Source organism: Anser brachyrhynchus (assembly GCF_964034855.1).
Source record: "Anser brachyrhynchus genome assembly, chromosome: 6".
In the NCBI taxonomy this organism is placed as follows: domain Eukaryota; kingdom Metazoa; phylum Chordata; class Aves; order Anseriformes; family Anatidae; genus Anser; species Anser brachyrhynchus.
In genome coordinates this window covers 26,495,918-26,639,377 of record NC_137700.1, presented here as the reverse complement: position 1 = coordinate 26,639,377, position 143,460 = coordinate 26,495,918, and the positions used below count along the sequence as shown (strand labels likewise).

At 41.2% G+C, this 143,460-nt stretch overlaps 4 protein-coding genes and 1 long non-coding RNA gene across 18 annotated transcripts in view; 3 read left to right on the top strand and 2 right to left on the bottom strand.

Moving 5' to 3' along the window:
* Nucleotides 1–31,375: 31,375 nt before the first annotated feature.
* Nucleotides 31,376–81,540, top strand: ERCC6 (ERCC excision repair 6, chromatin remodeling factor). 8 transcript variants are annotated; one of them, XM_080598640.1, is made up of 22 exons: nt 32,454–32,569; nt 33,112–33,207; nt 33,591–34,024; nt 36,419–36,539; nt 38,809–38,917; nt 40,829–41,555; nt 51,366–51,491; nt 55,888–56,046; nt 59,772–59,907; nt 66,658–66,828; nt 67,298–67,474; nt 68,808–68,924; nt 69,710–69,805; nt 71,582–71,800; nt 72,627–72,737; nt 73,243–73,362; nt 74,439–74,533; nt 76,393–76,538; nt 76,623–77,351; nt 77,956–78,157; nt 78,501–78,579; nt 78,953–81,540. In XM_080598640.1, exons 2-22 carry the CDS (start codon nt 33,184–33,186, stop codon nt 79,385–79,387), a joined length of 4,533 nt encoding a protein of 1,510 aa, XP_080454766.1. In that variant the 5' UTR covers nt 32,454–32,569; nt 33,112–33,183; the 3' UTR covers nt 79,388–81,540. The 8 variants fall into 8 exon arrangements, with proteins under 8 accessions (XP_080454761.1, XP_080454760.1, XP_080454766.1 ...); XM_080598637.1 differs by having other exon boundaries at nt 33,112–33,213; XM_080598638.1 differs by lacking the exon at nt 32,454–32,569 and adding an exon at nt 32,618–32,923 and having other exon boundaries at nt 33,112–33,213.
* Nucleotides 81,541–83,424: 1,884 nt separating this feature from the next.
* LOC308197697 lies at nt 83,425–86,725 on the bottom strand. Its single transcript, XR_013953227.1, has 3 exons — nt 86,592–86,725; nt 86,040–86,197; nt 83,425–83,831 (listed from the first exon to the last, which is right to left on the bottom strand). It is a non-coding gene; the product is annotated as an uncharacterized lncRNA (long non-coding RNA).
* A 119-nt stretch (nt 86,726–86,844) lies between these two features.
* On the top strand, nt 86,845–93,149 carry LOC308197696 (bone morphogenetic protein 2-like). The gene is made up of 4 exons (XM_080598642.1): nt 86,845–87,340; nt 88,117–88,233; nt 89,476–89,677; nt 91,353–93,149. The coding sequence occupies exons 1-4, from the start codon at nt 86,852–86,854 to the stop codon at nt 91,796–91,798; spliced, it is 1,254 nt and encodes a 417-aa protein (XP_080454768.1). The 5' UTR covers nt 86,845–86,851; the 3' UTR covers nt 91,799–93,149.
* Nucleotides 93,150–104,512: 11,363 nt separating this feature from the next.
* On the top strand, nt 104,513–125,382 carry DRGX (dorsal root ganglia homeobox). Of its 3 annotated transcripts, none has more exons than XM_080597577.1 (7): nt 104,513–104,553; nt 106,855–106,971; nt 108,631–108,728; nt 108,931–109,032; nt 111,601–111,773; nt 111,983–112,095; nt 122,130–125,382. In XM_080597577.1, exons 2-7 carry the CDS (start codon nt 106,938–106,940, stop codon nt 122,390–122,392), a joined length of 783 nt encoding a protein of 260 aa, XP_080453703.1. In that variant the 5' UTR covers nt 104,513–104,553; nt 106,855–106,937; the 3' UTR covers nt 122,393–125,382. The 3 variants fall into 3 exon arrangements, with proteins under 3 accessions (XP_080453703.1, XP_080453702.1, XP_080453704.1); XM_080597576.1 differs by lacking the exon at nt 104,513–104,553 and adding an exon at nt 105,544–106,256; XM_080597578.1 differs by lacking the exon at nt 104,513–104,553 and having other exon boundaries at nt 106,314–108,347.
* Nucleotides 125,383–135,911: 10,529 nt separating this feature from the next.
* LOC308197073 (cardiac-enriched FHL2-interacting protein) overlaps nt 135,912–143,460 on the bottom strand; it is a 114,743-nt gene continuing 107,194 nt past the window's right edge. For 4 of the 5 annotated variants that reach the window (XM_080596969.1, XM_080596966.1, XM_080596967.1 and 1 more), the window contains one exon: nt 135,912–142,612. In XM_080596969.1, coding sequence (XP_080453095.1) covers nt 137,793–142,436 — 4,644 coding nt within the window. In that variant the 5' untranslated portion in view covers nt 142,437–142,612 and the 3' untranslated portion in view covers nt 135,912–137,792. The remainder of the gene's footprint in view (nt 142,613–143,460) is intronic. The other variant, XM_080596970.1, reaches the window with a different exon arrangement.

Here is a 143,460-nt window from a genome sequence, read left to right as displayed (position 1 = left end):
AGAAATTGCTTACTTTACAACTCTAAGTCCCTTTCAAGCTGACCTTCTGCCCTGAAAGCCTAAAATCCCTCACCAACAACTATATTTAGGCAACTGAAGAGCTGGAACATCTGGTAATAATAACAGCAGTCTCACTTGGAAATGACATTTATATACCATTGTATAGAAAGCATCACAACACTGCAAAAACTTTGGAAAATCCCCTTTGTAGATTTCAGAATGGAAAATTACCTGCTAGACAATTTGTGTGTCACCAGAGGTGCAGAGTGACAATCATGTACAGGAATAATCCAAATATACAAAAAAAATTTAAACAAAGCTCAGCAATATGATCTGGCATAATAATAATAATAATAATAATTTTTAAAGTATTTTTTAAAAAGCATCTGAAACTTTATTTAACCAGAATGTCTTTCATGATCTTTCGAAGACGTATTTCAACACTTCTAGCACTGAAAATACAAAGCCATCAGCAATTAACCAATGCCTGAGAAAGGAAATAAAACTGACGGGTATTTTCACCTCCCAAGCTGAGCAGCATGTGAAAAAACAAACAAGCAGCCTTCAGGATCTCATGGTACTTTCTTTTGATTGCTTCCTTTTAAAGGGGGCTGCAAAGCTAAATGGAGCTCTGGGTCAATATTAGCAGCATTCATTGTTTGCCCTGCCTGCTCTTCATCACAGCTTGCCTAGGGCTATGCATGTTCAATACATAAATAAGCAAAATAACTAATCTCAGATAAAAGTTCTTTGTAGATATCCAGAATTCTGTTGGTCTACATTCTGATTCTTTGAGAATCCTAACAATGTTTTAGCAGTGTTGAAAAATAATAATTAAAAAGTCTATTTCATACAGCTGTGGCAGCAGAAGTTAAGGTGGGATCTAGTGTGACCAAACACTAGATGCTCAGGAATGCAAGCTGGGTGCAGACATTGTCTGCTGGACCTCTAACATCCTTGATAAAAATTTGTTAGGCTTTCTTTGCTATGCTGTCCTGTACCAGCAGTAGGTGATGATTGGCTGCTCCTCTAGGCAGGACATCATATCAGTTGGCTCTCAAATGCAAGAGCATCCTTCCTCAGGTGAAGGCTAATGGCTGTATCTGAGATACTCAAACAGATTTACATCTCTGGCCCTGCCTGCTTGCAGTCATAGCAACCCATATGGTAATTAAGTGCCCATTACACCAGTGCACTAGTACTATTTCCTACACTAGTGGGAACATCCTAAATTTAGCAGCACAGTATCAACACAGAGGGCAAACAGTGTTAAGACTGTGCGATTAGTTAGCATTTGCAAAAGTCAGCACACAGGCACTTTAACGTACCAATATGTACCACATCTGAAGGTAAAGGCTGTGCTCCTCAGTCCAACAGGATGTCCACACTGATAACTAGGATTAACTTCAAGGTCACTGTTAAACTATGATCCAGTGACCAGCTGAGCTGGAAACCCCTATCTATATCCTTTGTCCAAGGCAGTCATGGGAGTTTTGCTGAATTCCCACATGTGAAGTTAGTACCATCCCCAATCTTGGTGCTCTCTGCTGTATTTGGAATTTACTCAGGAATGCAGGACCTCAGGCCAAGAAGATCCCCTGCAACTTCACCATCCCGGGTTCTCACTCCCAACCCCGCTGTACCTCACTTCTTTCACCACCCCACAGGCAGCAGCAAGTCTGGGAGGCTAAGTGCAAGACATTCATAATTGCTTCCTAGAGGACAGCACAGACACCTTGGTGACTGTGCAGTGTCTGCGTGCTTGTTACATGCCTGGCAAGTGCTGAGGTCAAACGCAGTTCCTGCTGCCTCTCTGATTTCAGCTCTCGACTCACTTAAAAACCCAAAGCTGTATCATGTAGCACGCGTTCGTTAATTTGAAAATTAACTTCTGGGGGACAAAAGATGAAATAAAGTAGGGAAGGGAAGAAGGACGGGGAAAGGGAAAGGAAATTGCTTTACTGGACCACATTTTATTAATTTTTGTGCTGTCTCTTTTTCAGCTGGCCAAATAATTGTCAAGGCTGTTGCAAATCCCACAGAGGAGGTTGGGGAGCCTGGAGTGATGTGCACTTGTCACGACTCACCCAGCAACAAAGAGTTCCCAAGCACTGGACTCTGAGCCAGCCAGCAGGACACTTTATGACTCCACTAACAAAACCAATAATTAGACTTACAGAGAATGACAGCTATGAAAAATAAACAGCAACAAAGATTAAAGACTCCAAAGCTGCCCAACCAATGGGAGCCAAAGTTTATGTACTCAGACCTCTTAGAGCTCCCCTGTGGTCTTTTGGCAATTTGATTTAATTCAGTCTGTACTTCCAACAAATAATTTTAAAATTAAATGAAAAAAAAAAAAAGGAAAAAAGAAAAGGAAAAAAAAAAAAAAAAGAACAACCCAAACACCACAATACTTTTGTCCAGTATTCACGTTTAGTTGATTACAGCTCTACAGCTTCCAGGAAATCTTGGAAAGCTTTAATAGTCAGACAACTGTTACTGGATCCATTAATTCCTCTTTTTTTTTTTGCAGATGTTTTTTCCTTCACTTATAGCACAACAGGACTCACCACTTCCAGTCATAGTCAGCTAGGAAGATGGGAGTCCCCTGTCCCTGTGGGAAATGAACATACACACGGCCAACATACAGGACTTCACACATGTAAGGGAGGAAGAACTATTCCTGGTCCCACCTCCAGCACCACTAAAGAAGTAAGAGAAGGATTTAAACACACACTTTCTGGCACCAAGGGTGCTAGCCCACAGTTAGCAATAGCTTTGAATTTTCATGCAGCAAATTGCATATTGACTTTCATCCTCCCAGCCATATTTTATGGATAAACACCAGTCACTCAATGTTGGATTGAGAAGTTTCACCTACCTGCACTCCCCCAGATCCTCCTTCAATAAATTTTGAAATATCTATCAGTATACCATTCTCCACTAGATATCAAAAATTCTTGATCTGTTTTGAGAACAATGTCAAAAGGTACTTGTTTTTTTTTTTTTTGTTTTGTTTTGTTTTGTTTTTTGTACTAATAGTTTAAGAGAAGGGAACTCCAATGCAATGGATCTGATGAAGGAAATTTAAGAAATGAAAACCCTGAATGATTTTTTTGTTTAACTGGAATACATAGTATCTGTGTGACTCTATAGTAAATTGGTGGTATTTAAATGATTGCTCATTTTATGCTAGAATGTACTTTTTTATATACTTTTTCTTATCTCTTCCTGCAAAGGAGATTCTCCACCCTTCCTTGTACCTTTGGTGATTTCAGGAACTTACTTGTGAGGATCTTAATTCTAGAGAAATATATTATCACGAGACCTTTCTCTCTCTCTCTCTCTCTCTCTCTCTCTCTTTTTTTTTTTTTTTTTTTTTATTCTCGTAATTTCCTTTTACTTAACTCTGGGTTTTCACACAATGAAAGGACAACAAGAAGACAAAAAAAAAAATTATGTTGTCTTCCTGGTATTCTGTATACGGAAGATACCTTTCTACTTTCTAGATAACTTGGCAGTACTCAGAAGGCTTGCTGCTTAGATGCCAGCATACACACACACACAGCTACTCTTTACATAATGGACCCAGCCCCTGTGTGTGGCCAGCTCCAGGCCAGCACAGGCTCAATGGTGGCTCTTAGGATTCCCACCATCCCTTGATTCTTACAAATTTATGTGTCTGATCCATTTGGTTAATGTTTCTTATAAACACATTTCAGCTTCTGGTCAGTTTGTGAGCAAATTGAGCTGACCTGTTTTTTTAATCCTTCGGTATATCATCAGTCTCCTGAATCACAGAGCATTATACTAGCTACAGAGGGCAGAAATCAACAAGCAAACTCGTGAGAAATTTTATCAAAACTTATTTGGCATGGATATTCAAGCAAATAAGGCTATGCTTTAAAAAGTGTGGTTTTCTTTCACCAGAAAAACAGGACTTAGGTGTTTATAGGTCTACCAAAGCAACTTCAGTAGCACAGTGACTGCAGCAGTTTTCTGGGACATTGATTTAATACATAAAATATCTTAATAAACCAACACCATTTCCTGAAACACCTGCTCTTGGCTGCTTCCCATCCAAGTTTTGGCGGGATTGACTCTTGCTTAGCATTGAGATCAGATGAGATAATAGCCCAAAGCAGTATGCTGAGAATTCAAGGGAAAAATCAACCAACATCATCAAAAGCCCTAAATTCTCATTCAAGTCGACACTGGTGGCCTGCATGCCCTTTGGAAGTAATTAGTGTATAGTTGTTGGCAAGGCACTTAAGAAAACACCTTTTGTCCTTCAATTCATTTTTATCAGGAAAATAACCAGAAGAGGAATGAGTTTCAGTTGTTCCAAGTCACTTATCTTTTTCTAGATTAAAATGGAATAAAAAGTGAAACAGTCATTTTTTTGCAGCTCTTTGAAGGCTGCTCCATGCAGCAGGAAACAACGCCATCATTTTGAGGCAATGTTACAATAATCAAGTCCCTCACTATAGTAATGACTTGCATATAAGTATCACATTACATTCTCCTTCATATATTATATTCCTTACACCTAATCAATTCCACTGTGACCTCAATACAATTTGTAGAATCCCTTACTATTTGTTGGTGGGAGGGAAGGGCCACAGTCTCTGGGGATTGCTTTGTAGGCCATTAGAATACACATCAAGTGGTAACATTTAGGAACTATTGCAATCAGTCTTTATAAATTCCACACTAATTGCTGAGCTGCCATTGAACGTGCTGCATGCCAGCAGTTCCCCGTAATAGGCTTCTTCACATGAGGAGTGAGAGAGATCTGGCAGTAAGTGGTAGTAGTGTCAGTGGCTTTCCTGAGTAATTTCCTGAGTTCCTACAGAAAATGAACCTGTAAGACAGCTGTCTTAAAGTTCAAGAGACATAATCAGACACAGATGTGAAACAAGGCCAGCTCTTTGGGCTCAGTGAAAGGAATACATCATTTTGAAGACACTCTTCCATCGACAGCTAATTAGTTCCAATAAAATTGGGTGTGTGCTGTTCGTCAGGGCTCTGAAAAGTGGTTCACTCCCTAGCACATAGACAACAAAACATTCTGCCTGACCCACCTGTGCTGTTTTGGGGGAAAAACTGCTCAAGCTGTGATTAATTTTTAAAGGTGTCTATCAAAACAACTATTTATTGCTCATGAGAACTATCTCCACCACTCTTTCTAACTACATCGGTCCTCCTCTGGCCACTAGGTACAGCCCAGTCCTGCTGCTGCTTCCTGTGTGGATTTTCAAAGGCCAGACATAGCTGAGATAAGCAAGTCCAGTCCCAAGTTTTCTGAAAAGCCACCTTCACCTCTCCCAGAGATGGTGCACTGCTGAGTCAAATCAAAACCCCTTGGAAGACAGGGCACCAGGGTCAGAAACACCACTCTAACAAGGTCAAGCAGGCAGCTGCAGGGTCTTCCACAAGGGTCAGCTGAGAATTGCTTCTCCTTGTCTTAAGAAAATCTGCTATCCAGCATTTAATCAGGAAAATCAGAGGCTTGGAATGAGGGGAGAAAGGAGGACGGAAAGGACTGGTTAGAACTCTTTGGTATTTTATGGTGGAATTATTTTGTAGATAGGACCAACAATGTTCTATTTCCAGTTGCTCTCCAGCTGTCTATGTGGATTCCATTTGTCTTTTCAACCATCCTGACAATGATATTGTAAAACAAATGGAGAGCCAGAGACACAGGACAGGGAGCTGAGTCCCTCGTATCACACATTTGAACACGCTTTTCCGCTAATTCCACTAGCAGGCACCACTAACAGTGAAACATTAATAATCTTCATGCAAACTGGCTGTCCTCCAATGAAAGCCACCTGCAAGAGCAGTAGAGGAGAGGCTCAGACAAACAGAATACACAGCGTCATACTTGGGAGACCCCTGCTGTCAAAAAACAGTGCTTATGACCTCAGATAGAGGGTCTGCAAGCAATTCAAGTGTCTGAGACAAGTGTTGCCCACAGAATTTGATTTCTGACTCTCTATCCATGGAATGCTAATATAGCTGTAGCAGTAAGACTCATTATGATTGGGCTTTAAGCTCCTTTATATTAGTACTTCGGAAAAACATTGCTCTTCAAGAGCTGGATGGACGAAGCTTTTACAGAATGCCCAGAGGAACTTATTCTCTCAAGCAATTCTGATACTGAAGCAGTGTAGGAGGGAAACAGATTTTTTTTTCCCCTGGTTTAATTTGAGCAGAAATTCACTGGCCTAAAAGGAGTGATCACTGGAGATCACTGATCACTGATCATATGGGTAGTGAAAGATGATGTATGATAATAAGGATACAGAGCATCCTTCTGGATCCATGTAATAGAAGGTAAAGGTAAAAAGTTTCAATAAAAACAAAAAAAAAAGTAATAAGTTTCAATAAAAAAGGTAATAAGTTTCAATAAAAAATTGTTATATAAAAAACAGACTGCCACTTGTTTTGCATAACCACCATATGTAGAAGAGAAGAAATAAAAAAACTGCAACAGAAAGATTTCGAGGAAACATCTGAGAGGAGTAACTGTAATGGTAGAAAAGCTCTCAAAAAGATGGCAAGGGAAACTGTGAAATCCTTATTAGAAGAGGTTTGAACAGCAGTTTAGCCAAATACTTTGAAGGGAGATGAAGGCAAACTTGATCCAGTATACAACCTGAGAGAGAAAACACAGCATTTTCATGCAAGCACTCATTTGGTACACGGGAAGTTCAGATCCCGCTGCCATTGAACTAAGACCAAGCACAAATACCCAATGATCCAGATGTTTAGATTCTACACATACATGGGCACCACGTTTTCACTTGAAATGATACTCAGAAAGTTAAAACTTTCATCCAACAAAAATTTCCCTAAATTTGGTACACCTACAAGATAACTTGGTTGCTACAATATTTTTTCTGAAAAGTTTACGGACAGCTCTAGATTAAAGTTTGGCATAGAGTTCTGCACCAAAACTGATAGCTTGTTTTCATTGGGGTGTTTTTTATTTTGCCTTTTCTGTTGTTTTGTTCTGCTTGTTGCTCATCCTTAATTGAAATGAGCAAAGATTTTTTCTAAGACTTGTTAGATCAAGAGAGAGAATTCCACTGAATACGAAGATTAAGGCATTTGGCTTTGTGCTAGGACACATCATTGGTTTGATTCTAGTAGTATGAGCAGATTGAAGGTGCTTAGTTAATATTTACAGAACGGTCTACTCCTTTGAAAAATTCCTGAATGAATCCTGTAATGCTCCACCTTTCTATGAAACTTACTTTGACATAAGAAAATTACTTTGATATAACCCCATAAAAATGTCTCTTCCTTACTAGAATAACCATAGCCTTGAATAAATATAATGAGTTTGTACTTGGAGAAGAGATTAAACTTTGGTGTTTTGCTCTTGTTCAACCAGCACATTTTTCCGCAGCATTCCCCCTCCTCCCCTGCCTGTAGGTATAGGGTGGGATCTCTTTGCTGGGTTCTCTATTCACCAAGGAAAGGCACTGTTCAGGCACAGCACCCTGACATTCTGATCTTTTCACCGCAGAGATAAATAAGAGCAGAAGCTGCTGGCATTCCCTCCACTCAGTACTGCACTCCCTGAGGAGGCTAGAAGCAAGCCAGGTCAGAAGAGAGAAGCTGTGGTCATTGCAGGTCATGGGTGTACTTGGTTTCTGGCTTCCTCCCAGAGCAATACCTTTTCTTGGACAAGAGTTTATTTTGCGTTCTGAAAGTATTTTCAACAGCACCATTTCCTTTTTCAAGTTATTTTTTGCCCAGCCCTTTGGGAAACACTAGCATGCCGGCCAGCATGTGTGCGTGAGCGCGTGCATGCCTGGTCTGACACCACCGCCCAGGACAGCCTCAGAGCTTTCCCTGCAGCTTCCGATCTCTGCAGTCCCTGTTAGGTTTTGAGTGGCTGCTGAGTGCCTAGGCAGCTGTAGACATAACTAGCGGTAACACAAACAACTGCTGCTTTAGCAGGTCTAGGCCTCTCCCTCAAACCATAATTTTTTCAAACATCACATACAGTTTATTGCACTGTAAAGTTAAATCATGCAGAATACTTGTTGCAGTGATTGAAAGAAAAGCAGTGGTACTACCAACACAGGGTAGGCCCGTCTGGCATTCACAATATTGCTGTGTGTTCACACAGACCACATACACGAAGGGACACAGCACACCTTAGCCTTTCCCAGAGGTTAAACCACAGATACCACGCAGGGAGTGCGGAGAAGAGCTACATGCCCATCTGACATCTTTAATCTAGGATCTGCAGGTCCGCTGCCATGCTCAAGCACCAGAGGATCCAGTTTGCATCAGCTGTGATAATTGGATCCCATCCTTTCCAATTCTGGTTGAGACACTAGACTTAGTAAACAGTCTCAAATCTTCCAGATGACAATAGTATTGGGTCACAGCTGAACACTTCTCCATTTAGGAAACAGAAGATTAAACAGCACTCTGGTTCCCTCAGCAACAGAAACCCAGGACATTTCCTTCAGCCCCATGCTCCGTTTTCTCACGGGATGTTTACCCATGTGCTGCCACATCTAGTGCTGTACTGCAGGTACATGGGGGCTTGTCAGGATCCAATTGCAGAATGAACTCAAGGAGCAGACTGCAGCCACATGGTGTTTCTGGAGGTAAATCATGGCTCAGTGCGTAGGAGCAAATGGTTCTGATTAATCTTACTTTAAAATGACATGGCTTACCTGTCCCTTTTAAATATTTTCCATGCCAGAAAAATCACAGTTTTACATGAGACATCACATTCTGTATTTGAAAATGCCTCTCCTCATATTATTTTCTGTCGGCATAGGGCTAGATCAGTCAATGTTTTCCATGGCTGTTGGACTGAACTTAAAATGCCAGGGATAATGACTTAGCTACTGCCCTCTGAACAATGATCTGTTTCCCTTTTAGAAAATAAAGAGAAAAACTGAGCCTAAATCCAAAAGTTCATATTGATCCAACTTTGACAAGTATAAAGAGGCTTTTAGGTCAAGCAGCAGGATGAGCAGGGCCACTGTGGCATATATTCAGCATTCTACTGTTGGAAAATGTAAGTTTTTTGAACTCTAGATTTTCTGTTGAAAAAGTCGTTAGTAGAACTGACCGTGGAGAAAGGAGGGAAGCATGAAGGGAGTCGAGGAAAAACATTTCACTTCAAAAAATTCCCTGCACCCACTTGGTTCCTCATATCCCGTTTTCTCCAATGGACGCCGTTATCTACCCAACTATCTGTCAATTCACTTGTAGTCAGAGACACTGTGCACTGCAGCTTCCCTTATTCTTCCCCAGCCAAAAGGACCAGTTTAATGTAAAGCTGGAAGTATGATAGAACTCTTTCATATACTTTCCTGGTGGTTTATGTGTGTAGCACTAGTCTGAGTCACTGTACTGAAGAAGGATTGCATAGCCTGCATCAGTTCAGGACCCTGCATGGTCTCTATCTCTGGCTCTGTTGTGTCACAAATGTCATTATCAGAGACCTTTCCCTGGACACAGCCCTTTTTCCAACCGCCTCTCAACTGCAGCTCAGTTGTGCTTTTTTTCTGTTCTTGACTCTACCTTAAATGTGTACAAGTATTTCCAAACTGTGAAGAGCGACTACAGCAAAGGCTACACAGGTGACTGAGCTTGGTTCTTCAGATACTCAGAGTGCCCCAGCCCAGCCAGACCAATGGAGAAGAGTGCAACAACTTCATCAAACGAGCCATGTAGAAGTACTGCACCTCTTTGACTGAGCCCATCCCTAGAAAGGACAAGTCCCACAAATGGATTTAATTTCCTATGTCTGTGGGCAGCTTCTCAACAAAATTAAAATAAATAAATAAATAAATATATAGATAAATAAATAGATTTGGTTTTCTTCAGAAAGAGTGGGTGGGCAAAGTGACGAAAATATAATTTTAGGAAACCAGTCTTCAGGACCACTGCAGAATCTGCGATCCATTAAGCTTTCTAAAAGGAACCACTTCCACAACATTATACACCTTCTGGAGAAGGAGTTTTCCCCACCATGCAGACTGCCCACAGGTAAATATTGTACCTCCTTCACTTCCCAACCTCCCTGCCTCTGCATCCACACTGCTGCACAGGGAGCAAGGGGAAGGGCTGTTAAGTGACAGAAGAGGTCACACTTCTACTCACAGACCTTCCTGAAGTGGCTGGCACTTCTAAGTATCTGAGGAACAATGAATTCCTTCTGCTTGATAAAAATTTCTTTAGCAACTGCTTTACTCGTATACTCAAGTGTACAGTAGAGGGTGGCCTTACTTTGACAAATGCTTTCCCACAGCACTCCCAAAGCTTCTCTGCCCAGATTTATGTTTGTTCTGTAAAATAAATACAACAACGTGCACCTCTAATAGTTGTTCTGTGTTTCAGTAAAGGTATAGTTCTCCACAAATGGAGATGGTCAGATTATTATATATCTGGTGTGATCTGGGGAGTAATGCAATGTTAAATGGCTTAATTATCTGGAAGAAAGCAAGCTCTGCTTAACAAAGCTGTTTTTGCAGGCTTGCTATAATCTATAATTCACCCAAATAATTGGCAGATAAATGATCTATAGCAGCCAAGTAATTCTGTTCATTCCCATCTGAGTAGTAAAAAGAAATTAAAGATTAAACAAAAAATGTGAATCTGTAGGTGGCAGTAAATCTGTCTTGTGTGTTGTTACAGGATCTGAGCTAGCAGAGCCCATGGAGACCAGGGACACTCTATACTGGGTAGGACGTGCCAGGGCAAACTGTGGTTGGGCTGACACTTCACGTAGATACAACACTACCCTCAAGAATGAGGAGGTGGCAGAAAATAAAACACTAGTCTTAAATAGATGGCTTCACACTCTTGCTTGTGTATGGCTGCCTGGAAGGTAGAGCTGTGTAGCCTCCTCAGCCTGACCATGTAGGCTATCACGTGAAGTTCTGTAGAGACTGGGCTTTATGGAAAGAAGGATGTGCCCCCATGCCCCACAACTAGCTTCCAATAAGAGAAGCTTTTAGTCTTCCTTGAATAATGCATGAGGAAAAAGTATGTCAAAGGAAAATAAAACCATCTTCATTTTAGTGAAGCCTTTTTCTTAGGGCTACCACCCACTCGGCTTCAGGGAAATAAACACTACAAAGTGGACACGCAGCCTCCAGTACCCAGACACTGATGGGGTGCTCTGGGATGTATTAAACTCTCTGACAAAGAACAGCAGCACCAGTGAACTTACAAGGTAACAGCAAAAATAGACAGAGCTAAGCACTGGTTGTATGTGCTGTTCAGACAACCAGGGCTGGGGTTCCCTTTCTGGCACAAATCCAAGCCTTAGAAAAATGCTGCTGCTAGATGCAACCCCAAGACAGCTGTCAACACCACACCATCTAGCTTCTGTTGCTAACATCTGCCTCTGAACAGGCGACCTGAGCCTCTATAAACTCTGGCGAATCTAGATGCTGACCAACTTTGTGCCTAGGACCAACCTGCAGTTACAGTTTAAGAGAAGCACTAATGTGCTTGTCGGGCTAAGAGCAGAGTTTGCCATTACCAAGGCTCCATGATTTAAATTCACAAGCAAGACTTGACACTGCAGAGAATTTCCTCTCTTTGCATAAATTATCTTGTATTTGTGATCCTTGAATCATTTCAATTACCTCTAGCACATCACCAGGGAATCAGGTGTATGTGAACCTTTTGGGCATATAACCAAGTAGGAAAAAAAAAAAAAAAAAGGCAGGAAAACCAAATTGATTTCATTGCGATCTATTACTTTTGCAGCCAAATGGAAACTAAGGTATTCATCTACATGCCTCCTCTGAGGTTTTCAGTTGGCCTAGACGACCTCAGACCGCTCTCTAGAGAAGCCCATTCCAGGGTTACAATGGTGCAATCCAGCTATCTCCATTTGTTCCCACACACGCTGTTCAAAGCAATGCTTCTCCCTGTTCATAGCAGCTTTCACAATGGAAGAACAAAGCATCATGGATGTGATGTGCACTTTCAACATGTTAGTATTTGTTTTGAAGAAAAATCTGCACAAGAAACCTCAAACACTTCCTAAATAAGTTGCAACTCTGTTCTCTCCGCATCTGGTTTACACTTGCTTTCATTCCAACTGATTTCAAGTTAAGCCTCCTGGTTATTAACCAGAACAAATTGCTCTCGTGTTTCTTTCAGCTCGGTAATCAGAGGAAGATTTCATACCCATAAAAATGCATTAGATCGTTGTGATAACACTTTTGGGGGAAGGGGAGTTAACAAGAAACTCCTGCCAGCTTGAACACCGTGGATACTTTCTCTTGAGCTAACACAGGAGGATGTGTTCCACATCTCCACTAGAGTGACTCGAGCTAGTGCTGTCCACATAAACCACCACCAACACATGAGGAAACATCCTGTCATACTTCCTAGCTTTGCATTAAACAGGTCCTTCTGACAAGGAAAAGTAAAGGAAGGAAGTTGCAGCTCGCATGCCCTTGATCATAAGTAAATCAAGAGGCAGCTGGGAAGTTAATCTCAGCTGTAGCATTTGCAGAGTATTGTCTGATGCAACACATCCCTTCCCTGTGATATACTGCTTTCCTGTCAAGCAGCTGTGAGTCCTTTAAAATATTGCTTTTCTAAGGGTGATGTACACAGACAACAGGTAGCTATTTGAAGCACATATTGGTATGTTTAACACCGAGGAGGCCTGAAAGCTGTGCCTGTTCTATATAACCACGTGCAAGACTGGAGCCCAGAGGTAGCTCCTGCGGCACTCATGTCAGGTGGAATTTTGCTGGCAGCCTCAGGGTGAGCAAGATCAGGTACCTGGAGGCTCCAGGTACAGTTCCTTGAGCAACTAAACCAATCTCCAGGCTCACTGTTGCTGAAAGAGTGAAAGGGTCTCTCCACAGATCATTTTCACCTAGATTGGTGACATGAATCGGGTCATGGATGGACCCATGAAACAGCAGAATGGGTAGAAGAAAGCGGATGGGATGACACAGCTGGGCACAAGAGCAGGGGATGCACAATACCTCCCAGCAAATTGTGTTAGCTGAAACACCGTCAGAGAGGACTTCATGAAATTTGGTAAAACTGGGGAGCAGTTGCATAGCAGCCAGCGTAAGCCCAGGCTGCTGAAGAAAAAGAAAAAAAAAAAAAAAAACCAAACAAAACAAACAAACAAACAACAACAAAACAGGCCAATACAGTAGCAAAATACCATTTTCCTCTGCTAGGCCAGGCAATTGGGTGTCTGTGGGACAGACTGGGCCAGCTTGCTGATCTAGCAACTCTGCATCCAGCTGACCCACCCCGACCACTGGCTGCAGCACCAGCACTGCTCCCACAAGGAGGGTGCAGACACCCAGTCAGCAGCAGAGGCATGCACGACGGCGCCTTGTTCACCCAGAGCACAACTCTCAATCATCTCAAGTCAGCTGCGAACCTCTATCTCGAATGCAAGGGTCTAAAGGCCAAGGAAGGAACTATTTCTGCTTTGATTTACCTACCACCTGGTTGTATGCGTTTGTCACAATCTGATTATTTAAGGCCTCAGTAAGTTTAAGAGCATGCTTTGTTCTTATTTGGCAGTAGGTGCAGAAACGTGCTCCGTTCCTGTTTGGTACTGTAATGCCACGGGGTCGTCATTGTGTAATTTAAGAGTTACACGTTGTCAGGCTGCCAGCAGCACACTGTACATGGGGGACGGTGTTTTTTGTTGTTTAACCATTGTTTAAGTTTAAATAAAATCTTAATTGCAAATGGAAAAAGATCTGCCTAGTTAATCAGGCCAGGTCTGCTCTGAAGAGAGTTTCCGAAGCCTGTTCTGAGTTTTATAATTGGGTAGTTCAACTCAGTTCAGAAAAAAAAAGCACCAGAATTAACAATATGAAAGGGTTTGCCTCAAACTGTTCCCAAACTTCCAATTCAAGCCACAAAATCAGCTGGAGAGCACCATCTGTTGGTCAGAAAGTTGCTGTATTGCCATTTTATATGCCTCAAATTGAAACACAACTCCCTCCACTGCCCGAAGCCATGGTGTCCTCAAGCAGTTCCCCTAGCTAAGCAGAGCCAGGTCATGCCCATTTGTGCCACAGCCCTGCAGGGGGCAGGAAGGCAGAAGGACCAGCCACAGCTATAGACCCCATGCAGAAACAGCTCATTTACACCTAAGAAAGAGGTTTGGGCTTCAACGAAAGTGACCCAAGGGCCAGCAGCTGAGGGAAGGACAGCCCAGGCAGTCGCCATGGTTCATTTCTATGTTATTTTTCCGCCCTGGTGCCCACATATGGGTTTGGTGACTTCATGGCACAGTCACACTACTGGTGTTCTCCTGTTCTGGCTTTACACAGCTGCTGGCCCCTCACCCAATTTCCATCCCACAGAGGAGCAAACATCCCAGACCAGTGATACCGATGTCAGGCTGCCATCCGGCCACCTTCTGCACAGTACTGAGCAAATTCTGTGCCTTTCTGTGAGAAAAAGCTTCTGTGTTTTTCTACCCTATGCATACAACAGCATTTTCCTATCTGGCTCAACACAGACATGGGAAGAGCAGGCTGTTATTTATCAGCACCTGTATTTTTGTGACACTCCATGAATGACCACATAAGCTGGCTAGGTTTTTCTGAATGTCTATTTTTGACAACAGAATCATGTTTCTGAGGATTCCTACTCCAAACTGGTCTTATCTTTAGACTACCTCTATTTAGATGCCTAATTTTAGATTTCAGATGTTGGCCCATGAATCCTAGTTTTAACCATGAAAAACAACTCCCTCAGGAACACTTTTATGAGAGCTGGCCAAAACTTTTGGCCACAGAAACAGGAAAGAAATATTAAGTAGTTTTTCACTACTTTTGCCTAATTGCAATTTGTATTTATTAGAAATGCCATGAAGGCCCCAAAAGAAAATTAATGCTGTCCTTGTAACAAGGGAGGCTGGCCCAGGTTAAGTCCAGCAACACAGACCACCACCACACTCGGCAGCACTGTGCTCCCCCTAAAATAGCTCCTTAGAGCTCAATCAGGATGAAAGGCCTCCTTCAGCTTCCACTACCAGCAAGGTCAGGACCTGGCTACGGTACAAACATAACGGGGGAGCACAGCCCTGCAGCAAAGGTACTGCTGCAGGTAACCTGATTGCAGTTTTCCAAAGTGACAGCAAAGGTTCAGATCCCCAACAGCCTCCAGCAAGGCTCTTAAATTCCCAAGAAGTGAGTCACAGGGGGACGCTCTCTACCATATGCATGCCTCTTTGGAGCATTTCCAGCTCCAGTAGTTTTCCAGAGACTTTTTGCAGAAGTTGTACAGCGTAAAGTGGGATAAATAAAAGTTATTAGTGATAACTATGAACTAAAATATCAGTGACAGCAGTGATTCAAAAAGCCAGCTTTGTTTCTGTTTGAACTAAAATGAGTTTCCTGAGAAAGAGAAACACTCTTCTGGTCAAATCGGTATATTTCATACATATTTTTTCTAGAAGGAAATCTGTTAGGACATTTTTTTTATTATTATTTTTTTCTTTTTTGGCAGCGAAGGAAGGGGATTGATTCATAGCTAAATTCTGAATGGATACAAACATTTTACTTCAGAGCAACCAAAATCTGGATCACAAGCAGAACATTTCAGCTCAAATCAAACACTGGCTGAGAAAGTAAACTTAACAGTGGCAACAGCTGTAGCCCCAGAACCTCTGGAAATGTCTGTCCAGCAGAGCAAATTTCCTGATCTAAAATGTTTACATGAAACAATACAAAACTAACTGGATTCTGGGTGGGGGCTCCTCTTCTGTCACAACTCATCTTTGTGATCCCCATGCAAACTGGCCCAAGATCTCCTTTCAACCAGGACACAGTAAGAGACGTGGCAGTACAAAAATGGAACGGAGGCTGGTGGTAAACTTTAACAAGTGCTCAAATAAGTTCCTACCAATAAGCTAAGTCCTACTACAAATTTCTGTAGTAGGAGACAATTAAATCAGAAACAAAATTTATGGCTGACAAATAGCTCGCTGCAATTAGCAGAAAGATAAATCAGCCTGTCAGCTAATCCACAGGAGGTAGGCGAGGGAACCTCAGGCAGACAGCACCCTGTCTGAGCTGCTTAAGGGGAATTCTCCTGGGGGAGGGCGGGCAGGTCTGAGGTCTCAGAGCCCAGTGCGTAAATTGGAAAATAATGAAGCTGGTCTGCTGCGATTGCTAGAGAGGTGACAGCGCTGAAAAACAAAGGGATTCTGGAGCCTGAATTAGGGCAGTGGGACAGATCAGCTTGCACATACGGCGAGGGGTTGGGTTACTTGTAATTGCTCCTGTGAAGAGTGGGTGGTTTGCAAGTGTTATGACAGCTGCAGAGCAGAGGATGTCTCTGCTATGAGACAATACAAAGCTGGACCAGAAAGCAGGGAGGCACAAGTCACTGAACTTGGTAACACAGGGCAAGTACTTTGTCCCAAGACACTTGCAACTGTGCTGGGACTCCAGAAGCAGTTATGTTTGCCAGCACTTAAGCTCATCCCCTCAATCCCTGTTTGCATCTAAGCAGCACACACTGACTCTACACAGACAAAGAAATAAACCGTGGGGTAGCTAATAGGTCCATTCACTGCACAAATCTATGCATTAACCATATGAGTGGGACTTTTTCTTCTCACAACTTGCAGTGCTGGGCTGGGAGACAGTGATTTTTTAATCTTAATTTATTGTCTTTATTTGGTTTTCATCCTCATCACTTGAAGGCAGAAAGGCTTTAATTGCATGTTCTTAACATGACAGGTTGTCTTGCCAATATAATCAGTATTCAGAATTTCCGGGAACTGCACAGCTAATTACAACATGATTTTAACCTCTAAATGACTGACGCACTACCTCACCTTTAACTCCATCTTTACATCTTTTATCTAGCAATGCATTTGGCAACCAGTCCCTCTCCTTAACTTGTCTGCATTTTCCATTCAAGTTACTTAATATGAATGAGTCAACAGCAGGGCAGCTAGCGCATTCCTACCCTAAAAGCTCCCCCGCACACAAGAGCTAGCCTTAAATCTCTCTGCTTTAAAACAGCTCTATATCTGCACATTGGTTTGGGCACAGTCTTCAAAAAGCTTCCTCTCCCATCCCAATAAACTGGGCGCTGGTGCCTTGCAAATGCACACACAGGCAGCCTGGCACTCTGCCCTCGGCCGAAACACCAGCAGGCTCCTGGGCTGGGGCAGGCCAGCTGGCAGTGCTGTGCAGCCTGCGGCGGGCCTCTGCTTGTCCCCGCACCGCTGCTGCTACCACCCGCTGCTCGGCCAGCCCCAAACAGCCCCTCTGCTCGGCCAGCCCCGCTGCTCGGCCAGCATCTCAGCCCCACTCCCCCTAGCAGCATCCCAGCGTGCTGGTTTCATTCCCACTGGTGTCAACAGCCAAAACCCTTTGGAAATACTCACAGTGGGTGAGTACGTGGTGTGAGTAGGGCACATTTTTGCCCTCTGATTTTATTCTGCTCCATCCAATTTAGCCTGTGCAGTGGTTAATCTCCTAAACTCTGTTAGGGTACTACTCGGTTTGCCTGTTCTGAGGAGACTGGCAATTGAAAAATGGAATTGATCAAAAGGGGCAAAAGTTATCCTGAAGAGCAGGTTGGCTGATAGCTTTCCCTCAGCCAGAGGGGAGCAGGACAGCATATTTAACACAGAGAGAAAGATGAAACACCAGTTTTGACACTGCAGCAACAAATGCTCTTCCACAATGCTTTCCATCCCAAGGGCTGGTAAGATTCCTGCTACAGAAATGAAGTGGAGACCCTTACCCCCACCTTCTTGTCCCAGGGCCCAGGATTCCCAGCGCTTGATGCCTGGGTGACTGTTTCCTATAAGGCACCGTTTGGCCAGACTTTGTTCAACACCATCCTGATCCCTGTGGTCATTTCCCCTAGGATATAAGCCCATTACAAACCCTAATTACAGAGCCCACTTTAGCTCAGACTGGACAGACACAAGTTTTCCAGCAGAGGAGGCCTCTCCTTTCAGTCCTGGGGGAACTGGCCTAGACAACCACTGCCACAAAACTAGCAGAGACAGATTGTGCCTTTAAGGCCTGGGACCATATTCTCCACCAGGTCACTCATGCAAACACTGTGTGGAAGGGAAGGTGAGCAGGGAACCTGCAGCCTCAGGGCCAAGTCTGTACAGCGGTGTGGCCATTTCTCCCCCCTACCCACCCCATCCCACAATGATTCAATGGTGGCTCACCAGGTGTGTTAGAAAAAACTATTTGACCCTCACTGAGGAAAAATCCCCTTGCCTCTGATTTAACAGATCTAACATTTTCAGCACAGAGATTCAGGCTCTTTGTCCATTTTACATTTCCACTTAGTTCTTTGAGAGTTTACCTATGTAAAGGCTGAGAAATTAACTTCCACTGTAACCCAGTATGTACAAAACAGGCTCCACTAAGAGCCATGGGAGCACTGTTACTGATTTTGCTTGGGCCATCATTCCACACTTTTTCTATTGACAGAGGAGAGAGAAAGCCCCCACTTTTTCCCCTGCCCCCATTCTCACTAGTGCTTGCATGTTCTCCAAATCTACAGCACAATTTGCACGGGAAATTCTTTGTTATTTTTCCTTTCCTGTAGTAGCACAGATTTGACATGCAACAACCTTGGCCTTTTTGATGTCAGATATGACTCATGAGATAGACACTGGCTTTACTGATTAATCTTACTTATGCACATGTCTTATTTCTCCCTTATGACTTGCCAAGAGCATTTATTTCTGCTACACTAGGAACAAAATCTCAGCAATGTCTCCGGAGCATTACATATTGCAGACTCTGTCTCTTTGGCCCTCTGCATTAATTTTCTTCAAATGACACCAAGGGGCCAATATGTTAAGTTTGCACTATTGGTCTGACAAAATTTTGGCTTCTATTTATAATCGTTTGTGTAAAATGCATCAGTTTGGGTTAGCTTAGACCTATTGTGGAGGGAATTGGTCTAGCACAGATCATTCTAAAATTGCTTTCACTTTCTGTACTTGCTGAGGTTTGTGTTTTTGATACAGTGCAAATTGTATCAGGGATACTGACAACTCTCTGATGTGCAATTGGAGGTGTACACTAGAAGGCTCTATTAATACTAGCTTTGGTCTCCTTTCCTTCTTAAGAGGATTTCTTTATAGAATTAGGTATTGATCCTGCCCTGGTTATTGAGGTGGATTCACAGCTGCATGACTCCATGGCCTATTGGCATAAACAGCCTAAAATCAGATGAATACTATAAGCAACAATATAAGAGATGCAAGAAGGGCAATTTCAATTACAGATGTGGGGAAAAAATCACAGAAAGGATAGTCAAACATTGTGGCAGGGATCTAGAGGGGCCCAGGAATCTCCATCCCTGGGGATATTCAAGGCTCAACTGGACATGGCTCGGATCTAATAATCTGCTTTGAGCGTAGATAACCTTCAGAAATCCCTTCCAGCCTCAGCCATTCTGTATTATGAGAAGGGCCCCTTAGTTAAATACAAACTGGAGTGTATTAGGCAGTGTATAACACCTCTGTTCCACAACCGCGCTCAGTCTTTGTAGTTTTGTCATCTCCGAGGAAGGCCCATCAGATGTGCAATCTTTATAAACATGTGCCATCATACAGAACAGGGAAGACCCAACTCCCCAGATTTGCAAGTCATACACCAATGCACATACCAATTCCTACTCCTATGAACCACAGGTTACACACCTCAGAAGGCTCTGCACACCTCTGCATTAGAGCTGGACAGTGCTGGGCTGAGTGACCAACAAATACAAAAGCACCCTCTGCCTCAAGAGCCTCTGCTGGCCTCTAGGCAGATGAGGTCTTCAGGCACCAGCACAGCCCTGCAGCCAGTCACACAACATAAACCCCAGCACAGGAGTCAGGCCTGAACCACTTGTATGCTGCACAGAGGCTGGCGATTCCCCACTGCCTGAGTAAGACTGCTCTGGAGCAAAGCAGTGCCAGGCTTTATTCAGATTAGAAGAAAGACAGGGTAAAAGAAACAGATTTGGCAAATATGCTGTATTTAAAGATAATATTTGTTCTATTTTTCTTAAGCATCCAGGTACAAAAATCTAAGATCACTCCTTACACAGTCTTCTCCCAGGTTTGGGAATATCCTATTTGTATATGACCCATGCTGCAGGGCTTCTGACGTTTCTTTAGGCTAACTAAACTCTAATAAATTTAGCTGTCATGAAGTTCTTTGATATTTAGTCTAAGCTTTGTTTTTGTTTCACTTTGTCGTAACACTTCTGATTATAAATGAATGCTGTCCCCAGATATTCTACAGGGAGAAGGACTGTAAAGCAGTGTGTTTTTATCCAAAACATTAGGAGAACACCAAAGTTCCCTAACAGATAGAGGTACAGGTTGGATCCGATTCAATAACAGAAAAAAATCCTCTCCTGCTTACATGGTTGTTTCTGGATATGTCGAAACAAGTCTTGCAAGCTTCCTCTTGTTGCCAGAGCTGTGAGGAATTGCAGTCAAGTAGATCAGATTGCTCATCTTGTGGACACTTCCAGGACAATTTATTCAGACCATTCCTGGAAGAAACTTGGAAGCCTGCTGAATGCTGGCAAAGTCATACTGGTGTCAGCAGCCTACCCACGGACACTTTCTCTCCAATACTTCTGTACAGTGCATGTGAAGTGCTGCCATCTGCGCTAATCCAGCAGTGCTGGGAGCACTGTGTTTCCAGCACTGCCGGATTCCCTGATGGTAGGGAAAAAGTTGTGCCATGCTACCATTCCATTACACAGAAAGGATACAAATAAAACATCAGATAAAAACCTTGGGCTCGGTAAGCCAATCCCAGATCTACTTTCAATTATTCTTGCTACAAGATGTAGGAATGGTGAAGAGTTGTGCCAAAGTCCTGAATGGACTGAATAAAGACTTATATTTTAATACAGAACTTAACGGCTTACAGTTCCTACTATGTGGCCAGACAGAAAGCAGAGCAATATCTTTTGTATCCAACTAATCAAAGATGCTACTCTGCCTTGCTTTACTTAACCAAATAGCAAAATACAAACCAGAGCTCCTACCTCCTAGAGGTATAAGACTGTATACCCTACTGTTTATCGGGAATTAAACAAAGTAAATCTAAGTTAAAAACATGGGACTATTCACTAAGGAATCTTGATCTAAAGCTTTGTCTTTTGATCACTTCACAAGTAACTAAGAAAAGAAACTGAAGAAGTAAGTGATTGATCCATGTTCGGAAAAAATATTGTATTTATACATACAGCAAGAAAATATAGCCACACTAGAACTCTCCCTTGCAAAAATATACTGACATGGACAGGGTACCCAACACCTCACCCCTTCCTCTTTCTTGCTACATCATAAATAATATTTGGCAGCTTTTGGTATTTAGGAAATAAAAGCTTTTATACGTGTGCTTATGAAAAGCCCAACAAATTTTTGGAACTTTTAACTGGATCTTGCCATAAAGAAAAACCTCTTAGCAGAGACTCTATAGAGCCTGGATATACTCCAGTGAAGTCTATGGAAGGTTGCTTATAGAGTTTAACTATCCGGGATCAAATCTAAAAAGATTCATTCACACAAAGAGCCTCAGTGAAGCCAAATAACTAGGCTTAATCTAGGCTGCCCTGAGATATTTCATTATAGATGTGACCAATTCCCTTTGAAGATAAGGGGATACTTTAACTGATGGACTCTATTTTGCTTTTGGCTAGATCTGTGTAAATCTGGACTAATGACATTGACTTCATAACAATCTCAACCCAGATTTACAGTGATGTCACCAGGAGTGGCATATGAGCCCTGGTGGATTGAAAACGAACACTGAACCTTTGAAATGAAACAGAATCATAGAGTAACAAATGGGAAGATATTTTCTCAATTGCACTTGTGATTATTTTTAATTTGTAGTTAATTATTAATGTAGCCACTAAAGTCTAAGCATTCAAATAAATCAGCATAATTTATGTGAGGAGGTGACCATAGCTAATTAACTCCAATTGTTGGTGTGTTTTTCTTTCCTGGGTAACCAAGGCCCCTAATGCCTGGGTGAGCCAGAAAGTCTGGTCTGCTTTGATATTATTTAGATATTTGGAATTTGTAGCATATTGAAAGGCCCACATTTTCCTCATTATAGGTCTTTACAACTCAAAAACATCCAAAAATGAGGTGCATGGAAAATTCTGCTTTTTCTTAGGTAGACTCCTAATATTTTTTTCCAAATTGTTTGAATTTTTGAACAAAAAAAAGCACCAAAAACATATGGAAAGAGAAAACTTTAGATGTAAAATGTACATATCCTTGAAAAGTCTCTTCTTCAGAGAGAAAAGCATTTCTGAGATACCTTTTTTCCACCAGATTTGTAATGCCAAATTATTAAGCCAACAGCGAATATGTTAGGGTTATGCCATACTTCTGAATGTTATTTAATGTACCATTAAGAAATCACTTGAGTTCCTGGCAAACTCTACTCATTCCTTTACAAAAGTTTAAGGCTTAGGGGGACCATTATCATAATCTAATCTGATCTTCCACTAAACAGAGAGTCGAGCATTGAGAGGGAATATTTTGTGGATATCATTAGTAGTGAGGCTTTGTATATCAAGTCTGGACATTGAAGACTGCCTAGTGCCATTTGGAAGTTGTACTATTCTTCTACTCTTAACCTACCAAACTAAATTGGTGGTGATTCTTACAGTAAATTTATTTACTCAGTCATCTTAGGAAATTAGACGATAGGGAGCTAGAATTATACAACAGAATAGTCATTTACCTCATGGATGATCTTCACCTTTTCACCCCACTCTAACTTTAATCAGATACTGCCTGCCATTAGATCATTGCCTCTAGAGGCACTTGATGGAGGTATGGTACCTTTTAAACCTCCCAATACATGTAGTTAAACCTCTAGACTGAGTGAGATCCCTCACTGAGGCTCACCTTGGGTCATTATGGCACAGAAGGCAGTCTACAAGGGCATTACTATTTCATCAGAGGTGTCAGTAGCCAGGACATTTACCCAGATCCTATTTCAGCCTCCAACAGACTCTTTGCCTCAGAAGATGTCACTGTGTCAGGAGATCCAGGGAAAAATCCAGAGCTGAGGAGAAAGCCAGCCTTAGAACAGATCACACAGGGGCGATACCAAACACATTCTATCACAGACAAAAATATTAGCAAGCCATTGTAAAGCAGCAAGATAGAAGATGTTTACCAATTATTCCTACAACTGATATTCTGGGCCTAGCCTGTAATCATGAGCTTTACAACAGTTTAATCAGCCTCTTGGCCTCATCTTTCTAATTCCAACTTCATGCCCCCAGATTTATTTTAAACAGTCCAGCTGAAATGATTTTCTTGGCCTGTTATTTGACCACGTCATGTACATTAAACCTGAGCCAAAGTCAGATCCAGTTCCAGACTGGTTTTAGGCCCAAAGAATGCTTGTGCTTTCATTAGACAGAACATTAACAACTAATAACAATGCAATAGTTTGCAATAACTAGTGAGCTATTCAAAAACACAGTCACAGATGAGGCAAAAGAAGGAACTAATCCTCTTGCTGATATGGGCTTAGAATTGATATAGTATGAAAATAGTTTGATCATCAGAGACATGCAGACTGATCCAAAATGCAGCAGGGTTTGTTTGGCACCAAGCTTCCAACTTTGACTTCTTCCTAATGAAAATCAGCATTGTATATATTTCTGTATCTTTCCCCTAGCTTACATAAACTGATTTTAACCAATTTAAAAAACAAAACCCTCTCAAACTACCAAAGTTCAGGGGCCTCTGTTTTTGCAGCTCCAACATTTTTACTAAGACATCTCCTACTTTGTGACATTTTAATTATTCACAGCACCAGGGCTCTGCAAGAGGAACATGCGGTGTATTCTCCATTCACTCATTCATTAGTTTTAATTAAACCCTTTAATTTTATTTATGCTGTCATGGACTGATTAACAATTTGCAGCACAAACCAGGAAGTTTTAAACAGCACCTTGAGAAATCTTCCTTGCTCTAAACAGAGATCTGCTATAACTACAGATCTGCAGGATTGTGTTCTGAAAGGGAAAAGGAACCACATCAGCAGCTTTCCCAGCGCAATTTTCTTTTAGCTGTTTAACAAAACATATCTCAAGGCCTTGAGGTGCGAATCACAAATGATGAGGTGTCCAAGGAGTTCCACAGAATGAAACTGCAGACAGGTGCTGTGCAAGCTCCTTTATTAGAAGCAGTGGATGGCTGAGTTGGCGCAGCAGGATGCGTCAGGAACAGTGGATGAAGCCCCACTTCAGCAGAGACTCAGGACATTTTAAGCGTTGCCAAAAGGACAAAGAGCACTGCCTGGAACTTGTTAAAGGATAAATTCAGACAACAACATAAGACACTCTAAACAGGATCTTGATAGCTGTAACTTACACATTTTATTATTCTTTTAAATTCCTGCCATCCATTTGAAGAGTCTGTAACTTGCACCTTCTGACAACAGACCTGTCTCTTAAGACCTTCACTGTAGTGATCTTAGAGCACCTGGGCCCATCAGCATGTATGCTATACCTCACTACAATTCAAAGACTTAAATCTACTGAAAAGAGCCACCGATATACCTCCGCACTGCCCTGCTCAGCAATTAATTCTGGTCCCCAGATCCTGTAGCAGCCCTTCTTTCAGTCTTCACATCTGTTCTCTCCTCTCTGGCCACATTTCCTTCTCACAGCTGCTTCTGTTCCCATTTGTGCACCTCAGCTCTGCCTCTCTTGCTTCTTCAATGGTGTTTCATCTCTGCTACCTGCCTGGAAAATACTACCTCACGGCACTTCTTTCCCCCTTTCCCTGCCAGGAGTAGCTGTGTTCTCCAGCTGAGGGAAGGGGATATAAATGTAGGAGAACAAGAAAAAAGCATCTCCATTGAACAGAGCTTAGCAGATAGTTTAGCTCCTGGGATTTTCCAACAAAGCTACTTCCCTTCTCTATGAACCATCTTTACTCCTGTGAGAATAACGCGTGAGGGAAAGGAGACGCAATCATACTCCCTCCCCACCTTGGTGGAATTAACTTGTAGGATTTTTAGCTACCTTACTTTACTTTACTCCCTTACTTTAGAAATGCAACTCTCCACTCGGCAAAATACATGCCTTATACCCCACTACGTTACACCCACCACTGTGAAGCCCTCAGATGAGTATTTAAATTTTTGTACGGTCCTTTCAATCGGCCTAGCAGTATGTAGTGTACAGATGAGGAAGCAGTCCTACTATGGGTGAGGAAGCCATGCACTATCTACCTCTTACATGGTACAGAATCTGTGCTGTAACCGGAGGAGCTAATAGGATGAAAGGGGAGAGGGAAAGCCTCCTTAGGGACCACAACAATCCCCACCTACCCACCTCCATTAAGTCAATCACTATAATTTTGCGTAGAGTCTTGCAATTAGGGAGAAATAAATACAGAGCGAGGCACAGACATCTCATCTTCTTGGCCTCTGCTTTGAGTACAAACCGAGGCCAGACAGGGAGATCGGTTTGAGTGTGTCAGTGTAAAGTGAACTAAAACAACACAAGTCTTTATCCTCTGGCACAGCCTTCAAAATCTGCTCACACAAGAATTCAGCAACGAGCTATTTATAGAGGCTGAACTACCTCCAGGCCCTCTGCATACGGCTCTCCCGGGAGCGCCCAGCTAAGACAAAGCAGAGCAGGGCGAGCTGAATCTGCCTGCCTCATCATGAAGGTTGAATTTCACTCTGGCCGAGAGCATTCTGGGCAACAAATGAGGCCTCCCATAATGTATTCCAATAAAAACAGAGGCTTTAAAAAGAAATCAGTGTTTTGTTCCTTTCCAAGAGACATAAATCGTTGCAAATTGCGCTATTTTAGAAGCCTTTGTGATTTCTTTTAGGCGATGACTCCCTCTAGTGTCAAAGCAGGCAGATGGATGGCCTCTATTGGGTCTGTCTCCCAGCCTGGTTTTGGAGGTGACAGAGTTACCTGAATATCTATACCCTTCTCTTCCTGACACCATTTGAGAGTTCAAACATGGTCTCAGCATGTACTTAAAACTAATATATGTTTTCTTTTTATACAGGGCCTTAAAAAGTGCTGAGAGCTATAAAAGATAGAGAGCAAAGACAAAACATGAACCAGTGACCTGGCTGCAAGCTCAGGAATGTTCCTCTACAAGCTGATTTGGCTAGGAAGTCACTTGTTCTCTTCCCCTGCAGAAACATGCAGCCCAGATAAGCAAAAAGATGGAGTTTTCCTAAAAATCTGTTATTCTCAAGAACTTTATTTTTATGTCCCGCAATGGACATATATTCCAGCAATGCCTGGTGGTAACATATCCAGGAGGAAATACAGATGAGCAATTTAACTAGGGTAAAGTAGTAGGAGAAACCTTGACTTCTGGAATTTGTTAGGAGCAGATTTCTGCTATTTATTTCTTAAATACACCACAGTAGGAAGAGGAGGGAGAAAAAAAAAAGAAAAAAAAAGAAAAAAAAAACAATAAAAAGATTAAAAAGTTGTATTTCTCTGCAATATAAAAAGCAAAAACTACTGTTGCTTGCCAACTACACAATTATTTTCAAAGGGCTTAGCAGCTCTCTTAAGTTGATATATTAGCTTTATTACACTGGTGTGGCTCTGAGAGATACTTGCCACTCAACTTGCTGGTACAAAGAGATCCAGATGCTTTATTACTGTGGATGGAATTCCCATTTCTGCCAATGCTGCCAGCAATTCTGTGTCCTCCTGAGAAGTAATGCAGCCCCTAAATCATTTATTATCTATTTCCATCACAACTCCACAGTGTTAGCATTTTGTTTTAAAAGTGTCAGTGGGCCTCAGTGTACAGCATTTTCACCGCTAGAACAGAAACCTCCTAAGGTGTTGGCTCAGACCCACAGCTGATAGTTCATCGAGAAAGGACTGAAAACTAGAGAATCTAAATCAATATGCACTAAAATCTGCCACTGACATCTGTTTTTTAAAAGAACAGTGCTGCCTTTGTGCACTAGAATACTCCATACCTGCCTAACCGAACCCTTTAGCATAGTGTTGGGATTTTCAGCTTTTAAAAGTTGTCTCAGGAAGGACAAGTGTTCCCAGGTGATCATCTCAGCTGCAGTGGCAGCATTTCTAGGAACACGCACAGCACAGATAACTGCTCAGAGAAGTTCCAGCTGGAACCATGGGTGTCCATGCCACTGAAGACCTCTAAGCAAGTAAGGGAAAGTTTGTCCCCCTGAAATTCAGCGTCAATATTTTACAAGGTTGCATTTGAGATTTCTTTTAAAATTCCATTTGAGTTTTTCCCTCTACTATTATTTAAAAGGCCAACCTCTCATTTAAGCACACTTTTTTTTCTTTTTTTTTTTTTTCTTTTTTAAAATCTGCTGTGTTTCAGGCTACTTGAAGTGTGTTTTTCATAGCAAGGGGAATTAGTCCCTGGATTAACTTACCACGACTTGTAGCGGATTTTCTGCTGTTCAGTGTATTGAAATCAAAATGTCATGTCTTGCTAAGCCACGTGTGCTACCTCCACTCCAAGACACAGGCTTGATGTAGGAATTACTGAGTGAGAATTTTTACTGTGTGTCATAGAAGAGGTCAGAAAAAATGATCTAATGGTCCCATCTGGCCTTAGGCTCTATGAATCTATGAATAAATGAAAATCTTAGGCCTAAGCACTCTGGGACAAGGAAGGTCTTTAAATATTTAGCAAAGCACTGCCACCACTGGGACTGCTCCATAAATAGGAGTAGCAGTCGCATGCCTGAGGCTCAGCTATCTCAGATCACCTTAATGCATGTATACAGTTGTGTGATGACAGCTCAAAGAAGATGTTCAAATGCTGGGGTCACGTAATTCTGAAAATATAAAGGTTCAGATTAACTTTTTATTGGCTGGTCAGTCAAGCCTTTCTGTGTGGTGGCTCCTTTGCTATTAATTGTAGTTCATGTACAGGATTTCCTCAGAACAAAATAAATATCATGTCCTGTCCCAAAGTCCTTCCTTAGTCTTCAGTTTAGCAAAATATATACTGAAATCTGTGAAGGAAAGGCCTAATTAAAAAATCAAGAATGATGATTTGGCCAAGTGTCAGCAGGGCACACCCTTAACAGCATAACCAGGCCACTTAGGGACCTGAGAGGACCATCGCCTGCTAGGAACCAGGGTTTTATACACAGCAGGTTATTACTGGGTATGTTAGGTACATTGCTGGAACATGTATATAGGCTGGGTGGCGAGTGGGTGGAGAGCACCCCTGTGGAGAAGGGCTTGGGGGTACTAGTGAATCAGAAGCTCAGCATGAACCAGCAACAAACACTTGCAGCCCAGAAAGCCCGCCATATCCTGGGCTGCATGGCCAGCATGGCCAGCAGGGCGAGGGAGGGGATTCTCCCCCTCTGCTCTGCTCTCATGAGACCCCATCTGGAGCCCTGCGTTCAGCTCTGGGGTCCCCAGCACAAGAAGAACGTGGACCTGTTGGAGTGGCTCCAGAGGAGGGTCACAAAGATGACTGAAGGGCTGGAGCACCTCTCCTATGAAGAAAGGCTGAGAAAGTGGGGATTATTTTGCCTAGAGAAGAGAAGGCTCTGGTGAAACCTCATAGAGGCCTTCTAGTACTTAAAAGGGACCTACAGGAAAGCTGGGGAGGGACTTGGGGAGTGTAGTGATAGGACAAGGGATAATGGTTTTAAACTATAAAAGGCTAGGTTTAGATTAGATATAAGGAAGAAAATCCTTACTCAGAGAGTGGTGAGGCACTGGACCAGGTTGCCCAGAGAAGCTGTGGATGCCCCATCCCTGAAGGTGCTCAAGGCCAGGTTGGATGGGGCTTTGGGCAACCTGGTCTGGCAGGAGGTGTCTCTACCCAATGCAGGGGGATTGGAACTAGAAGGTCTTTAAGGTCCCTTTCAACCAAAACTATTTTATTATTCTATGATTCTATGTTTCTTATAGTATTCCCATGCCATGACTCTCAGGATAACATTTTAGAATAGGAAACTGAATAAAAATGATAGAATAAAAATTAAACCACTGCCCCTTTCCATCTCATCATTGACAATAGACTACAGAACCTGTTTTTTCATTACCCAGTTCAGAATCACAGAAAAAAATTGCTTCCTTTCCAAGTTGTTATTCTGTTTGAGCTTTCTTGGAAGCCTAGTTGCTGGTCCTCACAGACCACCAGAAGTGACAGCTGAGCACTGAGCTCTTGCTTTACAAACTCTGCCAGGATCCTTTCCAGCCAGTAATCCTGCAAAGCTGACAGAAAGGAAGGAGGTCCACACAGTCTAATTTGCCAGCCGTACCAGTTCAAGTAAAAAAGCCTAATTACTGTATATCAAAAGCTGCCAGAACCAGCTCCAGCAAGGATTAAGTGTCATCATTAATGCTTTCATGCTAGAGGGGTGAAGATTTGGACTACATTAACAATATTTTAAAAACTAACCAAACAAGCAGAACTTGTCCAGCCCAAAAAAACACACTGCCAGTGATTTAGCAGAGTAGCTGCACTGCAGCTAGCAGTTGTCTACATGTAAAAAAAAAAAAATGAAGGTAGATACAATGGAATGCTATAGTAAAATACTGAGAAACATGGATGCATGGGACTCCACCAGTGACTATGTGAAAGGATTAGAAACCACACATGTATGTAGCTGACAGCAGAACTGAACTTGCGGTTCATGAGAGGATAATTTTCTCTGTGAAAATGACTACATAGGAAATATAACTTCAAAGCCATTCTGTTATATAACACAGATTTTGTAGTTTTTTAAAAACCTTTTTAGAGGACAGCTCCAGGAAATAGTTGAGGTTGGGAACACATTAAAACTATAGATCTCACCTGTTTAGGCAGAACTATGTGTTAAGGTAAGAGAAAGAAAGGCATAGTGTTGTAAATGCACCAAGGATGAACCACCACAGAATGAACTTCAAAGGTCTATAGGAATCTATCCTTTCTATGACTTTAATGGAACCACATTGATTTTCAGCTGCTGGGAGACTTGGTTTCGGCAGACTTCAGTCAAACAGACTACATACACACCACCTGGGAGCATGACTCAGTTTGCAAAAGACTAGTTGCACAACAGGTTTATTAATATGCTTATTATTTATATGTCATTGCCAGCGTATATGGCATTTCACAGACAGATGACAGTGATCAGTCTCTGCCTGAAAGGCCTGCTACATTTTTATACCATGGTTTCAGAGCACTCTCACAAAGACCATATATCCCCTCACTTACAGAGCATAATAGTGCTCTCGATGAGCAAGCTCTACCAGGGATGTTTGGAGTCCTAGTCAGGACAACAGCATAACTGTTTTGTTCTGCAAGTACCTGCCTCAAAGCCATAGTATTTAATGTTGGATTATAGCCTCCCGCTTCTGGACTTAATACTAAGAACATCAGCAATCCGTTAATATATAACAAAATCTTTACTCATTTTCCTCTCAAGCTTGAGAAAGAAGCAGCTCTTCATTTGAAAACTCCTCTCCTGGCAAATAATACAACACTCTTATTTTATTATTCCACGACAACTTGTCTTTCCCCCCTCACTAATCAGTTTCTGGAGAACTGAGCCTACCCCTCCATGATGCAGTTTAGTTTTGACAACAGTTTGATGTTGCTCTGTCCTTAAATGTCCCCCGGTTGCTGCCTTTCTCACTCTGCTGGAAGACTTTGCACTCCACATTTTCAGTTGTTTCAGCAATTACAAAACATCATTCCTTGTATTTAGAACACGGCAACAAAGGTTAAAAATAAGCCTCCTCATTCAAGTCTTTAAATGCTAAGTAAACAATTTTTGCGGTAGTAGCATATTTCAGAGCAAAAGAAACAAAGGAGTATTTAAATTAAGCACTTTTTTTTTTTTTTTCCTGCTGACCTTTCAGGTCTTGGCCTTATAGACCTTAAATGACCGGTTCTGTCGAATTCCGGAGAATTCCGGAGATTGGGAACAGGATGGAATAAGGGAATAGAAGGATGGGAAAGGAACATCTTCAGTCAAGGTCTTGTAATCTTTTTTCAGGATAAAGCCAGGCCAACAGCAACTTTGAGAGTTATTCATTCAAGAGAGTTATTCATTCAAGCTTGACACCAGTGGCTACTAAAGGAAATGGTTTAATTTCACATAGAGCGGGCACGTGGAAACTCAGTAGGATGTAATATTTTTTTTATGCAGCTGTCAGTGCTGGTGATTTATGAGAAAAAGCAACAGAACTCCTACTCTTGGAACTTATGTGTAGGGACTCTGTGGGTGTGTTAGATATGCGACAAATTTGTCAAAAATGTTTCAAGGACATTTGAAATGCTTGAATCACTCGGCACTTCATTTATCAACAGAGTTTTACCACAGCAGTGGTAAAACGCAGCTCCATCAACACGCTGTAGAAACATGGTTGAGAAAATGTCAGACAACAATTGCCTATAGAGACTAGGACTTTCCCAGTACAAGAGACATCATGGAGCCACTAGAGAGTGTCCAGCGAAGGGCCGTGAAGGAGATGGCTGAAGGACTGGAGTATCTCCTGTGAGGAAAGGCTGAGAGCTGGGACTGCTTCGCCGCGAGAAGAGAAGGCTCAAGGGTGACCTTATCAATGTGTACACCCTAAAGAACGGGTGTAACGAAGACAAAAACCAAAGTCTAATGAATATCTTCTCTCCCTGTACATCCTATGTCCTTAAGCATTCATGATTAAACATTATGTCATCATGCACAAACATGACTTTTGCTACTCCTCTAAACTACTGTAACATTTCTACAACCCAATCTTGACAATCTTCTACACGCAGGGTGACCAATTGGTAAGAACCAGGATTTGTTTGGATCAAAGGTGCACTATAAATGCATTTCCAGTACCAGACAAGCTTTCTTTCCCTGCTGGTGTGTAGCATTTTGTTGAAGTTAAGTGTGGGAAGGATAAGGCATTGTGACTTACTTTTACCCACACCTGAAAAATTTACAAAATTTTTCTTTAAACATCTGCATCATTTCAAGTCACTGCAAAGAGACGACACTAAGTACACACAGAGCAGGGCAACTAACGGGCAGCCGAAGAAAGAAATTCTGTGGTCGATCTGAATGGCAAATTGTTCCCTGAAGCTGAGTTCAGCTCTTAACTGCTTCAGTATGTATTTACCAAAAAAATAAATATCCAAATCTACTACGTATTTGTCCTTTCTCAGTTGGCCCAAGGCTGAGAGGAAAATAAGTATATAAATAAATGAGTAAATCGGTCCTGCTGGCCAAAAGAGGAGGAGCTGGGTGCAGGTCCCTCATGGCACTGCGGTGGGGAGTCTGAAGGAAGGGGAAGAATGGACAGAAAGCCCAACGAGCCCCCCAAAAGGTTTTTATTTTCTGCTTTTGTCACTGCCAGAGGATCAGGGAGAAAACGGAAGGGCACGAGGAAGATAAAGGACACCTTCCCCCTACTACGGCTTTCTACCCCCACAGCTCCCTGCCGGGGCAGGCCCGGCAGCGCGGCGCAGGCGCGGCCGGCTGAGGAAGTGACGGCAGAACGGCGGCAGTGGGCGGCTGGCGGTGGCGGAGCGGCGGCGGCGGGGGAGGTGAGCGCTGCGCCGGGGGGTAAGGGGGGAGCCCGGCGGGGGCGGCGGGGCCGGGCCGTTGCGTGTCCCCGGGGCCGGTAGGAAGAAGCGGGGGGAGGCCGCGGAAGGCCGCCTGCATGGGTAAGGTCTGCGCGCAGTTGAGCGCGCCCTGCGCCCGCCCGGAGCTGAGCACAAACGCGTCCTGGCGCAGGCTGGAGGGCTGCGAGCGGCGGCAGCGCCGGGCGCCCCGGTCCCTGTGCCGAGGTGTGCCGTCGCCTGTGCGGGCTGCTGCTGCTCCGGGCCGGGTCCTCGGGCTGCAGCCTGCGGCGGCTGTCAGCGGTGCTGGGCTGGCAAGCGCCCTGGTCGGATGTTCAGGTACCTCTGTCTTCCCTTGGCTGCGTTTCCTTGCGTTGCAGCACTGGAGGTTTCTCTCTTCTCCAGTCGCTTTCTTTGGCTTCTCCCTCGTGGTTTCTTGTCTTGTCAAAAAGTAAGAGATGGACGTAGGTTTCTGGCTGTATTCTTACCATCAGCAAACAGAGAAACACAACCGCTTTTCCATTTAGGTTTGACGCGTCTCCACGTCTGCCTCCAAGAGTCAACTTGACTGTTTTGCCATTCCGTCCCGCTGAAAACTTATGTCAGGCTGTTTCACATACTCAGTAAATGTCAGTGGGGTTGTTGTTTGCTTCTTGGTTGGTTGGTGTTTTTTTAAACTAGAGTCTTATCCCGTTTTGAACACTTGTATTTTTGGTTTTGGGGTTTGTTACTGTGCACGTGTTTTGTTGTAGTCTTCTGGAGCGTGACCGTTCAGGCAAGACTCAGTTCACTCTCTGATAACGAAGTAGTAGTTGCAGGCAATCTTCTTAATACAAGCATTTTCCAGGACTATTCCATGTTGTACTCTTCTTTAAGAAGTTTAAGAATTTCTTATAAAGAAATATGCATATTGTTTTGCTTCTATTTGGTCGTAACCTTTGTGAGAAAGTGTGCAAATATTCTTATGACAATGTGGTTCTTATCATTCTTTGTTGCCTTTGAACAGAGGATGCCAACAGAAAACAGCCACCTAGCAGACAATATTCAAGAACAAGACAGTGGTACTACTGTAAGCAATAATCACCTCCATAATGCTGAAGAATCAGGAACTGAACAAGAAAATGGCGTGTGCAACAGTGACCTGGGTAATAGTTCTGGAATTCACAACTCTCCCAGCCAACCATCCACTTCTATGGCGGTTCCTTTGGAGGTGCCCAGAAGAGGACAACCCCTGTTACATATCAACAGGCAGCAGATTCAGTCTGTTTCTTATAGCGCACAGGCTGCTGAACTCAAAGGTTTAGGAGTTGATGTCTATGACCAGGATGTATTGGAGCAAGGAGTTCTTCAGCAAGTAGATAATGCAATTAACGAAGCTAACAAAGCAACAAAAATAGCTGATGCTGAGAAGGAGTATCAGTCGGTGCTGGATGACTTAAGGTAAGTTTTGTGTCCTTACTTAATGTTCTTTTCTGTTACTGGCAATCAAATGAGGCCCAATATCTCATGTTTTAAAAAATCAGAGCATAAAAAGGTGTTTTCAAAGCACTAGAGCACATGTACTTTTCTGAATCATCCACCTTTTGGAAGAAAAAAACGCACATCAGAACAGTGAAGCATAGCTCTTATTTGACTCGTTCAGTCATGCATCAAGGCAGTAGAGACATATGACATAGAGCGCATCTTGTTTTTCTGCTTTGTTGCCTACCTTGCCAAGATACATGTCTGTTTCCTGGCCAGTGGAGAGCTGCATTATACTCTGTTATTCAAAGTAATATTCAGAAAAGTACCACTTCTTCAGTCCTGCATGCTTCATGTGGTTACCCGCTTCTGGTTGCTTTCTGTAACTTGTTACAGTTATTTTCCATAGCTTGGATGAATTGGTAACATCAGTGTACTGCATCTAAGACAACCTTACAACAAATGTTTGCACAAAGTACTTAAGGACACCTTCAAATAATCAAATGCTTAACTAGGAGCCACAAGTCTAATAAGATTATCCAGTCACTGAAAGAGGGATGCCCAGCACTGTTACTTGGTATTGTCTTGATTTTCTTTAAAAAGTGTCATATAATTTTTTTCTTACCCCTCTATTTTCAAATTCCATGTACAGTCTTAAAATTAGATTTACATGAGGATGCAAATGGTTTGCACAGACCTGCAGAACCACTGCTGTAGAAGAGTGCAAGTCTAAAAGTTGATTTTGAGGAAAAAAAGCAGAGATATAGCTGACTTGTTGAATAGAGGGACCAACAGAAGTGAAAATGTGAGTAGAGCATGATAGAGTTGATCAGAGTCCTGTAACGCTGAGTGTTTTTTTTTTTGAGTAGTTGGTATAGAGTTCATAGTAGAAGCAAAATTCGTGTGAATGTTATCTCATAATGTAAGTAGATGAAGGAGAAGAAAAAAGTTAGAGTTAAATCCCGCAGTTCTGTTAAATAACTCTTTGTGGAAGAGGATAATAGCAGTAAGTGGTAAGAGACCTTTGGGCCAAGGAAGCAAAGGCCAATAGGTCGGACACCATCTGCAAAAGGATGCTGTACCTAAAAGCAAAAAAAAAAAAAAAAAAAAAGAGGACTGAGAAGGGGAGTGGGATGGTTCAGTAGTGTTGAAGGGGAATGGAAGGCTGAAGGTGTGCAGACAGCACTGATAGCTGGCAGAACGCATCTCCTAGGACATCAGTGGTAGAGTCCAGATTAAAGCTGAAGAGGTAAGTGATCTAACAATTAAGGAAGCTATATAGTGCATTTCTTTGCATACAAGGGGAATTACGGCTGCTTTACAGGTGTTGTTAAGTTTTCTATGATGTTTTTCATAATGCTTTGAGATGCTTATTTGTATATCTTTATTAAATATTCTGCTGTTTCAGTCAACAAGCACAGGCTTATTGCTTCTGACAGTGGGGCGGTACCTCATTCTTGCAAACAAATTCAGCAGCAGTAACAGATTATACTAGATTTTAGTATGTGGTTCAACCGGAATTTCCTATTGTATGGAGAGAGATGGAAAATGGTTGTGCATAAATAAAAAAAAAAAAAGGTTTAATGTACATGTGCTGTTAATTCTTTGAGCTAGTTTGTCTTCCTGAAACTGTATAGGTAAAACAAATGGGCTTCCTATATAACAGCGTGGAACTATTAAAACAGGTTTCCAAAATGAAAACACATTATTTCCCATTTAGATTATTTAATGGTATCATAGAATCATGTAGGTTGGAAAAGACCTTCATGGTCATCAAGTTCAATCATCCATCTGACCTACTGAGTCCCATTACTAAACCATGTCTTTCAGTGCTACATCCACAGTGTCAGGACAATGCACGGAGTGGAGGGAGCAAGCTCCAGATCCATCTACTGAGTTCAAAAATTCATTTAATATTAAGTCCTCTCATCGAGAACTTACCTAAGAGCAGATACTACATTTGATCTTAACTGATCCTGCGCCACTTCCATCCCTGGCACTTGTCCCTGCAACCTGTGTTTTATTGCATTGTATTTTGTTTATCTTTAATGATGAAATCAACCACTGTCACTTCCTTGCGAGCATTATCATATTTGTAACTTTTGAATACTAAATATTGCAGTGGTTTGTCCTTTCTTTTGAAATTTTAGTATAAGCAAAACTTTTTTTATGAATATTTAATGATGTGAAGTTTTTAAAGTGTTCAGTATTTCTAGTGATGTTTAACTATAAGATGCTTATTTAGAAACCTACCTTTAGTCTTTTTTAAATCTTCCCTTGAACATTCTGGAATTTCTGAACTGTCTGAATTGCAGATGTTCTATTTTTCCTTAGTAGAGCTGAACAGTACATTGCAATCTTTTTGTTTTTCAGATCATGCACATCATCTCTGAAACAAATAAATAAAATTATTGAGCAACTTTCACCTCAAGCTGCCAACAACAAAGATATAAACAGAAAACTAGATTCTGTGAAACGGCAAAAATATAACAAGGTGATTAGATTACATTAATTTCCTGCTGACAATACTTACATTTGACTTAAGTTTTGGCTTATGTGATATACTTCCTTTTTAATGATAGATGATCAGAGTCAATCAAAAATTGCTGTTCCTTCCCTTTGTACGTGGTTTAATTTTCTACCAAAAAATGTAAATAAGTAAAGATGTGAAAGAGAGAGTTCTTTTGGGGGGGGCGGGGCAGGGTGGGAGTGATTGTAAATTTCAGACCAAGCTGTAAAGCTGATGTTCCAGGGCTTGCTTGGATTTCTGATTTGCATTAATTTTAATTAATCCTTCCCAGTAGTATTTAGAGAAATAGCAATGCATTGTTAGGGTATGATGTAGTTGATCTAAATCTCTGCTCCCGTGGTCTTCGTCCCCCATCTTCCTTTCCCTAAGTCCTCTCTCACTGTCTGTATCTTTCCTGTACAATACACATCATTCCCCTCTGTGAGCTGTTCTGACTTACTGACTTGGCAGAAGCTGCTCTAGCTTTTTCCTGCCAGAATAGTAAGTCAAAGGAGCTTGTAGAGCAACCTAGCAGGCATCAGTGTAATGTAAGCAGTAGACCTATACAGCTGTGAATAGGAAGGAGACTTGAGAGAAGGGGAACTTGTCCCGGTCAGGAATATAGCTCTTAGATCTGCTCACTGTCTCATGGAAATGCACCCTAATAATTTCTCTAATGACCACCTAACTGAAAAGCTTTCAGACACTTCTTCCCACTCTCAGGCCACCTGCCACTGACTCCATTCAGTGTTTTTTTTATATTTTATTATTCTTTTGATCATTTCAGAAACTTGGATAACGTAGTGCTCACAACTTGTCCATTAAAGAGAGTGAGGGGGGACTGTACTGAATAGCGGTGCAGGACTAGAAATGAGTAGCTGGTAGTAGCAGAAAGAGATGCATTAAACTGCACTTAACCTCTGAAGTGTTATCAAGTAATTGTACGCTATTTTCTTGTTTTCATATTACTTGAGTAATTTATGCAAGTGTTGGTTGCAGATGAAGTTCATATCTCGTTGGAAATCCATTGTTAGCCATCTTTGGAAACCCATTGCTAGCCATCTCTAATGGCGTTTGAACGGTAACTATCAATCCCTGTATGAAAACTAAAATCTGTAAAAGTGGTTCCAGTAACCTCACGAGTCTGGTTAAATTACAGTGTGTTTGAAGGCAGGCACTGTATTTGAAGCTGGTCTCCGACAACTTGCATGTGGAAGTGACTTTTAGTACTTGTCCTTTCGTAGTATATTGTAGTATAGAAGAATACACTTACACTTTGTGGTTTGAAAAGTACTACATAAGGGCATGGGAAGGCTAGTGATTCTTTATTCACACAAAAAAAAGTACTCTTTGTGCTGTGAACTTCTTTTTTTTACCTCAATTATGTGCCTATGTAGGTGAGGAAATATTTTGGGAGTGGAGTTACACATGTGGAAAGTTGCATTGGCTATGTCTTTGTTTTACTGTTTGGAATTTCTTGTTTATAAATGAAAGTTAGCAATACCAAGGAATTGCAACATTGCTAGTAAATACCCGGTTGAGGATATTGCAATCAGATAAAAGGTGTAGCAGAAGAGCTAGGTATGAATCATTTTCTTAGTGTTAATGAGCTGTGCTTTTTAAGACATCTGTAATGTTGAATTTTTCACTTATTTTTCAAAAATATTTAACTTTGTGGGTTTTGCTGTTAAATTAGCTGTGATCGTTCATGAATTAACTATAGAAATGTATATTGACTGATGGATTTACATTTTCCGTTTCTAAGCAAACATTCTAAAACTTCTGGGATGATAAATAAATCTTATTAAATCTTACAGCTGATTTTAGTGGCTGATTACCCAGTAATCCAGTCTTGCAAATCATGAACAAATTATTTGATATTCTCTGCATATCTCGCAAGTGCAATTAATGGGCTTCCTTTGCTAGTATCAACATAGTTATAAAATGACTTTGAAAGATGGACATAAAAATGCGTAACGAACATGTGAAATCTGTGTGTTAAATAATCTGATCATACTGCATGTGTATTCAAAGGTAAGTTACTCACAAAATTGTTTGTGTTCTATGAGTCAATGCCCTACAGACACATGGTGACAATTTTTTGCACTTTTTTTAAAATTGAATACTTTGAACATTTGAATATGACTTTCTGTTGGAAAATACTGCAAATATTCTAACTTAAGTATTGTTTAAAAGGATAGCAGGTCTATGAATCAGACTAAAAATTAAATGATGTATCTAATTCTCATTTAAGGAGCAGCAGCTAAAGAAGATCAACGCAAAACAAAAACGTCTCCAAGCAATTCTTGGTGGAACAGAGATTCTTGATAAAATAAATGAGATTGAATTTGAGGATGATGAAGGTATGGGAGAAAGCAGGAAGTCCTCTTTTACTTTGGTGTAATGCCTTTTGTTGTTTGAAGGTAACTTGCAAGATCCTTGTCAATAAGGACATAAATTTCAGTGGTTTGTTTTCAAAGAGAGACTTAAGAACGCTTATTCTCTGCACCTGCAGAATTGCAGATCTTGGCATATTCATGTGGGGAGTTTTAAAAAATGGATGTTAATCCATATTCAGCTCAGTAGGGATGGCTGATGCACATTAGAGTATTGGGCTTAATAAATTGGAAATCTTAACATTTTTTTCACAGCTAATTTGATAAAGATGACTAACATCATGATTGAATTACATTTTATATGCTGTATGCTATCAATCAGCATTAACAAAATTGTTTTTTCTTATTGTTGGGAAACAGCATTAGAAATGGAGGGAGGAAGTGTTTCATTTTTTTCAGGCTGCATTACATTTAGGAATAAAATAAAAGAAAGAACTTCTTCCAGAACAATATATTTGTTCTCTCAGTGTTTCTTATGCAAACGATTTTCACTGTTTACTTTCTCACTGCCCTCTGCAAACTGAGCTTGGATTTTGTAACTCCAGCTTGGCTCTATCTTGCCCACCACTGTTATCTGCAGTATTCGGCAGGGCAAGCTTGGACACATACAGTGTTGTTGCCCTGTACATTTACCCCCCTTCAGCTATCCTGTTGCAGAGGTGTAACACCTGTCTGCTGTGTGTCCACCGCAGATGTGGATTCCAGATCTCACAGAGCTCTTTTTTTCTCTCCTGGCTCAACAAAACTTACTGGGTGTGAAAACCTCAGTAAAGTTTCTTAGCAGAAAATCATCTTAAGCCTTTTTTCTTGTAGCAGGCTCATGCAGTAAGACTCAGGCACCCAGTGTGCTGAAATGTAGTTAGAAAATGAATGGAGTCCATGACAGAAGAAGTGGGGTTCAGCAGTTCCAGGGATTCAAGAAACTGAGGGGCTGGAAAGGAAGGGGTTTCATACCTGATGCATTATTGTTACTCATTAAACATGCTTTGGTGATAAATATGGTGTTTTTAATGGGACAGTAGCATGCCATGCTGATGATTCTGGTATAGCTACTCTGGAATTTTAGACCTTTAACACGTTTCAGGCTGGAATTTCCTTTCAGCTTCTTGAATTCAAGAGATTTCATTCCTCTATAACCATATGCTTCAGATACCAGTTATAACTTCAGTTAACTGTGTTAATAAGTATAGTAACTGTGTATGCAGTTTAACTGAAGCGTTCTTTTATGGCAATGCAATATGCAGCCAATCTGACTTTTAAAGTCGTAATCCTAACATTAGCCTATTAGTATTGTAAAGTAGGAAGATAGTGTGTTGTTGGTTGATTGGTTTGTTTGTTTGTTTTCAAGCATGTGGGAAGACAATCTTTTATGTATACCTTAACATTTGTGTCTCTGTCCTGGTATGGTTAATGGAAATGTCAAATTTCAAGTTTATGAATAGGACTGAAAAGTCAGTAATAAAAATAGAAATGGACAGCGTTGCTCTGTATGCAGTCTGTGGTTTCTTGCAGTGAACATGATATGTTGAATTGAAAGCATAGGGACACATTAGAGTTCATGTGGTGTTGAGGGTTATTCATTTATGGTTGGTTTTGCTGCTGCTGTGGTAGTTCCAACGGTATTAGCATTTTGATAGTGGATGTAATGTTTCCTATAAGAATTTTTAGAAGAAGTTTGAAGTTAAAAAAAAAAAAAAAGTCCTTTGGCTTTCTGTTTTATTGCTTTCTGGCTTTTTTGAACTTCTTATATTGTATGTTAGCTTGGAGTTGTGTATAAAAGCGGAATGGATTTAAAGTTTGAAAAAAAAGTTGTTACTGTGTTTGAGTTATTCAGGACACGTGAAAGGTATGGTGGATGTTCTGATTTTTTTGTTCCAGAACCTGGTCCATCGTCTCTTGGCAGTATGCTTATGCCCGTTCAGGAAACAGAGTGGGAGGAACTTATTCGTACTGGCCAGATGACCCCTTTTGGAACTAAAATACCTCAGAAGCCAGAGAGGAAGGCACGACGATTAATGCTAAATGAAGCATCTGATTTCGAGAAGTATTTAGCAGACCAAGCTAAGTTGTCATCTGAGAGAAAGAAGTTATCCCTTCACAAAGGAGCAAAGAAGAAAGTTCAAGCCAAAAATGTTCAGTGCATAGCTCCCACATCTACTACAAAGGAAAAAAAGGGTAAATCCCTGTCAAAAACAGATAAGCGGTTAAAAAAACACTTGAAGAAACTTCAGAAGCATGCCCTTCAGATTCAGTCAAAAGCAGGGATTCCAAAAGAAAAGAAATATCCTGAGACCAAGAAGTTGAAGCGTGAACAGGAGGACGATAGTGGAGAGTCTGAGTATGTACCTGATGAGGAGCTCTTTGATCCAGAAGAAGTCGAAGAGGAGGAAGAATGGGTACCTTCTCATGCTAATAATGATTCTGATTATGAACTCAAGAATTTGTCAAGAAAGGGAAAATATTTGGTGAAGAGAGATTCTAAAGAAACTGAAGAGGATGCTGACTACTTTCCAAGTTCTGAGGAGGAAGAGCCTACAATAGGGAAGCGCAAAGTAAAGAGATGGAGAGATGATGGAGATGAAGACTATTATAAACAGAGACTAAGGTTAGTCCTAGACATTTTATTAGTAACATTAACAAATGATATTGCACATGTGAAAGGCAGCCTATAATACACAGGTAGGAATTGGAGTAAGGAAAAGGAGACGGTCAGAAGAATCATAGCCTTCCAAAAAGGAATCAGGCTTACCTCTTAATTATAATGACTTTGCTATTTAATTTTTCTGATTGTTATAGGGTCCTTCAAAAATAAGTTATTTCAGTATTCGATTTGTTTGTTATTTGCAGAGCTGTGAATGTGCCAACAACAAAGTGTATATATAAAGCGACATTTACTTGGCAGCGTTACTGTTTACTTAAGTGGTGCTTTTGTCTGCAGGTCTTTATATCTACTTTTCAAATATACATGATTTGTTCTGTTTGATAGGCAAAATTACATGCAGACTGACCTTTCAGAGGGAAAGCACTTTTACAGTGTGAGAGAAATCTTTGGCTTGGTTTGGGATGAGGTGGGTTTTTGTGGTTTTTTTTTCAGCTTTAGTTAACAGCTAGTCAAGAAGAAATTCCTTGAACAAGTCATAGTTATGTACTATTTTTGTAGAATCCATTCGTTTATTGAAATATGAGGCAAATATGTATAGTGTATCTGGCTAACAGGTTTTTTGAACATCAATATAAAATGAATCTTGAATTTAAACTTGTGAAAATTCATACTAGAAAGGACATCATCTGCATTATTTGATTAGCAAGTGATATTTCTTGCATAGTTTAGATAAGTAATAAATGGACGTTCATATTGCTATGACTCAGATCTAAGAAGAGCTGCCCTGTGTGACAGTGATTTTTACCTCTTCTTGCTCTTAATGAGGGTGATGTCCTTATCTAAAGAGGTAGTGGAAATAGTAGTAGTTTTGCTACAATAACCTCAGGTTGTAAACTGTGTAAGATTTATAAGGTAAGTCAGCATCTTCTATTAAATAGACTAGTATAATTAGGTGGTTAAGTGTAGCTAAAATGTCAGGAACACAAGTTACTTCTGAAAATGGCAGTTGAAACACCAGGTGCTTATCTGTAGTTTATGAAATTTATATAGCCTCGGTGTCAATGGTTTCTCTGTAGCTACAGTGTGCAGATGAGATGTCTTCTCTATGGATAGCATAGCTGTTGAGCTCCTAACAATAAGGCTGCAATGTTTCCATTTTCACTACTGCCCGGAAAACATTTTTAAGGGCCAACAAAGTGATGTGTAGTTTGTTAAGCTCTTAAAATGCTAACTAGACATGCCAGTAAAGTTAAGGAATAGTTTCTACACACTGGGAGCCAAAAGATCAAGATCAACTAAAACAAATAAAACTATTTTAGTGTTCTCTAACTGCTGGCATGTTATCTCTTTTCTGCTGTAACTGTTGAGCTTCATGTAATGAATGTCAGCTTGTTGATAGCATGCTTACTTTTAATTCGTTACTTTTTGTGAATGTCCTTCAAGTAGTTTATAGCCCTTCATAAAAGCATAGATTCCAAGCTGCAAACAGGTGTCCTACAGTGAAAGGAACAATAGATATTAGGGCTGTTGGTGCAGAGTGACTGATGTAGTGAAAAGGCATAGCATAATGCCTAGTTAACGGTTGGGAGACTTAAATTTTACTTCTGTAAAAATATAAAACCCTACAGAGTTAAATGAAGCTGTATCAGAGAAGCAGATGTATAAATACCTATCTTTTCATGTTGTGAAAGCCGGAGCTGCTTGGAGGAAGAGGTATATTCTGATAGCAGAAGTACTTGCACGTTTCAGAATTGTTCCTGGTAACAGAACTGTAAGTAGGAAGAGCCCAACTTGACTTTCACATCTGAGATTACTAAGGCAGATCAGGAGCTGACATGAGGTGTTAGTATCCTGGGATTGCCAGCCTGCTTTTCAAAGTTAAAGCATAGTTTTATTGCTCTTGAATAGAAGATTTCAACAGGACCCTAATCTGAACAGTGTCCATAGGGTCAAAAAGAAATGTGTTTTTATTGGATGCATTAAAAAAAAAATAATTGTATTTAATTGGTAAAATATTTACTATTTTATTGAATAAAACTATGTTCTTCACATTTGAATTAGACCAGTATTAAATCATTTTTAATTCAGTGTTTTCATCAAGAGTAATTTATTTTGATTGAAAGTTTTAATATGACTCTCAGTTTAAATTCATTCAAACACGTTTTTTAATAACGTTAAGATTGTGACAATTTATCCTTAGCAAAGTCATATCATAGACTACATTTCTTTTGGTTACTAAAGTTACAATAAAAGCCTAAATGAATTTTAGAAATATCAATAACTGTAATTGCCACCAAAACACTACATCTCTTAAAAATTTCATAGCTACAGTTATTGTGGCTGTTAAACTGCAGCTGTCCACATTGACGTTTTTATGCTGACACCCCCAGGTAATCTTCATTATGGGAAATGCCATGAGAAAATAAAGTGTAGTGAATTAAGAAACATATTAAGAATGCTATAGAAATTCTGTCATTTGCTTACATTTATGTCTTATTTCACATCAGTTTTACTTTTGAATGCAAATGAATGGGTGAGATTATGGTGTATTTTACCCCTGAGATAGGCAAGGGAAAGTCCTTTAGGATTACTTTAGTCCTCCGAACATCTAGTCTTGTGCTTGGCGCTGAATAAAGTCCTACACTCCTAAAGATTGAAAATGAGTTTCCTTAACATTAAAACTTTTCAGGGATGGGACTTGAAGAGATTGGTCTGTGTCAAGGGGAAAATACGGTGATGTTGTTAAAGCATGATAATTAGCTAACTGCAGGACTGCTCAGCTTCTCCAGAAGAGACTGACTGCTTCCAGAAGAGGAGCTGGTGCATCTGCAGGAAGCAGGGCGGGCAGGAGAGCGCCCCGTTCCTTGCTTGCCTCCTAAAGGCAACTTGCAGCAGTCAGCCTAGTTGTTGCTCAAAGCAAGGCGTGATCAGTGGAAAGGGAAAAGGCTAGCTTTTCACTAGCTTTACAGTACACATACTTAGCAATTTAAATTCTCTTCCCTTGCATGGCTCTTGCCTTTGTTTGCTTACCATTACTGGAGCAGCAATGGTGTGCAGAGACACAGGGAAAAATCAGAGGATCACAGAATGGTCTTTAACATCCCTTCCAACCCAAACCACCCACTTCCAACCCCCCTGCCACAGACAGGGACACCTCCCACTAGATCAGGTTGCTCAAAGCCCCATTCAGCCTCACCTTAAACACATCCACAGCTTCTCTGGGCAACCTGTGGACAACTACAGTGTCTCACCACCCTCTGAGTGAAGAATTTCTTCCTTATATCTACTCTAAATCTCTTCTCTTTTAGCTTAAAGCCATTACTCCTTGCCCTATCACCACACTCCCTGATGAAGAGTCCCTCCCCAGCTTTCCTGTAGCCCCCGTTAGGCACTGGAAGGCTGCTGTAATGTCTCCCTGGAGCCTCTCTCCTCCAGGCTGAACAACCCCAAATCCCTCAGCCTGTCCTCACAAGAGAGGTGCTCCAGCCCCTTGATCATTTTTGTGGCCCTCCTCTGGACTCGTTCTAACATGTCTCTGTCCTCCTTGTGCTGGGGGCCCCAGAGCTGAAGGCTCCAGGTGGGGTCTCACAAGAGCAGAGCAGAGGGGGAGAATCCCCTCCCTCGCCCTGCTGGCCGCGCTGCCGTGTGGTTGACCATACCACACAGCTTGCTGCCATCAGCAGACTTGCTGAGGGTGCGCTCAGTCTCACTGTCCATGTCACCAGCAAAGGTGTTAAACGGTGCTGGTCCCAGTGCTGACCCCTGAGGAGCACCACTTGTCACTGACCTCCACCTGACAACTGAGCTGTTGACTGCAACTCTTTGAGTATGACCATCTGGCCAATTCCTTACCCACCAGGTAGTCTGTCCATCAAATCCCTGTCTCTCCAATTTAGAGACAAGTATATCATCTGGGGGACAGTGTCAAATGCTTTGCACAAGTCCCGGAGGATGATGCCAGTTGCTCTTCCCCTATCAACCAGTGCTGTACCCCCATCGTAGAAGGACACCAGATTTGTCAGATTATTCTTTGTATTATTCTTATTGTCAGATTATTCTTGTATTATTCTTTCAAGGTTTTACAGCTGTGGAAGCTGCAAACGACGCAGGTTTTTTACATATTAATCAACATTCTCCTTTGCTGTATTAAAATGGAAAGTGTAAATATGATCAAATAATTTTAGGTCCTTTTATGTAGTTAACATGTTACACTGTTAACATCGCTAATATAATAGCTGCATGAGGCAATAGCTTGGAAATAAAAAAAATAATAGCGATCCTAAGGTCACTGTTCCCATAGCAGCTGCCAGTATGTATAAGCCCACTGCTTCAGGGAAGGAATTATATCTCACATTGGGGGAGATAAGTGCCATATCTATGTTTTCTTGTGTATTTTGTATAGTTTTTGGAGTACTGTTATCTGAATAGCTCTTCATTCAAGTGCTGTCAAGTGCTGCGAGGAAAGGCTAGAAAAGCTGCTTCTTTCCATGTCTCCCAAGTGACATCCAAGCAGCTGAGTTGCTGGAAGTTGTGGCTATCAGTGCACAAAATAGTTGATAAAAAGAATCAAACAAAAATAAAATTAGCTAAAAAAATAGGTTGTGTTTTTCTCAAGTCAGATCAGTTTTTGTATGGTAGCTGTCTTTGAAGTATCCGTATCACTGAATCTCTCATTGTTTCAGAGTTATAAATTTAAAAAGGATTAAATATTACCTTTTGTGGAAGACATTTTCTTAGAGCATCCTAACTGCTCTTTAAAATGACAAATCCAAGACACAAATGAAGATATATTTTGGCTCACTCACTGAGTACACCTTTCATTCTAAGCTCAAGTGTGTAATTGTCTACATCAGTCTTAATTTACTTGCAGAGACTTGTGGTACTAACTGCATTTATTTCATCTGTTAGGACGTACCAATTAAATTCACCCATACAGACCATAAAAAGTTAGATCAGAAAAGTAATGCTGAATGCTTCAATTTAGCAAATTAGAATAATCTGTAAGGGGTTCTTAGCTGTCTAAAATAGAAAACATATTGTGCTTCAAAAATGCAAACTATATTAAACACTCAGCTTGGTTCCTGACTGTATTTTAAAAAGAAAAAAAATCAAATTGTGTTCATTACTGTTTTGGATGCAGAATTTCTTTCTAGGGTATTGCAATAAGTGGGAAATGGGCTTAGTATCTGAATGCAATCTTACAGTAAGGAAGATTTAATTGTATGATATATGGCTTTGATACTGTACTTGCAGGATGAAATTGTACTTACATTAGTGACCCATGGACAGCATAAAAGTAAATTTCTCAAGGGTCATGCTTCTGTTCTCAAGAGACTTTGGTGATACAATAAAACCTATGTTTCCTGATTGTTAGGCACGTTAATGAAATTTAACTGAGATTCATAAGGATATTTTTAATTTTGTCAATATATTACGTAGTAATTAAGTCAAATTATGAGCTACTGCTGTTTCTCCCTCTAAAGTTTGACTTAAGGGGAAGGGTACAGGAGCAGACGGGCCAACTGGTATAGCAAATACTATCTTCCCATTTCGTTGCCCATTTAGAATATTTTCACTTTCCTAAAGAAAATAGTGAAATGTTACTGTAAAATAGCTTAATACAATATCTTGTATCAAGTTCACAGCTTTTCAGAAACTGAATAACTTCTTCAAACTGCAGTTTATTATAGTGGTGGTAAAAAAAAAATGCTGCTTTCTCTTTAAACTTAGGGGAAAATATCAAAAACCTCCAGACCTTTAAAAGAGATGCTATAGCAGTCTTTTATTCTACAGTTTGTGTTATTACACGTTTCAGTAAGGTAGCAAATACAATGTGTATAAAAAAGGAAAATTTGGGTCAGAATTTATTAGTTCAAATTCTAGATATACTTATTTTCTAGGTATCTAATGATTTCAAGAGGTATCTTGACATTGGTCAAAATTACTGCAGAAAATGTTGGTGGAATTCCTGAACGGCTTTGAGCTTTTTTTTAACCTGAAGAAGTTTCTTCTTGGTTGTTTGTGGATCATTTTTTCTAACATACACTAGAGGGCAATCTGCTTCTTCCCAGGGGAGACTGAAGCTCTAGCGTTGGCTGGTGGCGATTCTGACATACAGAATTAGAGGCAGGCTCTTGTACAAAATACTGCTTCGCTTGTCAGTTGTATTCGATTTGAATTTAATATGGATTCTTAACCCAGCTGTCACTTCAGAAGCTTTGTGATTTGAAATTGTTTTCGTCGTAGTGTGATAAGTAGGTGTTTTCTTTCTTGTTTTGAGTCTTATCTTAACGCAGTCAGATAAAGTAACCCAGTTCTGACACGTGTCAGTTGTTTCTGGAGCTCAGAACAATAATTGATAACAACTTCATAGTACTGGACAAAAATAAATGTGTTTTTATGCTGTGCCTCTAGAATGTATCAGCCTTTTTGGATGAGTTAGCCCGTGAGCATGAATGCTGTTTTCCTGAATCAAGGACTAGCAGACTGCTAGTCAAAGAGAGAGATTTTCGTTCCTATGCTAGGCTATTTATGAAAAAGTATTTGTGGTGAAAAATTTCTTACACTTTTAGTAAGTTTTTTTTTTACTACTTCACTGGGTACATGATTTCATGTAATGAAATAACAACCTGAGAGCTTACAAATAAATATTTGCAACTCAGTCTCTAATCAGAAAACTGTCAACAGTTCCTCATATTTTTCCCTGCATATGCTGCTTTTGCATATGCTCCATCACAATTTCTACTTCTGAAGGTGACTGAACGTAAGAGATCAAAACACATTGCTGTAAAGCTGTCTCTCTGAACTTGTCCAGTATTGTGTTTTCCTAGTTAATTCCTCAGTGTAATTTTTTTTTGCAGTTATTGTAACTTTCATGTATTTGGAGATGGTGGTATTCATTTTCACTTCATAAAACAGCACCACGGTTCCACGTTTGGAACTGCTTCTATAAAGGCAGGCTGTAAGTATTTTCCCAAGATATTGGTATAAAGCTGATTTAGAAAGCTACCGTAACTACCTTTATCCCATGAGAAAGTATGTGATTGCTGTTTGTGTATCCAGCGTTGAATTTCTTCCCTGTTCCTAATCTGAGGTTTTTATACAAATTTGAGGGACACGGAAGCCTTTAAGTGAAGCACCTGAAAGTTTTGCCAAAGTAAGTGGTCAGAAAGAGAGAGAAACTTACTAATGCTGCCCCTAGGGAAAACACAGCTTGAGGTTAAGTCTTGCTGTGAGCTCACAGGTCCTGCGGGAGACGACTATGAATGACCTAAGACGAGCCTCTTTTACGGTTTTCACCTTATTTAATACTGGAAAATGCAGAATAATGTCCCTAGGAAGGCAGGCACCACTGTTTTCCTTGCCCCCAAATCTGCTTATTTGTTAAAATAAATAAATAAAATACAAGGGGAAAACTAGTCCTTCATTTTCATTTCGTTTTTTCTTTCAGTCACTAATCAAATTTTATCTTAAACTGTTTTAACTGGGAGGGTTTTTCGCTCATGGAGAAGGCATTTCTCATATCAGCTGGAGGGTGTCACAGTACTGTACGTGTCATTGTGCCAATAGTGTCTGCTCTTAATGTGATAGAGATGGGTAGCATGGGTGAAGTCTTAAAGACTTATAGCAATGTGTGGAATGTTTCATAGTGTCTTCTGGATTATTTTGCCAAGTTTGAAGTGCAAAATACCAAGAAAGAGCAGCAGTTTTATGGGCAGTTGTTTGAGAAGTTCTAATGGTAACTTGTGTCTCCATCCTTTTGGGTGGTTAGGTCAGGATATAAATCAAGATAATGACAGTGTGTTTAAATTTTGTTTCTGCAGCTGATGATACTGCCAGCTATGGGACAGAAATTAACCAACGGCTTTAAGATTGTTTCTTTTTTCCTGACATAGATAAAATTGGACCAACAGCTTTGAAAACGCTCACTTAACCCATAACCTTAAAGTGCATTGTGTTGTGTAGCAAGGCTGAAATTAAAATACTCTTTACATCTCCATTGATGCAGTTTATGTCCTTTCAAGTATTCAGCTTTGAAGATTATATACATTTTTTCTCTCCCTAAAAATATGTACTTCTTTTTTGCATATATTTTACAGAAAAGTCAGAATTAATAACTTTAAAAAAAAGGTAGTGAATCTCCTCACTTTTTAAAATAGCTCATAAATCCTTCTTTCCAGAAGATGGATTTTTCTTTAAGAACTCTGATAGTTCATTTACCTTGCCATCCTTCTGCTGCTACAGCTGTCCAGCCAACAGCAGGAGCCTAGGCCGTTTTCGTAATGGGTAAATGGGAGAGGTAAGTTGTTACCAGGAGGGAAACAGGACTGTGCACTCAGCTGTAATGTTTGCCATTTGGAAACTGGAGGTGTACTGGAAAACTGCGGCATCCCACTAAGCCCTCCTCCATCTAGATATTGCAGGATTGTTCTGGAGTGTATTCTCCAGGGTTTCTTCAATGTGGAGTTGAAGACTGGACAGATGAGCTTCTCATCCCATCAGTGCTATTTATAGTTCTTTGGGACCTGAACGATTTCCATCCTTATATTTTATGTTTGAGATGCTTTTCGACTGTCAAGGCTTCTCTTTCTTCTTCAGCCTCATTCAGGCTAACACCTTTATGTGTGAATTAATTATAAATATGGGAAAAGTATTCAAATAATGATGGCTTAAATTGGAGTGCACACTTGATTTGAAAGTATTTTGGCTGGTTTGGGAAGGATGAGGCTGTTCACTTGGGAGAGTAGAGGGTTTCAGTTAGAAGAAATTTTACTGGTCCATATATCTCGGGTATCTGAAAGGAGGTACACAAATCATTTCATCCTTACAGATGCAACGAACTTTTTATTAGATGAAATCTGTCTGCTTGCAGAGCAGTAGCACAAGGACATTTTCCATCTGTTCTATAACTTACACTTTCTGTAGGGATTTTGTCAGGTTATACAATGTGTTTGTATTGTCTGCAGTGAATACACTTTCACGGGAGAATTCCAGCAAAATCCAAGTTGTCTGTGAAGTGCTGTTGGTGGTTTGGTATTTACTTGTTTTGGTACTGCAGTCATTTCCTCCCAGCTGGCAGTAAGCATGCACTTTGCTATTACAGGTAGATGGGTTTTTGGGGGTCGCTAAAACAAATGCATCTTGGACGTTGAAGATCCTTTGGTACCCTTTCTAAAAGGGGGCACAGGGTGGGAAGGCAATTCTGTAGCCTGCCTAGAGTCCAAATACAGCCGTCAGGCTGCATACCATAAATCACTCTGTAATTTCAAAATGTTAAAATACTCAGTGACTACTTAACAGCTTTTAGAGCACATCATCCCTAAGACAGTGATGTTTCCAGCTGAGTCCTCTGTATACAATTATATGTTGCTAAACATTTCTCTAGGTGAAAGAAACCATTTTAAATATTTGTTTAAATTGAGAAAAATAACTTCAAAGTACTTCAGCTTTATTGCTTTTTTTGTTGTTCAATTGTTGATTTTGATGGTTTTTTTTTAAATGGAGGTTTAGGAATTTAAGGTAGCCAGTTTCTTTTAATGGTGCTGTTGATTATATTGTATTTAGTATTTCTGTCTGTAGATGATTGTAACTAGCTATAAAACTCTGAAAGCTTTTAACTAATCAGGATTGCATGAACATTTTCATGTAAAATATTTTGAGTTGCATAACTCTGTCCTCCAATGGATTATTATTTCAGATCATCACATCTGAGAGTGTGTGTATATATATATATTTAATTTATTGTTTTCTACTCAATGCAAAATTCTGTGTAGTATTCACATAGGTTTTTTTCTATTCCGTGTGTAACTCTAGGAGGTGGCAAAAAGAACGCCTGAAGGACAAAGAACATCAGGTCTCTGAGGAAGTTTCTGATGAAAGCGACACTGAATTTGAAGAGGGTTTCAAAGTTCCAGGATTTCTCTTCAAAAAGCTTTTTAAGTATGCATTGTATACTTTATTTTAATGTTAAGTTGCCCTATGCTGTTAGTAATGATATTAGTAACAGTGATGCTGATTTCCAGATACCCTTTGCTGCAACTTCTGGTACAACTGTTTCTGTTAAAAAAGCTGCAGGAGCAAACCTCAGAGGTTATTTATTGTAAGCACAAAATGCAGCTTTATGAAAATAGAGTTAATAAGTGACTTGTGAGCATTGTGTTTATTAGCCAAACTAAGGATTGAGAAGCTCTCCTCGTCTCTTTTTGTAAACTTTTTATTAGCTTTCTTTTAATCTGTGTGCAGAGTGATAGGAGAATCACTTTACTTTGAAGATGCAGTGTTGGCAAATTGTGATAAATGAAAGCAAGGAATATAGGTGTTTCTGTGATTGGGTAGAGAGTGATTGAAATTTTCTGCCAGCAAAAAATATAGTCAACTTTTTTTATGAGTAGTTCTATGATCATATTATAAGATCTTTAAAACATTACTGTGGTGTCCAATGACGCTTTCAAGCAACTCATCTTGATCTCAAAAAGCTGTATACAAGAGGCAGCCCAAATAAGTTAGCAGCTGACAAGTTAACTTTATCCATAATCTTTCCCTAACTTTCAAGCATCATTGGCTTGTATTCATTTTTGTTGGCAACATTTCACACAGAAGGAAAACCATCTCCTCTTTCAAAAGCTAACTCTGAAGTCTTATAATTAGTCCAGTACAAAGCTATGGTTTCTAACAGGCACGCATGGAGTCCCTTCCAACAGGACCACTTAGTCTTAACCTCAGAGAAATTATTACTGTTGTCCTGCAATTCTTCAGAAGGAAAGCACTAGCTCTGAAATGGAATTGAATTAATGACTTGGTTGCCAGGACCATACACAGCCAATATGTGGTTTCCAGTTGTTTATGCGAAGGTACTGCAGGAGTAATCATCCTGAGAACGGATGTGTGGTCTGAGCAACCCAAAGGGAATCGAAATAAGGCAGACAACTAGAAATTAATCTTAGAGATATCAGCCTCACTAATGAAGGGTATCCCTGTAAGCATGAGTCAGTTGGCAAAACTTCCTAAGTGGTTAGAAAGATCAATTGAGTTGAATGATTTTTCTGACTTCTAACTTAAATGCTGAAATCTCCAGCGTAGGAAGGCCCATAGTCGATAGGCATTAAACTTTTGAGTTCTGAACAAGTTTAGTAGAAAACATGGAAGTATATTGACCCAAGCAGGAGGTGTATAGCACTATTCTGTTAAGTGACCTTTCTGCATATTTGAATGGAAATCCAAAGAAGTTATATCACAGTAGAAACAGTAGATCTTTAAGTTTGTTGTCGTGGTGGTTTGGTTTTGTTTTTTATTAATGCACTTCTCTCTGCTTTGAGGAACATTCATCAAGATGTACTTAGCTAGTATCAGTGGTGCTACTATGGAGCAGAACTAAACACAGTGAGCAAGACTGACTTAAAAGCATTGCCTTACACTGTCTGCACTTAGCCTGAGAGAAGTCTGTGCAAACATGAAACAAGCTTTCTTCCTTACATGCTTTCAGTGCATGATTTCCCTAACATGACTACTGCAATGCAATTTTGTCTCAGCAGCAATGCAAATAAACACTGTTAGCTACAGTAGTAAATTTTGAGGGATGCATCAGAGGGTAATTGCTGATGTGAAATGCAATGCAAACATAACTGTCTAGAAAACTGGGCAACATTTTTCTTCGACTGTATTTTTTCAGTGAAAAACAAACAAAAAAAGTCTAATGAAAGCATAAGATTAAAGAGAATTGATTATCTCTCCATATAACTGTAACAAATTATTTGGGAGAAACTTTTAAAGTTTTTCTTAACCTTTTCAGTTGTTGCAATTTTTGCATGCTTAGATGTTTTTACAAAGAATTGGCATAGCAAATCACCTTTATGTGTTCCTCACAAGCTAATATTAATGTTTTTCTGTGTACTTTCATAGCCATTTAAATTAATGTTCTGTCCCTGAAAAAAAAAAAAAGAGCTTTAGAAATGTATTTACAGGACGTTATTTAAAAGTATGTTCCTGTTTTTGTTTGTTCCATGTTCTAAGATACTTATCTCTGGCCTTAGCATACAGCATTCTTGTGTAGGAAAGGTTCTGGGAGTTGAAATCATCTATGTAGCTTCATGAATGCTGTTTAGTATCATATCCAGTAAACAGAAAATAAAAATCTATGCAATTGAAGTTTCATATTTAAGTAGATGCTTGAAATCTCGTGTAGGGCATTGTTCCTGTGTAGGGAGTGGAAAGACACCATAGGTGGATACTGTATTTCCTTAATGATGAGTAATATTCAGAGCTATTGAAGTATGAAAGGTTAGAAGAAGAAGAAGAAAAAAGTCTTAAATTACTCTTCAGGCTTGTTTGGAAAGCCTATGGAAGTTTGTCTTAGTGCATGAGATTGACTTAGGAAAGGGAAGCACTTTGTGACCCAGAATGACTGAGAATTTCATTTCATTGCAGAAAGTTGTGTGATTTTTTTGCTATTATCTTTCCATCCTTTAAAAAAATAAAGCTTTTGCTTTTTTTAATCTTCAGGGTCCAAAGGTTTTCCTGGTAAATTTTAATCTATTATTGTGCCTGTTTAAACCTGTTACGGTTAGTAATAGCTAATAATTTGCTCTTCACATTTTGTTCATCTGAATCTGTTTGGTGAAAGCGCCTGTGTCTTCTCTATTTTTAGATATCCTTGGAGCAGAATTTCTCCCAAACTTTATTAACGGTATTCTCTTTCTTTTTGAGAAGAAAGGGGAAGATGGAGAAAAATGCTTATAAATGCAGCTGACTTTTAAACACTAGATGTAATCCTAAGAAATAATACAAAATAACATCAGGAAATTATTGAGTAGTTGTCCTCTGAAGATATATGCTGAAAATTAGTCTGGAGTAGCTTCTGACTCAAATTAAGATTCTTTTTTTCTACATTTTTTCAATATTTCCATAAGAAAATGTTCTGACCTTCATAAAATATTGTAACAAGTAGCATCTTCACCTGGTTATGGCCAATCCTGAAAACAATTTTGTAGTTGTTTAATTTAGATTCCTGCGTTCATTAAGGTGAATTCATCCCTAATAAAGGGATTTTTAAGGGCTTCTTGGTATAATGCATTTGAGATATCAGCAGTTAGAATGATGTCTGAACCATTAGATGTGTTCTTTGATCATCTTTTTCTAACTACTCAGGCTGTTTGTTTGTTTCCTTTCAGCATTCATCTAAATCCATACAGATCACAACATAAATTGATTTTAATAGGGCTTTGTAGATACTGGTGTCATTAGCTGTCAGTACTCCTAAACATTCTTTGTTGAAAGAAAAACACTTGAAATATGCATACAAGAGAATGCCCCCAAAATGACCAATTCCTATTTTACAAAAAAAAATATGTTTTGCTCTTTGCTGTGCTTGGCACTCCAGCAATGCATGCCATCAAGAAAATAATACTGGTAACCTTGGTCTTCTAAATTACAAGACACAGAAATGCTGAAACATGGATTTTCTTTGAAATTATTTAAATATGCTGTTGCTTCACTTTTTTGTTGTTTTCAATTTAGCCCCCTTCCCTTTTCCAAAAGGTTCTATTCCTGCTGCTGGCACTATTTCGTATCATTGTAAAAAAGCATGTTTTAAAATTATTCTCAGTCCAGCACCCTACCTCCACCTTTTTAGCTTGCCGTTGTAAATGTTGGTTTCTAATCTACTGCTTTTAACTAGAATGTATTTAACATTGTTGCTTGTACAATTTCCAGTGGGTGACTGGGAATAGAAACTACCCTGATATTCTCACACGATAACACACTGCAGCATCCTGTTCACTGGAATAGCTTCTATTGTTTTGCCTTCCTAAACGTTTTGCCTTGTTGACTTATTTATTCATTAAAAGAGATTAAATATTATTAAATGAATTTACTGTAAAAAGAAAGCGTAGTGTGACAGATGTGATCAGTTTTGAGAGTGGAGAGTGAAGTCAAGCTGTAAGTCAAGCTTCTCCTTCAGTTTAAGGTATATGTTCCAAATAATACAATTCATGAGACCCATGCATGTCTCCTCGTCTGAAAAGATAATTATGCTTTGTTAAGAGTAGCTTTCCAAGTTACTTTTAACACTTAAAATATACATGAAATAAAATACCCTCTAATTACCATGACTATCAGTTTAATTAGAAATGTTTTAGCATTGCATAAAGAATGAAAGTCACATGTAATGTTTGAGCACATCAAAAATGTATGACCTAGTAAATACAGCACTCATGTAAAACATACATCCAGCATGTTACTGTAACTAGTATAAGAACCTTGCCAAATGATTAATTCATGAGTACTTTCTGTTACGATCTGTATTATCAAACATTTGCTATCTTCTTTTCCTTGTTTTTAGGTACCAGCAGACAGGTGTTAGGTGGCTCTGGGAATTGCACTGCCAGCAGGCAGGAGGAATTCTGGGAGATGAGATGGGATTGGGCAAGACCATCCAGATAATTGCCTTCTTGGCAGGTCTGAGCTACAGCAAGATCAGGACTCGTGGTTCAAATTACAGGCAAGTGCTCCTCTGCAGACTGTCAGTCTGTGGAGCTCAATTAATATTTCATCAGATGTATTGCTGGTGGAGGAGGGTCCTGTGAATTATTAATGACATTTCAATTACAATATTCCTTTAATTCTTTTAGTGGGGGACATCAAAGGAAAAATTTTACGAGACAATGGAGCTGTAGGGCAGGAAAAATTAAACATGTAACACTTTTAATGAATTCCAGGCATTGATGCTTCATTTTGCAGATGAGCCGCACTAGATATTTTGGGTCAATACAGTGTCTAAGGTTAGCTTCCACAAATGGATTGTTTACAAACTCAATTACATTAATATCAATAGTTTACACAATATGGAATTTTAAATTAGATGTAATACCTTTAGTTTCATTTATTAAATTTTACATTAAAATATTTGTTCTGGCAAGACACCAGGTGAATGCTTTACAGGAAGCAGCAAGCTGATTTGCGATGAAAGTTAGAGTTTCTGATCGGCAGGGAATTATCTATGCCAGAAAAATAGTAGTAGTAATAAAAACTGTAACTTACACAGAGGAATTTCCATCTTTGTTGTTTTCAAAACTATATTCAAGTGACTGGCTTACAAAAGCTATCATATTCTTTTTTTATTATTGAACAATACTATGAAATTCTTTCTTTATAGGTGAAATTACCGGAAAGGATACTTGTTGGCATTCTTGGATTTACAAATGCATGCATGAATAATACTTGAATTTTCTAGTTTTGGTGGCTCTTTATCTGATGTGAATTACGACATGCAATTAAGCAAATATTGCAGTACTATACTGAACAAAAATGTTAACTATATATAGAGGGACATTCAGATTATGTTCAGCATGTACTTGAATTGTAAAATAATGCTTTAAAGAGAAAACATTACTGTCTTTTGGAAGAATTGTATTCTCCATTTGCTTTCAATTGTAGCCTTTCTATACAAAACTGCCATGCTGTACTCCATCACTCAAGCCAGTTGATTTACTTTGATATGACTGCCTGTTTTAAGGATGCTGCTCTACAGATGACTTTGTGCAGGTATATTACCTGCCCTAGTTGGAGGCCCACTGAGTTGATAAAATTCCTTCAGGAACACCTCTCGACATGGTTACACAGTTAGAGTCACGAGGACAGTGCAGTGAGACTACAATGAATCTTTGAAGAGGCCAAAATATAATTAAACACCTACGTTGCAATGTTCTTTCTGCACATGAAAGCATGCGTTCTGTTCTTTCTGGTGCATCTAATTAGCAAGTCCACCACCAGAGTAACTCCATGGAAGAAAACAAGCTTTTTTATTATTATTATGAAACTGTTTATTCTCATTTTGCCTGTGTGTCTAAACAATTTGGTCTTTGCATGTTCAAGTAATTTCCACAGCTGCACTCTGAACTAGGAAAGTACTAACACTAGGTGGTTAGCTTCTGTCTGACAGTTGTGTAGTCTAGTAAGCAGAAGACCTCCTGGTCAGTGTGGTTGAGAAGCAGGCTTTGTTAAGAGTGGGCATAGTTGTGTTGTTAACATGTCCAAGGGACTTGATACCTCATTGCCTTGATGTGTAGAGGGAGCTAGTGTACTGCTGTATGAATCTGGCACTGCAGCCTTTCCTGTAGTTTCTCTCTGCCTCGGCTCTCATTCTGTAAAATGGAGACGGTCGTAGTGTCGTTACTGTGCAGAAGAGCAAAGATTGTTGTATTTGGTAGCACTTGGCTATTAAGACAATAGGGCCATTTTGGAACGTTCGAAATACACGGCTATATTTTTTATTCATGAAATTTTCTGCAGAAATATCCTTCAAAATAAAGGAGTAGAAATTTCCTTTTGTAAACTGATTCTGATTCTGAGATTTATAGAGGGAAATGTCTTCTATTGAACAAGTTGAGGTAGGTGCAAGAAGCAAGGGGACTTTCACACCAATGGTCTGTTCACAAGAACAAAACACCAGCAAGCTTCGCATAACCCATTTCTAGCTGTATTTAGATTGAAATCTGTTGCTGAAACCTGATGAACAGCTTATGGGTCCATGAGCTTGTGTGCTTTTTTCCAGGTACATTATTGTGTCTAATGAAGAGATCGCCCTTCACTACAGACTTTCATTTATATGAGAGATCAGATGAGAAACTCTGTCGTAAAGTTTAGACATGGATTGCTTACTCATATGTGCTCTTCAAGATACTGAGATATGTGAACATTAAGGCTTGATATGTACTATGAGTGACAGAGAGATTAATTTCCACAATACTGATACTGAAGTAAATATGACACAATACTGACACAATACTGAAGTAAAAGTGTATTGCCCCTGATTTTTTTATTACTATTTTTTTGCTCATGTTGCCTGTTCTTTGAGTACTTGTAAACACAGAAGGTTTACAACTTTCTTTTTCTTGGTAGTAAGTTGCAGGAGTAAATCTTATGTGCAACTTTAGGTAAATCCAGTTAAATAAGAGCTAATAAAGAATACTAGCTATGAATTTGGCTTTTATAAATTAGAAGCAACAGAAGAAGATTTGAGTATTTTTTGCGTTTCCAACTTTTAACCTCCCCTTGGATTGCTGGGATTTCTCATCTTTAATTAGACTTTGGAAAGCTTTTATATAACACTTTTTTTGATGATTAGAGAGATGAACAACATCCAGGTTGTCCTGCGCATGTATAAGCTTTTAATAATCAAGATTATTTCTAAATGTCAGCAGTTTCTGAAGGTGCTAACAGTTTTGTTTTGTTTTTTAAAGCAGAGCATTGCAGGTGTTTGGGATTTTTTTCTTTATTGCTGTATGTACGTGATCTTTAATTTAAACTGTGATCGTTCGAAATGCTTGTTTACTACCACTTGAATAGTGCATAGTTGGCTCGTGACTATTTTGTATCATATGAAGACACAGACCAGGATGTGGTAATTGTAGCTATTGCCTTTGTTTCCAAAGTCATTTTGTTCTAGTTTTTAAGCAGCAAGTATTTTTGAAAAATAACCAAGCTTATATTTTTGTTCCTGCTCTAATATACTTCCTGCATGGTTGATGGTATTTGTTCCTGATGGTAATATTTCTTGTTTGGCTGTCATGCAAGAGATTTTGTCCTCTTTTTAACCATAAAAGTGTCTCTGAAATTTACATACAGAAAGACTTTATTTCAAACATTTCCACAGTGAATCTCAGAAACAGTTGTCTGAGTATGAGCAGGAAATGGATGAGATGGTTTTAGCCCAGCTCTGACCTCAACTTATTTGGATGTTACATTCTGTTTCTTTATAGTCCTTGTATTATCTTGTGATCTGTAAATTGTGATGATAATAGTATAGTATATTATCACCATGAAGCAAAACACGTGTGAGACCATATGTGCACTTTTTTTGGGTGTGGAAGTAATAAAATGGTTGATGATAATTTCTTTTTCTCTTAAAAGAAATACAGTCACCAAAACCTGTTTTGTATTACCATGGGATGCAGTATGAAGTTCCCTTATGCCTTATTGTTTGGAGCTTTTCTGTTTCTGTGTTTATGTTGATAGATTTTATCCATTAACTGCTCACTGCATTCAATAGATAGGCTGTTCTAGCTTTTTCTTTGTTATCTACCTCTGGAAAAAATTATAGGAAAAGAGTGCCAGTTAATTTCCGTAGCTCTTGTATTCCACTCGAATGATCAAGTGTGTCAGATTATTTTAACATAGGGTATTTATTTCATGTTGAAGGTTTGGTTTTTGCTTGTGTGCTTTTAGGTACCAGGGATTGGGTCCAACAGTCATTGTTTGTCCAGCTACTGTGATGCATCAGTGGGTAAAAGAATTCCACACTTGGTGGCCTCCATTTAGGGTCGCCATTCTCCATGAAACTGGTTCTTACACCAACAAAAAGGTAATAATTGACATACATTTTGTAATTCCAGAAACTTGTATTTTTATGTGCTAGCCAAAAAAAAAAAAAAAAAAGAGTATCCTCTGTTCCTGAATGTTTCTGTGCAAGCTTGTGATCTTCCTCTGATTATTTTAAAAAGTTACAAAATTCACCGCCTTGTACAGATTTGTTAGGAAACAGGACAAAACGGGAATTGTCATTCCTGGAGTACAATTACATTATAATACATAATAATGTTACTTGAACAAGTTAAACGTAACAGGTTTGTTGTTCAGAGCACTTTGCTTGTGCTGAAATCCACGCTGCCATGACTAGACTGCTTGTAAACCAGATTGCAAGTAGTTCAAGCTTGCTATGGGGCCCCTGCAGGGTTAGACATAGCTCAGCTTTTTATGGAATTGAAGTGCATAATTGTTTTAACATGTTATTTTCCTTTAAAAGTCTATCCATTTATGGTAGCCAACATAGTATGATACCTAATCTACTTTTACAGTGGTGCTCGTGTGCTAGTAACTGCCGTACATGATTTGGTGTGAGAAGGTTTTTAGTCTTTCTGCTGAAGGTAGACAAGTCAACAGTAGAGTTGGTAACTGAGAGGGCCTCTCTGAAAGAACAGAAAAGCTTCAGAAGACTTCTTGAGTTTAATGAGAACTTTACTGCTTTATCTCAATTTCCATAAGGCTTTCCTTGCCTACTGGTTTTTTAAAAGCATTTAGTATCTGCTAGCCGCCTTTACAGTTCAGTGAAAATTTAAGCCCATTTATTCTGTAAATAAATAAATAAAATAATTGGATGCAATCTGCAGTTTAGATACTTAAACCAGAAAGATGCTATGTATCCTCAATTCTCTGAATTCATTGTGGAGAGCCCTCTATACTATTGATTAGTTTGCAAAGCTTCTCTGTAAATTTCCATGAAGTTTCTCTTCACTATGTCTCACTGTCACTCAAAGACATGATCCATCTATTCCTAATGTCCACGTTATAATTATGAAGCAGTTTGCAGTATTATCAGCTGCTTTTGCTGCAGCTGATCAATGTAGGAACCTATTAGTATACATATATGCTTCTAGTACTGGTGAATTCTTTCCTTGCACATTCGTGATATTGATAAATATTTAATACTTTCTGTTTGCACAGGCAAACTAATTTCTTTTCAGTTGACCAATATGTCAGTTAATATCACCTGGTCTCCTTTAATGATAGTGTTACTTTGTTGGTTTTATTTTCCTCAAGCAGTGCCTTTTCCGGCTTTTAATTCTATTGGCCAATGTCTTTATATGCATGTTCTTATTCCATTTCTGAAGTTGAAGCTTCAGACAAGTCGGGATTTTCAACCCTTGGTACCTTGCTTGAAGAAAAACAAGGAAAGCTTTTTATTTTTTTCTCTTGGCCTCATATTTCAGGTACTTAACTGGATTTGCAGGATTCAGCAAAGCATTTTTTTAATTTCTCTTTAAATGTTTATTGAATTTCTTGTAATAACATTAAAATGATATGGTGCTTAATTGCACTTGATTAAACATATCGTGAGGTAATCGATGCAGTTACAGCGCATGGCAAAAAAGGAATAGCACACTCTAATGTGCTAATGGCTTCCTGATGTTCAATTAACTTGGTATGTCTTCAAGCCCTAAAAGTCTGTTGACCTCAATAACATGCTTGCACATCTTCCTAAATAAAATTAGTGTGCATGTATTTTGGGGGTATTTGTCAATTAAAGAACTTGACAAACTGAATCTAATTTTTTCCGTCTGTGGGAATAGTCAGGTTTTCATAACTTTACCTCCCCATTGTGCTCCTACAAATACCTACTCAGTAACTTAAAGAATTTGGATACCATACGATCACTTTAGATAGGTTCGGTTCTCTTATCCTGCCCTTTTGACAACTGCAACAGGATGCTTTAAATGAGAGTCACTGCTAATGGGGTCATCACCTCATGCACATTTATTCAGTTATTTCTTAACCAAAAGAGGCAAGGCTTATGACTAAAGTAAATTAAAAAAATAGGATCATTAAATGGTCTATGTCAGAAAAGACCTTCAAGATCAAGACCTTCAGGTTGAAGGTTGGACCTTCAAGTCCAACCATCACCCTGATCTACTGAGTCCCCTTGCTAAATCATATCTCGTACTGTCACATCCACATGTCTCTTAAATACCTCCAGGAATAATTCCCTGGGCATCCTGTTGCAATGCTTGACCACCCTTGCCATGAAGAAATTCTTCCTAATAATCAGTCTAAACCTTCCTGGTGCAACTTGAGACCATTTCATCATGTCCTGTCACTTGTCACTGAGAAAAGAGACTGACACCCTCCTTGCTGCAAATACTTTCCCATCCTAGTAGTTGTCTTCAGAGATAGCTTGAGGCCATCTGGAAGAAATGTAACACTTGATTTTATTTTATTTTTTTTCTGCTTGTGGTCACAGAAGAAGATCGTTTGGTTCTTCTGTGATGATTAATGTGTGTAAGTTTAAAGTGAAGAGAAGAATCAAACTGAAGTAGTAGTCCTCCACCATGAAGTCAGCTTTCAGTTTGAGTATGGTACAGCAATTGTGGCTGAGTCCTTTGGTGATGTTTTATACTATTAACCTCTCGCAGTAGTTTACACTCAAACCTGATGTAGCTTAAAAGTGACTTGCAAATACCAAGTGCTCTGACGCCTCTAAGAATGTGAGAAAATAAAGAAGTAAATCCAGCTTCTTGGATTTACACAAAGACAACATGAACTTCAGTTATCTTGGCTTAACATCTCAAATGTGGGAGGTGGCTGCATTGCTAAGATCAAGGCTGAATTTTTAATATCTTGATCTTTAGAACAAGTATCATTGTGGTTAATTATTCTTTCTGGTGGTAATCAGATTCAATCTGTAAAGCCTTAACTACTTATTTATTCTAGCCAAATGCTGGACAAAATGCAGCCCTCAAAAGCAATTGTCTCTTCATGATGCTTGCACCTATGGAGCCATCTGTTTGAAGATGACTTTGCACACCGTAGATTTTAAGCCTTCTGCCCTCACAGTAGAGTACATAATCTACATGCAAAGAAAATAAACTCAAGAGATTACAGTTCTTGGCATGACTGGATATAGAACCTTTATTTTAGCCAAAGACTCTCTTTCTGTGTTACAGATCAAACTTGGATAAACTTTTTATTATGCCACAACAAATAACATTCCTCCTAAATATGTAGTAAGTGCTCTAGCTTTTTTTATTGCAACATTTACATTATTAAACATTGTAATGTGTTCTTGTGAAGCTTCTTCGTGGTGCCATTTAGATTGTTTTGTTGGGGGCAGGGAAATGATAAAGAGGTTTTATAGGTTGAATTTATGGATCTCTGGACTTAATGGTTGGTTATGAGATAGTGAAAAGGCTGCTGAACAATGCATTTTTGATTGACAAATTATATATAGTTGTGTAAGTGACCAGGTAGGTATCATCTTGGTGAGTTCACACGTGCCTTAAAGGCATCTGAAAGTTTAGAGAATTTCATGGCTATCGTTAGTTAAGTTCTTTAAGTTCAGTCTTACGTGCGTGTTTCTATTTAAGAATATTACCGTTATAATGCATAATGAGTACAGGTTCCCTTAATTATTCTTTTAAAAGGACTACTTTAGCTGCTAAAAAGATAAATATTATTTCTCTATGCGTTAACAATTGTGGGTTTGTATCTACAGCAAGGTAATCAACAGGAAGAAAAGGTTTGCTTAAAGGCTTGTCTGTAGAAAACATCAGTGAAATTTTTTAGCCTTAAGAAATGGTACTTGCTGAAAATCTTTTAGCCTTTGTATGTTGCGTGTGTCACAGTGAAGATGGAGCAACACAATCTATGTAATGACCACAATGTTAGGTGAAAATACTGTCTGTAAATTGCAAAGGCCTAAACTATTGTGCTGAACAAATCTGTAAGATCAGCCTTATTCCATTCATTTGCATGTTCCTGTGTTCATTAGGAACACTAGGTCTTCTTTTTAAAGACCAGAGTTCAGAATTTCAAAGCTCAACAACAGCTGTGTTCTTTTGTCATTAGTAGGATTTGTCTCTAATCTGAACTTATTTTTATTTTTTTTTAGTTTAACAGCGTATGCCCTGAAATATTTCATTGAAGTGTATCCCTAAGAGAGAAAAATAATAATAAAATAAAATTTCTGAATCTAAACAAATGGTAATTGTGAATTAAAGACTACGTCATAAAATATTGCAAATTCTGAAGTGACATGGTATTAAACAGTATGTCCAATATTAAATCCATTATCATATTTTAAAAGATCTGTAATTATTCCAATAACTGCAACTAAAGCTAAAGCACCCTCTATCAAAGTCTCTAGTACAATAAAATGATAGTTAATAGGTGTTGTAGTGTGAGTTGTTAAAATTGTGGTGTTGTATTTCTTCATTGTCAGCACAAATCCTTGTTTATTAAAAATTTAGCTTGAAGGAAACTTTAATTAATTACAGGTTCAGTAAATCCTGACTAGGATTCTGCTGTGGTGTGTTTACAGTGAATGGCCTTCATGTGCCTGCGTTTCACTTCTGTTCTTTCTGCTACCTGACAGCGTGATTTATGGCTGTTGTTTTCTGCTAGTCCACTGCTTGCCCTCTAGGAGGGATTGGTCTCTTGAGCCTCCATAATAACAGCAGCACTTTCACAAAACATCTTTTAATGACAACAGTGTAGCATTCTGTAAGTCAGGCTAATTGCAGACATACCCTATTAATTGCAAAAACTAGGAGAGGTTACATATTTTACAAGCTTTTAATTTGAAATCGCCCGAGATGATTTGTCTTAAGTGTTTGGGTAGAGATGCCTACGATATTCTATGATAGGCCATCGCCGAGGCTCCAGGACACTGTTGCAGACTGTGGGCAATGCACCAGCTCGAATTAAGGTTTAGATGTTCACACCTGCCTAGAACTCCTCCTATGTCTGTAATACATTTTGTTGTAAAGGTTGCATATCCTCTTGAGAATCACAGCATTGACATTAGATGATGTGTCATGTTTTTACCGGGAGATGATAATCAGAAAGTAAAAGTTTTTGCACAGTTAAATGCAGAAAAACATTTTGAATCTTGGGTTATGTCTCTGAGCAAGAAGTCATGGTAAGAAATTTTACAAGATCATGTACTCTTAACACCATATGATTCTTTCAGAAATAGTTTTTTTTTTCATTTAAAGCACTTCAAATAAGTGTTCTTAATGTTTTTGAATATGCAAATATTTTAGGAATGTGATTTTTTCATTGTTGTCGTTCTTTCCTTTAGCAAATTCTGCAGTGGTTCTACTTTAAAAAAAAATAAATATTTATTTATTTATTTATTTTCTTTTTACACTCACTGTACTTGTTTAATACAGAATTGCCCCCCAGCTCATCTTCTGCTTTTGCCCCTGCATGCTGATACGGCGTACATTAAATCAGTGATAAAACTCCCATTCATTTTGCTCAGGTCCTATGTCATGGACTAATACGTGCAGCTCTTGGAAAACTACTGAATAAATAGTCAATGTACTCTAGCAGTGAATTCATGTGTAAAATAGGGTATGAAATTCATGAAACTGTAAATACGGAATGGGCTTGAGCTTCCACAGATTTTAAGGTAGTTTTGACATCCTCTGACTAAAAGCAGGGATTAATTCTGGGTGCAGCTTGACTATTTTGAGAGTAATCTAAAGCAAAAGTTTAGAATTGGTGGTTACCAGTTTATATATCTTTCACACATATGGGATTGATGCTTTTATTTTTTATTGGCAATAAGGTAGCAGCTAACAATAGTCCTATTTTCCTGTTTGCTGTGTAAACACAATATAGCAGAAAGGAAGATTATCTTCATAGTTAGGATGCCCCTCTGGGAAAAAGGAAATTTGGTTTTGTTTTCCCTTCCCTATGTAAGCTTCAGTGACCTCATTTATGTCCTGATATGCAAAGATGCTTAAGCACCTAATTCCAGTTGATTTCTGTAGCAGTTAAGCACCTTGATCCAAATAACCGAATCCATCCAAATAAATAAATAAATACAAATTGGTCTGTGCTCTTTCCCTTCCTGTATAGCAGAAGATAATATCAATCTTCTATTAGATTTATATGTTGAGGACAAATGCAGGAAAGATGCAGTTCTCTAATACTGTGGATGCTGTGAAAGCATTCAAGGAAGGTGATGTAGACTGCTCCTGCCCTAGGTAATTCACAGCTAAAAAGGCTAGTTAAAGACATGGGGAAAGGATATAGCTTACAAGAGAAGCATGCAATTTGGTGGTTAAATAAGAAATTATTAATTCTATTAATGAAAAGAGTAGGACAGAATTTAGGATTAACCAGATAATTTTTTGTGATTGTTTTTGTTTTTCACTTTATTTATTTCTAACATTCTATTATATCTTGGATGCAGTACACAAAGGTAGATTTGTGATGTGAGTATAGGAGAACTTGAAGAAACTAGTTATTTTGATCAAATTTCATGTTTGAGTTTCATACGCTGCCTTTGGAAACAAAAATACTGATTGCTTCTTACCAGGCTTCAGGTCAAATTCTGATCTGTTATACCACAATATTCAGGTGCTTCATTCTTTTATAGATAAGTTGAGAGTCCTATGATCAGTTTATTTTACAGTGATTTTCTTTGCGAAATAAATTATTTGCTCTTTCAAAACTTTTTAAGCATACCTTGGACAGCAAACCTGTACTTCTGCAAGTCTGAATTTTCAGTCTTGCTCTGTTACTGACAGCATGCACTTTTTGCTTTTAGGTGAAACTAATTCGTGAAATTGCTTCATGCCATGGAATTTTAATTACCTCTTATTCATACATTCGACTGATGCAGGATAACATCCACAGCTATGACTGGCATTATGTGATTTTGGATGAGGGTCACAAAATCCGAAATCCAAATGCTGCAGTAACACTTGCGTGCAAGCAGGTACTTTATCAAAAACAGGTGAAAGATTTTCAGTGTGGCGGGGAGGAGGGCCAAGATCTAATAGCCTTATTAAGTTAGCATAAAAGCACACATTTGACCATTAAGTTAGAATAAAGCATAAATCACAATGTTCTATATTTGACTATTTAATTTACTTAATATTTTAAATGAGTTTACATCATTCATAGAGATTTGTAGAGAAAAACATCAGAAATGTTAAATGGAGTAGGAATTTACCATTAGGAACAAATGTTAAATTAATGTTAGTCTTTATTTTCTGCTAACAGTTTGTGGGCAATATATTACAGAAGGTTGTGTATTTCAGTAGCATGGGACCATATATTATAACATGAGAATTCATTGGTGGTAGAATTGAAAATCCTCTGAAGCAGGAATCACTTTATACCATAAGCCATGAAAATGACTTACTTCTGTCTTTGTTTTAATTTTGCTTTGTTTTAATTACTAGTTCCGCACACCCCATCGCATCATCTTGTCTGGTTCTCCTATGCAAAATAACCTAAAGGAGCTCTGGTCCCTCTTTGACTTTGTATTCCCAGGGAAACTGGGAACGCTACCTGTGTTCATGGAGCAATTTTCTGTTCCAATAACCATGGGAGGATACTCCAATGCCTCTCCTGTGCAGGTAAGTGCATCAAATATATCAGTTCAGTTGAAAAAATGTTATGTTGTTAAGAAACTGACTTTTAAATGTACCTCATGATTTACATTCTAGACACTTTTTCAGTAGAGTCACATGTATATGTTTTACTTATGCGTATGTGAAAAAAAATATTCAACTAAATGAGACCATTTCTTCCATAGAGAGGCGTAGCATATACACAGTTGTTTCTTGTCAAGAAAGTTGAAAAAAATATAAGTACTCTCTGATATAAAGTAAAGTTATGCAAGTTGGGGGAGTGGAGGCCTAATCTCATATTTTGATATATTTTAATAGAACTTTCCTCCTTGATTTCAAGCTTCAGCAAATTGTTTTAGATGCTATTGAGGAATGCTTAAAACAGAAAGCTATTTTCATTTTTTAAAACAAAAATAGGTATCAGAAGTCTGAAAGTATATAAACTAATTTGAAAACAAAAATTTTTTGGAATATCTTCTGAATAAATGTTCCTATTAATATTTGCACTTACGGTTCTCTATAACTTCGTAAACACATTTCAAGCTGCCTAATAGATAAATCATATAGTAATCTGTAGACTAAAGTTGTATATAAATGCTAACAAATTTGCTTTCTATTAAATATTATTTTTAATGTTTTGCACATACGCATTTCTAAAGTTTTTTCTTTGAGCTTAAGTGCCTCCCTTGTCCGAAGCTTAGTAATTTAAAATTGGACAGCTAATTTGTTTTTTTACATATCAATAATTTATTGTATTCTTTGCTTTAAGAGAAATGAAGGTATTTTTAGCCATTATGTACAGTTAATACCCATCTCACACATCCATTACCCATTATAGAACCATATGCTCCATTTGAGGCCAGAGTGACCTTTAGTTTCTGTGATCATGGAGATTTTCTTGTACCGATTTTTTTTTAATAGTCTCAAGCGGACACTAATCTTCACTTATTGTCTAGTAACCACCATTGCTTCAGGCCTTTTTTTTTTTTTTTTTTTGATCTTTGGTATGTATTAGCACTTAATCATGTGTGGTTTTGGTTCTGTGCAAGTTTATACTCAGGTCAGTTTTTAAAAGAAATCTTATTTCTGGTCTCAGATTCCACTAACTCACTAAAGATAAATGAGTGGTATCTGAGAAAGAGTTATTTATTCAGTGTTATTGTTGCTATCATGAATTTATTGCAATTCATGTTGTATTGAGTAAATAACTGTAGGTCTGCATAAATCATAAAGCATCTCATTTTATGAGGACTTTCCTATTACTAATTATTGAATTTTGCTTTTTGCTAAAATTTATATCAAGAACCAAAGTAGTTTTTGCTTTTTCTTCCTTTTTCAGGTAAAAACTGCATACAAATGTGCATGTGTGTTACGGGACACCATAAACCCCTACTTGCTGAGAAGAATGAAGGCTGATGTTAAAATGAGCCTTTCGCTTCCAGATAAAAATGAACAGGTTTGCTTATCGTTACTATTAAATCCGAGCCCTCTTCCTCCCCCAAATCCAGTCTCTCAAGAACATTTGTCAATAATTTGTGCTAGTAACAGTTGAAATGCTATTTTAACTGTAGATAACCAAATTTTGAATTTCCATATTCTTTAAAGAGTCTGGGCTACTGTTAAGAATGCAATCATAAGCAGATCAAACAAATTATGTTTTTGTTCTTGTCAGTCACAGGGCCCTATGTAAGTTTGACATAAAGCATAATATTGTGTGCCTTTCAGGATGTAAATACGTGATTTTTTTTTCCATTTTAACTCATCAAACCACCTGAAAAATCATTTTAAGCTCACACTCAAATGCTAGTGACAGTACAGGTTACATGTACTAACCTGTTGTTTTCACAGGAAGTTCTGAGAATTTGCAATTTGTAAGGGACAAATTTGTAAGGCACCGTGAGAAGTGTTTCCTATAAAAGTAGCTTTGAGAGAATGTCAGCACTGCACAGTTACCTCATTAAAACTGAAAAATGGCAGCTCCTCCAAAACTAAAATTTGAGAGGAAAAAACAACTGGGAAGTGGCACAGAAAATATGATGAAACCCATCTCAGTGTTTGTATTCGTTCTCTAAAATTCTAACAAATGTTTATTTCTAGTGGTGTCTATACATTATCTGTTAATTCAGTATTTCAGTATGTTAGATGTTTCTGTGAGGTTTATTTGTAGCATTGTAAAACTTTAAAACTTGCTTAGTCTGGAGTTTACAGGTTGGGCTTGAGCTGTTTGTTTTGTTTTGGTAGGTCCTCTTTTGTCGTTTGACAGATGAGCAGCGTCAAGTCTATCAAAATTTCATTGACTCTAAAGAAGTCTACCAGATTCTCAATGGAGACATGCAGGTTGGTATTAATTAAGGTTGATGACAGGTAGAGATTGATGGATTAAGTCATGGATTGACTTCCACATTCTTTTAGCTGGATTCTGAACAGAAAGGAAAACACATTCATCTCAGTTCTGCTTTTGTGGATGTTTGATTTTTTTCTTAGAACTGTTTCATGGAATACATAGAGTTAGTGGTTCCTGTGTAATGGCATGACCAGGTAAAAGTAGGAATGGAATGGGCTTCAGGATATGTTTGTGGTCATGGGAACGAATTACAGCTTGTTAGATGACCTGCAGTAGTTAACTGTATGCATGCTTTCATCCAATTGCAAATGCAAAGCAAAGGAAGAGTAATTTGCCCTGAAAGTACACAACAGGTATGGTAACTTCTTGATGCAACAGTTGATGATTTCAGTCTTAGTATATACCAGAGCAAATAGTAAACATCCTTGTTATTGTCTTCATAGTCACTTCAACATAGTTTGACTCAATCCTCACAACGTAGATGTTGAAATTGCTGTGGCAAGGATGACAGCAGTAATAGAAATACAGTTTCAAATGCCTGCTGTTGCCTGTGTAAAAGGTCTGCTATTCCTTGTTACTCTTACATTTCACACATTTGGTCCGTTTGACATTTGTATACGTGCAGTGGACACTTTTCACTCCCATTTTAGCTGTAGGGCACAGATATATTTTTTTGTAATAAGAATATTTTGTTGTTGTTGTTATAATGCATTATTTACTACATTTACTTGTCTTGTGAGCTGTGAAATCTTTTCTCCTCTCATCCTCAGTGGCTCCAGCCAGTTGCATGGTCATTACAGCCTTGTATATTGCAGTGCCAAACAAAGCAGATATTTACCTGACCCTTTTTTTGACTTTTTTTTCCAGATCTTGCAATGGTACAGGGGACAAGTTTCATTGAGTGGCTAGCAATTTTAGTTATCACAATGAAAATTATTTTAAGGAGCTTGATCTTCAAGAGGTAGCTTATACAAGACTATCTGCAGAAATTTGCTAAGGTGTTACAAAATAGGCTCTCATATTTTCTGGAGATTTGAAAATTTTGTACAGTGAATGTCAGTGCTTTTGTTGGATGTTTTTTTGATGTCACCTGTGAATCCCAGCTGAAAAAACAAAACCTCACTGTTGTACAGATAGACCATAGATTATGTGCTGGCTCATCCAATTTTTAGTGATGGAAGATTGATTCTTTCAAACTTTTTTTTTATGAGTGTCCATTCTATCAGATGAATTAATAACACTTGTAATATTATCGAATAAATAACTGAATAGAACTCTTCTAACATGGCATCAAAAGTGATGGTTTTCAACATCATGTGTTTGTTTAAATGTGTTCACTCACCTGTTCTTTGTTACCATGCATTCTGGTGGGTATGCTTCCTAGTAAGAATTTTAATATGTTCCTTTAATAGAACAAACTTGATAGATTTTTTTTTTTTTGAATAGGAAAAGTCTGACCATGAGCTGCAGCTAGGGACTGCTTCTGCTAATGTGGAAATTGTTGCAGAATACACTTAACCTTGTCATCAGAATAGGTTCACTGTTATATATTTTCATTGACCTTCTCTTGTACTGCTTTTTCCCAAGAAGTTCCATGATACAAGTGTTGGCATCCATTGGTCTCTCTAAAGAGCAAACCCCTATTAAAAACACTCTTCTTGATGATGATTAGATTAATACGTTATTATTTTTCTTGTTCTTAGCCACAATTCACATAGCTACAAGTATTTGTCAAGAAATAAAAATATTCTTTCTCCTGTATTCTTTAGGTTTTCTCAGGATTAGTAGCTTTGCGGAAGATTTGCAACCACCCTGACCTCTTCTCTGGTGGTCCCAGGATTTTGAAGGGTGTACCAGATGCTGAAGTGGAGGAAGCAGATCAGTTTGGATTTTGGAAACGCTCTGGAAAAATGATAGTGGTAGAGTCTTTGCTGAAAATATGGCACAAGCAAGGTCATAGGGTGTTGTTTTTCACTCAGTCAAGACAAGTAAGAGGACCTAATTGTTTTTAGTTTAGTTGTTAGTAAAACTGAAAAAGTGTGTATTTCTTCCAACAAGGCTTGTAATTAAAAACAGAGTTGTTCTTTTTTTTGGTGTCCTTCTCATAAAATTAATATTATGTTATTGGGAGAAAAAAAAGCGTAATGTCTTTGGAATAACTGGAGATCATCAGTTCCATAGCTCATAAGCTTTACTGGAATGACAGTGTTGTGGCAAGTGTTGCCCAAATTGAATATACTGGGCCAAAGCTTCCATCTTCTATATAGCTTCTAGCTATATAGAAGCTTCTAGCTTATATATAAAAGCTTCTAGCTTATATATAATACCAGGCTGAAGCAGTGGTGATGTATTTATTGTCCCTTCTGAACAACTTCAGGATAGAACTGGTAGTCTGTTACATCTAATCCTGAGAATTGCATCTTTTGGGCCAGTAGCATAGCCAGTGACCTTCATTCATTTTCCCTGTATATTCATGATTTTGTCTTGGTTCTGTGGATTCCCTGGAATGCTGCACCACTTACTTATTTAAATTATCTTGAGACCACAGCTCATGGTTTCCCACACCAAGTACAAACATTCCAGTCTTGTATTCAGCAATGAAATAACTATTCTTTTCTTTACCCCAATTACATATGTTGATGAATTTTCCGCTCACTTTATATTCACAAGTTGTTGGTTATTTTTCTTGTTTATTTGATTGGCACTGTGATTCTTGTGACTTAATTCTCATGACAGAAATTCTCATGACTTAATCAGAGAGTTGCATAGCCTTCACATCTGGATTTTATTAACTTTTTTTTCCCATCACAACAGATGTTGCAGATCCTTGAAGCCTTTGTGAGAGGCAGAAGCTATTCCTACCTCAGGATGGATGGCACCACAACAATAGCTTCCAGACAGCCCCTTATAACAAGATATAATGAGGTGAGATGTTGTATCCCATGTGCTAATTAGTGGGTATAATACCTAGGCTTACCTTGAGTTCTTGGCACTCCTTTTTGATCTGTTTTTAGAATCATAGATTCATAATATCCTGAGTTGCAAGGGACCCACTAGGATCAAAAAACATACTGCTTCAGGTTTGAGACACAAAACTGGGGAGTTCGGTCAAATGAAACCACTTTCTTAGTGTAAGGGGAAAAGCGTCATCTTTTTTTTCATACAAGTTGGGTTTTCTGCTAAGAAAAAAGGAAAAAGAAAAAGGGTTGAAGGAAGAAAAAAGAATTTTTGTTGGGCAACAGTAAATGAAATCTAGATCAAACTACTTTTATTTGTCAAAAGAGATATTAAATAAATGAGGAAACTTCTTCTTCTTCTTCTTGGCTCCCTTTGGATTTTTGCAAATAATAATAATAAAAGAATCCAGGAAATAATGAAAATGATCTCGTGCTTTGGTAATTCTTTTAGTAAATTCTATCTTGCATTATAGGACAAATCCATATTTATTTTTCTTCTGACAACTCGTGTTGGTGGTATTGGAGTTAACTTAACTGGTGCTGACCGGGTTATTATTTATGATCCTGACTGGAATCCCAGTACAGACACACAGGTAAGTTTGGTCCATTGCATTCCATTTACTAGCTAAGTTGAAATAAAACTGAAGGTGATATGACGTCTATAGCGTTAAAGCAGTATGTTGCTCTTCCCTAAGTTGCTGTTGCCAGCAGTGGTCAATTAGGGGACAGCTCCACATTATGATTGCTCTTGTGGCAAAGCCAATTTAAGCGGTTCCCACCACATCCCCTTTATGCTGTTAGGTCTTACCACTCTTCAGTATTGTCGATTCATATAATCAGAGTTTAGCAAAACAAACAGTTGAAATGGACTGGAGGTTTTTGTATTTTTTTTTCCCAAATAAATAAACAGACTAGATGTTTCTCAAGGAAGAGTACAACTGTTCAGCTGTTGAACAGGCATGACTGTTTGTGGTGGCAATGCAGGGTAAGAAAAGGAGAACAAATAAATGTTGCTTAAATTGGGTTTGTCAATCAATAATGATATGTAGCTGTGTCCTTAGGAGAAGCTGCTTTTAAGCCAACACTTTAACGGAATTGTTCTTTATTTGATGATGCTATGAGACTCTGCATTATCAGATCCCTTAACAGTATGTGGAGCTTACACATACTTTTTTGACAGTTAAAAGTGATTTCTGGTGGAAATCCTGCATAACTCTGAGATCTGCAAGTGTGCAGTCTGACCTAGAGTGGTCTGTTTTATTGGTTGGTTCAAGATGTTCAGTAAAAGCTCTCAGTTGAGAAAAAGGAGTAAAATTCAAAGGAAATATATATAAGTAGATCTCTTTCGGAACAAGCTTGTATAAAGTATATATCTGGGATATATACTCAGAACTCAGACGTGAGTTCTAATTTTAAGATACTAATTTATTCTTTGAGATTCCAAATAGAATTCTTGGTACAATTGGATTCTTGTCTTTCTACATAGGTAAACTTTCTAAATTGTTTTCCTCTCCTTCTGAATTACTTGTCCTAATGCTGTAGAAATACCACAGCTATTAACTTTTTGAACTATTTGTTAAATGTCCAAACTAGGTTTGAAACAGTGGTATCCCTGTCAAATACTTGTCTAGGAGGCTAATGTCTGGTAACCAAACCTTTTGGGTTTCAGGCTCGGGAACGTGCTTGGAGAATAGGCCAAAAGAAACAAGTGACCGTGTACAGGCTTCTCACCGCAGGTACTATTGAAGAGAAGATATACCACAGGTCAGTCAAAATGATTCCTTGAATACAGACCTGTGCTCAAGAAAATGTTTGCAGCTAATCTGAGGTTGTGTAACAGTTAAACACCTGTGTATGTGCTCACACGGAATATAACCCCCAACTTTGGTCATGATAGTCATGGAAAACTTTACAATTTCTGCTGAGAAATAGGCTTTCAATATTATACACACTGTGATACTGCCTCTCTGGCTCCGAGACCCCACATGCTAAATACTCCTCGTAAATCTGTTCAGGCAGCTGTGTCCCACCCATTTAGAATTCACTGTAAATTAGAGTATGAGGCATAGACAAGAAAAATGAGCTGCTTATTCAGAACATGAGACTTGAAGAGTCTGAGGTGCAATTTGAAATCAACAATTTTTTTGTTATCCAGAGGATATGTAAGGATGTATGCGGTATGTATGTGTGTTTGCTACTCTTCAAGCCAATTTGATTTTATTCCCAAATTGTTCCAAAATGCAAGAATTAAACCTCCAGAACTGCCAGTCATGATTGTTATTTATTCCAAAATATAGCTAAAGCCTTAAAGTGCTTGCATTTCTGAATCAATTAAATCTTTTTGTTTGCTCTCCATTCAGCTTTCTTAGTAGTTAGCTTCACTCGTATGAATTCCAAATGAACAACATACATGGGAGTCCTCTGGCTAGGCATTGCTATTTAGAACAGGAGTATCCTCTTTGAAAATGCAGATGAATGGAAAGCTCTAAATAATGAAGTACCAGCACTTATTGAGTTCATTTTTTTTCTCTGCTTTACCACATTGACACAAAGCATCCGCTGTTGGTTGGCTTGCATCCCTCTGGCATACACGTGTTTGAGCAACACTGACCACATCAAGGAAGTGGGTTCTAAGGGTCAGGACAGCCGTCAGAAATAAAATTAATTTCCAGACCAGTCAGTGGACTTCATGCTTTAAGCAAGTTGTCTTTTCCCCTTGCCTTGTTTTCCTCCTCGCAAATATGTGATCGCCCTTGCAGGAAGCTATGAAGCTCAATTAATTCTGGAAAACTAAAAAGATGGGTGCATTACAGTACCTGGTACCTATATTTGAACATAGTTTTTGCCAGTTGGATTTTAAAATAGCTTCCCTGTTTAAGGCCAGCAGAGCTAAAACAATAATAAACATTTTCTGAGAAGTGATTCCCATCCCTTTTTGGGGATGCGTTTTTTTTGTAGAGGAAAACAATGCTTATTGTAATCAAAAGTTACATAGTATAAACATGGCATAAAAGTTGATCTACCAATACTAGCAGACTTTTTGCAGCTTAATTCCCCTCAGAATTTGTTTTGTTCAGTCCTCTATAAATGGGCTGTTTTTTCTCTTCCTTGCAACCCCAATTCTGCTTTCTCTTTTCACTGGTTATCATCCAGTCCTCACCATCAGACTGTGAACTACACTGCTGCTCTTGATTCCTTCAACCAACTGAACTATGAAAATGTCATTTTAACAAGAAATTGTTTTTCACTGAAAGAGCTTTTGGATAGTTTTATTGTGATATATGCAAGCTTTTCAATTTTAATGGACAAAAAAAAATCTAGCTGTGAAGTTATTTATTGCTTAGTTAATGGATGCCTCACAGGACATTTCAAGATGGTGGTTACCTGTTGTGTTATGGGATTGTTGTGAAACAGTAAATCCCCGTGTTTAACAATTTAGTTGGTTGTTTGAAAGTTACTAACTCAAGATTGTCTTTTGGAAACTAACATCATCTTCCCACTGCTTAATCATTCTGCAGGGTAACATTAGTGCTTATACAGTTTTCTTTTTAAGTACTATATTCAGTACTTAAACATAGCTAGACATTGTTTCATGCACAAAGTACTTTTTTTTCTTTTTTTAGACAAATCTTCAAACAGTTTTTAACAAACAGAGTGCTGAAAGACCCTAAGCAGAGGCGCTTTTTCAAATCCAATGATCTTTATGAGCTTTTTACTCTGAGCAGCCCAGATGTGTCTCAGGGGACAGAAACAAGTGCAATTTTTGCAGGTACACTCTTTTCTAATCTCTTTAATAGAAAAAAAAATGTTTGAAGTGTTTGATAAATTGATATTAATTTTATTCATCCCTCAGGTACTGGTTCAGATGTTCAAGTCCCAAAACACCAACTGAAACGGAAACATGAAAAGCCATCTGATGGTGACACTTTGAAAGGTGGTCTCCATCTTGGAAGAAGCAGTTCACCAAAGTACAGCAAGTCATCCAATTCCTACTCAACCAGCCACATGACAAATTCTTCTAAAGCGATAGAAACAAGTGAGGAAACCAAAGGAAATTTGGAAACCTTTAATCAAAATAGCTTTGCAAAAGATAACACACAGGCTGCTACTAATATAAATTTATCAGATAAAAACAAGGAGGAAAACTTGGAAACAGATGACAAATGTATGTCTCAGTCATTGCCAGGTGATGCAGGATCTTCAGAGAATGCCAACTCTCTAAACAGCATGGTGACTGATGAAATACATGGAGCAGCTAATGTAAATATCGAGGGAGATCTTACCCTTGCATGTAGCGCAGCTGGCTCTTGGGAAAAGCAGGTTGCTAAAACTGAAGATGGGCAATTGGATAATAATCATTATAAATGTACCTCAAAAACAAAGCATAGAGTGGATGTGCTGTCACATGAGAGCCACAAAGATAAGTCTAAGAAGAAACATCACAAAGATGCCAAGTTTGAAGGGGAGCGTATTCCTCATCTAGTGAAACAAAAGCGCTACAGAAAGGAGGACAGTGAAGAGAAGGAGGAAGATCCAAAGAAAAATGATGATTATGTCTTGGAGAAACTATTCAAAAAATCAGGTAACTGTTCAACAGTGCCAGACTATTTAAACAGAGGTATACAAAGCTTATGCAAATGAGGAAGGGAGTCATTCTGTTACTGTGGTGGTTAGAGTTAGAATACAAAATGTATTGTATCTGTTCTGTTACTCTAGTGACATGTTAAAATGTTCATTGTTGAAATGCTTAGGTTATGAATTGTACTCATTACCTTGGCACAAACAGCCAGCCTTCCAGAAACTCTTTTGAATGTGAAAGTAATACAGTGGTTCTTCTGGAAATAAGCGAGTAACCAACCTTCATTTAGACAAGAGTTTCACTTCTGTCTGTCCTGTCCATAACAATAGTAATGATCAATTTACCCACATAATTGCTAAGTCTTTTGTGAATAATGACCTCATCAGCACACCAGAAGTGGTTTGCTGTCAAATTGATTGCTCAACTGATAGAAGGGGGATCTCTTACTAGAAATGACTATACTGAAGTGCTGAATATGATCGATCTGAAAATGAAAAAAAAAAGTGATTGTGGCTTTCACTTAAATGGTAAATATTTAATTTTACAAATTAATGTGTAAATTAGCAGGTGTCCTCCTTCACCTTTTTTTGTGTGCTCTGTTTGCTAGGAGTGCACAGCGTTATGAAGCATGATGCCATTATGGAAGCTTCCAGTGCAGATTATGTACTGGTAGAAGCAGAAGCAAACAGAGTGGCCCAGGATGCCCTGAGAGCCTTAAAAGTCTCTCGACAGCGATGTTTAGGAGCTGCTTCTGGTGTGCCAACCTGGACAGGCACAAGTGGGCTTTCAGGTGCACCAGCAGGAACAAAGTAAGTTCACTTCTCAGACTGCTTACCCAAAAATCAAAGAGTTCCTTAGAATGCTGTAGATTTAAAAAAAAAAAAAAAATTTGCACCTGGTATTTGTAGTAACATGCATCAATGTCGAGTTTCATTTTTTATGTTTAATAAAGACAAAATAATGTATTACTAGGTTAGGAAGTAGTCCATCCTGAGGTACAAAGAAGGCATTCTTGTTGCATGGTAGAGGAGAGAGAGGTTGGCAGAGCACTCTCGAGAACCCTAGAATGCAAACCCAATTGGTGGCTTTGGCAAAAGAATCTTAATCATTTTGAGAGGGATGTTTATGGAGTTAATTCTTTTGCGTGTTTAGGAGTCGGTTTGGTCAAAAAAGAAACCCTATGCTGCTTTCTTCGCGTTCTACTTGTGCGTCACCTGGGAGGAAGAATAAGGTAAGAGACAAAAGCTAGTATTTCTCTTTTAATAGCTGATCTATGTGAAGTTCTGATTCATGCAACAAATCTGATTTATACTGTAGGTGTGTGTCACATGCCTATTTGTCACATGATTATGTATACTTCTAGAATTTTTAGTGTCTCAAGAATGTGATTTTTCATTTTTTGGTATAGCATCTTGATAAGGTCTAATCAGGTACAACAAACTGCAGCATGCTCTGAGATGAGAATTATACTGCCTCTTTATTGTGTATTTCAGATGTACAGCTTCTGTGTACTCACGTGTGTTGTTTAAGTCTAAATGGCAGGCAGATTTTGTTCAACAGATTCAGTGTATCTCAAAATCCATAGTCTGTATGTTTATTTGCAGGATGCGGATACAATAAAGAAAGAAAATGTAAAGAGTAGTAGTTCCAGTGCGCACTTTGATGGAAAATCAGAAATGGGAGAATCGTCATCCAGTGCACTAGAGTCTTCATCCTTATTAGCTAAGATGAGGGCAAGAAACCACCTTATTTTACCACAAAGGACAGAGAGTGAGGGAGATGAGAATTTTCATCAAGCACCCGCTCCAGCCACAGGTTCAACAGAGTACGATGAATTGCTGGTGGATGTGCGGAACTTCATAGCATTCCAGGCCCGTGTGGACGGTGAGGCTAGTACTCAGGAAATACTGCAGGAATTTGACTCCAAACTGCCTGCGGCACAGTCTTGCGTCTTTAGAGAACTTCTCCGCAATCTCTGCACCTTCCATAGGAGCCCTAACGGTGAGGGTGTCTGGAGACTGAAGCCAGAATTCCGCTGACCTCTGTCGAAAGAAGGCACCTATCTGCGCTTGGCCAATACTCTGCTTTCAGAGACTTGGTGTTTGTCTCTTGAAATGAGAAATTATTTCATGTTTGTGACTTAATAATTGACTTGAGCGGACAGTGAAGCAGCATTCGTTGCAGGCTTAGATCTGACTTCATTTCTGATTTAAGCTATTTATATGAAAGTGCCATCTACCTCATAGGTGAAACAATACAAAATATCAGCACCTTTTCTTTAAAAGAAATCTTAATATAAACGGGATGAAGAACACCTACTGACATTTTACTGCAATAAAAACCATGGATGTTGCCGTGGGCTATAAGACTTTTATTTGATTTCTGTGAAATTCCAAGAACTACTTTCTCAATTTTCTATATGTTACTTGAGTAGTCATTAGGCACATAGTGTACCATCCAAATTAAATAAATAAATAAAGATAGTGGTCAGCATGAGAGATTTCACTTGTACTGACAAAGGTATCTAAATCATTAAGAAGCTTTCATTACTAGTGAAAATTTGCTTTTAATGTTGCTGCTTCCATTGTTGCCAGCATCTAACAAATGAGTGTAACTTACATCACTAATTAACTTGGAAAATAATTTTTTTGCCACAAATGTTTAATCACAGAAATGGAAAGTCTGGCAGGATATTGAGACGACTGAAAGTTGCTAATTATGGAAAACTGATTAGATTATGGAAAACTCATTTACCTCATAATCATTGATTTCGTCACAGTCCTGTACACAGTTAGCAGTTGCTTGGTACAGTACTTCTTACCAGTGGGGTAGCAGTAACTATTGTGTTTGTCACAGGTTGTGGACTGATAATTGAGATCCCATGAAACGTTTGCAGGTCTCGTTGTAATTGACACTGAAATTTTTCCAGTTCCCTGTTAGCACTTAGTCTTCATCAAAGTACGAGATTGTGAAATGTTATTTGGTCAGAGAGGGAACGATTTCACTGTATTTTGCTGCACATAATCACTTGTGGTTAGGCAGAGTCATAATAGGAGCATACACAGAAGTCACAGGTCATACCTATTCTGTAGATAGGGAAAAATCTTGGTCTTCCTGCCAGTCAGACAAGCTCTAAGTCAATACCTGTTTTTTTCCAAGGAAGGAAACAGTGGATTATTTGTAGCAAACCCAAGCACTATGCTGGGTCTGTCTTCAGAGTGCTGGTGTGCTAGGTGAAGAAATCTTGAGGGAAAAAAAAAAGGTTATGAGAGCAAAATGATGGTCTTACACATTTTTGCAGCAACATTAAACTACTGTGTGATTTAAACTAGCAACAGTTATATGTGCCTAATGTCCTTCCTGTCTCTAAACTATTGAGAAAAGGGAAACCTGAGTTACCTTTATTTTATTTTGTACAGTATGAAATTATCTTGTTTATTTCAAGTACAAATATTGAAAGGTGAACGGTGAAGCAAGAGTACAAATTGGGTTCCTTTGTGCTAAAGAAAGGTGGTCTTTAAGATGGCTTCCAATGGCTTTTCTTCCTTTTGCTCTGTGTTAAAGGTTCTGTGAATATTTGTAAAAAAGTGGCCCCTCACTGTTTCAAAAACTGGTTAGTTATCTTTTCACAGACTGGGATTGGAGAGGACAGACAGAAGAATCTGATTTTCTTCCTGATGGTATTTGAAAGTGGGACTGTTGCACCTTTTCCTGACATCTTTTTCTGTTTCCATTTGTATTTATTTATATTCTTTCTTTCAGGGGAAAGATGAAACCAAGAATCTAGATTGCAATCACAAAACAAAAAATGCTTAGAAAATTGTAGATCTGTTGATATGACTTAAAATGGATTAGTAAAAGAGTAAAACCACCCCAGTCTTGCTTTTCTCTCCAAAGCTACAGGGGATTTCAGTTGGATTTGTGTAACATTCCTCCCCACACACACACACACACATCCTTATTCATGTCCCAGGAACAATCCAGGAATTCCGCTGACAAAGCTGCTGTTGTCACCTTAGTTGTCAGTTCTGGTGTCCTGTTTTATTTACTACTTTCAATCTTAAAGACATAGTTTCTGTACTAAGGAAAGTTTGGATCTTCTTACTGATGATCTGTTGATGTAAATGGACTTGCATGTGCTTTTATAAACCCTTGGCTTTTATGGACTTATTAAAAAAAGCAAAAGCAAAAATCTGTTCTAGAAGTCTTCCTGTGTTGTGGGGAGGATGGAGTGGGGGAGACATCTTTTCCTGCAGTGTGGCTCTGTGACTAAATGATTCTAATTATCTTTAAGTACAATTCCATTTTTCATACAACTTCAAATTATGCATCCTAGCAACTAGATTTTTCCAGTACTAGTGGATATTTGAAAGACTGAATGAATATTGGTATAACACTCAATTATATGTGTATTTTTAAGTGATTCATTTAAAAAAAAAAAAAGTGTAAGATTAAAGGTCTACAGACTGATTTTTTTGGTGAAAGTCATTCTGGAATAGCTGAGACATTTACAGTAGAAGGGTTATTTAGACTAATCCTCCTCTTATTCTAGAATAGGTGTTTTATCTCTTTTGTTGTTATTTCTTTAATTTACCTGTGTAACATGAATTCCCTTCATATCTTTACAGAAGATCTGAAGCAGTTCCTGACTAATATGATGTAGTCAATGCGTTTACCATCAAATAGTTTATAAATATGTAATATTTTCAAAAGCTTGTACTTCTGCCTTTTCAGTTTTCAAGTATTCAATGCTGCAGTCAGTAGCTGTTAGTTTATTTGTGTTATATTTTTTCTTACCTCAACAAAAAGGAGATAAAGATCAAAATACAGATGCTAATTTAGGAATGAAGTTGAAATCATTGAATCTTATTAAGGAAAGCCATTTCAGCATGCAACAGCATAATCTTCAGTAACAAACAAACAAACAAAAAAAGCTACACTACAAGGAACTACTGAAAATTTATTTCCTGTAAAGACACTGAAAGCCGCTATGCACCATGGTACTCCAAAATTGTCGTGCATTTGCATGCATGACATGTCATGCCAATGTAGATAATGTGACTTACTAACTACACAACTCAGCAGGGGAAAAATAAATAAAAGGCTAGAAAGCTAAATAGCAAAAACTTGGATTGTTCCATAAGCAGTTGTGGGGACTGTGTACACATTTTCCTGGATAAAATGTTCCATATTGGTATCTCAACCGCAGAAGTTAAAACTTATAATTATTCTCCTTCTTATTTCAAGCCATAAGTATCTGTAAGGGAGGTGAGCTCTAGTGTTTTTTTATGATGTTTTGCTTACGTCTCTTTCAAGTATTTATTCTCATTTTTTCATTCTTTTGCTGAACAGTTGAGTAGGTTGACTGTACAAAACTTTCTTGCTGTAAGAACTAATGCCCCACAAAACAAGAAAGGTTAGTAAGATGCTGAATGCATAGGATAGAAATGGTAATTAAAAATGGAGAAGAGTATTTTTAAATACTTAACTTAATGCTCTCTCAGCCTCTTCTCAGAGGGCTACACCACGTGGAGGACGGAGTCTACTACAGCTAATACATGTTATCCTTGGAAGTAAAGTGAGATGCTGCATGTACATGATTGAAATAGCCATTGTTAATTTTTCTCTAATTTCTGTGTGCTCATGGATACTGCTGTATGGAAAGGACAATTACAGGTGAGTTGTGTTCCTGGAAAGAGAGTCTGTTGCACAAGTTTTTTTGTTTGTTTTCAGGAAGAATAATCCTATGGGCTCCGCTTTTGGCTGAACTCCAGATAAAATTTGAGATGTTCAAAAAAAACCAAAAAAACAAAAACGTGGAGATAGCTGATGGCAACACTTTTGGTAGCCATTTGAAGACACTTTCACGTCTTGGTTTCCTGTTCTTGGTAATTCCAACATAAAAAGCTAAGTAGGAAGTACTCTTGGTCATACTGATGTTAATCTGCAGTTGAAGCGGGATGGATGTGTGTGTGTTATTTACGTGTTAACTCTGATGGTGAATGAATACTGCCAGGATCAATAATTCCCCATTATTAGTATGTAAGGAAAAAAAAAAAAAAAACTTTAGGAGATCTTTTTATATGAGGTCTTTTTATTGATTTTTTTTTTTAAAGTCACACTTTCTCAGTGGAGGAAAAAAATATGCCCAGGCAGGCATCGTACAAGTAGAAAAAGCAGTGTGAAAGTTATCGTTACAGGTTGTGTCCCTCAAGGAAAGCTGTCACAGGAAGCAGCATTTATGCAATTAATTTGACAAGTCTTTGAAAAAACAGCAACTTATGTTTTTCAAAATGGTAACACTTTGCTCCAACAATTATCTAGCATGATGCAGTTTCTCATGTTGATTGTAGCTGTGCTTTCTCAGATGATACATAAAGATGGTGAAAAGATGAGATGTTAAGAGACCCTGTAGAAATTTTATCCAAACTTGGCTCACTCCCTATGTATTGTCCAAGAAATTACTTCAACCACCAGGAAAATCTAGGAAGGAATAAAATTTGGTAGCATAGTCACTGAGATAGTTTAAAATGTGGCGTAATCTGTTTGGTTTTGTAGGAGCAGGGAGATCTGGATTCTACTGCTATAAACTGCCGAGTGACTTTGGATGAGATACTTTACTGCCTGCTGCATTGGCTTCATCTGATTGATGCAGTCTTTAGGGGAAGGCAAGAAATCTTTCACATCCTTTGGAAATGGTTCAGGAAATGATTGCAGAATACAAAGAAGTCCTAGCTGGAATAACAAAGGTAATATGGCATCTTATTGTCTGGATCATGAATTCAGCAACTGTAGTTCACACAAAACTATCATACAAAACGCTGACAGTACAGTTTTTGGAGGGCTTGAGTAGGACACATGCCTTGGAGTCAGGATGTGCTGGCAAGTCTGCACTTGGGAGTTTTTCTCCCCCTTGGGAGAGGTATTTATATATTAGATACATGGCAAAACCTCTCTGCTACTTAGGTCCATTTATAATTTCCCTGTTCCAACATTCAAGCTAAATGCTGAATGCACATTTACTGACTCAGTGGCTCTCTCCATCTATCCATTCCTCAAGGGACTGCTATTCTAGGCTCTGAGGTGACGTCAGCGCTCCTACTTCACACGGTATCGCTGATGTGGTACAGTTCCGTTCCTTAGCTGACACTGAGAAGATGAAGTTTTCCTTAGTAATTCTAAACTTTGGTTGGTGGCCCTGGTTTTACTCCTCTACTAAGATCGGAAGTAAAGGGGAGTCTAAACCCGTTCACACAAAGGTCATTCCTCTTTTCCTTTCAAAATGCGTATAAGGCAGCTGCTATGAAGCAAGTAAAACAACTTGGTGTTCCTGCTCCCTGCCTGCAAAAGCCACCGGGAAGACTGCAGTGTATTATGCTGTGCTCAGGGCATGGAAAATTACCCTTTTTATCCAGAAAGAAGAGATTATTGTGAGTCACTCAACCAGGAACTACAGAACCTAGACAGAGAAGTGTCAGGCAGCTGTGCTGAGAAAGATACAACTTCCAAGCTGCTCTATCCACTGGTTATGAAAATTAAACAAATACTGGTAACTTAAGGGAGAGAGAGAAGTATATTCAGAGCCGAGCTCTTCATTTCTGGATGTCTGGGTTGGACTTACATTTATATCTAAATTTGCTAAGGCTCTGAAATATGCAATGAAGACTTCCAAGTAAACTTTGCTCTGCCCACCAGCAATACACAGGATAACCACACTGTTTCAGTATTGACGTCCCGTACTAATTGTAATGTCATCACAGATGAAACAACAGGCCACATAATAAATCCCACTGCTCTTACCCATAAGCTATGCCTGTAAGTCAGACAATTTTGAACTCTGCAGACCCTCCAAGCTGTTTATCCAGTCGCTTGAGAGAGGGAGAAGGAAAAACAATGCCAATGCTGAAATCTTTAGAGAATCCACCTATAATTTTATGTTGTTAACTATCTATCATAGTTCCCTACAGATTCCCCACTTTTCCTGGGCTCCCAGAGCCACACTGCTCACAACATGTAAGTTGAGAGAACGTACTATTTTTATGATACAGTATAGGGAGGTTGAAGCCTTGCACTAATTGCAAACTAGTATGTAGTATCATCAGTGGAGCTATGACCAACTCTTCTATAAGGCTTACATAAGTGGTGAGTCATACAGTCTTACGAAAGAATAGGGAGCGAGGCTTTCATTATGTTGTTTGCCTAATCAGAAATGTGAAAATAAAAGAACACAGCACTCAGTGGGTTATCTTTGGCTAACAGTAGGCTGGAATTTCTGCAGTTGCACTACTATGATTGAGGCATTTCATTGTTTGTGGTCCCAGCTTATATTAAACAGAGAGGATTTTTTCATAAATCTTTGCCTCTAGGGCAGAGTTAAGGTTGTTTGGGAACCCTAGCTATGCGTTTCCAGGCATTAATGTCTAGAAGCAGCACCACGGGAGTAGAAATGGAGGTACATGCCTAGGGAGGATACTAGGAGTAAATGAAGAGGCCCAAGGGCAGGGTAGGGTTTGTGAGGATGAGCATGTAAAGAAGCAGTGGAGTGGAAGCTGAACTATTAGGATGACTGAAAAACCGTCTAGTGATGATTTCTTGCATCTTACTAGTGTTTTTTCCATGCTCTCAGGCAAGTAGTTGCAATAAATGGTATTTCAACCACCACTGCTGTTACCCATGAGCCGAGATACCTACAGACCATAGAAGACAACTGGAGGGTTCTGAGGATCAAAGTTGGCTGCAGCTTTTCGTGCAGTAACAGCGCTCTTTAAACTGGCCTGGTTAACCCATTGCAGCTTCTCATTTTCCTCTGTCAGCCCTCTGCACTTCATGTGGTGAACTGGACCAGCAACCTGGCAGAAAATAAATAAATAAATAAATAAAGCATAGCAACAATAACTATCCATTTTTTTTCCAAACATTTGGCTGCAGCAATCGCTGAAGACTGGAAGGAGTGACAGCAGGAAGGAGTCTGGAGCTGAAGAGCCACACCACTAACTGGCTCGGGAGCTTCAGAGCAGCAAAAGGTGAGTGTAGCAGAGCTGTTCGGATGATCCAGGTTGTACCTTTTTATTATTATTATTTTAAATGGGTAATTTGGGAGTGGGTGGGGAGCCTAATTAGCGCAGCTACAGCCTCTTTGACACCACCTCCTTCCCCCGTGGGCCCGTATTCTTGCTCAGTGCCAGCGCTCCCATCCCACGTAGCCTAAGCAGGGAAGGCCAGACCTCTCCACCTGCCCCATACCTTTCCTCTCCTTTCTGCCTGGAAGGGGAGCGATGGCCCAGGCGGCACAACCACCACCGGCGGCGCGGGGCGAGCCCTCAGCGAGGTAAAATCGCCCCGGGGCGGCCGCTGGGCGGGCTTGGGCTGCCCGTGCCGAGGGCGGGGGAGAGGCAGCGCCGCGGGCGGGCGGCCCTCCGCCGCTACCGCCCCCGCGGCCGTGCCCCGCGGAGCCGTTCGGGGCCCCGACGGCCCGGGCGAGGCGTGGGGCCCGTCCGCCGGCCATGGCGGGCCCTCGGCCGTGGCTGGGCCTGGCCTGGCTGCTGGGCATGGCGGCGGCGAGCGCCCTGCCCCTGGCCGCCGGCCCGCGGGACGAGGTGCTGGCCGCGGCGCTGCAGCGGCTGCGGGAGGTCTTCGACATCGAGGAGCTGCCCCCCGACGTGCTGCCCCGCAAGAAGCCGCCGCAGTTCATGGTGGATCTCTTCAACAAGGTGGCCGACGCCAACGGCATCACCCGCGCCCCCGGCCTGCTGGAGGGCGACGTGGTGCGCAGCTTCGAGGACCGGGACGGGCCGGGGGCGCCGGGGGGCGGCGGGGCCGTGGCCCGAGGGGCGCCTCGGGAAGGGTCTTGCGAGGTTCGGCTGCACCAGCAGCGCTTCTACTTCGACATCAGCGCCATCGAGAGGGGCGAGCAGATGCTGAAGGCCGAGTTCCGAGTTTTCAAGCTGAAGAGGAAGCGCGTGGCCAGGTCCGAGGGGCAGCACTTCTGCAAAGTAAGTGGGGAGGCGACCGGCCGGTTACGCGTTTACTTCGGTTTTGTCCTTAATAATACTGGGAGATAACGAGAAAGGAATGGCGAGCGGAACCACTTACTACATAAACCTGCTTTATTTTTATTAGATTATTGTCCTCAGTGTGGAATAACACTTTCTCTTTGCCTCAAGCATGTGAAGAAGTAGCGGCAGGGGTTTGGCTTGGCACTGTTCTGGCCTTTTGTCCCTGTGGCAGTCAGCTATCCCTAAAGATGCCCTTGTCAGACCTATTTCAAGCCGCACCATGCTTTTCTGGGGTTAGATATTTTGAAATTCAGATGGAAATTTGAGTGCTTGTCTCTTAAACTACTGCTACTACTAATAGCAGCATAGGATTCGTGGGAAGATAAGGTTTTATAGAGGACTCTTGTTAATGTATCTGTACCTTTGGCAAAGGGCAAACTCAGACTTCTTGCAAACCTGAGGGCAAAGGTGCAGAGTAAGGGAAGATTTTGACAGTATCAGATGTTCCAAAGAGAAAGGCAAGGGACAATCGGGTTCTTCTTCTATAGTGTCAAACATTCTGGTAATTGTTTTAAACAGTCCAGTGTCCTGCCTCTGTACACATCTCAAAGTAGGTGTACGGACTGATACTTGTTTTTCTGTTGAACTACCTAACAACAACTTTTTGGTATGATGTGACAAAAAAAAAAAGTGCATAATCTTGATCCTTCTTGTTTTGCTGGAAAAACAATTACTGTCACCTCTTACTGTAACATTGTATTGTTCTTTTCAAGGTGGAATTGTACGAACTCTTGGAGGGTGGAAGTAAGCCACAAAAAAAACATCTCATTGCATCAAGATTATTGTCTCTGTACACAGAAGGCTGGGAAGTATTCAACGTCACACAGACAGTAAGCAGCAATTTCTGTCTTCAGTTTTTAGTTCTAAATCTTCTGCTACAGCAGCAGTCAGCTCATAACTCCAGCATTGCCCTCAGTGCTGGGTTATGTGCTCAATTCAAATGGAAGGACAGCAGAAGTGGGAGAAGCTTTCTCTCTGTCTACTTCTGAAATACACATGGTGCTGCCTGGATTAAAGAAGTGTTTATTTGCTGCTAGCACCACAGACACGATGAGAATTGAGTAACCCAAACCTAGTCAATAGGAGAGACATCAGGCCAAGTATGTCAGTGTGATTAAAGCATGTTAGTCTGTAGGCTGTCAAAGGAGATGGCATTGATTGTGGGGTAAGAGTAGGTTTTAATTTCTCTCTTTTTATCCTTGTCAAACTATCGCAGAGCAGAAGTACAGTGTACTTTAACATTGTGTTTCTGGAATTTATAATGGTTGGAATACTTTTTGTTTTAACTTTGTCTGAAGAATTCAGTAATTGCTAGTTTGAAGATTTGTTTTGTAGATATCCATAAACTATATCAATATTTGAATGCTTTTCCATAGCAAAAACACAAATAAGGTTTAAAATAGCTTCTGAGGTTTAAATCTTGTATTCTGACCATGGTTTTAGTTGCCTAAGCTTTATAATCAGATTGAACAGCATGCTCGAATGATTGGTTTAAGTTGCATCGTAGTTCATAATAGCCTTGCTTGAGAGGGGCCTGGCCTTATCTATTAGGCTGTAACTGTAACAATTAGATTAAGTAAATTTGCTTCAAATATGTTTTTCTTCTTTTTTTTCTTCTTTTCTTAATTTTTCTTCAAATGTTTATTTCTTCAAATGCCACGTTTGTGTTAAGATATAAATGAGTTTTAATAGTATGAAAAGTCTGGAGAGTTCATATTATTCTGTTAATAAGATTACTAGGAAAAATAAGGTTCTGGCTAAAGTCAGAGGATTTATTTCAATGTTAATTTTAACTCCTAGACTCATCTATTCAGTAGTAAATTTCCCTAAAATTAATTATTTTCATATAAATGCATCTTTGGAGAATGTATATGGTATTTTTAAATGCTGAATTATTGGTTTAAATATTTAACTCAATTCAGCCTTTACTATACAGTTACCTCGCTTATATGATAATAAATGTTCTTACACTCCCATGGACTGTTCCCTTTTCTTAATACAAATGATCCTTAATCATAATGCAGTAGTAAGATTATTGAAACAATATTCTCTCATTTTGTTTTCATTACCAGGTTTCCAAGTGGGTCGGAAACAGCAACTCCAACCACGGCTTTTTGATAACTGCAACACATGCATTCAGCAATAAAATTGAGCACAACCTGGTTACATTTGCGAAGAGCCAAGGCAATTTGCAGGAGAGTAGAAATGCTCTCCTTGTCCTCTTCACCAACAGTAATAAACGAAGGTCTTCCAGCTTTGTACCCTCTTCCACAAGTAAGTTCACACAACAGCAGTTCTATTTTAGGATATGAGCTGTTATCTTCTGTTACCTTCTGTTGCCTCATGTATACCTCATCTCAGTATTTATGCTCAGGGTTGAGCCTGGTGGAAGTTCATCTTTATCACCGACCAGAGTTTGCTTTGATAGTTCTTGCTTGTAGTTCACCTGACATAACTTCTAAGTCACCTCTACTCAAAGAAGTTGTGTTTTCAGGAAATACTCAAAGCCTAGAGGGAGCCTGGTTTATTTTGTTTGTAGAGAGGTGGGAGTTCTCACTCTTTTATAATTATTATTTATTTTACCTTTGTGGTGAAGTTTGCACGAAAATTGTAGTTTTTTGGCTTAGGCTGAAAAAACTCAGTGACCTGGAAAACTGTGAAAATGCTGGTAAAGCAACTGTTAGTACAGTTATTAAGTGCAGTTTTCAAGAGTAGAAGAGGTTGTTAGGTAAGCAATTTAAACCTTTCTGTCCTTGGCTTGGTTTTTAAGGACCTGTTTAACTTCATTGACTAATTAGCATTGTGACTAAAGGCTTTTTTCCATCAAAGACAACGCCCTCTTCCATTAAATTACAAAACACTAGTTTTACCTCTCCCACTGGTCTTCTAGTAAAACCAGCTAAGGCTGTGTTTTAGAGTCTGAGATAAATGTGAGGAGCAAAAGCTGGAAGGAGGAGGAAAATAATGATTGTTTTGGGTTTGGAGGGTCTGTTTGGTAAATCATTGCATTTGCACATTAGAAAGAAACTAGGTAGGACTTGTGTCAATATGAAGAACTAGATGGTGAAACGGATACCAAAAAGAAGTAGGCTGGACTGTTCATTTTTGTTCTCAACAGGAAACTATTGTAGTGGAATCCTAAATCCCAATTTAATCAATGTCAACCTCTGTTGTATGTGATACTATGCCAGAATCAAAAAACCGATTACTCTTTCTTAATGAGAAAACTCTGTAAACCTACCTGTTGCTTGTGATCAGTGCATCTACAAAGATTTGTTCTAGCAGCCTATATGTCAGTGGTTTTCAGCCTGTGTTTATGGATGTTGAGGTCTCCATGAATATTTATCAAGGGTTCTCAGAAGATACCTTAAGAAAGCAAACCAATTGTCATGGAGCTACATTCTCTAGCAGAGTTCTCTAAGCCTAGTTTTATTTTTTCAGATCTGAAAATTGAAGGAAAAAAAAATTTTTCAAAAATACTCCCTTACAGGAAAGCACCATTTTGCAAGTGTATGGGTAGTTACTGGGAGAACACTAGAGAGAGAAAACACCTGTGATCTCCGCCCTTTGTTAGCACTTCTCAGCACGTGTGATGTAGGAGTAGCCATACAAAGGCCATTAATTACATTCTGACCACAGATAGCCCTGAAAGGGGCCTGTGAAGTTTAGAGAATATAAACTTAAGTATATCAGTAAGCTTTTATGTTTCTGTTGAATTTAGACCTTTTAGGCCACAAAAGGAACAGAGATTCAGCAGTTTCTGAAATGTGTCTGAAATGGCAATTGAATACACACCTCTTCCAGTACTTTCACAATTTGTCATTTTAAAATCTGCTCTGAAGGCTTTGATGTAAATTTCTGAAATAGGTTTTCTTGCAGAATGCTGTACTTAAAGAATAAATGAACTTACTGTGAAAAAGATTAACGTACAACTTCCTTTCTGAACCAGAGCTGAGCCCTGCCAAAAATGATGCTTTGTTAGGTGTGCCTCATGAACCTCAGATCATTGAAAACAACAATGCAAGCAGGAGGAGGGGACCTCGGGCTGCAGCAGCATCTTCTACCAAAAGCCAGGTTACAGCATGTCATCGGAGGGAACTCTACGTTGACTTCCATGCTATTGGCTGGTCAGGGTGGATTATTTACCCAAGTGGATACAATGCATTTTACTGCAGAGGATCTTGTCTTTTCCCCTTGGGGGAAAGTCAAAATGCAACAAACCATGCCACTGTTCAGTCCATAGTCCATACGCTTAAACTGTCTCAAGATGTCAGCACACCCTGCTGTGTTCCGGATGAACTGAAATCCCTCAATCTCCTCTACTTTGATGACAAAGAGAATGTGGTCCTTAAGAATTACAAAGACATGGTGGCAACAAGCTGTGGTTGTCATTAACAGAACATTTTTTGGTACATATTTGGCATGCACTTGGATTCAGTTTCCCATTTGCCACTGAAGATACCAAGGTAAATGGCATTTCAGATTATGGCTCGGGAGAGCCGGAAGCTCACCAGTGCTTCAAACCCTTCTCTCTCCGTGGCAGTGCAGAAAGGAGTTCAACACTGGCTTTCCAAGAGCTATCGCCTTCTAGTGAGTATGCTGACCTGCATGGAAAGCTCTGTGCCTGTAAACCAGAGGAAACCATTAGAAACAATTTGTTATGTGAAAGAGTCCGAACACATTAAGATCCTGTTCTGTATGTGGAGACTCGGAATATTCTAAGTAATAGGTATGTCATCCTGCCTCAATCCACTGTGGAGGTGCAAGTCTCTTAGTAACATAACCTTATTTAGCTTTGGCTGTTCATGATCCAGTGGGGATGTATGTTCCTACACAGAGCTTTGAGGGTAAGTGTTTGCCCAGAGCTAACCTCAGAGGCCTCTTCTGAGTAATGCATAAACTACAGATGGTAATGCACTTCTTCCCCCTTTTCCATCTGCAGTTCTGCCAAATGCAGGGACCTCCTTGTAAGTCCTTCTGGGACTTGCTAGTGCTAGGCAATCCAAGGGAAACAGGTCAGTATATATCTGGGCATCAGCAAACTTGGCTTCTGACTCAGTGCTGCAGCTCTGTATGATGGAGGGTCAGCCAATCCCATTCTGAGTCAAAATTCTTCCACCATGGTTTGCTGTGGCTGTTACGCTCTCTGGCGGCAGAGGTTTCCCTTGAGTGTGCATTGTACAGTGAGTGGCTGTACAATGGGATCCTAAGCTTGGGCTGGAACTTCCCTAGTTCAGTTGGATGGAAAAAAAAAAGATCAAACCTCGGAGGTCTGAGAACATGCTGGATGCTGCCCTGGTCCTGCGCCAAAGGCAAGTTTGATGGAAAGTACTCAACCGATTCCCTTTCGTTCTTCCTTAAAGCATAGGACACAGGCTTAGAAGGGGTTCCCTGAGGTCTTCAAGTCTTGCTACTACTTAATGCAGGCAAACAGCCTGCAGTTCTTCAGTCAACTCACTGAGTTGTAACTTAAGCCTGTTCAGGTTTCTTGTCTCTATTAATCCTTGAAGGAGGCCAACATCTCGCAGAACTTAGATAGAAACTTCATGGAGAATATTTTTACTCCGATGTGATACATGTTAAAAAAAAATAATAACAGAAAAAATATTTATGTAAATGTTTTTTCTTTGTGTAAATACTGATGACTGTAATTAAGAAAATTATTTAAAAACAATACTTGGAGTATATTAACTTAATCTGTAATACAAAACATTAATTTTCAAATAAAATTATGCAGTGTAACATTGCATTTGTGTGTGTGTGTCTGTACTGTATTTGAACCACCTTCCCAAAGGTGGACCCAAAGGTCCATGAATCAAATGCTTTGCCAGAAGAGAGGACATTCTCAGTGGCCTTGATGGGCACTGAATCAAGACCTCTGACTCCATGTCAGGAGTAGAACAAATAAACAGAAGCGTTTCCCTTCAGGCAGGATCCAGTAGTTATTTCTGATGTGAAATTGGCATTGAAGCTTCTTGTAACTCTCACTGTAGTTAGGTGCAGATACTAAAGCTCTTCAGGGTTCTTCATACATGGTGTTTGTAACAAAACCTGCCTGAAGTAGGTCTTGACCTTCATACCTGAGATGCTTTCAGTTTTCTTGGTCTGTAAGGCCTTATTTGTGGGTATGTTGTGATATCTTGTGATGCCTTTATTAACATTTCAGTAAATTAGAAAGCTAAGATGAAATAAATGCTGTTATTCACATCATAATATATGGATGGGAAGACTGTACCCCCTATGTGTAGACCAGGGACGTACTTACCAGAACTACAGCCTGGAATGGGTGGGGTAGAGGGCCCTGAGCAAGACAAGAATTTAGTCAGGATGGCATGCATGAGTCAGTGTGGAGAGAAGGGTTTTCTCCTGCCTAGTTACTTCTGTTAATAAAACATTGCAGAGGTTGTTGTAAGTGGCCAGCAGGGCTTAGATACTGATGTCAGAACAGCTCTGAGAGTGACCAAGAACAGAACTGCCGCTCTGAGAGCAGCAGTAAAGGCGAAAGTGCTCAGTCCAGACTAGAACAGGCAGTGGAGCGTTCAGGAAGCTCATTTCTGTTGGGGACAAAAGGCTCGATTCCCCCAAGCTAAGGGAAATAAGCTGTGATGATGGGGTTCCTGTGTTTCCCTCCAGCAGACTGCGGGATGAACTGTGGGCGTATGAGCTATACAGTGCAGGCACAGGGAATCCAGTAGAAATGAAGGTTTCAAATGGACTGTGCGTACCCAGCATGACAGGACAAATGTGTTTATGCTTTCTGCAGAGCAACTTTTCGTTGCCACTGCCATGCTGACCACATCGCTGCATGTTCAGAATTCCTAGAGAAAAAGCCAAATCTTCCTAGGTAAGATTTGTGGTTGGTTGTTTGTTTCTTTTTTTTAAAAAAAAAAAAAGTTTATAGTAAGCCTAGTAAGGTGGAATAAAAGTCTGATAGCAGGCTGGTGCTACCTGCTGCATTAGCCGCTTTCAGCTGTTGGATTCAGTGCCACTGGCAAAGGCACCTTGGAAAGAGAAAAGGGTCATAATCTGGCTTTACTGGTTTATTTCCCAGGTTGCTCTTTTGCATTACTTCCATTTCACCACAAAGTATCTGTGGCATTTTAAGTCTGTAGGAACCACACCTTGGGAGTGGGAAAACACACCTATAGTGAGAGTCCAGACAAGGGTGTTTCTGAATGGTGACTTCAGCTGATGTTATCTATGCTTGTTTTAGTAGGGACCCTAGGAACTGAAGCCAGCAGTTTTCACTGCCAAGTAACACTGGGAGAAGGACTGTATGTGGAACAAACTGGCTGGGGCAGCTTCGGCATACAACATGCTCCAGTCTTCTGTCCATAACCTGACAAATGTTTATAGAACCATAAGCTGCATAGCAGCTGCATCACAGCAGCAAGCTTTCATTGCTCAGTTCAGAGAATTATCCTTTTTTTTTTTTTCCAGGATATCCTAATGAGTTTCCTTGTGTTTCAGATGCTAGGAAAAAAGGACAAATTTTCCATTGAAATGGAGGTAAAATTGATAAATAAATGATGGCCACACTGAATATTAGTTAACACAGTGCTGCACCACAATAGGTTAAATATGCACAGTCAAGCTAGGAGCGCTCAGTAGTTTTGCACACATTAAATTATTATTTTTTTCTGCGCCACTCAACATAGTCTCATTATGCCCCATTAAACCCTGATAATTAAAACAAAATATATTGGAATTGTTTATCCTGGACTTTGTAAGGAAATGAGGTTCATAATAATGCCAGGGGAAAAAATTTACACTGCACCGAAACTTGTAATTAGAATAACAATTAAGCATAAGTATTCTGCTGCTTTTTTTTAAAATATATATATATATTTTTTTTATTTAAGGGTGCATTTTCTTGCTATTAGTCAACAGAAATAAATAAGAATTCTGGAAAAGAAATGCAACAAGCAGAACATGGCATGTTTAGGTGGCATGCCAAAAAGCAACAGCTTCAAAGGGAGTGTAGCTAGTCTTCAGAATGGACTGTCTGGAGCAGGACTGGTGGCACAGATTGTGTTGTTACTTCACATTACATCGCAGCAGCACCAAGAGAGAGCAAGATTGGGAGCAAAATTCTCTGATAAACACTGTACCGGTACTGATGAGGAGCATATCTGCCCCTGACAAGCTCACCTTGTAAAGAGCTGAAATAAAATGGAATGACTGCAGGTTTTATATGCAGGGTGCTATACCTCACTCGCCCAAATTCAGAGGTATGCAGAGGAGAGCCCTGCACTGAAAGAGTGAGAGCCTGGCAGCATCGCCACTGCCGCCAACTCCAGGCCTCACCAAAGGCACGGTGACAGCACACGTAGGGCTGTCTGCACTGGTTCAGCTGGTGGCTGGAAGCAGTCCCCACTTTGCCATTCTTCATGGTGCATCTGTATGGCATCCAGCTCTGCAGCTTGAGGTTTGCTGGCTTGGGTCTCTGACAGACCATGGGGCTCTGCATCCTCTCAGTTGCACGGCATCAGTGTGATTCTCCTCTGGTAAATAACACAACTTGTGTTTTACTTCCACAGGCATGTGGAAAGCAGGATTTCAGAGGCAGAAATAGATTATGAGATCCATTCCTGAGACGATGCCTAGGAAGTAAATGCAACCACATGCTAAAGCTGCAGGGTTGGGCTTGATGCCATGGCACAGAGTTCCAGATTTGGAACTGAAGAGGTCCGGGTGAGTGAGGTGCACACAGTCATGCTCGTTATTGTGTGGCATGGGGAGGGCACCAAACCCGGCCCAGTCACCTCTGTGGTGGGATGTTAAGCAGGATCTGGGTATGTTCTAGGGGAGAGCTAATGGTAAAGAACACAAATCCATAAGAGATCAGATTTCCACAGTTCTCTGTAGAACAAGTGGTTCCACAAGTGGGATTTTCTACAAGTGGGATTTCTGTGGTGCTCCTGTCATGAGGAATAGAGGAAGGTGCTTCTTGGCACTGAAGCAAGAGAGGGGTATGCTGTGCTGGGGGTGTCCTGTGGATGATGAGGCAGAAGGGATTGGCCTGGAGGAACTGGTCAGGAATGGTTTCCTTTGTGAGGGCAAGATAACTGAAATGTGCCTGGCCTGAGGAATCCGGAGCACAGCGGTGCTGCATGCAGCTGCTAGGCCTCTGCTCTGCAGGCCTTTAACATGATATGAGGCACCCGGTTAGGAGTGAGCTGAGTTGTCTCTGCTTCGCTTGGGGTGTTTACTATGGGCCCGTTCTCCTTGTAGGAAAAGTGGCATTTCTGTGTTTACTTAAAAGATCTCCAGAAGTAGTACGTGGTTCGTAGTCCTGGAGCTTGTCTCCTGAAAGGAGAGGAGCAGAGCTGGGTGCCTGGACGTTTCCACAGGTACTGAACACTCCAGATCATCTCCAGTCCAGCTCCTTTAAGATCCCATGTGCACCATTTACAAATACATACATGCAAATACTTCACATGTGGGTTCGTTTTTATACACACCCGTGGGTATATTACATTCCTGTTTGCACAGCGGCAGCCTTCCTCCTGGTTCATGGACCAGGATGGTGTTACTTATCTGAGGTGGGGTGCTCAGGGCTGATTCGAGAACATTGCCACTTCCAAGGGAAGCATTTCAATGGCTTTGAAGAAAACTATGTCACACCTAGGCCATTTCTCCCCTTCTGGTGTTGAGTGTAGCTCACCTTCAAGGAGAGTAGTTAGCAGGTGTGAAATGACCTGTTGTGAATGAGACTATTGTGCCTTAAAGCAGCTAATTGAACGTTTTCTTTCTTCTTACTGGCTTTATTGCTAGAAGCCATTCAGAGAACAAGAAGGACTGCTAACTTCTTGTTGTCACAAGGATGCGTGCAGTTATAGATTCATGCAGATATTAACTGCCCTAATTCAGAGCTAGATCACAGCCTGCTTTAGTTGTGGAAAACAAAAGCTTTGCTTCTAAGTGGGAAAATGACCTGTTTCTGAGAAGTGATTGACCTTTAACTGACACCAGTGATGCTGTAAATCCAGGCCTCATGACACAAAGCAGTGTTATGGCATAAGTCCCAGTATACTGGTTCGGATCCGCTCACAGAAATCGTGCTTGGTTAACTTTGAACTATCAGGTTAGACAGAATCATCAGGCAGTGTAAAACCAGTGTCTATAGCTGCAAGTCAGTATAGGTTCTGTTCCGTGTCTTCCAGGTCGCTTGAAAGGAGTCATTTGTTCCCTCTCAGGTGCAAGACTTTGCATTTCTTGAACTGAGCGTGGTGCTTGTTGCTTCCCATCCTGAGTAACTTTACATTTCCTAGATGTGGTATTTAGTTTTAGCACTGGGTTTTGACAGAGTTTCTCCGCTTATTTTCTTACAAAGATTTTGTCTTGTTAAAAACAAACAAACAAAAAATAAACAAACCTCACTTTTCTTTTAAGATTATGGCAATGCAAAACCATTTCTAAATTCTCAAGACTCTATAGAAATCCACTGTTCCTGAGTGAACCTAATTACGTTTATGTATTACCCTGGGAATTTCACACAGGTTGGCTTGGTAATTGCCTAGCTTGTGAAATGAAAGTAGTTGACTTATTTTATTTTCAGTTGGTACTGTACAATTATGCAAAATTTTGCTTTCTGTTTTTCTGGTGGAAAATGGGTCAGCAAATAACTAATACATCCATATCACTTCTGAGATGTCTTGAGGTCTCCTAGGATTATTTCTCCCAGAATATAATAATCTCCTGCTTCCAAATATCATTTATAGTTATTATTGTAGTAAGTCTTTCTGACTCACAAGGGTACATTTTGTGAGGTGCTGCATATTCAGCCCTTGTTTTACACTTGTAGAGTCGAACCCAAGACTGATTTCCGGTTGGTACAACCCTGGCAACGAGCTGTCCCCAAGTGATGTTTTCAAACAGGCCTTAGAGCCTTGGGAGCTCAAAATTGCTGTGCAGGTGGATGGGAGTCAGAGGTTGCACAACGTGTCCATTTCCAGCTGCCCACCAGCTCCCTCCTCTGGAGGATGCTGCAACCACTGATGTTCTGCACATGAGGCAGGTCCACAGCCACCAAGTTTCCATCTGGTTCCTCCTACTGGTTTACAGACGTGTACAGAAGCAGCTCAGAAGCTGTTCAAAGACAGCAGTCTTTGGTGAGTGGACAGGACAGAGCACGGCATGGGGTCACACCTGAGGGCACCACTGGCTTTGTGACTCCACACCTTCCAGCCTCACTGCTTTCCTCCTGGGCGCAGGTACCTGAGGCTGTTCAGGGTCAAGCAGTCAAATCAGCTGTCATAATTTTTGCTTCACAAAAAGCTAAAAGAAGCACTTTACACATTGAAATGTTCCAGAGTTCCATAATAATTTATTTCAACAACATTAGTTTTACATTTGTAATTTGAAGTGATTTTAGCATTTTCTTCATTGCAAGTGCCTTTTGGACATTTGCAAAAGTTTTATGAATTTTGGAACAAAATGTCAAAGGGGCTTTTTTTTCTTTTTTTTTTCTTTTTTTTTTCTTTTTTTTTTCTGTGAACAGTTTCAGTGTTCAGAGATCAACATTAAATCTTCAAAAAGAAAATAAAAATATTTTGAGCAGGTCTCTAGTAATTTTGGGCTGCAAAAGAGATGCATTCTGACATTTGTGATTGCAAATCAAATGCACCTATAAAATGTGAATGTAAAGTTTGAAAATATAAATGTAATTTGCTCAGGACAGGCCAAGAAAATAAACCTAAATTTAAATAAATAAATGATGGTTTGAACATTGCAAATCCTAAATAAACTCCAGAGAATGTCAGGCAGTGTAAATAAACTGATTAACAGCAAGACTATGGGCATTCCACTTCTCCTCTTGTTTCTCAGATGACAGCCCCTGCATATATCACTTCCTTCTTGAGCAAGGCCAGCCGTAGGTACAAGAAGTCCATCAGCTGCCCAGAGCTTTGTGCTCCTCAGGGTTACCCAGCCTTGCCTTTTTCACCACACACTGTCTTGAGATCAGCACATCTTTGTAACTTCTGTGCGCTATTTATCTATACATAAGACCACAAATTAGTTTATACCTCTTTCATTGATAGGTAGTGACCTTGCAAGTACCATGATGTGTGATAACTTGTTCCTGTTTAAAGCTCTGCCTGAAGCCTTTCAGACTTATTTCTTATGTAGACCAAGTGCTACAAAGTGCCTAAAACTGTGAAAGGACCTGGATTTTAGGGTAAGAAACTGAGACAGAGGGCACAGAAGGGGTGGAGGGAGGGCTTTGTGGTCCTGATTTAAGAAAATATGTTGGGAAAGATAAGATTCATTAAACTAGAGCTGAAAGATGGCGTGGATGGTCTCTCAAGCTGAATTTTTTTTAGAATGCTGTAGGACCCTGCCTCTAAATTTTGCATGGCACTGCATTGCCTAATTCATAAGCTCAAAGAACAAATTATGATTTCCTCCTTTCCTTCATTCATGTAATATTCAGCTTGTTTAAATGGTTCCATCTCATTCTCTGAGTCAACAAATCTCTGGATATCAGTGAATACCATTATCAGTGTTTCAGCAATGCCTTTCCTTAGAAATGTCTAGTGCAGAGCATCCGGATCATTGGAAATAACTCCAGAGGGATTTGGATGGAGAAAGGCCTAGTCCTAGTTTCCCATGAAATCAACTACTAAGTATTAGAGCAGGAATGAACTTGGCTTGAACTTGAGAATGGTTAGAAGGGTACGGCTGAAGGACTGAGGAGGTGTTACATATAAACTGTCACCCATCCATCATGAGAAGAAGAAAAAGGGGGAGAGGAATTTCATCGAATAAGCACAAGGGTTTGCCTTGTTGATATTGAAATGAAGATTTGGCTTTATCCCACTTGTCGAGGAACAAGGCCATGACAGCAGCAAAATACCTAAGTATCATAAACACAGTGCTGGGCCATCTCCATACTAACCTAAAGATCTAAGGCAAGGTTATTCTGCCAGAAGTCCAATTATCCTGTCCTGTTCACATAAGGAGTCATGGAGAAGTAAAGAGACTATGTCTCTGGAAAGATGTTTTCAGGGTGTTTGTAAATCACAGATAGTTTCTTGACAATAGTCAGCATCTTTGAAAAGCAGGTATTTGTTTTATGGGCTTTACATGGATCAGGATATACTTAAGAATATTATATTCCTGTTCCTAAAAGTACTTCTTTTAAACAAAGCAGGAATAAACAATAGTATGAGTGATGTATATATAGGTCAAAGGCCAGTTCTTTCCAAACATCTGAAAAATTACAGATAAATTGTCACGTTCATGGTAAAATAAAGACATGTGTCTTTCAATTTTTAACTCTGACCTCCATAGCTTTCAATCTTCTATTAGTTCTGTGTACCTTTTGGGATAGGAAATCACTTTTCTGCCTTTGACCAGGGTAAATAGTATCAATAATCATGTCATCCATATTTATGTAAAATCTGTTGAATTTTAAAAAACAATGGATTCTAGCAAGCCAGAGCAGCAGCTTCTAGGGAAAAACAAAAAACAAAACAAAACAAAAAAATTTTTTCTAAAGCCAAGGTCAAATGATTAAGATACTGACTTATACACTCTGAGTCCACTGCTCTCTTCTGCAGTATTTGTCCATTATGGACAACTTGAGGAAAGTGTCAGTCTTTCTGTACCTCATTTTCCTACCTTCAAGTATTGCTGCTACATTTTTTCACTCTTATAGCTGTTCCCTTGGAAGTCTTTTCTCACAAATCTTGATTAGAAGACTCATTTTAGTGGGAAAGAGCACATCTGGGAAGAAGCATCTTCATATGATGTTTCCAAAAAACAAACAAACAAACAAAAAAAGAAAAACAGACAGTCCCCCTGAAAACCGGTGTTGTTTTGCCTCAACAAATCCCGGCATAGTTCGAGCCTCACTGAGTCACTTCAAACAGTAACAAGCACAGGGACCAGGCACAGGTTGGGTGAAGGCACAGCCCCACATAGAGAACTGTTGCTATTGAATGGGCCTCCTGGCAGACAAATCATCTGTGCCTCTAGAGATGCCTCAGAGTATTTTCTTGTTCTCTGTGTAGTGTGAAGGCAAAGCATGGGTTATGGGCTGCCTTCTGCATGTTTTTACGGTGCTGGCCATGGGGTATAGTTCTGGGCAGTACTGAAAGACAGTGCACAGTTCTCTCAGATACAGTAATGGCATGGAGGAGGGAGGGTTGGGAGAAGGTGTGATAATGTTGGTGTGACCAGCATTGAATGAGTATAATACTTGTGGAGACATAAACCAGGGAGGTCATGGAATCAGGCCTGGCACACTGAATGACTTCTTGGTGATATGGAATTTCAGCTAATATCCTTCCCTCCCATCCGCTTCTTCTGCCATGTTCTGAAATTTCTATCTAAGTCCATTGATTGCTCAACCCTGTCCCACACCTTGATTAGAGACTTTCCTCTTCTGTGTTGCGTGTTCCCATACCTAAGGATCATGTAGTTTCAGTCCAGACTGAAGCTCTCAAATGAGAAAAAATATATCCATCATATGCGCTCCCCATTAGAGGGAAAAAAAAAAAAAAAGGAAGAAAAAAAAAAGCTTACTTTCATTATAAGTGGGACCAGGAACGTAAAAGTTCAATTACCAGAATGCATTTGCTTTGTACATTTTAAACCTGCCGTAGCTAGTATAACCGGCACATGCAGTTCTGTCTAATTGCTGCTTTCCAGCTTGGCCTAATTGATGCTCTGATTTGCAGTCACCTACCTCTACATGAGCCTGTGTTTCATTACATTTTACCCTTGCTCCCGAAATCCTAAAATCCCCATGGGGAGAAATAGATTACAGCAATACAGAGCTTTTGTGTGTGAACTGACAATTCTTTCTCCCCTATACTTTTCTTCATCTACATGTGAACAATGAAAACACAGTGGGCTGACTAAGGGATGTATTTGTTACACTCAAATGCTCCTTATTTAGGCAGGCATAACTCTTCTTGAACTCAGTAGGAGTTTTAAACTCTGAATGAAAACGGCAGTGGGATAAAATCAGCTCAGAGATATTTTAATAACCTAATTGGGATGTTTATGTTACAAAACTGTGTTATTCAATCTCTAGTCATAACTAGAAAGAAAGTTATTTGCTGAAGAACGTGTCGGTATTTTCCGTGGAGAATGATTTAAATAAAACCTTTAGAAATATGGAAATCTCATGGTTTTATCTTTAAATAAGCATTTCAATCATAATTTTTTAAAGAAAAAAACCACCTAATGTCTCCTGCAGCTTTGATTTCAAACACGTCACATTCTTCATTAAAGCAATCATTGTTAAAACAGAGGGACATAAAGCAACATAGGATTTATTCCTTCATTAAACTGATGATCCGTATATGAAGCCAATTAACATTATGAGTCTGGTGAACATCAAGTGTAAAGAGGTTACAGAAAATTAAAAGCAGTCACCTTGGTCTTTAGATAAAGAAAGAACACTTTTACATTATAAATTATAAGAGTGTCCAAGCGGGACAAATCGGCAAATTTGGTTAATTGGAAAATACATTTTACTGCACATGAATTAGGGTAAAATAACCTTTTAGCTGCTAGCTTTTTTTGTGGTCAGGTATTGAGAATCATGGGAAAGGAAGTGTTTGGATATGGAAAGACAAGAGAGCCATTTCATCAAACTTGAGCTATTCAGACTTTCTTGAGTGTTACAAACGATCCCCTCAAAGCTGAGAGCTCTGAAGGAAAACGTCCATTCAGTTCCTGCGCTGATCAGCCCAGTGCTAGGTTTTACTGTCACGGGAGGAAAATGAGAAGAGATGTGTTTGTGTGTGCAGCACAGGACAGTTTTACTGTAAGACAGACACAATCACCAAAACATCCATCCAGAATTATACCGGGCTTCTCCTTGCAGACCTGTTACCTAATACTGACAATAGCAATGACGACGATGATGATAAGCGTCAAAGCCTGGGGCAGACTTTAACAACTTTGCAAAGAAGGGGTTTTCTGGCTGAAATACAGTAGCTCACCTCCGTGTGTTATTTCCTGCTTCGGACCGCTTTTAATGCTGCCCTTTGGTAGCTAGGAGAGAGGAGCTACCAGAGGAACGCTGCCCACGACTCGAAGCGGTTTCTAGTTATTTTCGGGGGTCCCAGCTTCGCAGGAAAGCGTTTATAAAAGGGGGGCGCGGAGAGAGGCAGCGGCGGCGCTGACAGCGCTCCTGCCCGCGGGGAAGGGGCTTTCCCCGTGCTACACCCCGGCGGGCCGGGCCATGCCGTGCCGTACCGTGCCGAACCGTGCCGGGCCGGACAATGCCGGGCAGGACAATGCTGGGCAGGACAATGCCGGGCCGGACAATGCCGGGCCGTGCCATGCCGTGCAGTGCCGGACAGTGCCGTGCCGGACAGTGCCGAGCCGAGCCGAGCCGAGCCGAGCCGAGCTGAGCCGAGCCGTGCCGGGCGCGGAGCTCTCCCGGGTGCTGAACCGCGCCGCAGCCGCCGCCCCCGGGCTCCGGCCGCCGGCGAGCGGCAGAGCCCAGCCTCCGAAGCGGCAACTTTTAATTATCGTCAACCCCGCGCCTCGTGCATTAAAATTAAAGAGGCACCGAGGTGGCGAGAGGTGGGGGATTTTATATTGCTTGGTTATCTCCTTGTTTTGCAGCTGCTGCTCCTTGGGAGAAAGTTGAGCCGACCGGCTCCCTGTCCTCCTGCTTCTATTTAAAAAGCAGCACTTGGAGCACTTCCCCGGGCTCCATTTCCCCCTCGCTGCCTCCCGTAATGCGCTGAACTTGCAGGCTTCAAACTGCCGGAGAAAGTGAGTCTTGGAGCCAAAAGAGCAATGCAGCCCCCTGACTAGAGCAAGGCCTGAGAGTGCCGTAATGAAGTTATTATTATTTTATTAGGGGTTCTTATGATAAAACACTCACTTTCACTCTCTCCGCGACGTCAGAGGAAGGAAAAGGCACGTCTGTCTCCGTGCAAAGGGATCCTGCGGTACTGGCCCTGCATGGATATTAAAGGCTGGGATGCAGAGGCTGGCAGGGGAGATCCAGGCGGTACCTCTGGGTTATGTTCTTCTTTTTAAGGTTAATTGACCTAAAGCATGTGCTGCTATTTTAAGGAGTGTGGTCAGATTCAGAACATTGGTCTTGCGTGGTGCTGCTGTAAAAGCCGGCTCGATTCATAGCAGACTTCGCAGTTCAGAGACTTGCCTGGATGGTAAGTCAATAGTATTTGTTGTCAAACAGTGATTTCCCTAAAAGCCCTTATGTATGTGTATACATATAAATATATATAAGCATGTATGAATGTAGCTTTCTAAACCTATTACTGGTATGCTAAAATTGTAGGTGAATGGGTAAGATAAGATCAGATCTGTTTGGCTCTTTGCTTTTGCCTTGTTTTGCTAAAATAATTCTTTACAAGACTGAAACATAATTTCAGCGTGACTATATATTAGGGGGATTTCTACATCTATGCCTAGTGTGACAGGCAGACAGAGCAGGTGATATTTCTAGAGCCTATTAGTGTTTATTTAATGAGATCATATACGCAGAACAACTTTCCAAAGACATCGTCTCTTTAAAATCTCTATCCATTTCTGCACCTGTATCGTCTGTATCCATCTCCTTTGCTCTGGTATGAACGTGCTACCTCTTTAAACTCCCATCAGATCTAAGAGAGCCTGTGTAGATTTGCTCGCCCTTCCTGCACAGAACATTACAATGTTTATAAAATATTAAATTTGTGTAGTCTGCCGGAGAAGCAATTGTTCCAAAATAAAATCAGCAGTCTAGACGAAACATAGACACCAGAACTTATCAACAGTTGTCTGACTTACATCTTCTGATGCATCTTGAGTGGGTCATAATACCAACTTTATTTTCAGTGGTGCATAAATTAATTACACGCATTTAATAACCAAAATATCATTATATTCCCCCTTTAATATCATAAAGGCTTTACGCCAGGGAAGCACTTAATGTGCAGGGGGCCATAACAGGCTATTATCCTTGTGTAATGCTATTACAGAACCAATTATGCGCCATTATACTTGCTTTTTTTGCAGTTTATGTGATTTGATCCAATCCCGCGTCCCTGACTTGAAAATTTCATCTGGGTACTTTAAAGTCTAATTTTCACCCGGGCTGAGGCAAGGGCCATCTCTCTCCGCTGAGCCTATGCCTCGGATGCATTTTAAAAGTAATTGCAAAGGGTCCCGCCGCATATCATTTGCAGACGGGAAGCGAGCATAAATCCAGAGACCCCTCGCTGTGAACAAAATCAAACTTTGCTGCCGTACGATCGCTTGGAAAGGCAAGGCGTGTGCAGAGCGGCCCCCCAAAACCCATCCAGCGGCAATTAGCCGCCGCTTTGTCAGCGCCGGGGTCCAGGCAGGGCTGGCACGGCTCGGCACGGCTCGGCACGGAGCAGCACGGCACGGCACGGAGCGCTGCATCCCCCCCCGGCCCCGCAGCCCCGGGGCACCCCGGATTTGGGGGGGGCGCCGGGGGCCGCCGAGCCCCGGAGCGCGAACGCTCGGAAAAGAATGGGATTTTGTTGCTGCTCCTCGCATTCCTGGTGTTTGCTGAGAAATGACGGGTTTTTTTCTTTTCATCTTTTTTTTTTTTTTTTTTTTCTCCTCTACACACCACGTGGGCCATTTGTAGGGCCCAATAGACCTATCCAAGTTACTCACTGTAGACAGCGCTGGAAATAATCAGATTAAGGCCAATTATGCGTGAGATTATAAAGGCAAGTGCTGAGAGGCAGAGCATGCTGTAGACAGATATAAAGACATCTGGCCACTTCCAGAACTCCACAGAGCCCTTCTGTCTCTGCAGCCAACAACTCACAGCGCCTTATTCCAGTGCAAAATACCCCCAAATCTTACTGGTGATTTTTACTTCTGTTCGGTTTAGGTATGGATTGCTATTTTTATTTACCTTCTGGATTTTCTTACATGACTGCATAGAAATTTGAATAGTTTGTTGTTGTTGTTGCTGAAGACAGTGGTTTCCAACCCGAACGCAGCTCCCAGCATGTTGGATGCTTTTAAAAGAAGACAGCTTTTAGGTTTTATTGCTGTTTCATTTAGGCAAAATAGTTTAGATTTTTTTAAAGCAATTCATTCTTAGCTGTAAGATTATTTTTTTTATTATTTTATGTAATGCAATTATTTGCTCTGGAAGTAAATACTTGATATATACATAGATAGATGTGTAGATAGAAGAACGGGAGATAGATGATCAGCTATCTGGAGGGGAAAAGAAAAAGAAAAGAGGAAAAAAGAAAAGAGGAAAAGAAAAAAATAAAAAGAAGCAACAAACTTTTACTGGTTCTGGTCACTGTGCACCTACCATGGAGTTTTCTGCCTTTGGCTTTTGCAGCGCGCTGCACGCAGCGTTAGGCACGACTTTCTCGGCCTCCTCTGGGACGGGCTCTGGGCTCGTCAGGGAGTTTCTCGGGGTGCTTTCTCCTGGTTCCTCACCTTTCTTTTCTCTCCCTCTCTGTCTCCAGGTCTGCAGGAGACCCCTCGGCGCTGTCTGGCAGGGAAGCCCCTCGCAGCGCTGGGCAGCGGGCGGCAGCCCGGCCGCGGGGCCATGTTCTACTTCCACTGCCCCCCGCAGCTGGAGGGTGAGTGCGGCTGGGGGCTGGGGGTCCAAGTCGCAGGGGTGCAGGGGCTGGGGGCGAGGGATGCTCAGCACTGGCCTGGCACGGGCAGCTGCCTGCCGGGAGGAGAGCGGAGCTGTACGGAGGCGCCTCATCTTTTTCCAAGGGCAAACACAACCCTACTCCCCCCCTCCCCGCGCGCCCAGCTTTCCCCTCTTGTCACAGGGCGGAAAGAAGGATTGCATGATTTTTTTTTTTTTCTTTTTAATTTGATTCCTGTTGGAAAGGCCTTGTTTTTACACCCCCCCGCCCTCGTTTTGCCACCTGCCTCCCCTCTGTGGATAGCGATCCCGCAGTTGAGCCTCGGGCGACGAAAGAGATGCTTTTCTCCCCTCCCAGCACAGATGTTGGTGTCATGGCTGTAATCGGGACACTTTCAGGACGTGGTCACGCCTCCTCCCTCCAGCCAAAGGGACCGCATAAATCTTTAATGTTATTTTACAAACATTCTGCGGGAGGATGGGGAAAGACGAGGCACGGCTGAAAAAAAAAAAAAAAGAGAGAGAGAGAAAAAAAACATTTGGGAGGGTTCTTCCTTCTGTTTTTGACCGGGGGCTTTTGTTTAATGTTTCTTGTGTTTTTGTTTCTTTCCTTTTCTTTTAAAAAACCGGCAGCCTGCGGGCTTTCCCCGGGTCCCCCCGCATGTTTCTCGGCCGCGCACCTTCAGCCCTGCCCCGGGGCCGTGCCGGGCCAGGTCTGTGACCCCCAGTCCCTCCTGCCCGCCCTCCAGAAAAGGTTTTTTCCCTCCGAAGCGCTGCCAGGAGCCGCGGCGCTGCCGCCCCGGGTGCCCCCGCAGGAGCCTGGCGCTGCCCGGGGGGAGCCGGCCCCGCGAAGCCGCCCCGGCCGGGGCCGGGGTCCCTGCGGTCCCCGCCGTGCTGCCGGGCTCCTGAGCGCCTTTCTTCGTTAGTTTTTGGCCGAGAGCTTTGCAAACGTGCTTTTGTTCGCTCGGTCGGTTGTGGGGTTTGGTTTAGGTGTTGGTTTTTTTTTTTTTTTTTTTTTTTTTTTTTTTTTTTTTTTTTTCCTGGAGCCCGGTTTTGGCTGCGGGCGGTGGAGGGTGACACCGCCCGGCGTGGGGCATCCCAAGTGAAAACTGGCACAAATCCCAAACCGCCTCCTCTGCCCCCTGAACCAACCAAACCCCAGAGGCGGCTCCAGAAGGGCCCTTTACCGGGCACCCTTTGGGCGGCTTGGGGCACCCCGCGGAGACCCGGAGAGAAGCGAGGGGGCTCCGGGGTCACCGGGACAGTGTTTTATCCGGTGCTGAGCATCGCCCGGGGCCGCAGGGAGCCGTCCGTCCGTGCGAGGAGGGGTTAGGGCCGTTCTCCCGGTGATGCTGCGGGGTGAGCACGGCGTCGAGGCGCCCCCGGTCCCCCGAGCGGCCGCGGCGGGGGGAGCGGGGCCGGGGTCTGGGGGGCTCCCGCCGGGCAGCTCTGCGGGCTCGGTCCTGGGGACCCTCAGCGGTGGTTTTGTGGGCTTGGGGACTTGTCCGATCCTGTTTGCTCGGTGGGCTGGGGGGACGGGGACAGGGACAGGGGAATGGCCAGGTGCCGGGGCAGCGCTGCCGCCCCCCTTGTCCGCTCCTCAGCCGCCCCGGCTGCCCCTAACGCGGCTCTCGGCCCGCAGGCGCGGCCCCCTTCGGAGCTCACTCCGCCGGCGACTTCGACGACGGATTCCTGCGGAGGAAGCAGCGCCGCAACCGCACCACCTTCACCCTGCAGCAGGTAGGAGCCTGCCCCCCGAGCTGCCCCCCGGGCTGCCCCCGAGCTGCCCCCTGAGCTGTCCCCCTGCCAGCCCTCTGCCCGGTCCCCCGCATAAACCCTGGGTCTGCCGGCCACAAGCTCCCCGGTACGGCTGCCCCCAGCCCGCGGCTCCCCCTGCCCGCCTCCCGTGCCCTGACATCTTCGCTTTCCTTCCCTCCACCAGCTCGAAGCCCTGGAAGCAGTTTTTGCTCAAACCCACTACCCCGATGTGTTCACTAGGGAAGAGCTGGCGATGAAAATCAACCTCACGGAGGCCAGGGTGCAGGTAAACATTCCGGGGAATTATTTAACTCTCGGGTATTCAAACTGGCAAACTTTTTTTTTTTTTTTTGACATCACGACTGCAGAGTGCACATTTGGCCAAAGAACGCAAATGAAGACGATCTGTCATTTTCATGATGCACTTTAATAACATCAACATAATGTGGAATATTAGATTAGGTTGATTAATCGGTCATTCATAATTAACTAGTGATAATGTTCTACACTAATTTGTCCGCGTCTCCAAGGTACTAAATTACATCAATGCACATCCATTTCCTTGCTTTTGGAGGGGGGTGTGTGTGGAGAAAAGAGCTGAGACGTGATTCTCCAAAGCAACTATGACCACTGTCAAGCAGTGGGGTTAGTCAACTGCGGGGAGCCCAGCTGCTAGCAAGAAATTGCTGCACCTCCTCAACTTTTCTCCCTTTTGCCTACTTTCCAAACACTTAATTTAGATGGCTAAAACGCTTGTAGAACAATTCTTACACCTTTAATATGATCCAATAAATGCCATTGTCCGTGATCGCTCCCCCCTTCACCACACCTTCCTTCCTTCTTTACTTCCTTCCCTCCCTGTTTTTTTCTCCCTTTTTTTGACCCAGGTGTGCGTTTGTTTTCCATACTTAGAGATTAACTTTGTGTAAGTGCTTACAAGCTCTGCTCAGAACAGCAGTCCTGCAGTTGTAAGAGATGGATTCATATAACTCTGCAGGCATCCACCGCTGATTTGCAAGCCATTTTTTGAACACGATTATGTATTCATTTTATTTATGGGACTTTTCTGCATGCTGTTTCTGTGTTTTTTTTTTTATTTAGGTGCTCGGGGTTAAGACTATGCAAAGATCTAATTGTAAGAAATATAATAGCTTGCCTTTTGTTCCCTAGGGTCATGTTAGTATCTCTTAAAACCCAATGGCTGAAGAGAGATAATGGAATTCACTGCAGTAAATTGGGGATTGTAAACAAATTATTTCTCCTATAATCAGATTATGCGATCCTGATTATTAAATCTGAACATGAATCATTGGTCATATGTGGGCAAATTAAACTGATTATTATTTGGAAATGAAAATCTCCTTTTGCCAGTGCATTGTAGGTACTGGCTTAAAAAAATAATAAAAAATGCCATTTTAGCTATTGGTGCCTAAAGACTGAACTGCAAATTGAGATAAATGGGACAATTATTGAGCATTCAGAAGTGGAAGATCATAACTTCTTCCTGAAAGGTGCAAGGGTGAGATAGGGGTGGTGACAATTAGATTGCTGAGGACTGGTGTTTAGCCTTGTTGTTGGCTATTATGCAAACAGACAATAGATGCAAGCATTTGTTTAGCCTGCTTTCATGCAGGGACATGGGGAAACACAGAGGATGGGAGATATGTTTACATTTATACCCCTTGCTCATTCAAATATGATTAATGTGCTATAAAGCAGAGTCTTAATCGAAGATGATGTTGTCAAACAATAACTAAATAGGGAAATAAACGACTTCATCATGCTCTTTCCTCAGAAGCAGGCGAACTGTCAGTGCAAAGTCATTAAAATATGATAATGAAAAATAGCTCAATTAAATGTTGTTATAGCTGTGACCTTCATTCAATTAAGACGCAAGGAAGTGTCTGCATTTTGCTTTGCATTTAACTGCTCTAAATTTAGAATATAGATAAAATCATTATTCAACGTTTGCTGATACATGCAATTAAAAGGCAGCTAACTAAAATGGAGTTGTAGGAGGAGAATAATAATAATAACAATCTTGCCTATACTTGAAGTCATGTATTAAAACGTGGATTTCTTGACCTCAAGACAGGCTCAGCTTTTTCCACCTAAAATAAGATGCTTTCAGAGCATCAGCCCCAAGGTAAATGAAAAAAGTGTTTGGACTCAAAGTCAGGCAGCAAAATCAAGAGCATGAAAATTTCTATTGCGTAACAGGGAAAAATAAGGTTTGGAAAGTGGTGTGTATTAAAATGCAGGATGATCTTCCTGAAAGAGTATCTACCTCTTTTTGAGTCATCTAAATGTAGAGTGGACAAATACATCAGAGGAATAACAGCAAGTATCAAGCCTCTCCAGGGAATGGGATGGCTGAGATGCCCTAGTATGTACTTCTCATTTCTGACCTCCCTGACTCTAGCAGGAGCTCACCTAAAGACTTCCATACGGTTTTGCCAGGGTGCTTAGATACATATTTAAGTACTTCCAAGGATAGAAGGATTTTAGACATGTTAAAACATAGAATTCAGTGAGAATGAAATGTGTGTAAAGGCAAGCACGCGTTTAAATATTTTGCTAACTGGCACAGTAACATCAAAGATTTTTTTTCTCTTAAATATCTCTTTTGACTGTCTTTAGACATTCCTGGCTTGTTTTCCAGACACAGAAATATTCCGGATAGAAATATTAATATTAAGGCTCAGCTAGAATAACAACAGGGACACAAAATCAGAGGAAATTCTAGCCAAACTTCAAAATGACTGATCTCACTAGAGTAACAGTTCAGCAACAGTTGACTTGTTTTGCATACGGCTAAATGTGGTATTCAGCCTGGATTGCTCTCCTGCTCTAGGTGTGGTTCCAAAATCGAAGAGCTAAATGGAGGAAAACAGAGAGGGGGACTTCCGACCAAGAGGGCTCTAAGGAAGCAATGGCTGAGGTGGCACCTCCTGTCAGGAATTTAAATTCCCCTTCTCCAGCAGATCAAACCAGGAATAAAAAAGAGAGCCTGGAGATCCAGCAGAGGTAAGAGTAACACATGCCGTCAACTGCCTCTCTTTGGGGCAAGCATGCATCATATATATGTACATACGTACAGACTTGACTGATGCTAAGCTTTGACCTAGACAGTATCGTTTTCAGGCACAGCTCTGAGCATGTTTGTGTATATGCACATATGTTGTCTTTGGAGTCAGCTAGTTCTGTTTTGAAAGTTGTTTTCTCTTCCACATCAGCCTGAGCCGAGCAGTCGGTCCCACAGGACCTTTCTTCCCCTCCTGCCTGCCAGGGACTCTTCTCAACACGGCCACCTACGCACAAGCTTTATCTCACGTCGCCTCTCTAAAAGGTAAGTCACTTTGTTTAACTTCAGATATAAACTCAAAGAGCAGATTGTTCATGTTGAGTGGTATGCTCTCCCCTAAGCCAGCGGAGAAGCCTCTGGGAAATGTTGGATCCTTCTTTCTGTTGTGACGGGTGATAATTGCATTGACTGATGCTGCAGGTACAGAAGCTAGTCTCCTCTGGTAGATCGTAGTGTGGTTTGTGGTGAAGTTCTGTCGTTTTAGTCAGTTACTTTTAGTGAGATCAGGTTTTGTCTCAATTTGCAAGGCAGGTGGGGTTTGGTCCTTTAGAGTTTTCTTTGCATGAGCTTTTTTTAAGAGTCAAATTTATTCTAATAAATTAGTTATACACGTCCTTTTGCATTATACATTACCTGGCACCGTTGCTGATGCCTCATCCACTCTTTGCATGCAGTTTCCTTTGCAGTATGTTTTTGCACAACGCTAGACCTTTCTTTTCTTGACCAGTCAGTCCCCTCTGAGATCTTGAACACAGAGTGTATGAGGGGACAGGGGAGCATACAAAGCAATTCCACATTACCTTGGACCCAGGCAACAGGAAACTTGCATCCAGTGTCCATATCCTTTCAGGTTGCCAAAAAGCAGCAGTATGCATCTTTTAAAAATAAATCACCAGCTGATCCATTAGCTGTTCCTAGTCTAACAATTTCTTAGACTAAGGGTGTAGGCAGGATGAATTCAATTTATAGATTTATAGGATGTAAGGTCTCATAGCTCTGCCAAGCGCAAAGTGGCATATACCTTTGCTCTATGCCCCAGTGCAGTGCAATATATTGTGAGGAAAATTTCCTCATTTAGGACCTCCCGCTCTGAAAATTAAAGTCTTCTAAAATCTCTATGTTCCCTGCCATACCACATGCTCCTTGAGAGTATTTTCAATTAAATCAGTACAGTCAAGGTATAGTTCTGAAGCAAATGCTTGGAAGTGCTGAGATTTGCATTAAGTCCAGCATCTTGTCCCTGTTCTCCCCTTCTTCATGTCCTTCCAAAAAAAGCAGAGGACACAGCATAAAGCAGGTGCCAGTTAGGTAGGCGTAGGACCTGTGATTTTGAACCAAGAAAGGCCACAGAGGTGTGATCTGAGCCCTAGAACTTAAAGGATGATTGTCAACCTAAACCCTGTAAGCATGCAGTGGCTGTTGGACTGCGCAAAGCCCCTTGATCTCTGCCCTGTGACCGTGAGCTCCTGGGGCAGAGACTTTCAGCTTCTCCCACTGGACAGGAACAGCCTCTCGGGAATAGATACAGGTGGAATTCTGGGGGCAAACAGGTTAGTCACTTGCAAATACAGTCCTGGGAAGGTTGAAGGGTGTGGAAGTAGGACTGTGTTCAGTGAATAATTTCAGGTGGAAGTAAGGGCTGCTTTTTTCCTTAAAATTTACAGTTTAATTTGTTATCACTTTTCATGTTTAAATTTAGCTAAATTTTAAGAAAAATAATGCCAATAAATTGAAGCTCAGCAAAATGAAGTGAAAATGAACAAATGAAAAAGTTGTCACGAGTATTTTAAAAGTTTTATTTATTTGGAAGACTTCCCGACATTGTTTTCTGTGATTGTACAGCTTGGCCACCAAATTGAGAAATTAATAATTTGCTCCTTTCTGCATGATAGCAGTTTTACAGCTAAGGGCAGGAAAAATCCTATTCCTGAATCTCAGGCAGAGATGATCATTAGATAGTTGCCCAGACTAAGAGACATTCCCTGAAAAACTGGTCCTAAATGAAAATACAGATTTTTTATAATTTGACTAGAGATGGACAGTTATCAGGTGCATGTATATTCTCTTGATGAATGTTCTCAGCTATACATGCAGTTTCTTGCTAAGATGCCTGGTTTACATTTCCTGTGTGAAACTAGAAATCTCTGGATATATGCAAGGAAATGGGGATATTGGTGTGTATTGAGCTTTTAAGAAATCCAGTTACAGATTTTCATATCTGCATATCCAACTACCATGAGCTTTGTGGAGCTGCATATGCCTGTCGGCATGTTGTTATGCTTGCACGGAACTGGTATATTGAGCTGCTCCTTTCTTCTGCAGCTAGGTCTCAGTAATGTCAAAGTTTGGCTTTAGCGTTACGAGGGAAGAATTTTAGTGTTGTTCTGTAAGGTGGCAAGTTTGATTTATACAAGTAGGGAATAACTGTGTCATCTTTCTTGTGGTATTTACATGTGGAATACGGTCTCCTCTTTCCTTAGCTCATCTCCATAAGTTCCCCTTTCCCTGTTTCTCCAAGATCAATTCACCTGGGCTGGGACAGGGGCTGTGCACGGCAGACCTGTGCTTCAATCTCATTAATTGGCAGTGACAAACAGGACTATTTCTAAAGTGCTGCAGAGACCAGAAGGAGTACAGACATGATTCACATACTGTTTGCTTTGGTATGGAAACACCAAATGAATGGCGGTCCATCTAAACTATGCATTTGAGAGCACAGCCAAGCTAGCACGTAGGCCTGAAGGAAGAGATAATGGTTGTAGGAAGGAAGGAAAGGACAGGGAGAGACTCAGTGTTCACAAAGCCTTTATATGACCTTCTTCGTCTCACTCAGTTCAGTTAGTTTGATTCTCCCTTCTCATTTCCCCCTTTAAGGTAGGGGCAGATATGTACAACTTCAGGTCCATCGAAGAAAATCTAACCCTACATTTAGGCGGACATTACTTGGTGTCCTTACGTATCTTAATGAAGTCTCCTAAGCATCTCCCTTGAGAATCTAGTCTCATTTTGCAACTGAAATGCTGACAGAGCTCTGCCACAGTGAATCTGAGAGTGTAGGACTTTAAGCAACACAAAATCCTATCAAACTCAACACAGGACATAACGTTCCAAGCTGTTGGGTTTTTTGGATTACTTAAATTCAACAAGTAGTAAGATTTTTCCAAGATTTTTCACATTTTATTGAGGAGTTAAATGACCAAGAGCTCTTTCTGGCATCTCTCTTGTGCTGACCACAGTTTGAAACTACCAGGAATTCTTTGTGCTTTTGAAAGCAAAATAATTCCTCCAGAGTCAAAGCACCATTTCACTACCCGTGAATGCATGACCCTACTTACTTCTATGCAAATTTCAAACGAAATGCTGACAAAGAGGTCCTCTGTGTGAATCCTGTAAATAGATACATATTCTCTCCATTGGGAGAACAATCCTGGCCAGTAAAGGGAACTGCATTCTCCGGTAAGACCGTAAAGGTTGTCTGCAAACAAAAGGCACTCTCAGGACGCCATATACCACTGGGAAGTTTAGGTTATTTTCTTTTGAGGAGATAAGATGTGCTTTGTTGGGCTTGTGAGCCAACACTTTGTTGGTGTCAGTGAGTAATATTTGACTGATGCTTTAGAAGGAGACAATTAAAATCAATACAGTGCATAACAAGTGATGATAGTGATGTAACTAATTAACAATTATTTTATGCTCTCAGGAACAATTTTCATTCGGCCACCTGAGAATTCTCTGTCTTCTGTAAAGAAACTAATACCTCTCTTTCTCTTTCTCTGACTTTGATTGCTTGGCTCCAGCCCCAGATTTCCAAGGCTGCATAAAGTGGCTAGGGCACATGCTATCTGGATCTAATTCATAATCTAAGGATATGATAAGCATAGTTTCCCAGATGAAGTCAGTCTAGTAAAGACAAGAAATCTCATGACAGCCTAGCACAGGGCAACAGGTTTGCTTTTGGACAGCCTTTGCTTTGGCGTGGCTCTGCAACCCTTCAGCAGGCAGCGCTCATCTGAGTCCCATGGGTGTCAATTGTAGGTAACTTCTGGATATTGCTGGAGCATGAGATTGGATCTGCTCTGGTGACTGAGCAGAAAACTCTTCTCCCTAAGTAATACGTCCCATGAACCCTGCTATCTCTAAAACTGAGATATTTTTTTTTCTTCAAATGGCTGGTGTTACCACCATAAGATGTTCTGTGAAGAAAGCAGTCCAGCAATACAATAGAGATTACAACAGTAACTCAGAGCATAGACTGTTTCTGAGAAGGGTATATCACCATTGGGCAGTTTTTCTCTGTTACTGTTCAAGATTCTCTATTCGATAATACAACAGACTTCTTTCTTCCCTTAGGTGTCCTCTCCCTTTCTGAAGTTTAGCACATCAGAGGCTGCTTTCAGTAGCAAGAGTCTCTGAACTACCATATTACCTCACTATATATATTTTTCAGGAAATGCAATTTCTCATTTGAAAAATTAGCATAAGATCGTAATTTTGTTGGGATACCTGGCTTCTTACTTCAATGTTTTAGTTCTTCACCACTGGCCATAGTCAGGAAGAAGTTTGGCTTATACAGAAGAAATTTCTGTTGTTCATTACTGTATGAAATTGTCCTAATTTGACAACTATGCTACTTCATTGTGGTGACTTTGACATTTCCATGATCTCCAAGATGAATCACTTACTGTAAACCATGCATCTGCAGTCCATTTAGTAGATTTAATTGCAGACCTCAAATATGAAGGGAAAATACTTGTTTTATTTATGGGCTATATAACAATAGAGTCATCAGGAGAAGCTAGTGTTCTGTGCAGAGAGAGACCTCAAAGTACCTTCTTAATGGATGACAGCATGAATGCAATTCATTAATGTAGAAGATGTTATTAATGGGTGTAAACAAGAATCTCCGGTTTTTAGCGGAAGTGTTCTACCATTCTGGTGGCTGAAGCCAAAAATGTATCTGTTTCATTCCGCTGAAATTTCCCCAGACCCTGTGATTCAAAGTGCAGTGTATGAGAAGAAAAATAATTACACTTGCCAGTGAATTACTTTCATAATTCACCCACAGCTCTGCTCTGTGCAAGTTATAGCTCCGTTGGTTTTCACGGCACCTCCACACCGCTCGCTGCTAGAAAAGCAGGACTGCATTATGCCCATCAAAGTGGATATTCCAGGGCACCATTGATTAGGCTCTTTTCTGGTTTGTTGCTGCTGTGGTTGCTGTTGTTCATATTAGGGAGGCTTAATTGCAGTATCCAGGGCAAAAACAAACAAACAAAAAAAGACAACTAGAGCTGTCCATCCATTACATTTCATTTTCTATTATGGAAAGATGAAGAGAATTTGCCCAACATCATTTGGTTAGAGAAAGACTGAGAAAGAAGTGTTCAAGGACCTGACTTACCCTCGAACTGGTGTTTACTGAATTGAAGCACCAAAACTCTGCAGGTCCTTTGTTTTCTTTGTCATTCAGTAGTACTTGATTATGGACTTACTGACTTTTCTCAACATGTGACCTCGGTAAATTCTTGTAACACAGCAAGTATAGCAAGCATGTTCTGTTTGGCCAATGCATTTTCCCTAGTTCACCTGCCTCTGTGACTTTAGGGAATATAAAACATACTAGTTCAGTGCAGATACTCAGACCTTGAGCAAGTTGCTTTGATTCCTGTACTATAAGTCCTCAACTCTGGCACTGCTGTACTTCACAGGTAGATTTTTTTCTCCTTTACCACAAATGATAGAGAATATGCTGATAGTGGGAGCGTCTGAGAGTCATATGAAGAAGATTGGTGCTGGCCTGTTCCTCCAGTCCAAATCCTGATTAGATGAGCAGAACTTAGCTGAGCAGGGCTTCCCATTGACCTCTTTTAGAGTGACACATAAGCAGCATTTAGGGTCAGATCATGTGTTTGGGAAAGGCTGTTGGTATGGATGGAAAGAATGGTAAAGGGTTGCAGAGCTAAGAGTATTCAAAGAACTGGTTTTGTTCTTCCAGCACTTATGGGCTTTACTGCCAGCTTTCCTGTCCAAACAGGCAAGGTTCTGGCTTCTGATTTTTTTTTATTTTTTTTTAAATTTTTTTTTGGAACTGTACTGATGGCATAAATAAAGGATGATGAAATCCACCATTTCCAGTGTCAAGTTATTCATACAAAAACGCTCCAGCTAGAGCTAGCTCCTTGTTTGCATTGGGCACATAGAGTTCACAAGCCAAGGAGATATAAAACTATAACATTTGGACTCTGCTGTCAGTTCTGCAGTGCTCTTCCAGCTTCTGGGCAGCACAGGATGCCTTCCACACTTAGCTAGCTTAAGCACTAGGAGGAACCATCTAGCACAACTTTAGCAGCCTTGGGGCTACTCTAAATTACACTGGGAGCATCTGGTGCCTCCCCATTTCAGTATTTAAGCTCATGCCTCTCTTGTTCTTCTGAGCCTCTTGATTCAGAGCTCAAAAGGTTTGGATAAAGCCACCTTTGTTTTTCCTGCTTGTGCCTCAGGCTTTAATAGACAAAATGTTGGCATCATATATGAAGAGCAAGAGGGAGATCCCCTTGGAATCAGCCCTCCCTGGTAAGTGGCACTGTGAACTCAAGGTTTTTGTTGACCTTCCAACCCTTGTGAAAATGACTTCAGAGTTTCTGAGGAATTAGAGCTCAAGCAAACCACTGTGACTACAGGAAACTTTATTTAAATCAAGCATAATATTTTCACTGCAAAGAAAACAGCATACAATGTCAGGTGAGGATTTTTAAATCCAAATTTTTCTTCACTTCCCTCCATGTTTAGCTTGCTGTTCATCTGTTCACATCAAATGCTGATATGCACAAATACTGAAAGAGGCAATGAACTGAGGTTTTGCGTTTTGGAAAGACCATCTATTAAATCCTTTAAACTGTTGAGTTGAAATAAAAAATAGATATTTTAAATACCCCACTCTAATCTGAAACTGAACCTTGGAACTGCACAAAAGGGTCCACAACCAAAATTGTAGATCAAATATCATTACAATTGAAATGTGATGTTGGCAGAGACAAGACAGAACTAATTTAATTTTTCCTGTCAGTCTCTGTAGTAGATCAATTAAACTGCCAAGTGGATCAAATATTTCAGACTGTATTTATTACATTAAGTATTTATGTTCAGGCTGAGCATTTAAAGTATGATCTCATATAGGAATACGAGGAGGTTCAGATCAATTCAGCAGAATTTGCTCTAAGTTAATGGAAATCTAATTGTGTATTTTAATTTTGTGTACAATAGGCAGTAAGTTCCTGAAAGAAAGAAAACAGTTCCTTGTCTGTACTGTAGCAATCTGATCCAAATCCCATTAAAGAGATATCAGGCTGTGAGACGTTAGCAGAAGCCGGATCAGGCTCTAAGGCTAAAGGTCTAACCCTCACTGATCTTGATGTGAGTTAGGTGCTTAAACTCTTCTGAGGGTACTAAGTAAGTAGGAACAATTCCTTCCTTCCCCACTGTGAGGTCAGGGCTACTGCAATAAGATGTAAAAAAAACCACTGATGTCTGCTACATGTGGATGCATCTTTCTTGGGTCACATCCCTGTCCATTGTGGGCTGACTGATTGGCAGGTGGAGACCTTGGGCTGCTGATTCTCATGTCGTTTGTCCTGGCTTTTGTGCCAGCAAAGTCGAATAGATTTCACTGGATTTACTGCCTGCAGACATGGGCAATTGCGAAGTAGTTTCAACCCTCCTTTTGCATTCACAGGAAACAATACTAAATCCTAGTCTTTTGTACTCTCGCAGGACCCTGGAGCAAATGACGCTAGTTACTCTACATTTTTTCAGGTGGGAGCTGTTGTTTGCCATTCTTCTAACTTCAGTGAAAATGCAAGGAATGGTTTATGAGTGAATTAATGCTAGAGATATCCTGGTTTCCACCACAGGTAACTCTGCACCCTCAGGTTGCAGAGCCACAGGGTACTATCAGGTCTAATTATTAAGCAAAGAGCTTAGATTGGTACTGAAGACTGTTAAATATTTTATCCCCCTGTAACAATGGAATGAAAATTATTCTTGGGGCCTGGAGTTGATTTCTGCTCTTTAGAAAAGGCGAAGGCTCTTATCTACCTCTCCCCACTGCCTGCTTAGCAGGCAACGTGCTCGTTTCTGGTGGAGTCTCACTCTGTGTAAGAGAGCAGCAGTGCAAAGACAGCAGATGCGCAGGGAGGCCTCTATGTCCCCCATTACAGAACCTGACCTTAAGGTAGTGGGGCTTAATAGCAGTGAAAAAGATGGACTTTCTGCAGCTGAAAGACCTGCAAACTGCAGGGGTTCTGACGTGCCAATCCTCCTCTCCTCCCTCTTGTTAAAACAGTGGCCATCTAGCATCCCTGAAGTGGCTGCATTTCAACAGGACAAAAATGACTAAATGAGCATGGTTGTTGGTGGCAAGAACTATACATTGTGTTACTCAGTGGATTTTGTTATATGTCCTCCCTTTTGTCATGCTTAAACAGCCACAAAATTCAGGTTTGAGTTTCCTAGTTCTAAAATCAAAAAATGGAGGATACCATTCAAGTAGTAAAATTTGCTTGTGTGATTCATTCATATGCCTAAACCTGTGGAAGTGTTGTTGTGCTTATCAGATGCTTTATCAGGGGAGTATTACAAGAGTAACTATATAACTTTTCAGTTATATTAATAACTTTTCCCTTGTAGTATCTTTTTTTTTTTTTTTAATACAGGGAGTATTTTCTCCTGAAACTTACCTGCAGAGTTTTGATTTCTGACAATTGTTGTTGAGAAGTCTTGCCAACATCCTAAAAACAAACAACTCTGCTTTTGTCCCTACCAAGTGGGTGCTGACCCATTGCTATCGAGAGCAGAAGTGTAAGAGAAAGACTACCTTCTCCCTGCAGGCTATTAGTACTATCACTTAGTCATGAGCCATTTAACTCAAATATTAACTGCAGAAATTAAAGCAAGTCCTTGGCTTGGAAAGAGCAGAGGAAGACATTGTGTCGTGTCAGGTTGTGTGCGGCCCCACTGTTGCCTGCTGGGGGGTTGCGTATCAGCAAAGGATGGGCTTCTGCCAGGGGCATAGAAGAGGATGTGGAGTTCGTGTGGCCGCTGAGACACCTGGATGTCCCCCAACATTTCTCACCAGAGAGCAAATCAAAGTGGTAGCTCAGCTGCCCTGCCCTGCCTCTCCTCCTCACTCTGACACATTCTGCTCTGTTCAACAGATGCATCTAAGCAAGGTGACTAGGGTGGCTTCTTGGATGGACTGCATGCCCTGTCTGGGGCTCACCCCGGACTTCCGGGAGTCCCAGCATTATCACAGATGAGCCAGAGTGGTTCAGCTTAGGCAGGTAGCCGGTGGAAGGAGGACTGCCCCTGGCAGTGGGGTGCATGCAGTACTTTTGGTTTAAAAAAGCCCATTTCACACTCTTTCCAGTGCTTTGTTGCCTGCTTGAGACAGCCCATGTATCTTAGATGCCAGGTTGGAGATGGTCTGGCCTATCCCTCCTGATGGGACTCTAAGCCGTCTCAGCAGCAGCAGCAGCTTTAGGCGGCCTTGGTTCACTTTTGGAGGCCCTCCTCTTCGAGGCATCATCCCTAAGCAGCACAGAGTTTGGCTGGTGAAGATAGAACAGACTCATGCAGGTAGATGTGATGCCAGTAGCTGGCAGGGCCTCGCCAGGAAAAAGGCTGTCTCATCTTACAGTGAGATAGGAGAAGGCCATTAGTTCCTGCGTAACAACCGGGATATTTTCACATTTTTCTCTGCAGTAATCTTTCAGGTGCAGATAAGTGGTGGAAGCCCCATACTCACCCAACGAATGCTGCTGCCCAGATTGATCAGACTTGTGGAGCTGGAGGGCAGGAGATACCTCCAGCATGAGGCTGATCATGCTGCAGAGCAGCAGCTTGGGGTGGGAACTGGGGACAAGTTCAGCCTTCCTTGTGGGGAGATCTCGTGTGATACAAGTTTCACCAATCGCTTCTGAGCCTGCTTGCCCTCACTTGCTCTATTTGTCACCCTGGATGGCTCACAATGTAGGATCCTTCTCAGTGGGCCTCAGCAGAGCAGGATTTGGCATCCACATACCCACCAAAGGTCAAATGGAGATGGGGCTTTTGCCATTTGAGACCGCAACCCCATCTCTGTCCTCTGTAGGTTGACCACTGAGGGAAAGGCACCACACGGTGTGATGCCAGCAGTTGTGGGTCACCCCGCCGAGGTCAGAGAACCACCCCCACGAGGACGCCCTGCTGGTGGGGCCATCCCTTCCCCAGCAATGACACTGCCTTGTCTCCTTCCTCCCCAGGGAGCCCGCTGTGCTCGTGCTGCGTTCCGGACCCCATGGGCCTCTCCTTCCTGCCCACCTACGGCTGCCAAAGCAACCGCACCGCCAGCGTGGCCGCACTGCGCATGAAGGCCCGGGAGCACTCGGAGGCCGTGCTGCAGTCTGCCAACCTCCTGCCCGCCGCCGGCAGCCCTGCGCCTCCTGCCAAACCCGGCCTGGAGGGCAGCCAGGACAAGCAGCCCTCTCCAGCCAAGGAGCACATGGAAGGGGAGAAGAGCGTATGAGGCCGGACCGACACCGGCCCCGTGGCCTGAGGCAAGGAACCCACCACCAGGGCTTTGCCACCAGGGGAACTGCAGTGTGGCCGTGCCCCAGCAGGATGTCACAGGGCCACCAGGGACCTGGCAAGTCCGAGTGGCCTCTCTGGCTGCCTTTCATGCACTTCTGCTTCTTTTGTGCCACTGTAGGTTCGTTCTCCTGATTTATCGGCACTATCTGTGTTTGGAAATACTCTTGAAACTGTTTTTAGCTCCTCTTCCACATCCCAGGAATGCTGAAATGCCCGGGACCCTGGTTTCCTCCTGCACATCTCATCTCGCTCCCCAGGGCCGTGTATCTCAGCAGCAGGGCCAACCCCAGACCTTTCTGGGGCTGTATCCCATGTGGGCTTGGAACCATCTTCACCTGGTTTTGACCTTCCCAAAAGCAAGCATTACCCTTGTAGGGGTCAGGGCTCCTCCTCGGGGGGCCACCACCACCAGTAACCCACCATGCAGCATGAGATGGGGGGCTGGCAGCAGGGCAGCGCTACCAGATACGGGTTCTGGGGCAGCAGAGGCTTCCAGGCACTATTTACCCCCACCCTACACAGGTGAATGAATGTGCAGGTATACACCAGCCTTGCCTGATGTTTTCTGACAGCTTTTGACTTCAACCAAATCTATCCCAGGCAAGCCAGGTGTAAGAGAAGCAAAAGTAGAACAAAACTCTTCATATTTTTTCCTTTTCCCTTCCTTTCCCTGAAAGTCAAACTTTCCATGGAGTAGATTACTGGGAAATTGCAGAGATCAGCTTACCCATGAATAAAATCCTTGCACTTGTCTCTATGTGAACACTAGTCTTGACATTCCCTGGGTTAGACTTAAAAGACACACAACTCCAGAGCAGCGCTCAGAGCTTCAAACGGTAATGCTGGCATTTTAATGGAGAGTGCAGTTATGTCTAGATCTGCACAAAGCTGGGGATGTTTTAGTGTCATTCTCTTGGAAAGAAAGACTGGAAAACAAAATCATCCTGCATTGCAATACTGCAAATATGTCCTTGCATGTCGTGTTTTTAATAAAGAGGAAATAAAGCTTGGAAGGATATTCCTTTATGCCATCCAAAATCAGGCTCTTTCATTCACTGAAGGCTGGTTGGAATAACTCTAGATCTGAAAATATCTTAATTATTATACAGTGGACACAGTGCAAAGGAGAAATTGATGCCTCAGGAAATGCGCTTTTATCTCTGACCCAAAACTTCCCAAAGGAAAGTTGAGTAAGATCAGATGCTCCAAGGCAGGTGTTGTATCCGGGGTGCCCCACATTTCTTACACGGGTAATGCAGATGCAGATTTAAGCTTGGTGATATGGACTTGCTTTTCTCAGTTGCCTTTTGCAGATTCCATAGAATTGTCCACAGACGTCCCTGGAGAAAAGGATGAAACCACTGCTCTGAGACTTGATCAACTAATGTGGAGGCCAGTGAAAAGATTCCTGTCAGCTCCGAAGGTCTTCTGAGCAGGTCTTTTGTGAGAACAGTGCTCAGGTCCGTCCTGCTTCTAACAAGAGTCCATTACAGTCCTAGGAGAGGTGGTTTTTATCCCAGAGGTTGATTTTGGCAGAGATCCTCTCCTAGCAGAGCCCGTAGGTTCCATTTAGCATTTCAGGTCTTTCTGCCACTCCCCATTCAGGGCTGACTCCATGGGTTGTGCCAAAGATCTCCTGCAATCCATGGTGCACACCTTTTTGTGCTGGGTTGCACTCAGCTTCTCATGGAGCCTGAGCTTGATGATGTACTTGGAAAGGCAGCTCCAAGCAAGGTGGGCAGCAAAAATTTTGCCCCCCTACCCAAGTGATCTCAGCCCACAAATGTCACAGAGCCTGGGACTACTCCCGGGCTCACAGGAGCCTCTGGTGGTGCACACCTACCTTTCTCCAGGCAGGGTTTGGTGTCAGGTCCCATTCAAAGTGTGGAAGCCCTGGTCTTCAAGGGATGGCTTGACGGCACCAAGTACCTTCATTGTGCTGGGAGTGAAGGGTGCCAGGCATCCCCCCAGGGTGGGATTCATTTCCTCTGGACACGAGCCATCAGGGAGGGCAGCATCTGTCCTCGGGCCCAAGTACAACAAAAAGCCAGAGAGGACCCACATCTGTCAAACGGAGTCATTTTGCTTTACATGTGTCACACCGTGTGCTTTTTTTTCTGGCAATCCTGAACTTGCAGGAGTGAACATGCAGCGATCTGTGTTCTTTTAGTGTGTTCTAGCTTCAGGAGCTGCACTGCTGAACTGTAAATGGAGACCGTTTCCCTGACTGCAAATTATGGCTTAGTTTGAACGACAGCAACAACCTTTTTCTTCCACCAAAATAAATAGATTGCTATGTGCTTTGTTGCAGTGGGCAGTTGGAGAAGAGAGAATCACTGGTTTCTTAGTGATTGTCCCAGTCATAATTTGTTTTTGAGATTTCCATGGCCCCCAAAAAAAGATTAGAAAAAGTAATTCCGCTCCAAAGAGGCAGGCCCAACTTCATTTCAACATAATTACCTTGCATTCAGTTGAACTTCAGCCCTTCTGTACACTAACTCTTCAATCTAATTGTTTGATTAAACTCGTATTTCCTCCAGAAAGGTACATAAATAAGTGAATTGTTGAGCAAATTAAGAATACTTAACAGCATTGCATCTGAAAAGTAGTTACGCTGATTAAATTTTCTGTCCTTGAGGATTTTCAGGAAATTACTTTTGATCGTCAATAACACAATTAAGTAAACTACACGCACATTAGCATGAATAATTGATAAGAAATTATGTATTACCACGAAGCACTGATTTAATAATTCATGATGCGACACTCTAGTGACTGTGCAAAACTGGATAACATCGACAAGTCTGCCTGATGTTGCTGGAAATGCTGCAATTACAAACAAGTCCATAGTTTCGTTGTACAATAAAAAAAAGTATCTGATGCATGCTGTAGTTTCTGTTTGTTTAATACATGAATAAATTTAGAAAGAACACCCTGAAAAGTTCCTGTCCTGTTTTCATTCAGATCAATCCCTCTGTCCAGTTGTCTCTGATGACTGTCCAGTTCTGCTTCGACCACAGGGATGTTGCAGAGTGATGTCGCAGATGTTGTCCCAGCTGCAGCCTGAGTGTCTCACAATACGCAAAATAAAGGGACTCCAAGTTTTGCAGAGCCTCCTTGTAGGAGCAAAGCTGCTTTGGCCACCCCAGAAGCTGGAGCTCAAAGTCTGTTGGACTCTTCAGTCTGTAATGTAGCTGTGATTACAATTGTTCAGTATGATTTTGTGGGTTCCACAAAAGTCAGCCACAAGTGAAGCACTCGGGTTTGTACATTTTGAGACTGCATGACATCCTGTTTAACCCTAGGCCAATTCACTAACAGGTCTTTTAGCTGCTCTGGTTGCAGAGCAGTGGCACAAGGGCAAGAGCAAAACTCAAGAGATGTGTTTCAGTCGTGCCCTCTTCTTGCCACCAGGCCCGGCTCCCTTCCAGACACAGTGCACGGGGTGAATGAGCCACCTGCCCTCTTCCTGTGCTGCCATATATCAGGGCTGTGCCACTTAAACCACTCCTGTAATGGCCATCTCGGTAGCTCTGATTAAGCCTGGCATTTAAAAGTTTATAACTCAGCTATAAAAAGCCACTCAGGCTGAACCCCAGCGTGCGAGGCCCCAGCCCAGGGGGATGATTTACAAGCAGACTATTCCGACACCAGCCTGCGTGACACTTTTTCAGTTCTGTAATGGAAAAATGGAAGCCCAAGGTATGAGAGACAGATGTAAGACAAAGATTTTTTCGTAATGTCTCACTGCATTCATCACTAGATCCCATGCAGTAATTCTCAGCATTTCCAGACAGGCATAAGTCAGGTGCAGCGTGAACGGCTTCTGTGCAAGTGCCACTTGTATGATTTTGGCAAAGCATCTCCAGTCCTGGGCTCTTTCTTTCCTCAGGCAGTCACACACATCCACAGAGCTCAGACTTCCTCTCATCTCTTCCCTGCATGGGCCAGCTCCCAGCTCTGTTGCCTCTGCTCCACAGTCCCTAATCCGCTCCGCACACAGCTCGCGGCGCCTGGGTCCTGCAGCACGTTGCTCTGGGTTTGTTAATGGGGCTGGTGCAACCTGCTGGGCCTTGGGGCCTTCTTTACAAGGCTGCATGCCATCCTCTCAGCCCTCCACGTGCTTTCTGCCTTGCACATCTGTCTAGGCCTCCTTATGCCAATCCACATTATAGCACGAAATGGGAAGCAGCGAATGCACCTTTGCTCAGTTATGCCGTAGGCTAGTGCTTCCCACGCTGCATGCTGGATAGTAATGAGATTGTTAGGCTAATTGGCTCTTTATTAAGAGTATTATTTACAATGATGCTGAAGGCCATGTGCATGCAGAAAAAGATCTTGGTATACCATCAAACTCTTCCCTCTTGCCATCAGTGCCCTCTCCTCTGTGTTCCCCCTAGGCTGCCGCCCCTGGAAAGCTGGGAGAGGCTTTCTCCCCACCTCCTGGGGGGCCGCCCTGTCCCTCTTCAGGGCCATGGACAAAAGCCTGTATCTGCAGGCAGTTTGTGCTTGCTTAAGCGAGGGCGGCATTCACTAGGGCTGTGTGTGTCACTCCTCTCCTCTGGAAGACCGAAGTGGGGCCTTCCTACAGATCTAAAAACCAACGGGGTGTTCATGGGGATCTGAAGACAGGAGAGCCAATGCTGAATGCTGTCAAGCCCTCCTGTGCAGGCAGGGCAGCTACTCTCCCGAACTTCAGAGAGCAAATAAAAGCCTCAGTTCATGTCTCCTCCTCCACCACCACGCTCCCTGCCTCCCTGCAGCAGAAACCAGCCAGGGCAGTGCGGGAGGAAGTCATTTTCTGATGGGCAGACCACGAGGGAGCAGAGGATGGAGATGAAATGCTTGTGGTGTGCTTCTGTGGCACATTCTGCCTCTAAAGGAGCTGCCACTCGATAAAGATCCTGTTGCGCCTGATTGTCCGTGCGGTGGGAGCAGCGTGTGAACGGGGGGAAGTGAGAAGCCTTGAATTTATACCCGAGCTTTGAGTACATAATTCAGACCTCTCCACTGAGGAGTCTGACACCCCTGCCATAAATAAAAGAGCAGCCTCTGCAGTAAACAATGCTTTATTCTTTCCAGTTAAAAACTTCCTTTTCACTGCAGTGAAATATTGACTTCAGGCGACCATATTACCACAAAATACCATCTTTTCCTGATACTAACCAATGAAATTTTTACATAGATCTGGCCTGTGAGAATGAGACTCCCTTTGGCATATGGCAAATCTAGTCTTACTTGAGAGTGATGTGTCAACAATATTTTAATAATCCAACCACAATGTCCTTATTGCCTTCCCTGAGCTCTCTGCCATGAGAGAAGTAGGTGCTGGTCTGATATCTCAGACATCTGAACATCAGTTTTTTGTAACTGTGACAGGTCTCCTTTGGTAAAAAAGTAACAGCTAAAAGTCACCAGGATTTAAAATATTGGCCTGCATGACTTTATCAGTATTTAACCCTGATGGTTTCTTCTGCAGCCAGTGCTTTTGCAATACTGCTGTAACAACTATAACATGAAACAGAGAAAGTAAAAAACAACCACCTGAGTCATTTTAGCCCAGAAGAGTTCTCTCACATGCAGAGCAACAAAATACAGCTCTTTTCTGCAGGCTGAATCACTTCCAGCCCTAATTCCCCCCCAGCTCTGTTCTGATGGGGCTGAAAGCTGGGGCCTGGGCAAATACACCTCATTAGCTGCCAAGGTCTATTCTGGTATGCGAGTTCCTGCGTACTCTGGGCCATGCCCTTCAGCCCAGGTTGGGACCGTGGCTTCAAGATCTCTGCTGGTGTCAGCAAGTGCATCCTGAGAGCAGCCTTAGGAAGGCCATCAGAAGGCAGCCCAGACACAGCCAGCCTGAGACACTGGTCCTTGGGAGCCAGGAAAAAAATTTTGTTTCTAATTACATTGTGTTTGCTTTGTCAGGTGAACTGGTTTACCTTTTGGTTTTCTGCTTCAGAATATTTGTTTATTAAACTCCAGCATTCGGTATTGGCCTCAGAGACTAACACTTGCTATAGTGGCAAGTTTATTAGGCCTCCCCTAGCTATTGAATAGGTTGAGGTTTTTTATTATATACACACAGCTTCTTTACACCCGCACGGTACATGAGCCGATGTGTTAAATAAGATCCAAGGGCCATTAAACGAAGAAGCCCATCTCTGCAAAGAAGACTCCCCAGGAACCTGAGCAGTGCCTGTTATATCACAGCTGGCTCACCCTTGCTCTGTCGTGCTGGCTGAAGCCATCAGGCTTTGGCAGATGCTTGAGAACTGAGATGCAAGATGCTGATGTGATCACCAGTCTTTGGCACAGCAAGGGATAGGAGTATCCCTGGGAGTTGTTCATTTTTATTAGAAATTTTTCTGTAGCACTGTGCAAGAAATTGGCTGCTCGTAGGGAAGGAAGATCTACAGGAGAATGAGGCTGATCCTATCTCTCCTCCGAACCATTACTCCTGTTTACAGCTAAACCTAACTGGGACTGAGCCAGGAGTTCTACAGGGAGGATTTCACAGTCACAGTCCAACAGGGGTCAGAAAGGAAAGTTTCAAAATCCTACTCAGGAAGCCGAATACCTGAGGACTTCACCTGTGGGGCTGAACCCAGGAGTCATCCAAATCCACGGCGCAGCTTGTTGTTCGGACTAACACCAGCAGCAGCCAGGCATTCGTCTGCGTGTATGCATGTGGGCAAGGTTAGCAAGCCTCGGCTTCATCCATTTTTGGTGGGCTTTCCCTCCAGAGGGCTCAGGACCTGCATTTAGAGGAGTGCACAGTGTTTGTCCTTGCCCTGCTCTGAGGCTGTGTGACACAGCTCACAGCCTGTGGCCAGGCTGGCAGGAAGGGAAGGAGGATCAGCTCTTACTCAGCACGTAACTCATTTTTTTTCCAGTACAGACAAGCCAATGAGGATATCTCTTGCTAAAGGGTCTCCTCTAATAACCGCCTCCATTCTGTGGGAGCCTTGCTGTCCCCTCAGTGAGGGCTCAAGAGCCACCCGGGACCCCTGTGTCACTCTGCTGCCCCATGTCACGCTGCCTTGGCTGCATTGCAGTGTCACCAGAGAAGAGGAGCAGTACATCTGAAGATACAGGTGACGCTGTTCGTCCCACAGAAATGGATCATGAGATCTGTGCAGAAATTATCTTTTGAGGTAGTGGTAGTTGAATTTGATACATTTTGTTAAATGTCTTAGGTCTGCTGCTCTGCACAAATGTCAAGTGTCTAGAGAGATGCTGAGGCTGGGAAGCCTCTTGGTTATCGGAAACTCTGGAAACCTTCCAATTTCTATCCAGCTCAGATCAAATCAAGCTTTCTGAAAAATATTCCAGTGAGTTAAGAGCTATGCTTTTGCACCAGCTGTATGAATCAGCTAGATACAAATAAAAATGCCTTCAGTGACACCAGTTCTCCTCTGTTCTACAATACATCATTTGCCACACACTGTGAAAGCAGGAAAGGGATGAGCAAACAAGAGTCATCATTATTAATTAGATTTTAGAATCTCATTAATGAGCCAGGAAAGAGGAGCCAAGGTCTTGGATACACCTTGCTCCTACCCCCACCTTGTGGGAAGGCAACATCATGGTCTTGGTTCCATAGTCTTTGTGTCTGGGACATGTACATCCACAGCCAAAATAGCTCCTGCACGTCGGGGTGGATATATCTGGGCCACAGCTCAATAAGGCTCATGAGAAACCTGCTACAGAGGAGAGTTGCGTTGGCCAGATTTTTATTTTTATTTATTTTTATTTTTATTTCTTATTTTTATTTTTATTTTTATTTTTATTTTTTAATTTTTTTATTTTTATTTATTTTTATTTTTATGTAACAACACCTGCTAAGTACACTGGTCTTCTGTCCCTCTCTCCTCCCTCCCCTGTCTGTCTGTGACCATCTCTTTCCCAGCTCAGCTCCTAGCATTGCTGTCAGTGGGAGGAACTGGGGGGGGGGGGGGGTGGAGCTGGGGGAGGGAATTAAGAGTGCGTGGGGGTTTAGTTTTATTAGGGCTGGATTTAAGATCAGGCTCTATCTATGGCATCATGGGCTTCCTCTTGCTCAGCCCTATTGGGGTACGTGGCCTTGGCCTACATGGCTGTTCCAGCACCACCCATAGTATGGATGCAGGCACACATACAAAGCCTTTGTTTTACCACTTGGGTTACATTTATTTAGAGGGTGGGCTTTCTGCCATGGTACAAAGCTGATGAAGCTCTGCCGCCTGAAGGCGTGCTTCAAGCACAGTGTAAATGCACGATTGCCCTTACATCAGCGCCACTCTCACAGCGCAGATGTGGCCAGAAGCTTTTCAAAGACCAGGCTGTTGTTTGGGCTTTTCAGATGAGAAGCTTAAAAATTGACAAGTCTAAACATGGTTAGTGTCCTGCTGAGTACGATCAGATAACCTCACTTACTATACTCCAGGGATGCAGATATTGCACACCATTAAACACGTCTTGGATGCCCAGAAGGATATAAAACCACAACTGAGTTCCTCTACCACTTGAAAACACGGTTAGTTAGCAGCAGGAATAGCCCCCCAGCATTAATAACAAGACTGTCCTCACAGAGCTGGTCTCATGGCAGCTATACCCGATACGGACAGTCCAGCACAAGAGGGAGCTCTGCAGGGGCTCAGCAGTGGCAGCCGGTGCTGGGAGCCCTTGCCTGGGGCTGGGCCAAGTGCTGTTTCCTCCTCGCACAGATATTTTGGTGACAGCTCTTCCCCACGTCAAACTGAACCACAAAATTAACGATGCCAAGACAATTTTCAGCCCAGCAAACCACAAAATAACAAATCATTTTATATTATTAGAAATATCTTAAGATATTTGAAAACTTTTCCTCTAGTTCCGTTTTCTTACATGTATATTTCTTAATGAATGATTTCTTTAAAAAATTTATTTCAAGCCAAAAGAAAGGTTTAGGGCTGTTTACTTACACATACATGTAAGCATGTATGCGTTACTTACGTACATGTAAGCATGTATTATGTATACATTACATACTTACATACATGTAAGTATGTATGTGTAAGTAAAAAATTAGTCAAGAAATTTCTCGGCTCAGAAGAGAGCAGCGGACAAACCCAAACATGGGCAGGAAGCTGAGGTTCGCAGCCCACAGGGCAGGTACCAAGGCAGCAGCAGTACAAGGTAGCTGTGTAGTTAAGCAGGGAATTTTGCTGCTCCTAGGAAACTGTTGGGACCGGCATGCTGTGCCAGTAGGTTTTGGGCCCAGTGCTTTAGCTGGTATTTGATCTTGCTTGGTTTATGTGAGGGCTCAAGTGGTTGCTGATTTGAGAGGTTTGCCTGTCAGCCGAACTGGCGCTGGGGCCGGTCACGCTGCGGGGTTGGAGTGCTGGGGCTGAGCTCACTGCCAGGAGAGGTGTTTGTGTCTCAGGCTGGCGAGGCAGTGGCTTCATGGAGGGGAAGGGCAGCAGCTTGTTCCTCCACCAGGACAGACAGAGGGATGGGGACATCCCAGGTACAGCCCCCATTCCTGGATGAGAATATGGAAAGAGAGAAATATTATTCCTCCCTGGGCAGGAGAACGTGCCCAGGGTACATGGGAAGCCCCAGGGAAAGTGGAGCTCCCCTGGGACAGACCCTGCAAGTAACAGGACACGCAGATCAGCAGGTGGGAGAAGAAAAGGACAGTTCAAGGCCACTGTTTAGATCATGTCCAGACATTTCGTTATAACATAAATACTATATCTATAACTATATATAGACATAGAGACATACCTAGATACGTCTATATATAAGCCTACATCCATGTATCAAAGTATTCTCAACAATAACATTGTCTTATATTATTATGCAATATGATACTCTCCTATAATTTCTTTCCAACTTTTCCCTGTGGAAGAAGCCATAGCCAGCTTTGACACCAAATAATTCTGAAATGTTTCCATCCACATTCCTTGGGAAGGGATGCAGTCCCAGGAGACCTGATCCAGGCAGTGCTCGCCAGCAGAAACTGATTCTGCCAATGGACTTTCAGCAATCTTAGTGCAGTCACAGAATGAGTCTCCCTTGGCCCGGATTCATTCCATAACCTCTGCAGCTCATCAGTGCTTGGAATAGAAGGAAGGATCACTGCTTATTTGAGAGTCTGACCGTGCCATCTGTGGTCTGTCAATGTAAGGAAGATCCTGAACAAGGCCACCCAGGTCTACCTGAAACACTCCCTGTCATTGATGACTACACCTGCTGTTACTAGCATAGCAAAAAAGCAGGGTGCCCTTTTTATTGTGCTTTGAATGCTGTCATCCCCTGTGCCGGTTTTAAGAAATTGGAGGGGCAGTTGAGAGAAGACGAGGCTCTGACTCTGAATGCCAGTGGGTGGGAGTGGGCACACACTGGGAATTTCAGAAAAGGGGAGTCTAAGTGAGCATAGGGAAGAGTTTGGCCTGTGCAGGGCAAGACTGACTTTGACAAGCCCTGGCTTATGAAAGCATACCCTGGGTTTGAACATTTTTGACTTTTTGCCAGAGTTCAACTTCTTTCCATTGCCAGAAAGATTTCAAAGATCAACCCTGCATCTCACAGCATCTTCCTCTTTTCCTTTCAAAGTACTTCAGGTCTCAATATATTCATCTTTGCTAGTGGACTTTGACATGAGAAGGTGCTGAATTTTTAGCACGGCAAGCTGCTTCCCCAAAGGTTTGAGTTAAATCTGCTTTAATAAAAACACAGAGCTTTAAGCAATTGGGACATAAATGATTTCTCTTCTGCACTATTGAAATGTTGCTTTCTAAGTATGTTGAGTAACATATTAGAAACAAGTCTCTAATTGCCCATAGAGTACTGAAGACCTGACTACCTAATGCAAAAAATCAACATCATGAAAACTTTGAGAATATCAAAAAGAAGCAGGGGAAGACCACAGGTCATTTTCATCCATTCCCTACCCATTTAAACCCCATAATTACATTATTATCTTTAATACCAGGGGACAATGGTGAATATAAGATCATCATAAGACCAGAATAATCAGCCTAAAGACAAAATAAATTAATCATTGACCTCTGTTGTCATAATGGGCATTTCACAAAAATAAATAAATAAATAAATAAAATTAAAGTTCAATTTACTCAAGTGTTCCATGTTCTTTCTGTCTCCTGTAAGGCTCTGAAACAGAGTTTCCTTAATAAAAATGACTGATGATGCACATCAGTTTCTCCAAATTACACATTTGTGTGCATTCACTAGAGCCCATGTAGCCCATCTTGTACAATATCACCAACTTCTGATGCGGCTTTTGAGTGAGACTGAAGATCAAACTTAGAGGTCTTTATTTTCTCAAGAAGGAAACAAATTATACCCCCGAAATACAGACACGCAAATCTGTTGAAATATTTCTGGTAAATCATAGTAACCTTTTTTGTTTACGCTCTGTTATAATCAAATCACAGCAACATTTTCATGGTCAGTGAGGACTGCTTGGCTAGTCGGGATTCAAGGCAGGGAAGATCTGAATGAAATTGCCAGTCTGGACAAGGACTGAGCAGAAACCACTTTGAGAAGAGTCTCAGCTGTGTTTTATAATGCATCAGACAATAAGAGGAACTGAGGAGAAATGCAAAACCATCACTTTGGGAGAGTGCATATAGTCTGGAGGAGTGGTTGGTAGCGACAAACTTGAGTTACACCAAGCTAGACACCTGGTAACTTCCAGGACAGGGAGGTGTGAAAGCCTTGCTGCCTGTGGGTGGTGGCAGGAAGGCCACCCTCTTCCAGCACTGCTGGCCTGGCTGCTGGCACCTCACCACAGGGTTGGTGGCCAGGCCGCGGCCCTCACATGGCAAGGTGGCGGAAAAGATGGAGGAGTGCTGGCGTGAGGTGTTCCTGCCCGGCCTCCAGCTCCCTCTCCTTAGGAGGGCTAGAAAGCAGGAGGAAGTCCTGCGAATCATCTCCTAGGCCTTTGATTGTATACCACACACACACACTTCTCCGTTGTCGACTGTTTCTGTGGGCATGGCTGGAGATAAAACTACACTGAGATATAATTACAATGAAAAAGCTGACTGGAAGTCATTCCAGTATGTAAAATAAGTCCCATTTATTTGGTTTATTAATTAATAATGACGCGTTTTCTTGGAAAAATGGTTTAGGAAGTCCCTGAACACCTAAGGAGGAGATGGTAAAATCCACACATGTAGGCCATTTCAACTAAACTGCACTTTCTAAAACAACTGCAGCATTTCACGTGAGGAAAGCCAAGCTCCTGGGACAGAGCCATGGCTGTGGGACAGCAGTCCCCATCTGCCGTGTGACAAGGGGAGTGAAAGGTGTTGGGGCTGCCCCAGAAAGAGAAAGGTTCAAAGAGAGGTGGTTCAGGGCCAAGCCAAGGGACACCTGGGACTCTGGGCCTGCATTTGCCTCTGTCACGCCTGTAAGGAAGATCAACCATTGCAACCAAGTCTCAGAAATGCAGCATGCAACTGCAATAGAAGGGAGCAGTGAAAGCAATGGCTCCTAACAGTCTGCTGGGCTTCCCTACATGCAGAGCCACAGGCTGCTGAAAGGCAGAAACCAGATTAGTTTGCCTAGACACCTTTATCCTGTGATTTAATGTCATGGTCATTGGCATCACGGAACAGTGCTTTTTAAAAACTGTCCTGGTGGCTGTTGCACATTTCCCATGGTTTCGTCTCCCAAAGAGGTCAATTCACAGCTGTTACTTTGTCCATCTGACTCAGATTTCCCAAAGCAGAAATTAAAACGAAAACAAAACCAAGAAAACAAACAAAAAAAAACCAGAAGTGGACAAGGAAAGGTAAATATTTGTTATTTGAAAAGATGTAATTTGGCCACCTTTAATGCACATTTTGTGTTCACCAACACAAGCATTACTGCTGTCTTCTTATAGCAGCAGCTTTATAAGTACATATATTCATGTATGTGTGTGTGTTGTAGCCTAGCAAGAAGCTGGCCAATAGTGTGATCTAGGCCAGAGACAGGTTTGCTGATGGGTTCGTCCTCAAACGGAATCATTACCGAGCTGGGACCTAGCGCAACACTTGTATAACATCATTCACTCCCGGCGGCAAATCACTCTGGGGACAGCTCTGGTTATATGATGAGAAACACATTCACATTTGTTTTTAAAGTTTCCCAGTTCTGGGTTCCCAGCTACAAATTCTTTAGGCCAAAAGTCCCTCTGGAACATGTGCAAGTTCAGAGAGCCACTCTGCTGTGAATGCAGCTCCCGTAAGCTAACAGAAAGGATTGGCCAAAAGTATTTGGTATCCAAGTCAGGACTGGCTCCTCTTCAGACACCCAGGTTTCAGTCTGCCTTCACAAGAAGTGAAAATTGCTCCCTGATTTCCTAACATGCCTTGAAGTTGTATACTGGAGGATCCCCCTTTCCACACTAAGAGAAGAAACTCAAAAGAAAAGGGTGCAGAAGGGTAAGTGTGGACATCTACAAAATGAACAACAGTTAATCAAACAAAAGGTTGGTTTGTTTGTTTGCTTTAATGCAGTTATATATTTTGTTTATCAAATTACCATTTTTTCATGTCTGTGCACAGATACTTTGTATCCATAGTCTCCCCTTGGACAGCATGCTTTTATTATGTCTTCTGATCACTTGCCTGCTTCTTGACTTGTGGCTGTTAAGGGCATTTACATTTGTAATATCAAATCAAAACCATGGCTTGCACACTCTGCTAGGGTTTCAGATTACATAGTCTCTGTCTAAATGTACCACGGAAAACTTCAATAAATCCATTTCTCAGTATTTTAACATGATGACATTCTGCCCTACGCTGGATAGGCATTATGATATACAGTGAAAGCAGGTAACAGTACAACAAAAATGGCCCCATGTCAGTTTAGTAAAATATTTGTGACCAAAATAGAAGAAAAACATTCATAATAGGTGCCATTTCTCTTAATATAACAGCCTGATAAGCCATCCTTATTCCTGAAACACTCTTGATTTTCATTTTTTTTTTTATTTCTTTCAAAACGAACCCTGTCACAGGGGAGACTGCATTTTCTGAATTCCAAGTCAAAATTGTTTAAAAATTTTAATGTCTGCAGACATTAATGTCTGCTCTTTGAACTCCTGTACTTCAATTTTAATTAGAGAAAACTATGCAAATGAGATGGGGAAAAGGGAAAACAATACTCCAAATTTAGATATTTATAAGCAGGCACATTACATTTTTCACCAAGGTTCTTCTACTATCTATGATGATAAAGAAGATCTTAAGCAAGGATGAGTTATAGTTTGATATAGAGCTGTCAAAGAACAGTGATAATTCAAAGAAGCACTTTTCTAGAAATTAGTACTTTGGATGTGTTGTATCTTTTTTTTTTTTTTCCTTTTTTTTTTTTTCTTTAAATCACAGACTGCATAAGACCAAAATTAGAAACAACTTTTTTCAGGTTTTAAAAGTTAGCACTGCATTTCAGTGGGAGCCTAAAACCAAACCAAACCAAAAAGCATTTCAATTATAATAAGCATAAGTCTTCTCATCCTAACAAAAAATTAAATAATGTTAAGGGATTTCATTCAGCCTTGCACCTTTCCAAAATATTTCAGGCCAAGTATCAAGATAAGTTGAAGTTTAAATTTTAATTATAAATAACCCCTGACTCTAGAAGAGCATATTTGGAGATTATCAAAAAATATAAAGAATTCAGCAGCTTGTTAGTGGATACTGCAAAGGTATATGAGAAGTCCAGAGCAGCTGCAAATGTATTCTGGTTGTTTAAATGTTTCTTTAATATGACTGCTGTATAGTGCATCCAGTATACAATCTTCTTGTCAATAACATCTGGGTAATCAGTGTGTGCAAAAAATGACTCTCAGGTTTATTATGGCATATTTGTAGCCATAGGCTTTCCACCTGTCAATACACTTCAAAGGCAGGGAGTGAGGAAAGTTTGTGAGATGCAGACTCTTTCCTAGGTCTCATAGGATGGACAGGATGGTTTCACAGGTTTTACTTTCTGTCATACATCATGCAGCCCATCTGGGCAAAAGGACACTTGCTTTGGCAATCCCAGCCACCATAATGGCAAAGCAGCAGCAGCAGCAAGCAGTGGCTTCATACTGTTGTATTCATTTTTTAGCTGGCATTGCCCCTTTATCTCACTGATGATTTGGGGCTTACTCAATTTCACACTTCTTAAGAGTGATCATCACCTCACATCTTTCAACATGGTCAGCTTTCGTTTTCCTTCCCACCCAAACCACAATGAGGTTCAGACATATAGTGTTGTACAAACATAAAATCTGCATGTGCTTGTGTGTGCGTGTGTCTGTCCAAATGGATCTTAAAAACACTAGCTGGCATGTTTCGTTATTTCAGTTTTCAGGATACCCCTTCAGCAACAAAATCATCTAGATCAGTGAGGGGCACTAGGTCTGTATTTGGGGTTGGGCTCACGTCCTTTCCTAAGTGAACTTGAGTTTCTTCAGCGTCTTGGCCGTAGGAGTAAGAGACAGGTTCAATATAGGGCTGGGTATCCACAGCTTCAGTGCGTCTGTAATTCTGTTGGCCACCTTCAGGTGGTTCTCCTGGCACAGTCGGCATTAACCATGTAGGTTCAGAGAGCTGAGAAGGTGACTTCAGCACTGCTACAGATGAAGCTGGTAAAGGCAACACTCTAGGGTAGGAGGCATAGGGAGAATTCCTAATTTCAGAAGAGGAGGGCGGGTATAAATTCCCTTCCAAGGAAGGGACTGAGACTTGAACATATTTGCCAGTTTCTGGGTCATAAAATGTCTTTAAATTAACTTCAGCTGGTAAATCAATTACATAGTATTGGCCAGAGTCAGGGTCTTGGAGGAGTTTACGCTGGGTTAAAGAAGGTGAAGGGCTTACTGCTGATGCACCACTGAGTCTTCCAATACTGGTTTCTGTAGGAGGAAATGCTGAGTGAGGGGCAGGATAGAGAGGGGAATATCCCAAGGGCGAGGGAGATACTAGTGCCTGTCCAGAATGAGAAGGCTTTCTCCCTACAGCATCTGTATGCTCTGTCTGATGTTTTTTCTGCTGCTCTTCCATTTTCTTTCTCCTGCTTGCCAGCTTTTTGGCCCGCCGCAGTGCCTTTTCTGTTTTTGGTGGCACAGCGGGAGGCTTTCCTGCTCCTCTCTCCCCAAGTCCCCTGAGCTCCAATCTCTCAGCTTCCCCTGCAGAATCAAGTAGAAGATGTCTCTGTGTTGAATCAAGTATCTCTTCTGCAGAAATATCAGCTTGGCTCTTCAGTGTCATGTTCAGCAAGGCAGGGTTTATTGCATCCTCTGTTTCTCCAAGGCTAGAAATCGTTGGTTTATCTGATGGTAAACTGGCAACAAGTGAGTGCATCGTGCTTCCCGACCTGGGGCTTATAACAGCAGAGCATTTGAGACTGTCTAACAAAACCGGGCCACCTTCCATGTGTAGGATTTCCTCTAAGACTTCATGGGATACAGGAGAATATGTGTGGTCCTCTGATATGGAGCCAGTCACAGGGGAAATTGTCTCCCTAGTTATTATTTTTTTCGCACAAGAACCACCTTTGCGTTTAGATAAATGATGGTTCTTAAAGTAATTTGTCTTTCTTTCTATGGGATAGCTGGGGTTGTTTTCTGCTTGGTCATTTTTCAGACCCAAATTTGGCTGTGTTAAGCTGTGTCTTGTCTTCCTAATCTGGGACTTCTCTTTACTGCTGCAGACGCTTTCCTCATTCATTTTCCCACATTTATTTAACAAAGCACATGTCTCTTCATCTTCTTCCATCAGCTTCCCTAAGGAAAAGCTCTCTGTATCTTCCAGAAGATTGGGGTCCAGTGCTGCTGAAGTAGATTCAGACTCCCTGGCATCTCTCTCTTTATCAGTTGCTCCTTCCCTCACATTCTGCTGCCCTCTGCGCCTCAATGCTGACCAGCCTCGCTCCTGGGCGTGCAACGTGTCTCGGGGCTGCTTGCTGTGTGCTGCTGAGGATGCAAGTCTACCTTCCATTTCCTTATAACTGTTGCTCACTGTATCATCCAGGGAAAAGGACCTGAACAGGGGCAACTTGACAGCCCTTATTACCTGAGGTGACCTGAATGTGTTATCTTTGATCATAAACAGACAGGGTTTGGATGAGCTTGAAGATGGTTGTGTTTGTGTCTCCTCAGACCTCGGGGTGGAGGTGTCCTTTACGCTGTCGGAAGCAGAATCCATGCCATTGGCCTCTTCCTTCTTCTCTTGCCTTATTTTTTCTTTCATCAAGCTCCTTTGTTCATTCCCAGTAACCCTACCCTCCCTACTCTCTGCTGCACCAGTACCAGGGCTGATAAAAGCATAATATTGCAGTTCATCTTCCCCAGCTGCTTTCACTCTCTCCTCATGGCTTTTCTCACTGTCTGCACTCATTTCAGCCTTACTCCGCTGGCTTTCTTGAAGGCTTGACTTCTGTATCAGGGGATCCAGTGGAAACGGCTCCTCCTGAAAAGGCTGCTCTACTGTGGAGACAAAAGATTGCTCAGAAGAGCTGGGGCTTCTTTTGCCTTGTGCTTCATGGCCACTGACTGCCACGTTGCTTTGGATGTCACTGTAAGGCACGTCCTCTGCCGGTGAGAGTTGGCTTGGAAGGGTTCTGAAAGCAAAATTTTCATCCTGATGACCAGCCTGTCTCTCAATTTCCTCAGCTCGGAAGCTGGGTTTTTGCACAGGTTGCCCAGCTGTTGTATCTGCATGGCCTCTACTGTATGGCTTCAGTGCTGGATACGGCAGACTTTTTCTTAAATTGGGTTCTTCTGATTGATGCCTGAACATGGGGCAGTTTTCATTATCCCTTGTGTTTTTAACCAGATCTTTGTGTTTTGAATTATCTTGCTGCAAATTGTCTCCAGTTTGGTGAAATAAAAGGTCCGCTGTTGTCTGGGGTGAACTCAAAGTCAGGTAATTGTCTGTAAAGTGTCCAGTTAAATCAGTTTTATTGTCCTTTTCATGAACACATTCAGACAATACAGAAGTTATATCATTCGATTCGTCTTTCTCTGCAATACTTGTGTTACTTATTTCTTGCAAAGTTGACGATGAGGCATTCACTTTTATATTCTCCTGTATATTTTCCTTAGTCTTATTTTTATTCTCCAGGGCCCTCAACATAGGAGAAGGGGTATAAATGCTTTTAACACGCTTACGCACATCCTTCAAGTTGAATAACAGACTTGATGCTTTTGCCTTGTAACTATCCCGAGACCTGTAATCACCAAATCCGGACGCCTCATCGTCCCTCTCTGCCACGCTGTCAGTGGGAGGAGGTGTCAGTGGGATCAGCTCACCTTCCATGGGGTCCACCTCCTGCTTTGGTGGTATGATGGGTGTTAAGAGTTCGGTGATGTTGAAAGTGGGACTGGCTGATCCAGGGGAGTTTGCCTGTTTAGCCAGAGGAGTCACGTCCAGATCAGTTTTGGCTCCAGTCGTCTGTTCAGACAATGAGCATGTCTCATCGCTGGCTGTGAACTTCTCCTTTGAAGTCTGTCTCCTCTCATATGCCTCTTTTGTAGTCCTTGGTCTCCTCCAGGGTGGACAGACGGTGTCCTGTTGGGGACTGATGTCTTCCTCTTCAGTTAAGGTGGGTGGGTGACCTCGTGGAGGTGGGAGAGGTGCCTGGGACACAGGTGAGGATGAAACCATCCTGGAGGACACAGACTGGGGTGAGACGGAGGCCTGGGACATGGCAAGGGGGGAAAGTTGTGCTGGCAAGGGGGGCAGTGGTACAGGAGGGGCTTCACGGATGGGGGGTGTTGGGGGATGGCTCTGCTGGGTGGGAGCTGCAAGAGGAAGCGCCTGAGGGACTGGGGGTGGCCGAGGAGGACCGTGGTGCACATGGATCCTAGGTGGGGGTGCAGGAGGAAGAGCAGCACGAAATTCAGTTCCTGAATGGAGGGTGCCCTGAGGTACAAATACAGCTGGGAGGGGGGTGCTGAACGCAGTTTCTGGTGGTGTTGGCTCCATCTGAAAATCTTTCTCCTGCTTCTTGGCAAGAGTGGTCTGGTCAGGTGGCAATTTATGTTCACTTGTGTGGGATCCTTTATTAAACGGTGCTTCTTCAAGGTATGTAAGACCTTCCTTTTCTGTTATTAGATCAACAAATTCCTGTTTTTCAGTCAGTTTTTTATGATGGACTTTCCATGATTCAAAAGCACTATTCTCACTGTGAAGAAAATTGCCTTTTTTTGCTGGCTCATTAACTTTCATATTTTTGTTTTTCAAAGCCTTTTTAGAAGAACGGGAAAAATTTGACTTGGCTATTTTTGACATCTCAATCAGCACAGGATAATAACCATCAGAATCACAATAACTCAGATCTATTTTATTACGTCTTTTCTGTGGCTCGTGTTTACCAGTAAGGCAGTGGCTATCTTGACTATCCTCAGAAAATTCAGAAAGTTCCTTGTGGATGCTCAAAATAGCTGTGTCATCCCCGCAAGCCATATTGTTTCCATGATTTAATTTACTTTTTTGAAAGCTATTTTTAATGGGCTGCTTAATGGCTATCAGGGAACCTCCTGACCCTTGGTTTGCAGTCTTATCAAATGTCTTAATCAATGAGGACACTTTTGAAACATGTTTATTGTTCCTTGGACCAGGGACTGGCAAATTCAGCTTTTTCCTTTCTGTGCCAAGGGTATTGTTTTTAGCAATCTTTTTCTCCTCCGGAGCATACTTTGGTAACTGCTGGAATGTCGAAGCCCATGTTGTATGTTCATGGTTTTTTGCTGTTAGCTTGTTACAGCTTGCTGTTAGCTTGATGGCATGGTTTAATGTCCCTGGATGAAATTTAGCAGAGAACTGGTGGGCAAGGTCAGGTGAAATGGCAAGATTTGGTTCATTGTAAGAGTCTTCAAGTTCTGCCACACACAGACTTCTGAAAGCCCGGTCTGTGAGGCTGCTCACCTCTCGGTCTGCATCATCCAGAAGACTCCCAATACTTGAGGAGTCACTGTGTCCTTCTGTATGTTTCTTATTTCCCTGCATTGTTCATGGGAGTCATGAATGAATTATCCAGACAATTAATTTCAGGTGTCAAACAGGCAGATGACTATGTTGGGTAGCTCCAGCCGTTTGCAATTTACAAGCATAAGGGAATTCGTCCAGACAGTGCTGCTGCACATTGATTCATCTTATGGAACAGGTGAAGGAAGCTTTCTCCTCTGCAAAGCCAAAAAACATGAATTATCACTTTTATACAGTAACACTATTAGACAAATAGCATTTTCCAGATATACCAGTCACTGACTAATTTGCTCCTACATGTGCTCTAAAAAAATGCTAGGAATGCATTAAACAACATGAAAAAAAATAATTATTTCAGTCAATTCGGGTAGCTCACAGTAGATAGTTTAGTTACTGGAAAGTGTCATTAAAAATTATTTCACATTAGATTATTTACTCTAGTTCTTAAACGAAGACTTAAGAGCCAAATTTCAAGTCCTTCCACTTGCATACCTCTAGCCACTAACACTTCCAAGTGCTGTGCAAGTGTTTGGCTAAGAAGGTTGGCCTTTTTTTTTTTTTTTTTGGCCAGAAAAAAAAAAGTAAAACAGTAATGAAAGAAGAGAAAACCTATTTCAACAAAGAATGTCATAGTACATCCATACTATGTCTGGAGAAATGAACTTCCTCGTGTCAGGCTGGAGCTTTGCTGTGATTAGTACCCTGAGCACAGCCGTTGCTTGAGAAAGCAAAATGGCACTGCAGCTAAAGCATAAAGAATAATAAAAAATAATTTACTGTGCATTAGCATGTTCCAAGCAAATATTGCTGAGGTAAAATGCTTTAGCCACCCATATCCAGATATGGTTGGGTCGGTATATTGAAACCGAAGAGCCTGCTAATATCAACTTAGCCAGCAGAAGGCAGGAGTGCCTAGGGGACTCTAGCAGTCCCAGTAAAGGAGCACAGAGAACATTTGGTTTCAGTTCCAGAACTGATGAGAGCAAACGGTAACCCATTCCACACAACTATAAAATATCAGAGCCTTCCATTAATCCCTGGATAC

Excerpts from the sequence above, each read along its gene's own strand:
- ERCC6 (XM_080598634.1), top strand. The coding sequence starts at position 32,318 with ATGGACAGAAAGCCCAACGAGCCCCCCAAAAGGTTTTTATTTTCTGCT. Across the intron at positions 66,829-67,297 it reads TAACACTTGCGTGCAAGCAG|TTCCGCACACCCCATCGCAT; the intron begins GTACTTTATCAA and ends TTTAATTACTAG. Across the intron at positions 74,534-76,392 it reads GAAGAGAAGATATACCACAG|ACAAATCTTCAAACAGTTTT; the intron begins GTCAGTCAAAAT and ends TTCTTTTTTTAG.
- DRGX (XM_080597577.1), top strand. The coding sequence starts at position 106,938 with ATGTTCTACTTCCACTGCCCCCCGCAGCTGGAGG. Across the intron at positions 108,729-108,930 it reads CCACCTTCACCCTGCAGCAG|CTCGAAGCCCTGGAAGCAGT; the intron begins GTAGGAGCCTGC and ends TCCCTCCACCAG. Across the intron at positions 112,096-122,129 it reads TCACGTCGCCTCTCTAAAAG|GGAGCCCGCTGTGCTCGTGC; the intron begins GTAAGTCACTTT and ends CTTCCTCCCCAG.
- LOC308197696 (XM_080598642.1), top strand. The coding sequence starts at position 86,852 with ATGGCGGGCCCTCGGCCGTGGCTGGGCCTGGCCTGGCTGCTGGGCATG. Across the intron at positions 87,341-88,116 it reads AGGGGCAGCACTTCTGCAAA|GTGGAATTGTACGAACTCTT; the intron begins GTAAGTGGGGAG and ends GTTCTTTTCAAG. Across the intron at positions 89,678-91,352 it reads CTTTGTACCCTCTTCCACAA|AGCTGAGCCCTGCCAAAAAT; the intron begins GTAAGTTCACAC and ends TTTCTGAACCAG.